Raw genomic sequence first — 144,179 nt, 5'->3', positions numbered from 1 at the left:
ACTGAAAAACATTGAAGTAAATTACCGAAACAGGCGGGGAAAACATGAGGCAGCTATCACCTCACTGGAGGAACTGGAATTGATGGCGGGTTTTCTGACAGCAGGAAAAAAGTATATCCCCATGATTTTGGAAATGTTAAAATAAACTACTTCTCGAGTGTTGTCTCCTAATTCTCTGTTGCTTGGATAGTGTCCTGAAGGAAAATAAATACTGCAGTCATCAACCACACAGATCACTAATCAGACTGACTTTATAACAAGCTGGACTGACAAAAATTCAATCAACAAGGTAACAAAAAATCTCTTCCTCATGACCATTGTTTTGGGGTCTAAAACCATTTGAAAAAGTGCAGCACATTGAAAGAATTAAAATGTTTTTACTGTTACCCCAAAAAAGCTAAATTAATAGAATCCTCCATTTCTCGAAACTGAAATTGCATTGACAATTTGAGAGTATGTAAATGTCTGAATTTATCCTGAAAATGGCAGCTATGTGTGAAAACACTATATGGGTGTTAAGTAGGTGTGAAGGAGCATGAGGGCATTGAGTAGATATAAATCTATTTTTGGCGTTCTTCTCACTTCCAAACATAAGTATTTATTTTATTGAGGGCCAAATTTCATAATTACGCATTCTTATCGCAGTACTATTCATCGATTAGAACATTCATTAAAGCATTTCTCAAGCTGGTTTAATATAATTGATAAATCTATTGTTAGTTGTAAGTACTAACAAGCCTACATAATTTTCTTTGTATGTGTTTATCTGTGTTGTGCTTTGTTGTTGAATTATTTTCCCCAAGTAAAACACAATGCTGATTTATTTAGCTTTCACAGCGTGATGGCAACAATATTTATTCTGTCTGTGCTGCCAGAGATGAAAGAGGCTTTCAATTTTGTATTAAATATTTTATGCATGTCTATCCATTCAGCTGCTTAAAAAGATGAAAAGATGGAAAGAAACACCTTTCATGTTCTGTTTTTAGACCTGATTTTACTTCCCACGACAGTTGGTACTTTGTCCAACATGGTTTAATTTTGATACCACGAGGACAGACTAAGAATGGACATCATCCTCCTCACAAAACCAAGGGTAAATTTTCACTTCATAGAGAATTTGCAGCACAGAAACAGACCATTCACCCTGTTAGCGGAAGAAATTGTTACAGGTCGGCGCAACATCGAGGGCCGAAGGGCCCGTACTGCGCTGTAGTGTTCTATGTTCTATGTTCTATGTATCACAGAATTGATATAAGTAATAATAAAGATGTCCCAAGCTTGTAGCAGCACCTAACAAGGGGAAAAGCAGTAGGCAAGGAGTTAAAATGTTGAACTTTAAAGAAACAGTCACTGGCAATCGAGATAATTCAAACTTCTCACAGGGCATTAGGATAAGAATGGGGACCCACATCACAAAAACCAGGGCTCCAGCCTGTCTGTAGGAGTTTCACTGTCCAGCCCAGAGCAGGGAATGAAAACACATTAACACCGCGTCAAGGAGTTCAGGTTAAGGGGAATATATTGAACAGAATCTGGGAGATTGTAAAGAAGCATTGTATTAGTAGATTGTTTTCCCATTAAGGGGCCCAGAAAATATGCATACTGACTACCTTGTACTGTTCTGAATAAATCGATGATGTCAATGCCTGCTTGTAACTCTGAAAGAACTTTAAATATATATGCATGTAACACTGAATATGATCAGAGCTGACTTTTGTGAGCGAAGGGTAGCAGCAGAATTTGTCTCTTCTGTGTGCATACAGCAATTCCGAATAAACGCAACATTTAAACTCTATGCGGTTGAGAAAAGACTCTGAGTATTTCTTCCTTCCAACACGCCCCAACTGGCAGGTGCAGTTATTAATGTTTTACGTGAGTGTAGAGATCTACCATGCAGATCTAGTGGCACTTGCGACACTACAACTCAGTAGAAATTTGAGTTAAAACTTCACGGGTGCAACTAAGAATCGTTTATTGCCTCTATTTGATTACAATTGAGAGTCACTTAAATCTTATTCTCTATTAAGTCTGGCTGGCAAAAAGGACTTAAAGAGAAGCAACTACTTGTACACAATTTAACTTTTAAAATAATACAGAAATGGTTTCTTACTTACGGCAAAACAGCTTGCATTTACTTCAAGAGTTAGAGTGGAAAAGTGAAAGTATGAAAAATAGAGACAGCGACTAGTTTAGATCATAGTATAGGATGATTCCGGAACAAAGATGGCCGTACGGATCCTTACGGTTATACGAAATCATATCAATCTTTAGCCATCTATCGACACCTCCAAGTCATCCTAATTGGTTTGGGTTAGAATCAAATGAGTTTGATTTGACGGTTAGCTGTCAATCTTCAATGTGCAACATTAGTTTTAAATGTTTCATGTTTGAATACTTGTGCACGTTATGGAATCTGATTCTGTGCTGTTATTGCAACCAGCTTAAACTGATCTTCTGCTGACTTAGCTGTTATCCGTACTGTGAATAAAAGCGCCTTAATGTTGCTATGGTGCCTGTCCTGTCCTTGGATTGATATCTGGTACGGCTTGTGTTTTGATGTCACACTGTCTTGCAAATGTATTTGCTAGAAGAATGGAGCTCAGTAAAAGTGAATTATGCTGTTTCATGCTGTTTTGTGTATGTATGTTGTGAGATGGCCTGAGGTTATGAGTGAATGTAAAATGGGTATTTAAAGACTGGGACTTAATATTTACGCTAAATAGCTATCTTTTACCTATCAGGTGTATTGGAAAATAGTTTGTTTCTATAGTGAGCTTCAATAAGGTTCGGGATCCAAAGTAAGTAGAAGCAAACAACATTTATTTTACAACAATTATATGCATGAGAACTGTTGGGGGTCTCACCATGTACTCTCTCTTGTCGGTTGGATCCAGGCTGGCCGAGCTTTTATAAAGTATGGGTAAGCTACCCCACACATTACAGGGAGCTTGTACTGCTCAAGGAGCATGGAAAAAATAATCATCTCCACACCGTATGTCCCATGCTGGTTACTACATGAGCCTTCTCCCACCCTTCTTCACCGAAACCCTATCAGCATGCTATTCTAAACCCTATCAGTGTATTCTTCCAAACCTGACCAACATAGTATGCCTAGTTCTAACCTTCAATTATCAGGAGCACCTTTTGTGGATTTTGGCCATACTCTTTCCCTCACACATTTGATTCTGTCCATTCATTTTAATAGATATTAAAAGACTGAATGAATCCCCAAAAACTTAAGGGGCGGAACTCTCAACGTCGTGGTGCGGTGTCCCCGCGCTGGCAGCGGGATTCTCTACCCCGCCAGCAGGCCAGTGTGGGGTCTCCCATTGTGGCCAGCCCCACGCCATCGGGAAATCCCCGGGCGTGAATGCGCTGCCAGCGCCATGGAGAATCTCGCCAATGGACCATCCAGCCCAAGAAATATGAGGTTAGCAACCACTGTTGATGATATTAATGGATACGCACTCAAAACATTTGCAGCTCATTCTTGGAAGTATTGTAAACTGTGAGGAGGGGAGTGTAGAACATCAAAAAGACATAGACAAGTTGGTGGAGTGGGCAGTTAGGTGTCAGATGAAGTTCAATGCAGAGAAGTGTGAGGTGATGCATTTTGGCCGGAAGAACATGGAGAGACAACATAAAATAAAGGATAATATTCTAAAAGGGGTGCAGGAGCAGAGGGACCTGGGTGTATATGCGCATATGTTATTGAAGATGGCAGGGCAGGTGGAGAGAGCAGTTAATAAAGAATATAGTGTCCTGGGCCTTATTAACAGGGGCATAGAGTACAAGAGCAAGGAGGGTATGCTGAACTTATACAAGACACTAGTTAGACCTCAGCTGGAGTATTGTGTACAGTTCTGGGTGTCACACAGTAGGAAGGATGAGAATGCAGTGGAGAGAGTGCAGAAGAAGTTGACAGGAATGGTTCCAGGGATGAGAAACTTCAGTTATGTGGATAGGTTAGAGATGTTCGGATTGTTCACCTTGGCGAGAACAAGGCTAGGAGGCGATTTGATAGACATGTTCAAAATCATGAGGGGGTTTGGACAAAGTAGACAGGGAGAAACTGTTTCCACTTACAGAAGGATCGAGGACAAGAGGGCACAGATTTAAAGAGACTTGCAAAAGAAGCAAGGGCGATGTGAGAAAACCCTTTGTCACAGGGCGAGTGGTTTGGTCTGGAATGAACTGCCTAGAAGTGTGGTGGAGGCTGGGCCAATCGAGGCATTCAATGGGGCATGAGATAAATATTCAAATATAAACACTGTGCAGGGGAATTGCTCTAAGTCATGATGCACATTTGGAGAGCCGGTTCAGACACGATGGACTGAACAGCCTCCTTCGATGCTGCAACAATTCTGTGATTCTCTTGCTGAAATGTTCCATCCTGGTTCGCAGCTGGAATTATCCAGTGCAGCCAAAAGTGAATGGACTTTTGGCTGGAATGCCAAATTTTCTGTTCTCGCCTGCAATGCGTCCTGCCATGAATGAGACTGGACAATCCCGTCCTGTGATTAACATAATGCATTTAAAATAAATGGGGAGGTAAACATCTGTGGCAGGATTCTCCGTCCCTGAGACTAAGAGTTGACGCTGGGGCAGGATTCGTGGACTTCGATGACAGCAAAGGTGGCGCAGCACCTGGACCAATTCAGCGAGTGTTGAGGGACGAGCACCGGCACCACATGGAAGACAATTGATTCCAATGAGAAACGGTGCCGGATTACCCAGATTCGCGATGGACACTCTGGAGACTGACAAGCTGCAGCTGCAAATACACACTTCACTCCCCACACACACTCATCCCAGACAACAAGATGGCAATAGTGAGGAGTGCGCCCATATGGCTGATGGGTCAGCTGGAGCCAGAGGGAACCTAGGGAGGTAGGCTGAGGGGACACTCATACGATCCGTGGCTCGAAGTTCACAGTGGGCAGTCAGCGGTGTGCACAGCTACATGGCTGCCTTGCAAGCTGCGGCAATGGTGTCCTGAGCCTGCACACCCTGACCTCTCAGATCAATTCCTGGCCACCCCCGATACTCCCCCCAGCCCTGGCAGAAACCACCTGACAAGCAGCATGACTGTCAGCAAACTAAGGCGATGTTGTACACTATACCAACACAATCCATGTTTGAATAACAGTTTCTTGTTGAATTAAAGAATAACGTTGTGCAAACTTTTGTGTCGGGGGGGTATTAGGCCATTGGAGGCAGGTTTAGGGACAGGGCGGACTTTGAGCCCATTTAGTGATGTGTTCCCAACTCTGGCTGCTTTTCCCAGCAGTGTGTTGAGAGCAATGTCAGTACCCTGCCAGGCATTAGTAGGGAGACAATGGAGTTGGATAATTCATCAATAAACAGCACTTTTCTACCAACATTGCCATTTTCCCAGTGTCGCATTGGCCCTCTCCTGTGTCATAGCCTCGGCAACTCAGAGAAAATTGCTGCAGGAGGTCATAGTTCAAGGCTTGAGAGTTCAAGGCTCTCTTGTCTTTAATGGTGAAAAATAGCAAGGCTGATATCTTCTGCTGGCCAAGAGACCAGCCAAGCCAATGTATGAGGAGCCCTCCTGGAAACTCAATGTCTCTGTTAATTCTGGAAAGGACGCAATGACAATCGCTCCCTTCCAACTGACTGTTCCACCAATACTCTTCTCCCTCTCCTGCTGCATTGCCTGCACATCTCATTTGAGATCCAGTGAAGACCACCCTTTGTTAAATTTTAACATGCTCCCCATCTCCATGATTGCGACTATTTTTTGGCCACATTATCTCCACTGGCAGTGCCCCCTGGCAGTACCCAGGCAAAGCTAGGTGACCTTCACTCCCCCCCCGGCAAACTTGTAATAAACTCTGTTGACATGACGTCATGCTGGCAGGGGCCCTACATGGAGGGATGGTATAGCGGGGAGTCCTGCTAAGCATTTGTTAATATATTATAATGGGATTCCCATCATAACATGGTGGGGACCCTGTTGTGGCACTGGTGGGGGGAGGGGCAATTGAGTGGGGGAATTCTGCTGCCGTTTGTTACTCTCCATCAATCCATTGCCTCCCCTGCTATTCCCGCCCGCCAAAAATCGGGGGTGAAATATCTTTGCCAATTTATTTTATTTTAATATAAATTAAAATATTTATTTTTGCCAACTTTAATTTATTTTTCTATTTTTCCCTGAGATCATCACAACTATTAAGGCCCTATTACCTCAGTTAAAGGCCTCAGATAGAGTGGCTGTAGTTTTTCATGCAGAGTGTCTCACGTAAGATTGAAATAAGAAGGAAAAATTATGTGAAGAAACCCTGTACCATGTTTCCTCCAGAGTATTACTCCCATGATTCTTCAGAGAGCACAGGGAGTAAGGGTGAGCTTGCCTCCTTCTGGCTGCAACCTTCCACCATATTGTGGTAGAATCTAATGCAGCGCCAATGGCGGGGTTAGAGGCGAAGGGGCCATTTTATCAGGCAGGAGAGTGTGGGGTGAAGCACCTGCCACCTTCGTAATTCTCCCCCACCCCCAATCCAAGATCCTGGCAGGAAGGATGGAATGTGGCCTTCCGCACCGGAGAACAACTGAGGCCCTAAATAGGCATGTGTTGTCTTTGCCTGCAACCTACTTTGGGTGGGAGATCCTTCGTTCTCTGGCATTCTGTAGGTGATGAATAGATGAAGCAATGGGAAAGGGGTTTCCCATCAGAACTACCCTTGCCAATGACCCCCTCCATAGAATCCTCATCACACCCACTTACCTCTATCCAGGGCTTTATCGGCAATCTATGGGTGAAGGTCTAATTGCAGTACTAGCAGGTCGCCAGTGAGCTTAAAAATTTCCAGGGGGAGGACCCACCATCAAGGTTCACGAAAAAAGTCAAAGGTGGTCGCAAATTTAAATAAAACGCAATAATTATGTAAAGGTGGGTCGTAGGTCAGAAGATAGAATATTGAAAAAAAAAGCAAATAATGACTAAAAGATCAATGAGGAGGGTAAAATTAGAGAAGGCTAGCTAGAAATATAAAAACAGATACTATGGGGCGGTTTTGAGCCCACATTAGCGATCTGCGGGATCACTGACATGAGCGGAAGATCCGGGGAGAATCGGGAAACACTGTTCGATACGGAGAGATTGCATTTCACAATTTTCCACACTCCTCATCAGTGATGTCATGAGGTTCCTGTCCGCAAAAGGCGAGAACTTCATTTTAATGTTTTTGAATATATTTCAATCTAATTACCCAGCCTCCCCCTTCCAGATAAAATCCCTCACTGAATACTTATTTCTCACTGACGTGACATCATATCGACGAGGTTTATATCAGCCATTGGAAGGCGTGAATCAATCAAGGGAATCCCCCGGGCCACAAAGTTAAGTACAGCCCCCGTGGGAGAGGGACATGCCTGGAACTGCTCTTTGACACAGTTGGACATTGCCAGGTTGGCACAGTACCAACGTGACAATGCCAACCTGGCAGTGCTGGGGACAGCACCAGGGACGGGCCCTCTGTGGAGCCACAGGCGGTGGCGGTGGGGTGGGGGTGAGGAGTTCCCTAAATACGTGGAGGAGCAGGAAGCGCCAAGACCATTCTGGGGGAACTTGCAGGCAGTGCAGTTATGGGGAGAAAGCAGGAGAATGAGGATGAGAAAATATCTGACATGATTGAACGGCGGAGCAGACTCGATGGGCTGAGTGGCCTAATCTGTTCCTATGTCTTATGGTCTTATGGTCTTACAGGCAGTGAGGTGGGAACTCCAGTGATACTTGCACTGTGGGGGAGAGTCCCCGATGATTATGTGGGGCTGCGAAAAAACGTCAACGATATCTCGGTAGTGACGGGCAGTGGGGAGGGGCAGGGTGGGTGAGTGGGTTGGGGATGGAGTCCTCAGTTCTGATCGGGGGTCGCTTAAAGATGGTACCCCAATCTTTGTGGAGCCACCTTGCCAGCTCTCTCAGGCCCCGCATTGTCAAATTGATGACGTAAACCCCTCCCACTCTTCGTTTTACTCAGAGAGGAAATTGGGAAAGTTACAATCACCAGGGAAGTGTTACTGGGCAAATTGCTGTACCTGTGGGCTGACAAGTCCCCTGGCCCAGATGAACTTCCTCTTAAGGTCTTGAGAGAAGTGGCTAGTGCCTTTGCTGTGCTGCATTGTCGAATGTGCCATCTATAGATAAGACATTAAAATAAGGCTTTTTCTGGATGTGAAAGATCCCATAGCCTTTTTCAAAGAGCTGAAGACTTCCTGTGGAATCCTGCTAACATTTATACCTCAATCAAGATAATAAAAACTGCTTTATCGGACTTTTCCCTCGTTATTAATTAAACCTAGCCATGATCAAATTCATTGCCATGTGTCACTACATTTCAAAAGTACTTTAATGACTCAGGAGTTTGAGACATCCTAAAGTCACAAAAAGCACTTTTAAAAAACGCAAGTACTTTTCCCCCCAGGCGTGGAATCTTCTATTATTCTTTCTGGTGTTTTTCTGAGGCAATCCAGTTTCTTTGGGTGACATTTTACAAGCAAGGTGAGATGGGCTTGGGTTTGTGTAGGGAGTACAATCCCCTAATGTTACCGTGAGTCGGGATTCTGACATTGTTTTTCACTCTTCTGGGTTTCACCTGGCATGTTTGATGAGAGGGGGCGGGAATCCCCATGCAGCCATCAGGGTAAGGTACTTGAATACTTGCATCATCAGCCACCATCAATGATTAATCTGGTCCAGTACCTCTTCAAACTTTAATTTGTTTGCTTACTTTGTTGGACAACTAAGGTAAACCTTCTCCCTTGAAACAAAACAGTCAAAGCCTCCAATAGCCTGGCTTCCTTCACCAAAACTCAATAATTCTCTGAGATTTATCCTCCTTTCTCATTGATTTTGAAGGAGCATGTATCACTTTGAACACTGCTACAACTTTAACAGCCATTTCCTTTTCAGATGCTTCCTTTTTCATTACTACAACTGCTTCTTTCACTTAGTTCCACTCTAATATGTTCCACTGTTACAATCAAAATATTGAGCCTCCGAATGTCATCTCCACCCCCATCACTTTCCTTTTTCATCTGAAGTGAAATTTCCTGGTCGGTCCCAATTGTTCCATTGCTTTCTTGAGTATTTGCTTTCTTTTCTCCTATCCACCTTCTATCCTTTTTCATATTCAGAAAGACGATGGGAAAAAAGGTTTGGTTCTATAGACCGGTTCATAATCATCAACTAACTCCTCTGCCTGTCGCGCAGTTTTAACCTTTACTTCCTCGGTATGTGTCCCAATAACCAAAGGAAGTGAATGGTTAAATCTTTCCAAAAGGACCACCCCTCTCAGGGCTTCATATGTTCTCACTATCCTTAGCGCCTGCATCTAATGGTCAAGATTGTTTCGCTTTACTATCTCAAATTCAATATGAGATTGTGCAGGCTGTTTTCTTGCATTTTGAAATTTCTGCCGGTGCACCTCAGGAAATAACTCATAAACACTATGGATTGCTTTCTATACTGCATCATAATCTACAGATACCTCTTCTGGCAATAATGAATTCACCTCATTAGTTCTTCCTACCAGTCTACTTTGGAAAATTTATTTTGGTAATTTCATCTGTTCAGCTGCCTTTTTAAAAGAAATAAAAAAAATGCTTCTGATGCACGATCAATTGCACAAAGACTAAGGTTGGGTACAACTGTGGCTTTGTTGCAGTCAAATGCGTGACCTCCTGCTGCAGCTGGTGAAATGGCAGATCAATGGAGGACACGCATATTTATACTCCTCTTAATGGGCGGAGCCAGCCGGCAGGGGCTACCGGCGAACCTGTAATACAGGTCCTACCTTACATCCCCTAATACAGGTGTACAGTGGTTCACCACATTCACCCCCTGTTAAAAATGAGTCCGGCAGGGGTGGTGTGGAACTATATACAGTGTTGAGAATTATGTACAGTGTCTTAGAAAAGAAGTGGGGGAGGAAAAAGATGTCCATTTTGACGGTCCGGTGCTCTGACGATCCTCTGGGAGTGACGTAACGGAGGCGGCCATGTCGGTGCTGGCGGTGCCAGTGTCACCGATGTCGGTGCTGGCGATGCTGGTGCTGGCCTTCTGTCGGGTGATTCCGGGAGTGTGCCGAAATCATCTTCATCCTCTTGCGTGGGCAGGGGAAGGAGGGATGGGCCTGGTGGGGTTAATGTTGGGAGCGCCGGGAGAGTGAAGGATGGCGCCTGGGCGGGGAAGTGTATTTGGTTGAAACCTGACAGTGCCAGGTCCCTGAGGGAGACAGTATCTTGGCGGCCGTCGGGGAACTCCACATAGGCATATTGTGGGTTGGCGTGGAGCAAGTGTACCCTGTCCACCAACGGGTCCGCCTTGTAGAGTCGGACATGCCTACGGAGAAGGACCGGTCTTGGAGCTGCGAGCCAAGTCAGGAACGACACCCCAGATGTGGACTTCCTGGGGAAAGTAAAAAGACGTTCATGGGGTGTGCTATTTATAGCAGTGCACAGTAGCGACCGGATGTAGTGTAGTGCATCAGGGAGGTCCTCCTGCCAACGGGAAGATGGGAAGTTCCTGGACCATCGGGCCAGCTGGATGGCCCTCCAAACCATCCTGTTCTCCCTCTCTACCTGACCATTTCCCCGGGGGTTGTAGCTTGTTGTTCTGCTGGAGGCGATACCCCTTCTGAGCAGGAATTGACACAGCTCATCACTCATGAATGAGGAACCCCTGTCACTGCGGATGTAGGTGGGGAAACCGAACAGCGCAAAGATTGTGTTGAGGGCTTTGATGACGGTGGCAAACGTCATATTGGAGCATGGGATGGCTAAGGGGAATCTGGAGTACTCATCGACCACACTGAGGAAAGACGTGTTGCGGTCGGTGGAGGGGAGGGGCCCTTTGAAATCAACGCTGAGCCGCTCAAAGGGGCGGGAGGCCTTCACCAGGCACGCATGGTCCGGCCAGTTGGAGTGCGGCTTGCACTCCGCACAGATCTGGCAGTCCCTGGTGACTGTCCGTACTTCCTCAACCGAGTACAGTAGGTTGTGAGCCTTGACGAGATGGTACAGTTGAGTGACCCCCGGGTGACAAAGGCTGTCGGCAGGGCCCGGAGTTGGTCTACTTGTGTGCTGGCACATGTACCTCGGGAGAGGATGTCTGGGGGCTCGTTGAGCTTGCTGGGGTGATACAAAATCTCATAATTATAGGTGGAGAGCTCGATTCTCCACCGCAAGATTTCATCGTTTTTGATCTTGCCCCGCTTTGTGTTATTGGACATGAAGGCTACCGACCGTTGGTCAGTGAGGAGAGTGAATCTCTTGCCAGCCAGGTAATGCCTCCAATGCCGCACAGCTCCAACGATAGCTTGGGCCTCCTTTCTGACGGATGAGTGCCGAATTTCAGAGGCATGAAGTGTGCGGGAAAAGAACGCCACGGGTCTGCCTGCCTGATTGAGGGTGGCGGCAAGGGCGACATCATCCAATAGCCGTTTCTCCACATTTTGAAATCCCACAGAAGCCCCCACTTTATTTTACAATTACAGTTGATGTTGTAACTGGACGGGAAGATCCTAGAATGGAAACCTGGCTCAAAGACCGTAACTTTTATTTTTTTTAATAAAGTGCAGAGGAAGTGAATCAAAGGACCACTAATTTGTTTTGACAAATAAATAAATGTATTAAACATGAAAAGTTGGATTATTGTACAATACTCCTTTACTCCCCCTACTCCCTTTAACTTAACAGGTACATACGGATTTAAAGATTAACATGGATTACCAAAGTACTTCTTAAGCTACAAGGGTCTCATGAATACAAAAAGTCCCTTTTAAACACATGAGATTATTCTGGTCAAATACACACATTCCACACTGAGCCCCAAGTGAATGTTTGTGGATATTTTCTCAGAATCCCCAAGTGATTGTCACATGAGGGTTTTGTAATGATATGTATATAGTCAGGTTAGTAAAGGGTTAATCATTACATCTCTGTGTAAATCAAACACTAGTGGGCGCCATCACTTCCCTGTATTTAAGTCAGACACTGAGGGAATTCTGGGTGTAGCATAAGGAGAAAGCATGATGAAAGCATAAGAAGAAGATTAGAGTAGATAGAGTTATCACGATGTTAGATCATAGTGTAGTTAGTGACTAGAGATATTATTGAGTACTGTTCAATACTACTTAATTATTATCTATAGTTCAGTAGAGTTTGCGGACTTCAGTTAATTAATATTATTATAATAAATTAGTTTTGTTTCAATCTTTCGATTTGTAAATTCTTTGTCAACACCAATCAGATCGTTCAGGAAGATAGGACCAAGAATACAACATATGACCAAGAATGGTAATATAACAGGTTTATAAACTCCACTCCCAAAACAATGCTTTCAAACCTTCACTTATAGCTATAGCTTCTTTCTCTTAGCCGTTTACATTCTGAAATCCGGTCCAGGTTTTACAAATGACTCTTTTAACCCAGGCTTCCACTATACTTTTAACTGTGAATCCAGTCCAGGATTTTACACCAACACCCTTTAGGTTTCCTTTACTTAACTGCTTTTACACAAACTCTGAGATCCAGCTACCAATTTCCATAGTTATTCCAACTAATGTTCCCAGTCTGTAGTAAAATTTCACAACCCTAAAAATCACTTCAGATGTCTTTCTGGCATCTCAGCTTTCTTCTCAGCTTGTTCGTGTGGGCAGCACGTTAGCACAGTGCACTGTGGGTAGCACTGTTGCTTCACAGCTCCAGGGTCCCTAGATCGAATCCCCGCTTGGGTCACTGTCTGTGTGGGGTCTATATGTTCTCCCCGTGTCTGCGTGAGTTTCCTCCGGGTGCTCCGGTTTCCTCCCAGAAGTCCAGAAAGACATGCTGTTAGGTAATTTGGACATTCTGAATTCTCCCTCTGTGTTCCCAAAAAGACGCGTGAAAGTGGCAACTCGGGGCTTTTCACGGTAACTTCATTCCAGTGTTAAAGTAAGTCTACTTGTGACAATAAAGATTATTACTCTGTCTTTATTGAATGTGTTCTGTTCTCTTACTCTTCAGCACAGACTGCTTGGAAACTTCTCTTTATTTCTCTTGTTTCCTTAACTAGCTGCTCTTCAGATCAGTGCCTTTTCTCTCACTACCTATCTCCAACCGCTTTCAAATTAACTAAACTAAAACGTACAAACTTCTTCGCTGATGAGAAACTTTCATGCTTCAGCCACATAGGGAAAATTACCAGATAGTTCCTAATTCGACATAACACTGCTGATGATGCTTCCATAGCAATTCATTGGCTGTGAAGTTGGGACATTCATAACACTGAGTTCCTTGTTTCCAAAATATATGATGATCTTTGTGAAACAACCAACAAAATTTAAAAACACTAACACATATTAGCAGCAGGTCTTTCTCTCCTTGTTTCTAATTTGTTTGGTATATTACTGGATGAGTTTTGTGCAGATATAAAATCTCCAATTCCATAACTGGTTGGCGTCGTTGGGGGGGGGGGGGGGGGGGGGGGGGCTGTGGGTGCCTCATCGCCCCCAGGAATTATATTTTGGTTTAGTTAGTTAGGTTTCCTCTAAGATATTGTCCTTGTTACAGTGCCCCATCAGGGGGTCACCCCCTTTCATTTGTATTAATTAATTTATCATTTTTGTTTAATTAGAAAGGGTGGGGGGTGGGCAGCATGGTGGCACAGTGGGTTAGCCCTGTTGCCTCACGGCACCGAGGTCCCAGGTTCGATCCTGGCTCTGGGTCACTGTCTGTGTGGAGTTTGCAAATTCACCCCATGTTTGCGTAGGTTTTGCCCCCACAACCCAAAGATATGCAGGCTAGGTGGATTGGCCACACTAAATTGCCCCTTAACTGGAAAAAAAAACTCTAAATTTAAAAAAAAATAATAATTAGAAAGGGTACAATATTTTTTGAAGAATAAAGGAGTAAAGTATTATGATGTTCGGGCTGGAAAGTAGAGCTGAGCCCACAAATGATCAGCCATGATCTCATTGAATGGCGGAGAAAGCTCAAATGGTCAAATGGCCTACTCCTGCTCCTAGTTCTTATGTTCTTATAAAATCCACCATGTTTTCTTCGGGTAGACTGTTTTCCTCAAGTTAGCTCTTTCATTTTCCTTTGTCAGTGAAAGCCAGTGCATTGTTTTTAACTCAGATATTTTTCAGACAATAAAACAAGAGGATGAATATATTATTTTAATGGATAAAGCCCACAGGAAAACACTTGTACAGTCTAATTAGCCTCACTGCTTTGGAGGATTTATGTTGTTATATTCTAAACCTCTCAGTTTTGTTTCGCCCTATTTATTATTTAACTGTCAAAATAACAAGCTATTAGATGTGATGGAAAGGTGTGTACTCTATTAAAGTCTGGAGTATCAGTAATGGAATGATTTCTCCACAGATCATAGATGTCAATTGCATCTTAATGGTGATGTAGTTTTTAATGAAAATTATCTTTCTTCATGTTCCCTTAGTTGTGAAAAGGGAACCAGTTTTCCCAGCGGTTTTCTTGGTACTTGCACTGCTCACTGATTTACTGGTCAGGTCCCAAGTGGGATCACTTTGCGGAGATCTGCCGGCATCGGTCAGCGCACTGAATTCTCTTGGACAAGAGAGCGGAAAGATTAGCCAATATTCATGGCTGCTGCTGAAAAATGGGTATGCTGTGGGCATGCCGTGGGCATGCCGTGGACCTGTTTTTCCATTAGGTGTTATTTCTTAAGACAGATCCACGGATGTTTTGGCAGCAGATGTTGTGGAGGGAGCAATCATTCCTTTATGCCAGATACCTGAGAGAGTTGGAATACAATGGTTGGTAGTACGTCATCAGCCATTCACTAACAGCAGTAAATGCATTAGGAACTGTTCGCAATAAGTTACCAATTGTACTCGGAAAGAAACCCCACTCACCTTCCTCTTCATTTGCATTTTGCAGAAAAACTGACCTCCCAGCAAGAGCTGGCTGCAGTAAATTAGTTTCTCCAGAGAAGAATACTCAAAGAAAACACAGAGCATATTTAAAGGAAGGGACAAAATTAATTCAACGAAGAAAATTCACAATGTGGAAGAAAAGACGAATAACAACAATGAAGACACGGCACATCATTCTGATGAGGAATTGAAGTTAGCTGTACTTTCAGTTCAAGGTGAATCACATCAGTTCTTGGTAGCTCCAAAACTGAATGGACAACCTATAAAACTGGAGGTTGATACATGAGGGCTGTCGTTTCCTTAATTCCCAAGACCATCTATGAATAAAAATCGAATCACCTACTATTAAAGCCATCAGATTTCATCCTGAGGACCTACATGGAGAAAATACTGCTCCTAATAGGATCATGGTCACAGTAAAGTGAAGAGGGTAAACTGTGGAGTTACCACTCCAAGTTGTCCAGAGAAATTTTCCAGCTCTCTTTGACCGCCCTTGGCTTGAAGAGAAAAATTAAACTGCAGTGCTCTGAACAGCGTAGTTGATTAAAAGACGGATTTACAGACCATCTTAGAAAAATACAACATCGTATTTGAGGATACACTGTGGTCCATGAAAGGAGTACAAGTGTCATTAAACGTCAAGCAAAATACGCAGCCTGAGAGGCTCAGGCATTAGAGCAGTACACAACACCATGCCCAAAGGTAGAATCTGAACTAATGAAACCTGTGGATGCAGGAATCTTAGACTCCATCCCTACCAGTGACTGGGAAACCTCTATTGTGCCTGTAATGAAGCAGGACAGAACTACTCGCATCAAAAGAGATTTGAAAACAAGCATCACTACAGTTTTTTGAGCGGATCAATACCCGCTACAGTTGAACAAGAATATTTTTGCTTGCCCAGCGGAAGGACAAAAGTTCAGCAAGGTCGACCTATCGTAGGCCTAACTACAAATGAATATTGCAGCTGGATCTCAACACCTGCTCACCACTATCTACAGATGAACTTAAGAATACATCAATGATCAAAAACAATCAAATTCCCGAAGTGCACAATCAGTGTGGAATAGGTGCTCATCAGATCGTCTTTTCTATTCACTGCATTACCACTGTGTAACAGAGAAAATAAGAGCAGGAGGAGACCACTCGGCCTTTCGAGCCTGCATCACCATTCATTATGATCAAGCCTGATCATCGAACTCAATAGGCTGATCCGGACTTCCCACCCTATATCCTTTAATCCTCTTCATCCCAAGTATCTAACTCCTTCTTTGAAGCAAACAAAATAATGCCTGCCATTGTATACACATATGCAACTGACGATGTAAAAATACCATAGTTATTTGTTGGACCTTAGAAGCAAAGTCGGAGGGGTGTTATATATGTTTGGTTGATATTGTTAGGCTGTTGACTGGTCCCTTTTAAGAGTTGAGTCATGTGATATTCCGTGATGTCATCGGCTACTTTGCGGGCTGAGAGTCAGTCTGGACCTATCCTTCATAGAGTTAATAACCATCCAATACACCTCTGTTGATTATTGCATTCAATCCACGTGCTTCAGCATTTCCATTCATTTATCCTGCAAGTACAATCCACAACACATGGGGACATCACCATCTGGATGTTACCTACAACTCACTCACCGCCCTAACATGAAAGTATATCATCAGTCCATCACCATTGATGGGTCAGAATCCTGGAATTCCCTACCTTATCACACAGTGGGTGTACCGACACACCTCAGGAACCACAGCAGTTCAAGGAGGCAGTTCATCAGCGTGTCTGAAAGGCAACTAGAAATAGGCAATAAATGCTGGCCTACCCAGCAACGCCCACATCCTGTAAATGAATATTAAGAAAACCCATATGCTTTGCTAACCACTCTCTCAATTCTGCCACCTTCAAGGACCATTAGACAGTGCACTCCCAGGTCCCTCTATTCCTTTACACTCTTTAGAATTGTGCCATTAAGCCTCTTAGTGACCCTCTGCCAAAATGCAGCACCTCACTCTTCTCTGTATTAAATTCCAAGTGCCACTTGTCAACCCATTCTGCTTACATATTTACGCCCTGTTGAAGGCTATAAATATCATCCTTACTGTTTTCCATTCCTCTACATTTGGTATTCATATTCCAAGATCCAAATCATTAATTGGACATGGCAAAAAAGAGCGATCCTAAAAATGATCACTGAATCAGAGAATACGTGAATCAGCCAAAATATTTCACAGTGCCATTTTGGCAAGTTTGGCAGGGTGTTTTGCATTGCCGCATTGCCAAGACCACGGCCTGTATTCACCTGCACTTAGTTACAATAATGAGCCCCCATGTGAATCTCGCCATGCTTGGCTCTCCCGCCGTCTAATTCGTCGAACTCACGCCTCAGCTGCTTGCTTCTGTTAAAGGGGAGCTACTTTTAAACGCTCCTTTAGCACTCACTCCCAGTCAAGACACAAGGATGTCAGCACACAGACCAGCTGCTCACTTTTGGAATGCTGACCTGGCTAGGCTTCTTGACGCCCTGGATGAGAGGCAGGGCTCCCTATTCCATTGAGGGTGAAGAAGGCAAACGACCTCCAACGAACTGCAGGGGTAAGTTATCTCTTCTCTCCTTTTTTAAAAATAAATTTAGAGTACCAAATCTTTTTTTCCACTTAAGGGGCAATTGAGCGTGGCCAATCCATCTCCCTGCACATCTTTTTTTGGTTTGGGGGGTAATACCCACGCAGACACGGGGAGAATGTGTAAATTCCACACTGACATTGATCCGGGGCTGGAATTGAACTGTGGTCCTTGGCGGCATGAGGCAGTAGTGCTAACCATAGCACCACCGTGCTGCCCCATTACCACTTCTCTCCTGGCATCAGTCCTGCCTGCCACCCTTCAATATCCCAAACCAGACCCCCTCCTCCCATCGAATCCATTGGCTGACACCTCTCACCCTCCCAACATCTGATCTTCAAGCCTGTTGCTTAGAAGCCCATGGCACCCACAGGCACAATCCCTTCATGCCTAGGTACGGTTCCCACATATGCCACTTGCCTTGGACCCTCTGCCCCAGCACGTGGCGGCTCACAATGCCCTCTCTTTGTTCCAGCAGGAGAAGATTGCCCATAATAAAGGAAAAGGCGAAGACAGGAATCGGGATGCCAGAGATCCGAGTCTTCACCCCCTTTGAAGATCAGACGCTGGATATCGCGGGGCGGCCCGAGAAGAGAGCAGTGACAGACTGCGAGGCTGCCTGTGCCAAAGTGGTGATGATCCACCGTCCCTTCATCCAGGTGACCTATTTCAAGTAAGTTATTGATGTCCCACAAAATGATTCTTCGCTCTCACTGGCCACATGTCCATTGTATTGCAGGATCACCATAGAATGAGGCCGGGGCATCCGGAGTCGTGCCACCCTCCCCCCCTCACCACTACCCAAGAGAACAGCTTGGAGGAGAGCTCCAAAGAGAACGCCAGCAATGTGACACAGCTATCATCCGCATCTTCCATCATTGCAGACACACATCACGGTGGGCAAAATTAGTGGACAGGCTCCTGGGGCACAATCTCGTGACCACCACATAGCTGCTGTTGCACATCAGGTGGAAGCAGCAACATCCAAAGGAGACAGAAGTCGGAGGTCTGCTGCATCCCAGGACACAGCTGATCTGAGCCTCTGGACAAGGTTCTCCCAGAGAAGACGCAAATGGGAGGGTGAGATAGAGCCGTGAGATTCAGAGGGGCATGTCAATGACATTCCAACGATAGCATAGCTATTTGGAGAAGTCCCAAAGGCTGCAGGTTCAGGGGATGGTGCTGACACTCCTGGGGTGGCAACTATAGTGGAAAAACTGGAGCATGCATTCCGCGTCTTGAATGGTGGTGTTCAGGGCATGGCTCACTCTGTGACAATCATGACTGAGGGCCTTGACATCATGTCCCTCTCGCTGAGGAATGTGTCCCAGATACAGATGGCCATTGCCAAGTCACTCCATAGCATGCCTCAGTCACTGAGGACCATGGCTGAGGGCGTGACACCATGGTGCAGACAATGGAGAGCCTCCAGGATTGGCAGCGCCAGTTAACTCAGAGGTTTCTGGAGCAGACTCCAACTTTGCCTCCATCCTTTGGAGACCCCTGGGCTCTCTGGGCACCAACAGGGAGGAGGAAGGCGCTGGGGGCTAACTTGAGGCCTGCCACCAAGGAGACCCCTCCACATGATGCCATCTCATCTTAAGGGCAGCGGGCAGAACAGGGTGGCACAGCGATATCAGTGATACTGGTAAGTCAACGGGACTCTGCCGCTCCAAGCCCTCCAGACGTCTCAAAGGCCACAGGGCATGGAAGGTAGCAGGCTGCCTCTACCTCTGATGCACATTCTGGGGACACATCTCGACATGGTAGCACTAGATCATGAAAGACCACAAAAGACCAAGAAGAGTGAAGAAATGGAGATGAGGAAGGGATTGGGGGGAGGAGGAAGGGAAATGGGGGAAGTGGGAGATTGTGGGGGGAGGGGGGAATTGTTGGGTGATGGGGTGTTGAGCTGATGGACTAAGCCTCGTCCGAGGAGATGATGAGGGCCTCCCATGTTCTCCTGGCACCTTCATGCCACCAGTCCTCCATCTGCTGGCTCCTCCTCCAGCCCCTCCTGGACCGTATCATCCTTCTATCCTCCACCTCAGACGAGGGTACATATCCCTCCACCTCCTCCTGCTCCTCCTTCAGTTTGTCACCCTGCTGCTGTGCCAGATTGTGGAGGGCACTGCAGACTACCACAAAGCAAGAAACCCTCTGGGGGGTATACTGCAGGGTGCTGAAAGAGCGGTGAAGGCATTGGAACCGTATTTTGGTCAGCCTGATGCATTGCTCAATGACAGCACAGGTGCCAACACGGGCCTTATTATATTGGGCCTCCGCCTTGGTCTTAGGCCTCTGCACCCGCGTCATCAGCCATGTTATTAGCAGGTATCCCTTGTCCCCCCACGAGCCAATACTCCATTCTGGGATGGTCATCGAAGACACCAGGGATCTCTGAGTGTCCCAGGATGCAGACGTGATGCATGTTCCTTTGGTGCTGGGCACAGATCCTCAGGCATGGTCACACATGATCTGAATATTCAGGGAATGGAACCCCTTCATGCTAATATAGGAAACTCCCTGATGCCTGATGTTTGCAGAGTAACATGCGTGTCACTGATTACCCCCTGGGTCTTGGGCATCCCGGTGATGGAGGTGAATCCTGCAGCCCTGACATCTTGGCGGGTCTGGTCCAGGTGGAAGATGATATGGCCAGAAAACCGGGCATACAGGGCATCCGGCAACTCCTGAATGTAGTGAGGTGAAGATTGGGAAATTCCACATAAGTTCCCATTAGAACCCTGGAATGAACCGGTGGCAAGAACGTTTATTATTGCAGTGACCTTCACGAGAACGGATGTCCTCCTCCTCCATATGGTGTCATGTCCGTGAGGATGTGGCAGGTGCCGCACTATCTCTCTGATGTCCGTCAGCTCATGCTCATACAACTGTATACCTTGACCCTTCGCTAGTCTCCCTTTCTGGCCTCCTTCTCAGACTGATAGGTGACCAGGTCTTCAGGGAGGGAGATCGCCCCCTAAACATGTGGTGCTGCCTTTGGCCTGAGATGGGCTGGTTAAGCACAGTGGGCTAAACGGCTGGCTTGTAATGCAGAATGAGGCCAGTAGCGCAGGTTCAATTCCCGTACTGGCCTCCCCGAACAGGTGCCGGAATGTGGCAACTAGGGGCTTTTCACAGTAACTTCGTTGAAGCCTACTTGTGACAATAAGCGATTATTATCACAAAGATTACCTTGCTGCCATCTTTGGCACCTGCTTGCCTCAGCTGCCACGAACACAGTGAGGACAGTCTCTCTGGGATCGACACCACCTTTGTTTCTGGAAGGAACTGTAGAAGGAGGGAGACTGACAATCAGTTAGGATTTCCGGCCCCCTCAAATCCCCCAGTCCTCCCCATCTTCACCATGACTGTTCTGCCTTCTCTAAGAGTGCCAACCAGCGAGCCACATTTGCTCTCAAATCTTGCTTTGCGCACTGACCCTTGTCACATCAAGAGCCCCTCGACCTCAGATCCCACACCTCTGCTGGGGGTCTGTGCTCAGCTGCCCTCCCCTGATCCACACACTTACCCTTTGGCCGCAAGAATTCCACAGTGATGAAGCCCTGCTCTTTAGTGTTTGATTGCCGATAGCTGCCTCTATGGCATTGACGCTCCTAGCGTTGTCTCCAGAAGAGGAGCACCAAAAGATCAAAGATAAACCAGATTATCCAGAAGGGACTGATGTCACAATGCTCAACGACGCAGCAGATCATCCACAGGAACCTGAGATCATAAAGTGCAGCGAAACATCAGACGATACAAAGGACACTGATACTAAAAAGTTTGAAAATGAATCAAACAATCCAGAAGGAACAGATCTTGAGCACACCAAGTACAACCACAGAACAACAGACTGTACACAATGGTAAGACTCTGAAATCGAAGGATATCTGAACAGCACAGTCCAATGCAATGACAAAAAAGTGTTTCAACTTGCAATCACACTTGACAGAACATATAGTATGGGAACAAAAAACAAATGGTAACCGAGCCATAGACTGCAGGGCAATGTGTGAAACACAGCTACAGGTCAAGGTCGAACAAACCAATATGTGTGTAGACAATACAATATTCATGCATAATGGCATAAAAAAGAAGTCATGCCAACAAATTTAATGAGTTCGTATTTGCTCAAAGACCAAAAAGCAAACCAATTTTTAAGGAAAAGGACATACAAAACTTGACACCACAAACATAGAAAAAAAAGACCAGATCAGACAACAAAAGTGGTACAACCAGTCGGACACCTGATCGATTTGAGTTGATGACTTGTTGGTACTTCCATACACCACGAATGGCCATGTGGTCCATGAGAGGGAAGGATCATTTTGTGTGACATGAACAACTCATTTTAGACAGGTTATCTGGGTGAAGGTGCAGTGGATCTTGACCTCTGCGGCTGTCGGTGACTGCTCTCTCCTCAGGCAATCTCACAACTTCCAGGGCCCATTCCTCATAAAGGGTGAGGATTAAAATCTCCAGGATTCCACCCTCATCTTGGTCCTTTCCTGTTTAACGTGGGCTATCTTCTTCTGGGGGAGAAAGAGAGGACATTGTGAGCCATACGCTTGATGGGTGAGGGGGGTCTATAGCAGTGCTATGTGTGGGCACTGCACCTGGACATGAAGGGGTTGTGCTTATGGATGCCAGGGGACTCTGAGGTACAAGCACGAAGATCGGACGTTGGGAGGGTACAAAGTGTCAGCCAATGGATTGGGAGGGGTTTTGGGAATTTGAGAGGAGGCAGGCAGAACTGATGCCAGGACAGCAATGGTAACTTATCTCTGCAGCTCACTGGGAATTATTTGTCTTCTTCCGATGTTGGACAAACGTTGCAGGGCATGATGAAACAGTGGTTAGCACTGCTGCCTGACAGAGCTGAGGACCCGAGTTTGATCCCGGCCCTGGGTCACTGTCCTTGAGGAGTTTGCACATTCTCCCATGACTGCATGGGTCTCACCCGCACAACCCAAAGATGTGTGAGGAGGTGGATTGGCCATGCTAAATTGCTCCTTAATTGGAAAAATAAAATTGTAAACTTTAAAATAAAACAAAATACATTGGACAGCAGTCCTCCTTGTCACGTGCCTGCTGCCACTGCCTCCCAGGCAGCATTGCTGAACCTGTTGCTGGTCCTCTGACCACTGAGGGGAACAGGGTGCCCCGTCTCTCACCAACAGCGTCAACAAGCCTTGTGAGATTTGGATGTCCAAAGCGAGGAGTAGGTTTGCACGCTGTCATGCTTGTGTGTTGACTGGGAGTGAGTGGTGGTGGGCGTTTAAATGCAGATTCCCTTGTTAGCGCCGAGACACTGAGGCAAGTGTCAGACAAATCAGACAGCGAGTGAACCAGCAGTGTCAAAATCTTGTGGGGGCTCATTTTTTCCATGAAGTGCCGTTGAATATGGGCCACAATCTCGCCAATGTGGCCGTTGCAAAACTGCCGCAAAACGCACCCAAAACCGGACTTTGAAATGTTTCCTTTGAATCGCGCCATGTCTCGCCATATTTTCCGTGCTAAAATGAATCACCTCAGATTCACCCCATTGATTTTGCGTGCTCTTATCTGTCCAATCCATCAATATGTCCATATCTTGTTGAAGTTTAAAACCATCATCCTCACAATTGACAACGTTTCCAATCTTCATATCATCTACAAATTATGAAAACCTGTCCTGAACACCACAGTCTAGGTTATTAATATATATCAGGAAGAGCAAGGGTCCCAGCACTGACCCCTGGGGAACTCCACTACAAACCTTACACAACTTGAAAATTACCCATTAACCACTACTCTCTGTTTTTGTCACTCATAAAAGTCCTTATTTAGGGGACTCTCTTTAAGCCCCCACAAGATTTTGACACTGCTGGTTCTCTCGCTGTCTGATTTGTCTGACACTTGCCTCAGTGTCTCGGCACTAACAAGGGAATCTGCATTTAAACGCCCACCACCACTCACTCCCAGTCAACACACAAGCATGACAGCGTGCAAACCTACTCCTCGCTTTGGACATCTAAATCTCACAAGTCTTGTCGACGCTGTTGGTGAGAGGCGGGGAACTCAGTTCCCCTAAAGTCTCTCTTTAATTTGATCAGCTAGAATTTTGCTCACAAGTCTTTGTGTGGAAATGTATTAAATGCCTTTTGAAAATCATATATACCACATCAACTGCATTGCCCTTATCAACCTTTTCTTTGACCCTCTCAAAAGGCTCCAGCAAATTATTTGAACATAGTTTTCCCGAAATGACTCCATGCTGGCTTTCCTTAATTATTTGGCTCTTGTCTCAGTGACTGTTGATTTTGTTCCAAACTGCATTTTCCAGAAGTTTCCCGAAAACTGAAGTCAAACTGACCGGTCTGTAAATGCCAGCTTTATCCTTGCACCATCGCTATGTCTAAGGAAGGCTGACAGATTATCACTCATGCCTCTGAAATTTCCACTCTCACTTCCCTCAGTCCCCTTGGCTGCATTTCATCCAGTCCTGATACCTGATCAATTTTAAGTAAGGATAGCCTTTCTAACATCTACTCCTTCTCAATTGTGAATGATGCAATTTGAACCAGTTACCCCCTCTTTCACCTTGGCCTGAGTAGCATCCTCTTACTTTGTAAAGACAGTTTTAAAGTACTCTTTCTAATACCATTGCTATTTCTCCTGCCTCCACTTGCAAGTTTCATTTTTGTTCCTAATCGACACTTCTCTTTATTTTGCCACCATTTTATTATGTATATACCTTTTATATTGGCTGCCAGTCTCTTTTCATGTTCTCTCTTGCTTCTCTTATTAGTTTATTTCATTTCCCTCTGGTCCTCCTATATTCAGCCTGATTTCCCATTGTATTTTCTAACTGAGATCTGCCACGCACACACTTCCTCCTTTTCATGTTCACCTCTCGTCATCCAGCGCACTCTGGGTTTATTTATCCTACCTCTCTCCTTCAAGGGAGTAAATACACCTTGACATTGCCTGCAATGCCGTTTCTTTGAAGGTGGCACATTCTTCAGCCAGCAACTTTTCTGCCAACATTTGAATCCATCCCTCTTCACGTGGATGCATTCTCATCCTAACGACTTCGATTTCCCCCAGTTAATTATCCCTGCTCTGGGTTGTTCCTTGTTCTTTTGATGGCCAATCAAAACCTTAGGTTACAATGTCCCAAAATGCTCACCCGCTAATCTTTGATCCACTTGGACCAACCTATTCCCCAGAACCAGCTTCAACAATGCCTTCCCTTTCATTGGACCAGAAACACACTAAGATAGGAAATGATCCTCCAGAACATCTTTCCCCTCTTGTCCTTTTGCACTATTCCTATCTCAGTCTATATTTGAATAGTTGAAGTCCCCCATTATAATTACTCTATAATTTTTCCATCTCTCTGTAATTACTTTTCATATTTGTTTCTCTATATCCCCTCCCCGAGCCGGTGGTCTATACACTACTCTACCAGCAGGTGGGACCTGTACAAAAAGGAAGGGTTGCATCTAAACTGGAGGGGAATGGATATCCTGGCTGGGAGGATTGCTAGATTCACTCGGGAGGATTTAAACTAGTATGGCAGGGGCGTGGGAACCAGAATGTGAGCTTAGAAGGTGTAATAACTGAGGGGAAATAGAGAACCAAAATAAGATAACAACATCACCCTCAGTCAGATCAAAAAGGTGACTAGTGTGAAAAGGGAGGTGGCCAATACAGGATTGAGGGCGTTGTACCTAAATGCGTGCAGTATACGGAACAAGGGAAATTAGATTGTTGTGCACATTGAAATTGGCCGGTACGAGGTTGGGGGCATCACAGAGACGTGGCTGCAAGGGGATCAGGGCTGGGATCTAAATATCCAAGGGTATGTGTCCTATTGAAAGGACAGGGAGATGGGCAAAGGGGGCAGGGTTGCATTGTTAGTAAGGAATTAAGTTAAATCGATAATAATAATAATCGCTATTGTCACAAGCAGGCTTCAATGAAGTTACTGTGAAAAGCCCCTAGTTGCCACATTCCGGCGCCTGCTCGGGGAGGCTGGAACAGGAATTGAACCCATGCTGCTGGTTTTGTTCTGCATTACCAGCCAGCTGTCTTAGCCCACTGTGCTAAACCAGCCCCCGATAGCAAGGAGCGATATAGGATCAGAAGGCACAAAATCTCTGTGGGTAGAGTTGAGGAATCGCAAAGGTAAAAAGACCCTGATGGGAGTTATGTACAGGCCCCCTAGCAGTAGTCAGGATCTGGGGCAGAAAATAAATCAGGAGATAGAAAAGGCATGTAAAAAAGGCAATATCACAATAATCATGGGCGACTTCAATATGCAGGTCGATTGGGAAAATCAAGTTGGTAGTGGATCCCAAGAAAAGGAAATTGTGGAATATCTAAGAGATGGTTTGTGGAGCAGCTTGTGACAGCCTACGAGGGAACAGGCAATTCTGGATTTGGTAATGAGACAGACTTGATTAGGGAAATTAAGGTGAAGGAACCCTTAAGGAGCATTAACCACAATATTATCGAATTCAGCCTGCAGTTTGAGAGGGAGAAGCTGCAATCAGATGTAACGGTATTACAATGAAATAAGGGTAACTACAAAGACATGAGGGAGGAGCTGGCCAGAGTTGATGGGAAAAAGAGATTAGCAGGGAAGACAGTGGAATAGCAATGGCAGGGGTTTTGCGGGGTTATTCGGGAGGCACAACAAAAATTCATTCCGAGGAGGAGGAAACATGCTCAGGGGAGAGCAAGGCATCCATGGCTGGTGAGGGAAGTCAAGGACAGCATAAAAGCTAAAGAAAAAGCATACAAAGTGGCGAGAATAAGTGGGATGCCAGAGGATTGGGAAACCTTTAAAAGCGAGCAGAGAACAACTAAAAAACCAATAAGGGGAGAGAAGATGAAGTATGAGTGTAAGCTAGCTAATAATATAAAGGAAAAGAGGAAGAGTTTTTTTCAATATATAAAAGGTAGGAGAGAGGCAAAAATAGACATTGGACCACTGGATAATGTGGCTGGAGAAGTAATAATCGGAAACAAAGAAATGTCAGACACACTGAATAGTTACTTTGCATCAGTCTTCACGGTGGAAGACACCAGTGGGATGCCAGAGCTCCAGGAAAACCAGGGGGCAGAGGGGAGTGCAGTGACCATTCCTAAGGAGACGGTTCTGGGGAAACTGAAAGGTCTGAAGGTGGATAAATCACCTGGACCGGATGGACTACACCCCAGGATTCTAAAAGAGATATCGCAGGAGATTGTGGAGGCATTGGCCATGATCTTTCAGGAATCACTGGTGGCAAGAAGGGTCCCAGAGCACTGGAAAGTGACTAATGTAATGCCTCTGTTTAAGAAGAGAGGGAGGCAGAAGACAGGAAATTATAGGCTGGTTAGCCTGATTTCGGTCATTGGTAAGATTTTAGAGTCCATTATCAAAAATGAGATTGTGGAGTACTTGGATGTGCATGATAAAATAGGACTGAGTCAGTACGGCTTCGTCAAGGGGAGGTCATGTCTGACAAAGCTTTTAGCGTTCTTTGACAAAATAACAAGGAAGTTAGACAAAGGAGAACCAGCGGATGTGATTTCATAGATTATCATAGAATTTAAAGTGCAGAAGGAGGCCATTTGGCCCATCGAGTCAGCACCGGCTCTTGGAAAGAGCACCCTACCCAACGTCAAAACCTCCACCCTATCCCCATAACCCAGTAACCCCACGCAACACTCAGGGCAATTTTGGACACTAAGGGCAATTTATCATGGCCAAACCATCTAACCTGCACATCTTTGGACTGTGGGAGGAAACTGGAGCACCCAGAGTAAACCCATTGCCACACGGGGAGGATGTGCAGACTCCGCACAGATAGTTACCCAAGCCGGAATCGAACCTGGGACCCTGGAACTGTGAAGCAATTGTGCTATCCACAATGCTACCGTGCTGCTATTTTGATTTCCAGAAGGCCTTTAACAAGGTGCTACATAAGAGACTATTAAAGAAGTTAAAAGCCCATGGTGTTAAAGGTAAGATCCTGGCATGGATAGAGGATTGGCTGACTGACAGAAGGCAGAGGGTGGGGATAAAGGGATCTTTTTCAGGAGGATGGCAGCCGGTGACTTGTGGGGTACCTCAGGTCTGTGCTGGGACCGCAACTTTTCACAATATACATTAATGATCTGGAAGGAGAAACTGAAGACACTGTTGGAATAGACTATTTTGTAAATGGGGAAATGTTTAGAAAATAAGAAGTACAAAGGGACTTGGGAGTCCTTGTTCAAGAGTCTCAAGATTAACGTGTAGGTTCAGTCGGTGGTTAGGAAGGCAAATGCAATGTTAGTATTCATGTCAAGAGAGCTGGAACACAAGACCAAGGATGTACTTCTGAGGCTGTATATGGCTCTGGTCAGACCCCATTTGGAGTATTGCGAATGTCGTATGAGGAATAGTTGAGGACTCTGAGTGTCTTTAAGACAGAGGTACATAGGTTTTTGATCAGGGATTATGGGGAGAAGGCTGGAGAATGAGGATGAGAAAAAATAGCAGCCATGATTGAATGGCGGAGCAGACTCGATGGGCAGAGTGGCCTAATTCTGCTCCTATGTCTTATGGTCCACACCAATCAATGTTACTGCTCCATATTCATTACTTACCTCGAGCCAGCGAGGTTCCATTCCTGACCCCTTGGGAACATTGTTTCTCTCCAGTGCTGTCAAGCCATATTTAATGAACACTGCCCTCCTCCAATCGCCTTTTTCCTTTCATGTCGCTTCTAAACATTTGTACCCAAGAATATTTAATGACCAGACTTGCTCTTCTTTGAGTCATGTCTCTATTATAGCTATAATATTAATTACATTTGTCAGCCTGCACCTGAAGTTCACCAATCTTATTAACCACAGTCTGTGCATTCACATAATGTGCATTAGTCCTGATTTAGGATTTTTAACTTGCCCCCTTACTCTGACCGCATTGAATAACTTACTACAGCCTACTCTAATTCCATCAAACTCAACAAGTATTCTATCTACATTGATACTACTCTCTGATATGGGTGGGCTGAGGAACCATGAGGCGTGTTTAGGGGACATAGGTTTGACTGGAGTGAACAATGGCGAATGGGGATGGGCAGAGGAGCTTAGGTTGCCATGAAGGGTACGAGAGACTGTGAGCATGAAGTGGAAAGGGTTGGAAAAAGGAGTGCATGTGGGGATGAGGGGATGTGAGGGTTAAGGGTTAGAGTGCTGCTTTTGGTTTTACTACTTTTTTGATAGCTCCGGCAAAGTACCAGGGTACTGAGGCAAGCATTCTGTTCAACTTTCAATTTCTTATATGTAAATGGTTGTTGCAAAGAAAACTTAACACTGCCCTTTCAGAGAGATCCCCATCTGTAAATGGACTGTTCATTTTAACCCTCAGCCGATTGTGGAACATCGTCTTTGATTACATACATAATATTAGAACTGTTATAACCTCCACAAGACCCACGGGGGCAACCTGATTAATTTCCCCATGAGCCTCGTGGAGTACGGGCTCCCCATTGAGGGGCGGAGGCCCGTCAGTGAGCTTGTTAATTCCAGAGGATAAAACACGACCCAGGAAGGAGCCGGGTTCGAGAATAGTCCCGGCGGGGACTTGGACTTTTGCTTGTATCCACTTTTTCTCAACCAAGAGTTGGAAAGAAACCTTTTTTTTAACTCTCCTTTCCGGATTCCTCCTTGACTACCAGATTGGTGATGAGGATAAAACAGAACAGGAGTAAGCACTGCAAGCCACTTGGCGTACATTTTTGTGAATGAATACGCTTTGCACCATTTTGAAAATGCCGCTATTTGGCAGACTCGATGCACTGGAAGCGGGGGATGGACGATTGGGCTAAGTACGAGCATATTCATTAATTTTTTAAGGCAAGCACTATCATTGAGGATGATCGCCTTCAGACCGCCTGTGGGGCCCCCACCTTCAGCGTCATAAAGAGCCTAACATACCCCACAGCCCTAGAATCCAAGACGTTCGAAGAGCTCATGGCACTCATGACAAATCACTGCAACCTGAAGCTATCTGTCATTGTGCAAAGATACCGATTTAAAACGGCTGAAGAACTGCAGGGGAGTCTGTCACTGAATTTCTGGTGTGATGGCTGTAATGAAAAATTGGGAAAATATGACATTTAAAATATGAAAGTAACACTGAGAATGCCTGAGACGTTTAATGAAAGGGAGAAGTCCCATAAGGGGTTAACAGCAGCAGCTTGTCTGAAATGCAGACAGCTTCACAGACGGGAAGGAAAACAGCGAGGAACAATTCATTCTGATTTACAAGTTTAAAAAGTCATTTGATCGACCCAAATTCTTAAGTTAAATGAAAGGGAACAGTATTTCACAATTCTTTTAGCAATGAATTATTTTATTGAACAATTAAGAAGAGCAGCCAGAATCTAAGGTTTAAACAAAGAACAAAGAACAAATGAAATTACAGCACAGGAACAGGCCCTTCGGCCCCCCCAGCATGCGCCGATCCAGATTCTTCACCTAAACGCCTATTTTTCAAGGATCTACTTCCCTCTGTTTCCCGCCCGTTCATATATCTGTCCAGATGCATCTTAAATGATGCTATCGTGCCCGCCTCTACCACATCCGCTGCCGTTCCAGGCACCCACCACCGTCTGCGTAAAAAACTTTCCACGCATATCTCCCTTAAACTTTCCCCCTCTCACCTTGAAATCGTGACCCCTTGTAATTGACACCCCCACTCTTGGAAAAAGCTTGTTGCTATCCACTCTGTCCATACCTCTCATAATTTTGTAGACCTCAATCAGGTCCCCCCTCAACCACCGTCTTTCCAATGAAAACAATCCTAATCTACTCAACGTTTCTTCATTGATAGCGCCCTCCATACGAGGCAACATCCTGGCGAACCTCCTCTGCACCCTCTCTAAAGCATCCACATCGTTCTGGTAATGTTGTGACCAGAACTGCACGCAGTATTCCAAATGTGGCCTATCCAAAGACCTATACAACTGTAACATGACTTGCCGACTCTTGTACTCAATACCCCGTCCGATGAAGGCAAGCATGCTGTATGCCTTCTTGACCACTCTATCGACCTGCGTTGCCACCTTCAGGGTACAATGGACCTGAACTCCCAGATCTCTCTGTACATCAATTTTTCCCAGGACTCTTCCATTGACCATATAGTCCGCTCTTGAATTAGATCTTCCAAAATGCATTACCTCGCATTTGCCTGGATTGAACTCCATCTGCCATTTCTCCGCCCAACTCTCCAATCTATCTATATTTTGCTGTATTTTCTGGCAGTCCTCCTCGCTATCTGTAACTCCACCAATCTTAGTATCACATGCAAACTTGCTAATCAGACCACCTATACCTTCGTCCAGGTCATTTATGTATATCACAAACAACAGTGGTCCGAGCACGGATCCCTGTGGAACACCACTAGTCACCCTTCTCCATTTTGAGACACTCCCTTCCACCACTACTCTCTGTCTCCTGTTGTCCAGCCAGTTCTCCATCCATCTAGCTAGTACAACCGGAACCCCATATGACTTCACTTTTTCCATCAACCTGCCATGGGAAACTTTATCAAATGCCTTACTGAAGTCCATGTATATGACATCTACAGCCCTTCCCTCATCAATTAACTTTGTCACTTCCTCAAAGAATTCTATTAGGTTTGTAAGACGTGACCTTCCCTGCACAAAACCATGCTGCCTATCACTGATAAGTCTATTTTCTTCCAAATGTGAATAGATCCTATCCATCAGTATCTTCTCCAACAGTGTGCCTACCACTGATGTCAAGCTCACAGGTCTATAATTCCCTGGATTATCCCTGCTACCCTTCTTAAACAAAGGGACAACATTAGCAATTCTCCAGTCCTCCAGGACCTCACCCGTGCTCAAGGATGCTGCAAGGATATCTGATAAGGCCCCAGCTATTTCGTCCCTCGCTTCCCTCAATAACCTGGGATAGATCCCATCTGGTCCTGGGGACTTGTCCACCTTAATGCCTTTTAGAATACCCAAAACTTCCCCCTTCCTTATGCCGACTTGACCTAGAGTATTTAAACACCTATCCCTAGCCTCAACATCCGTCATGTCCCTCTCCTTGGTGAATACCGATGCAAAATACTCATTAAGAATCTCACCCATTTCCTCTGACTCCACGCATAAATTCCCTCTTTTGTCTTTGAGTGGGCCAATCCTTTCTCTAGTTACCCTCTTGCTCCTTATATACGAATAAAATGCTTTGGAATTTTTCTTAACCCTGTTAGCCAAAGATATTTCTTGACCCCTTTTAGCCCTCTTGATTGCGCGTTTGAGATTTGTCCTACTTTCCCGATATTCCTCCAAAGCTTCATCAGTTTTAAGTCGGCTCGAACTTAAATATGCTTCCTTTTTCATCTTAGCTAGTCTCACAATTCCACCCGGCATCCATGGTTCCCTAATCTTGCCATTTCCATCCATCATTTTCACAGGGACATGTCTGTCCTGCAATCTAATCAACCTCTCCTTAAAAGACTCCCACATTTCAAATGTGGATTTACCCTTAAACAGCTGCTCCCAATCCACATTCCCTAGCTCCTGCCAAATTTTGTTATACTTGGCCTTTCCCCAATTTAGCACTCTTCCTTTTGGACCCCTCTCGTCTTTGTCCATGAGTATTCTAATCTTACGGAATTGTGATCGCTATTCCCAAAGTAATCACCGACTGAAACTTCAACCACCTGGATCATTCCCCAATACCAGGTCCAGTATGGCCCCTTCCCGAGTTGGACTATTTACATACTGCTCTAAAAAAATCTCTTGGATGCTCCTTACAAACTCTGCTCCATCTACGCCTCCAACACTACATGAGTCCCATTCAATGTTGGGGAAGTTAAAATCTCCCATCACAACCACCCTATTGCTCCTACATTTTTCTATAATCTGTAGACAGATTTGTACCTCTACTTCACGCTTGCTTTTGGGAGGCCTGTAGTAAAGTCCCAACAATGTTACTGCACCCTTCCTATTTCTTAGCTCTACCCATATTGTCTCAGATCTCGAATCCTCCATCGTGCCCTCCTGAATCACAGCTGTGATATAATCTCTGACCAGTAATGCAACTCATCCACCACTTTTACCTCCCTCTCTATCCCTCCTGAAGCATCTACACCTTGGGATATTTAGTTGCCAGTCTTGCCCTTCCCTCAACCAAGTCTCAGTAATACCAATAACACCATAATCCAAGGCCTAAATTAATCTGCCTTACCTGCTACACTTCTCGCATTAAAACAAATGTACCTCAGACCACCTGTCCCTTTGCGTTCATCATCTCTTCCCTGTCTACTCTTCCCCTTAGTCACATTGAGTTTATTATCTCGTACCTTACTGACTTTAGTTTGGTGCCTCTTTACTGACCTCTAACTTCCTAATCTGGTTACCATCCCCCTGCCACGTTAGGTTAAAACCTCCCAAGAGTGTTAGCAAAAGCACCCCCGAGGACATTGGTTCCAATCCTGCCCAGGTGTAGACCATCCAATTTGTAATGGTCCCACCACCCCCAGAACCGGTTCCAATGTCCCAAAAATCTAAATCCCTCCCTCCTGCACCATCTCTGAAGCCACGTATTCATTCTGACTATTCTTGAATTTCTACTCTGACTGTCTCGTGGCACTGGTAGCAATCCTGAGATTACTACCTTTGAGATCCTACTTTTTAACTTATCTCCTAACTCCCTAAATTCTGATTGCAGGACCTCATCCCCTTTTTTACCTATATCGTTGGTGCCTATATGAACCACGACAACTGGCTGTTCACCCTCCCCCTTCAGTATGTCCTGCAGCCGATCTGAGACATCCCTGACCCATGCACCCGGGAGGCAACATACCATTCGGGAGTCTTGTTTTCGACCACAGAAACGCCTGTCTACTCCCCTTACGATTGAATCCCCTATGACTATAGCTCTGTCAGTCTTTTTCCCGCCCTTCTGTGCAGCAGAGCCAACCACGGTGCCATGAGCCTGGCTACTACTGCCTTCCCCTGGTGAGTCATCTCCCCCAACAGTATCCAAAACGGTATACCTGTTTTGGAGGGAGATGACTGCAGGGGACACCTGCACTGCCTTCCTGCTCTTTCTCTGCCTTTCGGTCACCCATTCCCTGCCTCCCTCACCAATCCTAATCTGCGGGGTGACCAACTCACTGAACGTGCTATCCACGACCTCCTCAGCATCGCGGATGCTCCAAAGTGAATCCATCCGCAGCTCCAGAGTCATCATGTGGTCTAACAGGAGCTGCAGTTGGACACACTTCCCGCACATGAAGGAGTCAGGGGCATCGGCCGCGTCCCTGAACTCCCACATTGAGCACGAGGAGCATTACACGGGTCTGGGATCTCCTGCCATTTTTACACTTCACCTTAACTGATTACAAATATAGTATCAAATAATGAATAAGTGAAAAGAATAAGGATTTTACTTACCAATCACCATACTTACCAACAAACGAAGAGTTAAATTTTCCCCACCTACTGTTAATTGGAGCACTTTCCTTACCAGCCAATCAGGTCACTGCTTTGCTGTGATGTCACTCGTCAAGGTAAGTTTTTAAAGAGGTAAACTTACTTTCCCGACAGACCCCTGGCCACTGCTCCCGCCGAAAATCTGAAGGCCGCTGTTCCTTATCACCACAGTCTTTTTTTTTGGTTAGAGGAGGAGGGCGGGAGGGAGACACTACATGTGTAGTGTCTCGGGTTTAGCCGCTGCCCAAATATATCAGTTCACTCACCTTCCCAGAGCTCAATTCGACCGCTCCCACTCAGCTCCTCCCTCTCACCGCCCCTGTAAGGTAGGTTTTTAAAATGGGAAACTTACCTTCCTGACAGCCCCCTGGTTACTGCTCTCGCCGCTACCGCTGAAAAACTCTCCGTGCTCTTTAATGAAGTTTCGCCCCTGTCTCTCCGTGCTCTTTGATGAAGTCTCGCCCCTGTCTCTCTGCTCTTTAATGAAGAATCGCCCCTGTCTCTCTGTGCGGTTTAATGAAGTCTCGCCCCTGTCTCTCCGCGCTCTTTGATGAAGTCTCGCCCCTGTCTCTCTGCTCTTTAATGAAGAATCGCCCCTGTCTCTCTGTGCGGTTTAATGAAATCTCGCCCCTGTCTCTCCGCTCTTTGATGAAATCTTGCCCCTGTCTTTCCGCTCTTTGATGAAGTCTCTCCCCTGTCTCTCTGCTCTTTAATGAAGTCTCGCCCCTGTCTCTCCGCTCTTTAATGAAGTCTCGCCCCTGTCTCTCCGCTCTTTAATGAAGTCTCGCCCCTGTCTCTCTCCGCTCTTTGATGAAGTCTCGCCGCTGTCTCTCTGCTCTTTAATGAAGTTTCGCCCCTGTCTCTCCGCTCTTTAATGAAGTCTCGCCCCTGTCTCTCTCCGCGCTCTTTGATGAAGTCTCGCCCCTGTCTCTCTGCTCTTTAATGAAGTCTCGCCCCTGTCTCTCCGCTCTTTAATGAAGTTTCGGCCCGTCTCTCCGCGCTCTTTGATGAAGACTCCCCCTGTCTCTCTGCTCTTTAATGAAGTCTCACCCCTGTCTCTCCGCTCTTTAATGAAGCCTCGCCCCTGTCTCTCTGCTCTTTAATAAAGTCTTGCCCCGGTCTCTCCGTGCGGTTTAATGAAATCTCGCCCCTGTCTCTCCGCTCTTTAATGAAGCCTCGCCCCTGTCTCTCCGCTCTTTAATGAAGTCTCGCCCATGTCTCTCCGCTCTTTAATGAAATCTCACCCCTGTCTCTCCGCTCTTTAATGAAGCCTCGCCCCTGTCTCTCCGCTCTTTAATGAAGTCTCGCCCCTGTCTCTCCGCTCTTTAATGAAGTCTCGCCCCTGTCTCTCTGCTCTTTAATGAAGTCTCGCCCCTGTCTCTCTGCTCTTTAATGAAGTCTCGCCCCTGTCTCTCTGCTCTTTAATGTAGTCTCGCCCCTGTCTCTCCGCTTTTTAATGTAGTCTCGCCCCTGTCTCTCCGCACTCTTTAATGAAGTCTCGCCCCTGTCTCTCTGCTCTTTAATGAAGCCTCGCCCCTGTCTCTCTCCGCTCTTTAATGAAGCCTCGCCCCTATCTTTCTCCGCTCTTGAATGAAGTCTCGCCCCTGTCTCTCTGCTCTTTAATGAAGTCTCGCCTCTGTCTCTCCGCTCTTTAATAAAGTCTTGCCCCGGTCTCTCCGTGCGGTTTAATGTAATCTCGCCCCTGTCTCTCCACTCTTTAATGAAGCCTCGCCCCTGTCTCTCCGCTCTTTAATGAAGTCTTGCCCCTGTCTCTCCGCTCTTTAATGAAGTCTCGGCCCTGTCTCTCTGCTCTTTAATGAAGTCTCGCCCCGTCTCTCCGCTCTTTAATGTAGTCTCGCCCCTGTCTCTCCGCTCTTTAATGTAGTCTCGCCCCTGTCTCTCCGCTCTTTAATAAAGTCTCGCCCCTGTCTCTCCGCGCTCTTTAATGAAGTCTCGCCCCTGTCTCTCTGCTCTTTAATGTAGTCTTGCCCCTGTCTCTCCGTGCGGTTTAATGAAATCTCTCCCCTGTCTCTCCGCCTCTTTAATGAAGCCTCGCCCCTGTCTCTCTCCGCTCTTTAATGAAGTCTCGCCCCTGTCTCTCTGCTCTTTAATGAAGTCTCGCCCCTGTCTCTCTGCTCTTTAATAAAGTCTTGCCCCGTCTATCCGCGCTCTTTAATGAAATCTCACCCCGTTTCTCCGCGCTGTTTAATGAAGTCTCGCCCCGTCTCTCCGCTCTTTAATGAAGTCTCGCCCCGTCTCTCTGCTCTTTAATAAAGTCTCGCCCCTGTCTCTCCGCGCTCTTTAATGAAGTTTCGCCCCTGTCTCTCCGCTCTTTAATGAAGTCTCGCCCCTGTCTCTCTCCGCGCTCTTGGATGAAGTCTCGCCCCTGTCTCTCTGCTCTTTAATGAAGTCTCGCCCCTGTCTCTCCGCTCTTTAATGAAGTTTCGGCCCGTCTCTCCGCGCTCTTTGATGAAGACTCCCCCTGTCTCTCTGCTCTTTAATGAAGTCTCACCCCTGTCTCTCCGCTCTTTAATGAAGCCTCGCCCCTGTCTCTCTGCTCTTTAATAAAGTCTTGCCCCGGTCTCTCCGTGCGGTTTAATGAAATCTCGCCCCTGTCTCTCCGCTCTTTAATGAAGCCTCGCCCCTGTCTCTCCGCTCTTTAATGAAGTCTCGCCCCTGTCTCTCCGCTCTTTAATGAAATCTCACCCCTGTCTCTCCGCTCTTTAATGAAGCCTCGCCCCGTCTCTCCGCTCTTTAATGAAGTCTCGCCCCTGTCTCTCCGCTCTTTAATGAAGTCTCGCCCCTGTCTCTCTGCTCTTTAATGAAGTCTCGCCCCTGTCTCTCTGCTCTTTAATGAAGTCTCGCCCCTGTCTCTCCGCTCTTTAATGAAATCTCACCCCTGTCTCTCCGCTCTTTAATGAAGTCTCGCCCCTGTCTCTCTGCTCTTTAATGAAGTCTCGCCCCTGTCTCTCTGCTCTTTAATGAAGTCTCGCCCCTGTCTCTCTGCTCTTTAATGTAGTCTCGCCCCTGTCTCTCTGCTCTTTAATGAAGTCTCGCCCCTGTCTCTCTGCTCTTTAATGTAGTCTCGCCCCTGTCTCTCCGCTTTTTAATGTAGTCTCGCCCCTGTCTCTCCGCACTCTTTAATGTAGTCTCGCCCCTGACTCTCCGCTCTTTAATGAAGTCTCGCCCCGTCTCTCTGCTCTTTAATAAAGTCTCGCCCCTGTCTCTCCGCGCTCTTTAATGAAGTCTCGCCCCTGTCTCTCTGCTCTTTAATGAAGCCTCGCCCCTGTCTCTCCGCTCTTTAATGAAATCTCACCCGTCTCTCCGCTCTTTAATGTAATCTCGCCCCTGTCTCTCTGCTCTTTAATGAAATCGCACCCCTGTCTCTCCGCTCTTTAATGAAGTCTCGCCCCTGTCTCTCCGCTCTTTAATGTAATCTCGCCCATATCTTTATCCGCTCTTGAATGAAGTCTCGCCCCTGTCTCTCTGCTCTTTAATGAAGTCTCGCCTCTGTCTCTCCGCTCTTTAATAAAGTCTTGCCCCGGTCTCTCCGTGCGGTTTAATGAAATCTCGCCCCTGTCTCTCCGCTCTTTAATGAAGCCTCGCCCCTGTCTCTCCGCTCTTTAATGAAGTCTCGCCCCTGTCTCTCCGCTCTTTAATGAAGCCTCGGCCCTGTCTCTCTGCTCTTTAATGAAGTCTCGCCCCTGTCTCTCCGCTCTTTAATGTAGTCTCGCCCCTGTCTCTCCGCTCTTTAATGTAGTCTCGCCCCTGTCTCTCCGCGCTCTTTAATGTAGTCTCGCCCCTGTCTCTCCGCGCTCTTTAATGAAGTCTCGCCCCTGTCTCTCTGCTCTTTAATGTAGTCTTGCCCCTGTCTCTCCATGCGGTTTAATGAAATCTCTCCCCTGTCTCTCCGCCTCTTTAATGAAGCCTCGCCCCTGTCTCTCTCCGCTCTTCAATGAAGTCTCGCCCCTGTCTCCCTGCTCTTTAATGAAGTCTCGCCCCTGTCTCTCTGCTCTTTAATAAAGTCTTGCCCCGTCTCTCCGCGCTCTTTAATGAAATCTCACCCCGTTTCTCCGCGCTCTTTAATGAAGTCTCGCCCCGTCTCTCCGCTCTTTAATGAAGTCTCGCCCCGTCTCTCTGCTCTTTAATAAAGTCTCGCCCCTGTCTCTCTCCGCTCTTTAATGAAGTCTCGCCCCTGTCTCTCTGCTCTTTAATGAAGTCTCGCCCCTGTCTCTCTGCTCTTTAATAAAGTCTTGCCCCTGTCTCTCCGTGCGGTTTAATGAAATCTCTCCCCTGTCTCTCCGCCTCTTTAATGAAGCCTCGCCCCTGTCTCTCTCCGCTCTTTAATGAAGCCTCGCCCCTATCTTTCTCCGCTCTTTAATGAAGTCTCGCCCCTGTCTCTCTGCTCTTTAATGAAGTCTCGCCCCTGTCTCTCCGTTCTTTAATAAAGTCTTGCCCCGTCTCTCCGCACTCTTTAATGAAATCTCACCCCGTTTCTCCGCGCTCTTTAATGAAGTCTCCCCCCGTCTCTCCGTGCTCTTTAATGAAGTCTTGCCCCTGTCTCTCCGCTCTTTAATGAAGTCTCGCCCCTGTCTCTCCGCGCTCTTTAATGAAGTCTTGCCCCTGTCTCTCCGCTCTTTAATAAAGTCTTGCCCCTGTCTCTCCGCGCTCTTTAATGAAATCTCACCCCGTTTCTCCGCGCTCTTTAATGAAGTCTCGCCCCTGTCTCTCCGTGCTCTTTAATGAAGTCTTGCCCCTGTCTCTCCGCTCTTTAATGAAGTCTCGCCCCTGTCTCTCCGTGCTCTTTAATGAAGTCTCACCCCTGTCTCTCCGCTCTTTAATGAAGTCTCGCCCCGTCTCTCTGCTCTTTAATGAAGTCTCGCCCCTGTCTCTCCGCTCTTTAATGAAGTCTCGCCCCTGTCTCTCTGCTCTTTAATGAAGTTTCGCCCCTGTCTCTCCGCTCTTTAATGAAGTCTCGCCCCTGTCTCTCTGCTCTTTAATGAAGTCTCGCCCCTGTCTCTCCGCTCTTTAATGAAGTCTCGCCCCGTCTCTCTGCTCTTTAATGAAGTCTCGCCCCTGTCTCTCCGTGCTCTTTAATGAAGTCTCGCCCCTGTCTCTCCATGCTCTTTAATGAAGTCTCGCCCCTGTCTCTCCGTGCTCTTTAATGAAGTCTCGCCCCTGTCTCTCCGCTCTTTAATGTCATCTCGCCCCGTCTCTCCGCTCTTTAATGAAGTCTCGCCCCTGTCTCTCCGCTCTTTAATGAAGTCTCGCCCCTGTCTCTCCGCTCTTTAATGAAGTCTCGCCCCTGTCTCTCTGCTCTTTAATTAAGTCTCGCCCCTGTCTCTCCGCTCTTTAATGAAGTCTCGCCCCTGTCTCTCTGCTCTTTAATGAAGTCTCGCCCCTGTCTCTCCGCTCTTTAATGAAGTCTCGCCCCTGTCTCTCTGCTCTTTAATGAAGTCTCGCCCCTGTCTCTCCGTGCTCTTTAATGAAGTCTCGCCCCTGTCTCTCCGTGCTCTTTAATGAAGTCTCGCCCCTGTCTCTCCGCGCTCTTTAATGAAGTCTCGCCCCTGTCTCTCTGCTCTTTAATGAAGCCTCGCCCCTGTCTCTCTCCGCTCTTTAATGAAGCCTCGCCCCTATCTTTCTCCGCTCTTTAATGAAGTCTCGCCCCTGTCTCTCTGCTCTTTAATGAAGTCTCGCCTCTGTCTCTCCGCTCTTTAATAAAGTCTTGCCCCGGTCTCTCCGTGCGGTTTAATGAAATCTCGCCCCTGTCTCTCCGCTCTTTAATGAAGCCTCGCCCCTGTCTCTCCGCTCTTTAATGAAGTCTCGCACCTGTCTCTCCGCTCTTTAATGAAGTCTCGGCCCTGTCTCTCTGCTCTTTAATGAAGTCTCGCCCCTGTCTCTCCGCTCTTTAATGTAGTCTCGCCCCTGTCTCTCCGCTCTTTAATGTAGTCTCGCCCCTGTCTCTCCGCGCTCTTTAATGTAGTCTCGCCCCTGTCTCTCCGCTCTTTAATAAAGTCTCGCCCCTGTCTCTCCGCGCTCTTTAATGAAGTCTCGCCCCTGTCTCTCTCCGCTCTTTAATGAAGCCTCGCCCCTGTCTCTCTCCGCTCTTTAATGAAGTCTCGCCCCTGTCTCTCTGCTCTTTAATGAAGTCTCGCCCCTGTCTCTCTGCTCTTTAATAAAGTCTTGCCCCTGTCTCTCCGTGCGGTTTAATGAAATCTCTCCCCTGTCTCTCCGCCTCTTTAATGAAGCCTCGCCCCTGTCTCTCTCCGCTCTTTAATGAAGCCTCGCCCCTATCTTTCTCCGCTCTTTAATGAAGTCTCGCCCCTGTCTCTCTGCTCTTTAATGAAGTCTCGCCCCTGTCTCTCCGCTCTTTAATGAAGTCTCGCCCCTGTCTCTCTGCTCTTTAATGAAGTCTCGCCCCTGTCTCTCCGTGCTCTTTAATGAAGTCTTGCCCCGTCTCTCCGTGCTCTTTAATGAAGTCTTGCCCCTGTCTCTCCGCTCTTTAATGAAGTCTCGCCCCTGTCTCTCCGCGCTCTTTAATGAAGTCTTGCCCCTGTCTCTCCGCTCTTTAATAAAGTCTTGCCCCTGTCTCTCCGCGCTCTTTAATGAAATCTCACCCCGTTTCTCCGCGCTCTTTAATGAAGTCTCGCCCCTGTCTCTCCGTGCTCTTTAATGAAGTCTTGCCCCTGTCTCTCCGCTCTTTAATGAAGTCTCGCCCCTGTCTCTCCGTGCTCTTTAATGAAGTCTCACCCCTGTCTCTCCGCTCTTTAATGAAGTCTCGCCCCGTCTCTCTGCTCTTTAATGAAGTCTCGCCCCTGTCTCTCCGCTCTTTAATGAAGTCTCGCCCCTGTCTCTCTGCTCTTTAATGAAGTTTCGCCCCTGTCTCTCCGCTCTTTAATGAAGTCTCGCCCCTGTCTCTCTGCTCTTTAATGAAGTCTCGCCCCTGTCTCTCCGCTCTTTAATGAAGTCTCGCCCCTGTCTCTCTGCTCTTTAATGAAGTCTCGCCCCTGTCTCTCCGTGCTCTTTAATGAAGTCTCGCCCCTGTCTCTCCATGCTCTTTAATGAAGTCTCGCCCCGTCTCTCCGTGCTCTTTAATGAAGTCTCGCCCCTGTCTCTCCGCTCTTTAATGTCATCTCGCCCCGTCTCTCCGCTCTTTAATAAAGTCTCGCCCCTGTCTCTCCGCTCTTTAATGAAGTCTCGCCCCTGTCTCTCCGCTCTTTAATGAAGTCTCGCCCCTGTCTCTCTGCTCTTTAATGAAGTCTCGCCCCTGTCTCTCCGCTCTTTAATGAAGTCTCGCCCCTGTCTCTCTGCTCTTTAATGAAGTCTCGCCCCTGTCTCTCCGCTCTTTAATGAAGTCTCGCCCCTGTCTCTCCTTGCTCTTTAATGAAGTCTCGCCCCTGTCTCTCCGCTCTTTAATGAAGTCTCGCCCCTGTCTCTCCGTGCTCTTTAATGAAGTCTCGCCCCTGTCTCTCCGCTCTTTAATGTCATCTCGCCCCGTCTCTCCGCTCTTTAATGAAGTCTCGCCCCTGTCTCTCCGCTCTTTAATGAAGTCTCGCCCCTGTCTCTCCGCTCTTTAATGTAATCTCGCCCCTGTCTCTCTGCTCTTTAATGAAATCTCACCCCTGTCTCTCCGCTCTTTAATGTAATCTCGCCCCTGTCTCTCTGCTCTTTAATGAAATCTCGCCCCTGTCTCTCCGCTCTTTAATGAAATCTCACCCGTCTCTCCGCTCTTTAATGTAATCTCGCCCCTGTCTCTCTGCTCTTTAATGAAATCTCACCCCTGTCTCTCCGCTCTTTAATGAAGTCTCGCCCCGTCTCTCTGCTCTTTAATGAAGTCTCGCCCCTGTCTCTCCGTGCTCTTTAATGAAGTCTCGCCCCTGTCTCTCCATGCTCTTTAATGAAGTCTCGCCCCTGTCTCTCCGTGCTCTTTAATGAAGTCTCGCCCCTGTCTCTCCGCTCTTTAATGTCATCTCGCCCCGTCTCTCCGCTCTTTAATGAAGTCTCGCCCCTGTCTCTCCGCTCTTTAATGAAGTCTCGCCCCTGTCTCTCCGCTCTTTAATGAAGTCTCGCCCCTGTCTCTCTGCTCTTTAATTAAGTCTCGCCCCTGTCTCTCCGCTCTTTAATGAAGTCTCGCCCCTGTCTCTCTGCTCTTTAATGAAGTCTCGCCCCTGTCTCTCCGCTCTTTAATGAAGTCTCGCCCCTGTCTCTCTGCTCTTTAATGAAGTCTCGCCCCTGTCTCTCCGTGCTCTTTAATGAAGTCTCGCCCCTGTCTCTCCGTGCTCTTTAATGAAGTCTCGCCCCTGTCTCTCCGCGCTCTTTAATGAAGTCTCGCCCCTGTCTCTCTGCTCTTTAATGAAGCCTCGCCCCTGTCTCTCTCCGCTCTTTAATGAAGCCTCGCCCCTATCTTTCTCCGCTCTTTAATGAAGTCTCGCCCCTGTCTCTCTGCTCTTTAATGAAGTCTCGCCTCTGTCTCTCCGCTCTTTAATAAAGTCTTGCCCCGGTCTCTCCGTGCGGTTTAATGAAATCTCGCCCCTGTCTCTCCGCTCTTTAATGAAGCCTCGCCCCTGTCTCTCCGCTCTTTAATGAAGTCTCGCACCTGTCTCTCCGCTCTTTAATGAAGTCTCGGCCCTGTCTCTCTGCTCTTTAATGAAGTCTCGCCCCTGTCTCTCCGCTCTTTAATGTAGTCTCGCCCCTGTCTCTCCGCTCTTTAATGTAGTCTCGCCCCTGTCTCTCCGCGCTCTTTAATGTAGTCTCGCCCCTGTCTCTCCGCTCTTTAATAAAGTCTCGCCCCTGTCTCTCCGCGCTCTTTAATGAAGTCTCGCCCCTGTCTCTCTCCGCTCTTTAATGAAGCCTCGCCCCTGTCTCTCTCCGCTCTTTAATGAAGTCTCGCCCCTGTCTCTCTGCTCTTTAATGAAGTCTCGCCCCTGTCTCTCTGCTCTTTAATAAAGTCTTGCCCCTGTCTCTCCGTGCGGTTTAATGAAATCTCTCCCCTGTCTCTCCGCCTCTTTAATGAAGCCTCGCCCCTGTCTCTCTCCGCTCTTTAATGAAGCCTCGCCCCTATCTTTCTCCGCTCTTTAATGAAGTCTCGCCCCTGTCTCTCTGCTCTTTAATGAAGTCTCGCCCCTGTCTCTCCGCTCTTTAATGAAGTCTCGCCCCTGTCTCTCTGCTCTTTAATGAAGTCTCGCCCCTGTCTCTCCGTGCTCTTTAATGAAGTCTTGCCCCGTCTCTCCGTGCTCTTTAATGAAGTCTTGCCCCTGTCTCTCCGCTCTTTAATGAAGTCTCGCCCCTGTCTCTCCGCGCTCTTTAATGAAGTCTTGCCCCTGTCTCTCCGCTCTTTAATAAAGTCTTGCCCCTGTCTCTCCGCGCTCTTTAATGAAATCTCACCCCGTTTCTCCGCGCTCTTTAATGAAGTCTCGCCCCTGTCTCTCCGTGCTCTTTAATGAAGTCTTGCCCCTGTCTCTCCGCTCTTTAATGAAGTCTCGCCCCTGTCTCTCCGTGCTCTTTAATGAAGTCTCACCCCTGTCTCTCCGCTCTTTAATGAAGTCTCGCCCCGTCTCTCTGCTCTTTAATGAAGTCTCGCCCCTGTCTCTCCGCTCTTTAATGAAGTCTCGCCCCTGTCTCTCTGCTCTTTAATGAAGTTTCGCCCCTGTCTCTCCGCTCTTTAATGAAGTCTCGCCCCTGTCTCTCTGCTCTTTAATGAAGTCTCGCCCCTGTCTCTCCGCTCTTTAATGAAGTCTCGCCCCTGTCTCTCTGCTCTTTAATGAAGTCTCGCCCCTGTCTCTCCGTGCTCTTTAATGAAGTCTCGCCCCTGTCTCTCCATGCTCTTTAATGAAGTCTCGCCCCGTCTCTCCGTGCTCTTTAATGAAGTCTCGCCCCTGTCTCTCCGCTCTTTAATGTCATCTCGCCCCTGTCTCTCCGCTCTTTAATGAAATCTCACCCCTGTCTCTCCGCGCTCTTCAAGGGACAACTGTTAAGCGTGAAAACTTGCTGACACCAATAATAAGATGAGACAACTGATTTACAAATAAAGAAACCCATAAGGTGACAAGGTTACACTATAACATACACCATTTTGACATTAAAACCTTTTAGAAAATGGCCAAGCCAGATAACGCTGAACATGATTTTAGCTTGACCCAAAGGTGACCCAGGTTGAGACTGAAAGAATCATTAAAAAAGACATAAATCTGAAAGGGTACTGACAAAGACACAGACAAATTTATTACAAGTCAATCAAAGTGAAAAAGATCAAAAGCGCTGTTGGTAATGTGCTCAAGTAGCAGAAAGGAGTCAGTTGTAAAGGTCGGGCTACACAAATTGCTATAAAAACTCTGAAAAGTGAGCGGAAAAGCAGAATTCTTCCTCGGTGATGGGACAAGCAGCATCTGAAGACCGAGCAACCCAGAGAAGCGAACAGAAGACCAAAAGTTAAAGAACAACAATTGACAAGACAGATTTGAAAGTCTTACAACTGGTCCGAACAAGAAAAGATCCTTTTACCTTTCTGTAAAAGTAGTTTATATCTTTTTAACTTGAAAATAAAGTTAAGTTGAAATTGATAACCTGAAAGACTGGTTATTGTTATTATTAGAAAGTTTACTTTACTCTACTTAGTAAGCCGGACCCGTGCGTAAGGTACTAAATGGTAAGTAGATAAAATTCTTCTATAAAGATATGGGTTATGCCGGGGGATAACTTGAAACACTAGTTTGACCCGAATAGCACCCACCGAAGTCTGCATTGGAGTTAGGGAGTGAGAATCCCTGTTTAGAATATCTAAATATCCCATTTAGAATATCTTGACCCTTTTTTGGGTATGGGGGAGTTCGAAGAATAGTGGTGAGGTTTTTACTTCAATGCGCAAACTGGCATAGTATTGCGACTATGCAACATCTTTTATCTAAAGCTCTCGGGGACGGCTTGTATACGGGGTAACTAATATGGTGGCCCAATGGAAATTTCTGGCCGAGCTTTTGCTAGGCCATCTCCGGGAGAGTGCAGTGAAGGGAGTCCAGGAACTCCAGGGGTCTTAGGAAAGGAGGAAAAATGTGTTGGGCGCACACCCATTCAGATGCACAGGGCCCCCTAGGGGTAGGACCACTCGAAACCACTCTGGCTAAACACCGTCTGGACCAAGCTATTTGGCCAAGGGCCGCTGTAACCAGGCAGGATACCTCCGCTGAGTTAGGGGATGATGGTCGGCAGCGGTGCGGTACTTGTGGCAGGCGAAGACGCAGAGATAAGAAACCATGGGTCAATCAGCAAACCTGCCGCCCTACCCGAGGGAGGTGCCAGCCCAAAGCCAGGAGCCTCCAATTGGAACAGCAGATGTGTGCATGCAGTTAAATTACATGCTGTGCTGCACCCCATCCAAATATCTGCTCAGGTAAACGGCCATTGGATTTGAAGTTGGACACGGAGATGGCAGTTTCAGTAATAGGGAGATAGACATTTGAGAAAATTAGGATGGAGATTCAACAGCTGAGTTTGTGGGATACGGATTCAAGACTAGCAACCTGCATCCCTAGCACCTGTTCTTGTGTTCTTATTGGACAGGGCAGATTCAGAAAGAATATTCCCCATGGTGGGAGAGTCCAGAACTAGGGGTCATAGTTTGAGGATAAGGGGTAAACCTTTTCGGACTGAGATGAGGAGAGATTTTTTCACCTACAGAGTGCTGATTCTGTGGAATTCGCTGCCATAGAAAGCAGTTCTGGTAAAAATGTTGTGGAATTGCAAGAAGGAATTAGATATAGCTTTTGGGGTTAAAGGGATCAAGGAATATGGGGTGGAAGGTAGGATCAGGGTATTGAACTTGATGATCAGCCATGATCATAATGAATGGTGGAGCAGGCTCGAACGGCGTAATGGCCTCCTCCTGCTTCTATTTTCCATGTTTCGCCCTCCCTGATGTGTCACAACGTCCGAAGCACAGACTCAAGCTCACTAACGCTGAGCCAAAGTTCCTTCAGCAAGAAACATTTCCTACAGACTTGGTCACTACAAACCACAATGTTGCAGCTACAAAACATCATCTGGCCCTATATCCTTATTTTATGTAATTGGAATTTATTTAATTTAGAATTTTAATTTGATTTTACTGATATCACTAATCTTTACTTCCTGCAATTTCTGTTTTCCCTACCGAGCCTTCACTTCCAAAGTCAGAAAAGTAGGCAAGAGATTGATTCACCTGTCAGTCACTTCCCAGTGATATCACACAGACGTGTTCGCTCTACACGGTAGTGCGACTGCAACTTATGCCTCAGTTCCCCTGCCCTGGCCGGCACCTGCCTCCCCCTGACCCAACCAGCTGCTTCCTCTTGCCTAGCCTCACTTTCTGATTCCTGGCATCACCTCAGGAGTTCCGCCTCTGGAATCAGTGAAGGTTCGCTGCTCTGCATTCTTAAAGTTTTCCCGCCACTCCCATCATCTACTGCCCACCAGGTTCACTCTCTCTCCCTAGCCTGCGGTGCTCTATGCCTCCAGGCTCCTTGCAATAAAGGTCAACATGTAATGTGCCATTCTAATTGTTTGCTGCACCTGCTTGCTAACTTGCTGTGTTTTCTGTGTGAGGAAAAACACATTTCTTTGCCTGGGGATAAGCATTAATGCTTATCCTTACTCTCTGCTTTTAGCTCATTAACCAATCTTCTATCCACATTACCACAATCCCAGGAACACTTATCTTTTCTTTTTTGTGGCACCTTGTTAATCGCCAACTTACACTGGTTCCTCTATATACACCCTACAGCTTTAATCCTCAAACAACTATAATAAGGTCTCAAACCACATTTTATTTCTGATGAAGCCATGTTAACTCTGCTTAATCATGCTATGGTTTTCTAAGATCCTTGTAACACCTCTGAAATAAATTGTTCCAGCATTTTCCTGAGGATTGATGACAAGCTAACAGTGCCCTGTTTTCTCGCTACATCCTTTCTTGAATAACGGTGTTGCATTCACTCCATTCCAATCCACAGAGGCCTGGGGGATGGTGGGAAATCACAACCAGTGCAGCCACTAACTCTGCAGCAACCTCTTTTACAACTCAAGGATGTGGATCAGGTCCAGAGGACTTGTCAGCTTTTACACATACTGGGCGGGATTCACACCTACCCGCTGGGGCGAGGGGTCCCGGCGGGACGGATTGGCGTGAACCACTCCGGCGTAGGGCCATCCCAAAGGTACGGAATCCTTCACACCTTCAGGGGCGAGGCCCGCCCCGGAGTGGTTGGCGCCCCGCCGGCCGCTGGTAAAGGGGCTTAACGCCAACCAGCGCCGAAGGGCCTCCGTCGGCCGGCGCGAGTTGGCGCATGCGCGGGAGCGCCAGCATGCTGGCATCATCCCCGTGCATGCGCAGATGGATTCGCCGGGAATGGCGGAGGACCAAGGCCTCTGGTGCGGAACAATAGAGTGCCCCCCACAGCACAGGCCCGCCCACGGATCGGTGGGCACCGACTGCGGGCCAGGCCACCGTGGTGGCACCCCCCGGGGCCAGATCCCCCCTCAACCCCCCCAAGAACCCCGGAGCCCGCCCGAGCCGCCAGATACCGTCGGTAAGGGACCTACTCTAATTTACGCTGGCTCAACTGGCAAGGAACGGGCGGGACTTCGACCCATTGCGTGCCGGAGATTTCAGGCAGCCCCGGGGCCCATTGAGTCGTGCCGGACACCGGCATTCTCCAAGGCGGGTGGCGCAACTCTCGCCGAGGCCATTTTTGTGGGGCGGGAGAATTAGGAGGACAGCAGGGGCGGGATTCACGCCGACCCCCGGCGATTCTCCCACCCGCCGGGGGTTTAGAGAATCCCGCCCATTTAGTCTCATATATTTTCAATGTTGACATTAGTTATTTTAATTTTCTCACTCTCATTAACCCTTTTCTTCCCCACCATTTCTTGGTGTGTTTTTGTATCCTCTACTGCGCAGACAGATACAATAAAAATGGACTTTACCGTTTTGTGAACGTTCACTGAACATTTATAATCTGCAAAGGATGTTGTGCACAGACCACACACACACACAGGTGAAGTGAGCTGGTCTTCCCAAGAACTAATTCACAAGCTGAAGTTAGTGTCACTTTTTGACATGAACACTGATGCAAAAGAACCTGGGCGGGATTCTCTGTTGGCCAACACCGGAATCGGGAAACGCGATTGGGCAGAGAATCGGTTACGACGATGAAATCATGGCGGGTGCAGATCTGATGCCAAATCGCAATTCTCTGGCGCCTCGACAATGGATCAATACGTTCCAGAATGCACCCACAGTAAACGGCCTTGGCATATCATTAGCGGGCCTGAATTCTCTGGGGCCTCTGTGATTCTCTGTCTCCGATGGACCGACGTCCCAATGGCACGGTTCACTTGTGCTTTCAAAAATTGTTAAACCGGCGTTGTGGCTGTTGAGGGAGAGAGAGGAGGTAGGACACGGAGAGACGCTAGAGTGCACTGTTAGGCCACAGAATGGCTGGACTGGCTATGGTGGGGTCTGGCCCTGCCAGGGATGGGTATGGGGGGTGATGAGGGAACCGGCTGAGTAGCCGGGGTGAACTCCCCGGGACTGGGGCAGTGTCCAGGCACCGACTGCCTTTGCTGCGGCCTGCAAGGCAGCCATCTTGCTGCACACCCCACTGACCACCCACCTTGGCATTGGTTCTGCAGAGTGACACTGGCTCCCACCCCCAACCCCTGCATCCCACCCTCCGCCATACCCCCCCAACCTGGCCACTACCCGCTAGTGAAGCATCATGCAGCACACCCAAGGACAACGTCCACCTTGGCCCCTCCAGGAGCACTGGATGAGAGTCGCACAACGAACTGCCGGCCAACAGTACCCCTGGCAGCAGGGATGGGTGCCAGGGCCAGAGGCCCCCACGATGCCAGGTTCCGACGGGCCAGGGTATGGAGAGGAGGGGGAATGGGGACATGTGGGGGCAGAGTCCACAATGCCAACTGGGGGCACCATGTAGCACATTGGGCATGGGTGTACGCACCATGCTAACATGTCGTCTTCCACCCTCCGCAGACAATGAAGATTTGAATACAACAAGCAATGGTGGCCTTCCTGCAGCCCTGGGGGATGCCCTGCGGCTGTACGAGCTGGGTTTGCTTGACAAGGAGGATACTTAAGCAATGGAGCATGCCCCAGAACAACAGGAGGCAGCCGGTGAGGATGGAAAGCCGGCGACCCAAAAGGCCGAGGAGGTTCAATGGAGGAGCCGCATGTGTCCAGGCATGTACCGGCACCACCTGTCATTCGAGGACCTGAATGCGGGAGGACATCCACTCTGGGTGGCCGTCAAGGTGAGAGTCGCCCTGAGTTTTTGTGCAACTGGGTCCTTCCAGGCGACGAGTGGGAGCGTGTCCAGGATTTCACAAAGCTCGGTGCATAAGTGCATCCGCGCCGTCACGGAGGCCCTACATACACGGTCAGCACAATACATACACTTCAATGTAGACTGAGCCAACCAGGATGCCCGGGCAAGGGTGTCCCAGGAGCCTCTTCACGAAACTGCCCAACTGAGGTGAGAGTCTCTGGGATGGTAGAGGGTATTGGCGACAGCTGCGACGGGAAATCTGTGTCATCCCCGGCCTTGAGCTTCGGGTTGCCTTGGGTCATGGGCGTATGGCTCCCGTCCCTGTCCGTGTCCTTGTTGCTGGTCAGCACACGGGGTCTCAGGGTGTGGCACTAGCTGGGGACACCAGCCCCCTCACCAGCAGGTCCTTGCAAGAGACAAGACAAGACACATGATTAGACCACGGGGTGGGGGGGAATGGTGGTGTCTGGTGAGGGGGGGATTGAGGGTGGGGGTGAGAGGGGGTTGGGGTGAGGGTGATGTGGGGGTGAGGGTGGGGGTTAGGGTGGTGGGGTTGGTGTTGGGGGTTTGACACACGTGTCACTGGATCTGCAACTAAGCGACGTCTCACTTCCTTACCTGCGGTCGACCTCCATACTGGTGACTTCACTTTCTTCTGGCCCGCTGACCTCATCCAAGGCCCGTTCCTCTGCCAGGGTGAGGAACCGCAGGTCCAGTGTCCCCCCTCCATTTTACTCCCTTTCGTGGCAGTTATGGGCGGCTTTCTTCTAGTGGGGTGAAACAGAAAAGAGCAGTGGTAGACAGTCCGACGCATTCAGCCCAGGGGGTGGCTAGCCTCAGTGGTCAGAACACCCAGCTATGGCGGCCAGTATGGGTGTCAACATGTGGTGCAGGTGGAGATTCAGCCGCTCTCCTGGTGGTGGTGGTGGTGGTGGTTGGTGCCAGTAACATTCACTATGGCCACCCTGAGGAGGTTGTATAGTTATTTTCCTACACTGCAGGCCTATCTGGACGGTGTTCGTCGTGGTGCTGACCGCCTCTGTCACCTGCGCCGAGGCACGTTGAGCAGCGGCCGCTGGCAGCCTATTTTTGGGCTGGGGCACAGGGTGGGCTGCCTCTCCTTACCGCGTCCAGGAGTGTCTCCAGCTCGGCATCGGTGAAAGGTGGTGCTGTGTGTCTTACTGCCACCTTCTTGCCTGAGATGGTGTGTGTGGGGAGTGCAGTATGTATATCCGGCTGCAGCTCGTCAGCCTCCTGAGTGTCAGTCACGAACCCTTAATGGTCGCTGAATTGCTCCAGGTGCCGCACCTGCCCGGCATCAGGAATGGAGAAACCAGCCACTTTTCTCGAATATCATGTAGCAGTGCTTCATGCTTACTGTACCGGTGAGTGGAACCTGATCAAACATCTTCCGTGGCTCATATCCAAAATTGTCTGCTTATCGGATCTATATTTCTGGTTGACTTCTCTGTCTAAAACAATGGTTCCTAACTTTTACACACAGGGCTAAATCGCTGGCTTTTAAAGCAGGCCAGCAGCACGGTTCAATTCCCGTACCAGTCTCCCCGAACAGTGCCGGAATGTGGCGACTAGGGGCTTTTCACAGTAACTTCATTTGAAGCCTACTTGTGACAATAAGCAATTCTTTCTTCTTTATGGGGACCAATAATCGTGGGCCACCATGTACGCAAACCATTTAAAATATTATTGTTCACGTAGACTAAGGCGGACGTAAGTTGAACTTATCAAGAGAGGTATTAAAACCACAGCTATTTCTAACTGGTTATGATGCACACTTGCCGCTGCTCCCCGATCCGCTGAGACATACCTTCCGACCTCCTGACTGCTGCTTGGTTTACCTCTCAGCTCTTGCTCAGGTGGCCAAGCTTCAAGCCTCAGCTTTCGACGACTGCGTGTGCTCTTGGCTGCCTGGAGGCTCCTGCTGGCCATGTGGCCGGGTGGCCTCTGTTTTTTTTAGTTGTTGATTGGTTGGTTCCCAACCGTCCAGTGCTACCTCGTCAAAAAACTCCAGCAAATTAGTGAAGCATAATTTTCCCTCAATAAATCCATGGCAGCTTTCCCTTAACTAATTCATTTTTCTCCGTGTGACTATTAACTTTGTCCTGAATTATTGTTTCAAATTAAAATTACATTGGCCCTTCGCAAGCTGAAAATAAATCACTGTTTTCAACTAAGTCCGGAGACTCTTGACAGCTTAACCCCTATGCCATCTCGCTAACTGTAGTGGCCTACTGTCTCCTTCACAAATCTGCCTGTCAGAAAGGCTTGGAAATTGAGATTCACGAGGAGGCCGAGTCAGAATCTGAACTCCCGAGACAGAGGAGTTTGAACATGAAGAGAACACAGCGGGGTCACAGACAGCAGCTGTGAGACAAGTTCATCAAACACGTTTGCCTGATCATATTCTAGTCAGACAACATCTGTAAAATTCGAGAAGCACGCTCTTAATTTAGTGCACAATCTTTCAGATCCCTCCATTCACCATTAGAAACTGAAGGTCCATGAGGACTCCCAGTTCACATGCAGACTCTTTCACTTCCACTGCCACTTTGCGTTTGAAGCAGAAAAAATCGTGAACATTATAATAATATTTCTGACCACAGTCCATATCAGGCATGCGGGGCGGGCCCTTCTTTGCCGTCTGCAAAACATAAATGGGCTGGATCGGCAAATGAACAATTTTTCATGAGGCGAATCAGATAAAATGATTTGTGTGCCGATTGCAAATCTTTAATGTTTTCCTTGAGGTTTCAGGACTAGACACATCAGAGCAGACGTACATGGAGAGAAAGCTTTGAAGGCATCAGAGCTGTGTTGGATTCTGCTCACAAACAAAAGTGAAGCTTAGACTGGTGATGGGATGCCCCTAAAATTGGGAAGAAAAGTCGACAATGTATTGGTAACACCACATAGAGTTGTAGAAGCCCCGTAGCTTCGACCTTTGGAAAGAGCAGCCTACCAAGGCCTACACCCTATCCCTGTAATCCAGTAGCCCCACCTAACTTTTACAACATTCCCCTTTCTCTTAAAATATGTCTTCCGCCTTTCGAAAGAAGTTTAAATAATTATAGTATGTGTTCATATTTAGTTCCAGAATCTATTCAATATCAGCCTTGGGTGGCTATGTGTAGTTAGCATTTTCTGCCCGTGACAGCGTGGGTTTCCTCCGCTGCTCCAGTTTCCTCTCACAGTCCAAACATGTGCAGGTTAGGAGGCTTGGCCTTGCTAAATTGCCCCTCGTGTCCAAAAGGTTAGGTGGGGCTACTGGATTACAGGGACAGGGTGAGGGTGTGGGCCTAGGTAGGTTGCTCTTTCCAAGGGTCAGTGCAGACTCAGTGAGCCCAAGGGCCTCCTTCTGCACTATAGGGATTCTATAATTCCATGTGGTTTTATCAATATCTTGTAGACTTTTCTTCCCAATTGCTAGGTGACATGGTATGACTTTGTTATTTGATTCATGTTATAACCACCATAGGGCCAATGGGGACACCCTAATTAATCTGCCTGTGAGACACACGGAATATGAACTTCCCCGACAGAGGCCCACCCAACTGAGACTCATAATTATCTTGTACAGAGGCTGGCCCGGCTAGGGACCGGTATGTAGGTAGTCCGAATGGGATTACTGCTGCTGTGTGTGTGTGTGTGTGTATCTACCGCATTAGGGCAGGTTCTTTTGACCATGAATAACCTGGTATTCACCCGACTACTCTGTATGGGATTAGGTAGGCAGGTCACGTGTTTTTCGTCCCTCGGTGCAGACTCGATGGGCCGAAAGGCCTCTCCTGCACTGTATTATTCTGTGAATCTGTGATACTTGGCCTCCTGTGTCTTTATAGTTCAGACACACCTGAATCAAGAAACCATAGTTCTGTGTGCACTGTTTAAACTGTCTGAAATGGGGTTGTCTGTCAGCATTCCAATTCAAACAAAAGGGAATGTCTCGGACTGGCAGGAGAGATTAAATGGTGAACGTAAACCAAAAGGAGGCGGTAATGGGAATTTAAGAGAAACAAAAGATGAGTGCAGAGGAGCTTTAAAAAACAAAAGAAGAATTATTACCTGCAATTACCATCCAAAGAACTTACTCTGAAATTGTTGAGTCCTTTAAAGTGCCTGATCCTTCACTGAGACTCCAGAGGCGGGATTCTCAGACCCCCGGCGGGTCGGAGAATTCCAGGGACGCGTCACGAATCCCGCTCCTCCGCTCCAGCACCGGCTGCTGTATTCTGCGGCCAGCGAAAAAGTCTGCTGATGGGAATCGCACTGCGCGCCTCGCAGAATGGTGAGAATCGGCGCGACGCGATGGATCCCGGGGCTGCTGCAAATCAAAGTAGGTCTGAAACAGCGGCGACCTGTCGTGCTGGAGATAGGGGTCAGCTTGGGGTGGCCGCTTGAGAGGAGAGGAGTTGGCACGGCTGTGGCTCGGGGAGGAAGCTACCCAGGGCCGGGATGGGGGTGCCGGGGATGGGGATGCCAGGTATCAGCGGAGCCCAGGATGGGAGTGCCGGGGATGGGAGTGCTGGGGATGGGAGTGCCGGGATGGGAGGGTGGGTTTGCCTGGCCAGGTGCCAGCTGGCGCCTCGGGCGGGCGGGATGGCGAGCTACCAGCCTGTTCTGCCTGTCACCCACCAGATGCACTTGGGACGGAAGAGGGGGGAGTCCGAGGTGTCGCGGTGTTCCAGGACCTCCCCTATAGGGGATCCCGGAACATGCCCCAGCACCTCCTCCTCCCTCGGGGCGCCGATGTCCCCCGGGCCTCTACATGGATTGGAGATGCGAACAGATCCAGCACCCGATGCACCCCCGGAACCTGGCGCTGCCAGTCCTGGAGGTCTGGTCTGGTATCAACAAAGGTCTGCTGGTTTGCAGCCATGGAGCTCAGGGAGTTGGCCATACCTGCCTGTGCCGGGCAACGCTGGCCAGCACCTGGGCAATGGCGCCTATGCCCTCAGTGATGGCCTGCTGAGACTGGGCCATGCCATTGAATGACGCAGTGATCTGCAGCTGGCTCTGGCTCATGGCTGCCTGTAAGAGGGAAGCCATGTCCTGGGCCACGGATGGTGCCTGCACAGAAGGCCCCAGGCCTTGCATACTGCTACCCATGTCTAACACCGTAGCACCCATTGCCTCCACCACAGACGCGACCTGCGCATTTTCGGCCTGGGTGGCACGCATGACCGACACCACTCCCAGCTCCTGCACACGGGTGGACTCCTCCACCTGTGTCTACAGCTGCTGCAACCCCTTTGATCCTCCTTTGGTCCGTGACTGCATCGGGTCTATGGGTGGGTGTGGTAACTCCAGGAACCCGGGACCCGTCTGGGCAGCAACTGTTTGCTGGGCCCTGCCTGTCCTCTGACCGTCCGGCCCCTCGGCTGCTCCTACCTCCACCTGCTGTACTGGTATGGCTGTGTGGTGCGCACCAGTGAGTGTCCCAGAAGCCTCATCACTAAATTGCCCAACCGAGGTGAGTGTCTCTGCGATGGTGGAGGGTGTAGGAAATAGCAATGGCTTAATGTCGTGCTCCTCATCGGACCCGAAGTCCAGGGTCCCCTGTGGTGGTGTTTCCTATCTGTCCGTCCTCTATCGTTGGGTGTCCTCGGTGAGTTTGTCCTGTGTGTGTGATTCCTGGGTGGATGTGTCCTTTGTGTCACTGTCATGGGGCTGGTTTAGCTCACAACGCTAAATCGCTGGCTTTTAAAGCAGACCAAGCAGGCCAGCAGCACGGTTCGATTCCCGTACCAGCCTCCCCGGACAGGCGCCGGAATGTGGCGACTAGGGGCTTTTCACAGTAACTTCATTGAAGCCTACTCGTGACAATAAGCAATTTTCATTTTCATGGATTGGTGTGTCCTGGGGGTGGTGTGCTGTGCATCAGTGTCCTGTGTGTGGGTGTCCTGTGTGTGGGTGTCCTGTGTGTGGGTGTCCTGTGTGTGGGTGTCCTGGGTGTGGGTGTCCTGTGTGTGGGTGTCCTGGGTGGATATGACCTGTGTGTGGGTGTCTCGTGTGTCAGTGTCCTGGGTCGACTGTGACGGGGACTTGTTGGTGTGGCTGCCCTCCCCGCCGTTGGATGTGGCCCAACGGTGTCGCCAGACTGGCACCAGATGGGGGCGGCAGATACCTGAAGGTCCGGGTCTATCTCTGGCCCATGAGCGCCATGGCACTGGATGGGAGCGTCGTATGTCTGACGGCTCAGGTTGCTCCCTGTCCCGTGGGCGCCCCAGCACTGGGTGGGGGCGTCGTATGCCTGAGAGCCCTTGTCGTTCCCTGTCCTGTGGGCACCCTGGCACTGGGTGGGGGCGGTCGGCATCCGCAGGGATCGGTGGGTCGATGTTTGGTCCTGCAATACACAATACAGCATTCATGGTTAGACACGCAGATGGGAGGGGGGAAAAGGGGGGATGGGGGAAGGGTGGATGGGGTAACTGGGGAAGGGGGGATGGGTAAAGGGGGGAAGGGGAAGGCGAAGGCAGTGAGGGGGTCTCACTTAATGCTGCACCCCAAACTCTGCTTCCGCAACCTCCTGGTCCTCGGGTCCTACTGCAAGGTCCAGGGCCCTCTCTTCATGAACGGTGAGGGGGCGCAATTCGGGCTGACCCCCTCCGATCCTCTCATGCTCCCAATTGTTATGAGCGCGCTTCTCCTGGGGGGGGGGGGCTGCCAATGCAGCCTGCATGGGTGGGTGCAGCCACGTCGGTTTCAGCTAGGGCTGTGCCACCTATCCTGGGGGCGGGGGGGAGGGGGGAATAGGGGGGGAATGGATGGTGGGAATGAGGGGGGGGACTCACCCAGGCTGCCCTGAGTAGGTCATTGACCTTCTTGTGGCACTGGTTGCCTGTCCTGGCTATTACGGCAACGGTGCTGACGGCCTCTGCCACCTCCCTCTACAGGTGCGGCTGACATATGGTGCGACCCTGCGGCCGTGTCCGGGGTACAGGGCATCCCTCCTCTGCTCCATGTGTCCAGGAGTGCCACGATTTCCCTCTCCTGGAACCCCGGCACTGCGCAGCGGGCGGCCATTTTGCCGAGTGTCCGGCGGTGGCGTCTTTTGTGCAGCGACGGGTGATGGGTGATGCCGTCGCGATTGGCGTCACGCCACTGCTAGCCCCTTTCGGGGCGGAGAATTCCTGAACTTCCGGGCAGCCTGATGGTGGTGTGACTCACACCAAATTCTACGCCGCCGTCGGGCCATCACGCCGAATCGGGAGAATCCTTGCCATTGTATTAGCAATAGGCCAAAGGCATAGAGGTCAAAGGGGAATAGGGTGGAAAATTAGAGACAAGAGAAAAATCTTTAGTCACACCATCACAACAGTGCTGAGGAGGAAATATAGTCTTTTTCTGGAAACATTTCTTGACTTGTTATCTTGCACTGCATGCTTATTGCATAAGCAAAAGGGTGGACAGACAACTTGCTTCATGAGGCAGTGCAATAGTGCTTTAATCCTAAAGAGGAGCAAAGTCTGACTTAATTTCTGATTCCAGATCCCATTTCCCATCTCAGTTTGAAGACAGATAACTCGCCTCCAGTCAATGCTTTTCCCAACTTGGTTCATCAGAGCTCCGAGTATGGGAACATTGCCTGCCACCATTCCGTGGAGCAGCACATGACTGCATCAATACGCAGTGAAATCAGGCCTCCTCAAGGGTTCAACTTCAAACAAGAACGGTATTCATTCAGTCCAGAATTATATACATAAAATATCAGCTCTAGGGTAAATCATAGCGAAGAATTGTTGCAGCATGCAACATTAATACAAGTGATACTGATTGATGGAGACCTGTGCAAGAGTGGAATTAATGTATTGTTCATCATGCCATATTAAACCATAAAACATTAACGTGACTAGATTATGGAATGAATGCAATAAAAAAAGTGATGTGTGCTTGCTGCTATTCTTCCAGCACCACAAATTGATTATTACATGCATGAGCTTCTGATGCAAAAAAAGCATGTGAACTGTAGTTTTTAATGGTATACTATCACTGTATGCATATGTGCAATACTGCAAAAGAAACGCTTCCATCAGTTATGTCTGATGAATCCCTTTGACAAACAAGGGCAACAGAAGGGTATTGAAAAAGGTTCATTGCGTTATTTTGACATCATACTGAGTAAGAAATTTCAGAAATAACAGCACAAACTCACTGCAAATGTTTGATGATATTTATGGAATGGGATTAAACCAAACTGAATCAGTAGATTAATGTTATCATGATTGTTACACTTTCATGTTAAAAAGTTCCCAGTTTAAATAGCTTTTGTTCTATAGTTACTCCATTGGTTTGTTGGCTGGCTGTTCATTTTCTACCCTCAGCTTCTGCAGAACTCTGCTGCCTAATGCCACCGAGACTCCATCATCTATCATCTATCACCTATCGCTGATAAACATTGGCTCTCAGTATGGAAATGTTTCCCGTTAAAAATCATCATCCTTGTGTTCTAATCCCTCACTGGTTCCACTTTTATTGATCTCTGTAACTTCCTCCACTCCTGTAACTCTCTGAGATCCCTGTGCCCCTGCAATTCTGGCCTCTGAAGTATCCTAAATTCTCATTGCTGCACCGATGGCAGCTTCCCAGCCCGAAACTCTGGAATTCTTTCCTTAAATGCTCCTGCCTCTCTACCGCTCTCCTCTAATATTAGCTCACATGCCCTCATCTGTTCATTTAATTACCTCATTGGTAATTACAGTCAACATGTGGCACCCTGTTGCCTCTAAAACTCAACCAACTACCCCCTCTTGTCTATGTGCTTTCCTGATAAAAGGCCTTGATTATTTCACCGGGCCATCAATGCCCAATGAGTTGAGTAATATGAACATTTGAACATACAAACATGTCAACATACCGGGTGGTTAGCAGTGAGATTGAGTGGTCTTGGGTTAAAGAAAGGTATAGGCAGGATGGTCAAATGGGTGGAAAATTTGCAGATGGAATTTAACCATGAAAAGTGTGAGGTGATACACTTTGGAAGGTGTAATTTGACAAGGAAGTATTCAATGAATGGCCTGACACTGGGAAGTTCCGAGAAACAAAGGGACCTTGTTATGTTTGTCCATCGATCTCTGAAGGCACTTGCCTTTATCTATCGAGGCACAGATTATAAAAGCAGGGAGGTCATGTTGGAGTTGTATAGAACTTCGGTGAGACCACAGCTGTGCAATTCTGGTCGCCACATTATATAAAGGATGTGATTGCACTGGAGGGGATGCAGAGGCATTTCACTAGAATATTGCATGGGATGGAATATTTTAGTTATGAAGAGAGGTTGGATAGGCTTGGGTTATTTTTGCTGGAGCAGAGAAGACTGTGGGGTGCCTGATCGAGGTATACAAGTTATGAGGGAATGGACAGGGTGGATAGGGAACAGAGCTGTTCCCCTTAGTTGAAGGGTCGGTTACGAGGGGACACAAGTTCAAGGTGGGGGACAGGAGGCTCAGAGGGGATTTGAAGGAAAACCTTTTTACCCAGAGGATGGTGGTGATATGGAATGCACTGCCTGGGAGGGTGATAGAAGCAGGTTCCCTCATATCCTTTAAAACGTACCTGGATTTGCACTTGGCGCATCATAACATTCACGGCTATGGGCCAAGTGCTGGAAAATGGGATTCGGTCGGCAGGTCAGATGTTTTACATGCATGGGTGCAGACTTGATGGGCCAAAGGGTATCCGAACAAGGAGCAAGGAATAGGCCATTCAGCCCCTCAGGCCTATTCTGCCATTCATGGCAGATCTGATAGTCACCTCACATCTGCCGGCTCCCAATAGATTATCACCCCCTTTCTTCTCAATAATCTATTCACCTCTGCCTTCAAAATATTCAAAGACTCTGCTTCCATCACCTTTTCAGGAGATTTCCAAAGGCTCACAATCCTCACAGAAAACCGCTTTCTCTCATCTCCATTTTAAAGGGGTGAAGCTTCAGTTTTAAACAGTGACCCTCTAGTTCTAGATCCTCCCTCAAGAGGACACACATCCTCTCCACATCCATCCTGTCAAGACCCCGCAGGATTAAACAACTCCTTGTGGCTCATTCTGGTTTCAATATGCTGCTGCTATTCTCACCACCTCAAGCAATAAATCCCTTTTATCTACAGAATGCCCCAGCTACAGGTGAGGAAGGATGTGAAGATGAATATGTCATTAAATGCGTGTGTGTATGTTTTCCAAGAATTGTTAGCATAGCTTTGATTGTTGTTTTCCCCCGGGCTTGTAAATGCATCCTATAAAATACTGAAATACTTCTCAGAAGCTAGTGATCAAATTAACTGTAATTAAGGTTTTCAGAATTTACATGTACAGGAGGATTTGTGAGTGGGTGGGCAGATAGATTATAATTATGTGGATGGAAATGGTATTAAGATTACTTCAGACCTCCCTCTCTCACTTTGATTTGTGAACATTGGACTGCAACCCTGTTTGAACTAAATGCCACTAGTTACTGGCATTGTTATTCCATCATTTTGCCTAATGGCGAATTATTATGCATACGTATTAGGCTTCTTATTGAAAGTGCGAGAGGTGAAATCTAAGTGTTCTGCTGCTGGCAAGTGCAAATTCAATCCATCTGTTTATTCCTAATAAGTGGGCAGGGAAGACTTGACATGCTAATAGGTTTTGACCATGCATTAAGTTAATCCATTAAACTTTCTGAATCAATGACATCCACCACTGATTGTTGATGTTTTCTTTCTTCCACCAAAATAATAATAGAACTGCTCAGCACAGAAGAAGGCCGCTTGGTCCACGATGTCTGTGCCGGCACTTTAAAACAGGGTCGTGGGTCACCGGCGCGTGCCGGTAGGGTCGCGGTGGTCCAGATCATGGGAGAGGAGCCCGACAGCCACGATAGGCTTGTACATTGAGAATTGCGGCCTCTTCCACCTTTTAAATGGAAATAAATGAGGATGTGTGCAGTCTTCCAGCCAGAGCAGCAAAAGAGAGCAGCTAACACACCCTGCACACACACACTTGTCATCAGGTGCCTTCCAGGTATGTACGTTTGGTGCCAAATATGGAGAAGAAGTGTTGCTTCCATTGTCCAGCTGATGGCAAGGAAGGAAAGTGAACTGTGAAGATGAAAGTGTTTCTTAAAAGGCATAACACCCCCAAGACAGTAGCAACGCATATATCGAACCCCCCCAACCCGGTAAACAACAAGAGAACTTGAAAATAAATTAAATTAAATAAACATAGTCAACAACCCCCCCCCCCCCCCTTTTTTCCCCCCCTGCCCCCCGGGTTGCTGCTGCTGCTGACCTAGTTCCCTATCGTTGAGCCAGAAAGTCGAGGAAAGGCTGCCACCGCCTAAAGAGCCCTTGTACCGATCCCCTCAGGACGAATTTGACCTTCTCCAGCTTAATAAAACCTGCCATGTCATTGATCCAGGTCTCCACGCTTGGGGGTCTCGCATCCTTCCACTGGAGCAAGATCCTCCGCCGATGGCTAGAGATTCAAATAATCATGTGTGTCTACTGGACAGGATCTCGCAACAGATTCTGCAGGAGAGAGGCTGCACCGGAGAGTCCAGGGCAGGACACAGCAGTGCTAATGGCCAGTGCTCCTGGACCTCTGGTTAACAGCCTACAACTAAGAAACTTAACTTAACTTGGGGACAAAGCAGTATCAAGATGATTTCTTGAGGTCTGGTCTTGTCAATTGTGCCAATGCAAATAAGGATGCAAAGCCCGTATGTGTTTTATGCCAGGAGGTACTGGAAATTGAGAGAATAAGTTTTATATTTTGAAAGCAAACTGGTGGGTGAAAATTCCTTTTGAAGTTAAGACCCTAGACTCAGTTATTAACTTAGTGCTGACTCCAAATTAAAAGACTATGATGCTGCAGCTGAGCTGCAAGACCACATTAAAAACACACTGAAAGCCCACAAGACTGTCAACATTCTGGTGTTGCATCTCCCAGGTGCCGGAATGTGGCGACCAGGGAATTCTACAGTAATTTCATTGCAGTGTTAATGTAAGCCTACTTGTGACACTAATAAAGATTATTATCATTATCCAGTGCTGAATAAAACCAACATTTTGTTGCTATTGCTCTTCTCAACAGCCGACACGTGCAAGGTTGGATTTTCCGTTTTCATAAAGCTGAAGATGGCACAAAGGAAGTAGCTGAAGTTTGCACTGGATAGGTTCATTGCCCTCTGTCCCTTTGAACCTGATTCAAGTGAGATCATAAGGACCAAGCAGGCTCCCCGTTCACATTAAAGTTAAGCGAATGTGGCGTATGTTGCGAAAGTCGGCCGGCGTGGGTCCCAAAGGTCGACTGGTTGGCAAAAGTGGTGCTTCGGGGATAAAAAGTTTGAAACGCACTCTTTGAAAGACCAAATAGTCCCACTCCCCCTGATTTTGCCCCACCACGCCTGCACATTTCCTCTAACTACTGAGTCTGCTTTCACCGCCCTTCTGGTGGTACAGCTAGGGTCTGCATAACACGCTCAGTGTTTCATGCCAAGCACTCCAAGGAAAAGCTGACAACAAACAAAGTCATGGCAACATTTGAAGTATCTTGTGTACTGAGAAGTGGGATGAAGGAAATTAATTGACCTTGGACTACATATTCAGCTTATGCAACCTCCAAAGCTGGCCATATGATTCTTTCAACCATTCCTTTTTATTACAATAAAGGTAAATGCATGATCTAATTATGGCAAGAGAATGCTTTGTGCTTGGGGGTTCAAAGCTGTTAAAATATGCTAAAATCATATTTGTGTAAATATTTACATATCTAAAAATATTGGGCTCAATCGTCCCACAGGAAGTCAATTAACATACCACAAAGACTAGTTTGTGATTTATCTGACTATAGGTGCTAACAATACTCTCTTGGATACTGATGCCTGATTCCTTTGTGTTGGTGAACGTAAAGAAGTCAGGCTGGTGCCAACGGTACTCGATGTGGAATCTAGTGCCACTTACGAGAATAAGCCATGAGTGTTATAAAGACAAAACAAACAAAATGTATCCTGTATCAGCTATGCATTTCAAGTACAGGGCTATGCTACAGAGGCTTACTTCATGAGTCTTTTAGACCAGTCTTTTAGATAGGTTACCTACCTGTGGTTCATGGACCACTGGTGGTATGCAAGGGTACTGCAGGTAGTCCATGTGTCTGTTGCAGAAAAAACAAGTCCGTAAAAAACAAATGTCCATGGAGAATAAAATGTATGCAGCTGCTAAACCTTGTTAAACTATTTTTGTGATTATTTTCGGTATTAAATTAATCCCTGCAATTAAATAGTGTGGACAGAGGCGGACTTCCAATGAAAAGCACAGCTCTGCACCGTGGAGCCTCGGCAAATAGGGGGCCCGATAGGGAGGGATGACTGGTGGGAACACCAAGGGAGCAGCAATCAGAACTTTGGTAGCTCTAATTTTACTGATAAGCTCATTTGAACAATACATGGAGAGGGGCATAATTTTAAGGTGAAAGGTTCAGAGGGATTTTGAGGACAATGTTTTTCTGACAGAGGGTGGTGGGAATCTGGAATGCACTGTCTGGGAGGGTAGTTGTAGCAAGAAAACTCATAATCTTTAAAAGGTACTTGGATAAGCACTTGAGATGTCAAAACATTCAAGATTGTAGGCAAAGTGGTGGGAATTGGGAATAGTGCAGATTTAGAGTCGTCTTTTGTCAGTGCAGGCTTGATGGGCCGAAGGGCCTTTTCTGTACTGTACAATTCTATGATTCTATGCCTGGGGTGAAAAACTGTCCAACTTTCTACAGACCAAAGATGACCTTACTTTGGATCAGATGAGCCAGCAGGATAAGTAGGCCGAGCTTAGAGAATTTAAACGAACTTTAATTCGACATGTCTCAGAGGCTTCAGCCGATTCTGTTGACAGCCGTCGGCCCATGGGCAGCCCACCTACAAGAAAGTCCATCACAACAGGTTAAAAAACACATGATGCCCACCGCTAACCGATCGTAACTTTTGTTCATTTTTTTGTTTGCGGAGATTCTCCACCGCACTGACCGTCAGGGTGATGCAAAAGTCTCGATGCATGGACATGCACGCTAAAAGCGCGATGGTTAAACTGTAGGTCCAGTTTTTTTTTACCTGCTTTTTTCCATCGCTCTGCTGTACCAACTTTATTAAAAATCAATCGACAAGGCTTAGTTGGGGCTGCTTGCCCCATGTTTTTACTCTTTTTATTTGCTATTTTTCTTTCGGTCCAGAATTATCGAGCAGAGGCAGGAATCATCGGGGACAATTGGTGGGTTAATGTTTTATAATATTAGTTCTTAGTGTTTATAAATATGTTTCAATAATACATAAAGTGAAAGAAAGATATTTTTTTAACTTCAGTTGTCATGAAGACGTTAATTCCATTAAAGGAACTACAATGGCTAGAATGGGTTTGGAGTATGTGTAACCTTTAGCCAGCACTCGCTAACCAGTATGTTGTCTACCTAAGATACTCCTTGTTCCTGGTCATGGGTTCTGTGGATCCTTGCGTGGCTGATGAGCCAGATCCTAGAGTCTTCAATCGCTTACTTGGCAGGTGTTTCCAGAAGGTGATATTCGTCCTTGGACTTGTGATCGTGGATATTCCTTTCTCAGGCTCCTCTTCCGGGCCTCCTCGGGTGTTCTCGAAGAATTGTGTCCCTTCAATCTGGACCTGCCTCCAAGTAGGTCTCTTCTGAGCAAGGGTCTCACAGGCATTGACGTCTGTGCTGTATTTCTTGAGGTAAGCCTTCAAGGTGTCTTTGAAGAGCTTCCTTCGTTCTCCTCTTGTTCAGAAGCCTTCCTTGAGTTGGGCAAAGAAGATTTGTTTTGGCAGTCGAGACTTTGACATCCTAAGCATATGGACGGCCCTGCGGAGTTGGTTTTGGCTGATCACGGCCTTGATACTAATGCTCTTGGCTACTGTCCTCTCAGCTGATTCAGAGCTTTTGTATTTTAAGCTGCATTGTCTAAGAGTCTCCCTGGTGAAATGTAAAAGCCTCAATGATTACTTCAAATGCTTTAGTAAAGTTTAATGCCTTATTGAAGTATGTAAACTAATGTGAACTATTTCTCTGAAAGATATTGCAGAATCCAATGCAGATTGAAAATCTGTAGTCTGGCTCCACCTCTGCTGGCTCATCACACTTACAACTTGGCTTCTTAAAATCATTGAAATTCTTTTGAGGCTTCAACATAGGCGTAGGGATTATGAGTGAAGACTTCAGTCTGCATGTCAACCTGGTGAGGAAGTGAATCAGTTACCCACCCCTGAGAGCGTACAGGCAAAGGGCATCATATGAAATGATGTCAGGGGAGATGTTGCCAGGAGACTACACTCCAACAAGGAAGCAATGGGACGCCTTTGTGAAATGTTGAAGCAAGACCTGAAGCTGAGCTCTAACTCCCATACTGCCTTAACAGTGAAATTAAACTCACGGCAGTGCTGAATTTCTTTGTTCCTGGGTCTTTCAACATGACATTTGTGACATATGGAACATTTTACAGAATGTCGCAAAGACCTGCATTCACCAGGTAATGAATGCATTTTATTGTATGGAGTTGATTATTTTTGACATGTCCCCTGTGAAGATGGAGAGGTCCATCACATTCTACAGGATTGCTGGTATCCCAAAAGTAATCAGGGTTGTCTATGAGACACATATTGCCTTGAAGACACCAAGAAGTGACACTGTTTCATTCATCAACAGGAAGGAGCTCCATTCTTTATTTGCTATGATAGTGTGTGATGCACAAATGAGGATCCTCAGTTTAAATGTAAACTGCCCTTGATTCATTCGTCCTTCAAAGCCCAATGTTACACCAGGCCATGACAACAGGATGGTTACTGGAAGATAAGGGATACCAATTGAGAACATGGCTTATGACACCATTCTGGAGGACCAACAATGAAGCACAGGAACGATACAACCATGAACATGTAGCAACACGTCAGGTAGTGGAGAGGACAGTTAGTGTTTTGAAATCATGGCGGGATTCTCCGAGCCCGCAGCGGGTCGGAGAATCGGCGTTTACGCCGAAAATTCCCACCACGCCGCTCCGACGGCGGGACGTGATTCTCCAGCAACCAGAGAATCGCCGGCAGTCGTGCGTGCGCTGGTCGGGGGCTGTTGAAAGAGGCCCTTGCGGCAATTCTTCGCGGTTGACGGGCGGAATTCCTGCCGCGTTCCGCCGACATGGTTCACATATGGTAACACCCGGCGGGAGCTCGAACCGGTGGCCGTGGTGGCCGTCCTGGTGGAGGGGGCTGGGGGGAGTCAGATTTCGGGGGGCGCCTCCACGACGGCCAGACCTGCGATCTGGGGCTACTGATCAGCGGGCGCGCACGTTCTGGGGGGGCGTACCTTCTTTTGCGCAGGCCAGCAGTTTCATTAAGCCATGTTCTGCGGCACCGATGCGGAAACGGCCACCGCGCGCAGTTGCGGACCCGCGCTGATAGTGCAGGGCAATGTATCAGCGCCAGAGCACTCTGGCGCTGTGTTGGCCCCCTGCGGGCCACTGAATCACTGGACTAAGATGCCCATTGATGTTGGCGTAAAATACTCCAGTGTTTACACCGACGTCAACACTTAGCTGGGATTTTGGAGAATCCCATCCCATGGTTTTGATGTCCAGACAGGTCAGCAGGCATGTTCCAGTCTGCACCAGAGATAGTCACAGACATTGTTGTAGTGCATTGCACAACTCTGCCATTCAGCATGGACAGAACATTCACCCGGAATATGGAGCCTGATCCTAATATCTTTATTTGTGTCAAAGTGGACTTACACCATGTAATGACTCAGACCAGGCATTTGAGATTGGCCAATTGGAGTACAAGTTCCCTGATTAGTGGCCCAATCATGGAAAGTCTTTGTTGTATATAACAGGGAGTGCCAGATCATCTGCACTCCCAGTTTAGACAGCAACCCGAATATATATGGCTGTACTGCTGTTGGTTTTGTTAGTAAAAGGAATACTGGTGAAGGGACTTCTGCCTCCGTGGACTTATTCCACATTAACACAACAATGAAATTACTGTGAAAATCCCATAGTCGCCACACTCAGACACCTGTTTGGGTACACTGAGAGAGAATTCAGAATGTCCAATTCCCTAACAAGCTCGTTTTTCAGGACTTGTGGGAGGAAACTGTAGAACTGGAGGAAACCCACGCAGATACAGGGAGAATGTGCAGACTCCGCACTGACAGTGACCCAAGCCGGGAATCGAATCCAAGTCCCTGGACTGTGAAGCAACAGTGCTAACCACTGTGTTACCGTGCCACCCTGATGCAAACATACCTCCTGGTGCAGGTGTGCAAAATCCAGGCTCCATTTGACACAAGGGCCATTCCAGATCACCTTGCAGCTGCTGAACTTGTAAAATTAAAAATTGATATGCCTCTCTCCTCATTTCACTGCCTCATTTCCTCCCCTTCCCCTCTTCCCTCTCCTTCCGCCCCTCTTCCCTCCGCTCCCTTCTCTCCCCTTTCCTCTCTTCCCTTCCCTAATTCTCTCTCTCTCTCCTTCCCCCAAATCACCCCTCCCTCACTTCCCCCTCTTCCTTCCTCGCACGCTCCCTCCTTCTCCATTTGCATTCCCCTCCCTCCCCTTCCCCCTCTTATCTCCTGTCCTTCCCTTCCCCTTCCCTTACCTCTCTCCCCTCCCTCCTGTTACCCCTCTTCCCTCCTCTCTTCTCCTTCCCTCCCTCCCCTCTCTTATCTGCCCTCCCCTCTCTCCCCTTACCCCTTTTACCTCCTCTGCCTTCTTCCCCCACTTCCCTCCCCTCCCCTTCGCCACCTCCCCTCTTCCCCTTACCTCCCCTCCCTTGCATTCCCCTTCTTCCATTCTCACTCCCCCCTTTTTCCCCTCTGCCATTCCTTCCCTCCCCCGTCCCCCTCACTCTTTCCACCTCTTCCCTCCCCTCCCTCCCCTTCCCGCTCTTCCCTCCCTCCCTCCCCCACCTTTACAAATAGACAGAATCTTTGTGTTTATGTGGGAAAAAATATTTTGTTGACTTTTTTGTTCAAGTGAGAAAACATATTTAATTGCAAGAAATTTGTAAACATTGAGGGCATTATTAAACAAAATGTCATTGTTCAGCAGACTCCTGCAGATGTTTTATTGAAACATCAAAACACAGCATTTAAATATCAGGCAATTTCAACTTAGTAACATAATTGAGGTGGACAAAGCAGAAAAATAATGATAATATTTTTTAAAAATCAGATGTTACAAGGACAGTGACAGTTAAAATCAAAAATCCATGGGGGACACTTTTTAAATCTTATGACCAGGTCAGAACCATCTTGTAACAACATTTTATGACCCCTTCTGCAGATCTACAGTGTTTACATTTTGTCCTGCTCAGGAATCTCCATTTTCCGTGGTTCAAGATGTTCTCTAACTTCTCTCCTTCTCAACTAAATTTTCAGTTGTCAAAATCTAAATTAAAACACACAAACACTTTTAAGCATGCCAGACATAAAGTTACACAATAACAGAGTGCCGATTTAAATAGTTACACAAATTTTAAACAAATGATAAAACCTATGTTCACTTACAAATAAATAATTGTCACCTTTAACCCTCAAAAATAAAGTGAATAGGGGGCAGCACGGTGGCGCAGTGGGTTAGCCCTGCAGCCTCACGGCGGTGAGGTCCCAGGTTCGATCCTGGCTCTGGGTTACTGTCCCTGTGGAGTTTGCACGTTCTCCCTGTGTTTGCGTGGGTTTTGCCCCCACAACCCAAAGATGTGCAGGGTAGGTGGATTGGTCACGCCCCTTAATTGGAAAAACATGAATTGGGTACTCTAAATTTATAAGAAAAAGGTAAAATAAATTGAACAATTATTATAAAAGAACGAATAACAGCAATGCCTGTATAAAAAAAAGGCCAAAAAACTGTTAAAAATCTTCAATATATCTTTAAAGCAACGATAAAATTTGTTGCCTGTTGTCTTCAATATCATTCTGCAGTTTAAAGGGCTAACCTCAATGCGCATTCTCATAGCTTCACATCACAAGGGAGCGGGGCTACATTCAAAGTATGTTGCGCTGAAAGCCTGCGCAGACTGTCCTGCTGGAGGCCCAAGGCTGCCGCTGGAGCCGGAAAGTTCTCCACGATTTCTGAGCGCAGATAAGTCTCTCTTGGTATCAGCGGGCATGGCTTCCCACCGATATTCCCACCAAGGTTACTGACCATTGTCTTTCATGGTGCAATCTTCAACCTTTTGTTCGAACCAGTGGAGCTTTAGTATTCAGCAGCTGCGGAGGATTATACAATCAACAACAAGTTCCTTTCTTTCACAGAGTAACCATCCACTAGAGCCCAGAGGGAGATTGAAGTTATGCATCTCATAGCTCTTCATGAAGTGAGGCCAAAGGTGATGGATACAGAAGGCACTGCAGACGACGGTGACCATCCCCATGTAGACCTGTTGGACATGATTGGCTTTTGCGTTATGAAAATGAGGAGGTGGAAACCTGTGCAGTACTGAATGATCTGTTGAAGGTAGCGATCCGAGAGGAAGATTTGTCTTTCCAGTTGATGGACTGACCATATAAAATCTCTTGTTTCGGTTTTAGAGGAGTTAGCTCATGTTTCAAATTTAGTGGAATTTTTTGAGGACATTACCAGTGCAGTAGATAACAGGAAGCCAATGGATGTGGTATATCTGGATTTCCAGAAAGCCTTTGACAAGGTACCACACAAAAGGTTGCTGCATCAGATAAAGATGCATGGCATTAAGGGTAAAGTAGTAGCATGGATAGAGGATTGGTTAATTAGTAGAAAGCAAAGAGTGGGGATTAATGGTTGTTTCTCTGGTTGGCAATCAGTAGCTAGTGGTGTCCCTGAGGGATCAGTGTTGGGCCCACAATTGTTCACAATTTACAAAGATGATTTGGAGTTGGGGACCAAGGGCAATGTGTCCAAGTTTGCAGATGACAGATGGGTGGTAAAGTGAAAAGTGCAGAGGATACTTGAAGTCTGCAGAGGGATTTGGATAGGTTAAGTGAATGGGCTAGGGTCTGGCAGATGGAACACAATGTTGACAAATGTGAGGTTGTCCATTTTGGTGGGATAAACAGCAAACGGGATTATTATTTAAATGATAAAATATTAAAGCATGCTGCTGTGCAGAGAGACCTGGGTGTGCTAGTGCATGAGTCGCAAAAAGTTGGTTTACAGGTGCAACAGGTGATTAAGAAGACAAATGGAATTTTGTCCTCCATTGCTAGAGGGATGGAGTTTCAGACCAGGGAGGTTATGCTGCAATTGTATAAAGTGTTAGTGAGGCCATACCTGGAGTATTTTGTTCAGTTTTGGTCTCCTTACTTGAGAAAGGACGTACTGGCACTGGAGGGTGTGCAGAGGAGATTCACTTGGTTAATCCCAGAGCTGAAGGGGTTGGATTACGAGGAGAGGTTGAGTAGACTGGGACTGTACTCATTGGAATTTAGAAGGATGAGGGGGGAACTAATAGAAACATATAAAATTATGAAGGGAATAGATAGGATAGATGTGGATAGGTTGTTTCCACTGGCGGGTGAAAGCAGAACTAGGGGGCATAGCCTCAAAATAAGGGGAAGTAGATTTAGGACTGAGTTTAGGAGGAACTTCTTCACCCAAAGGGTTGTGAATCCATGGAATTCCTTGCCCAGTGAAGCAGTAGAGGCTCCTTCATTCAATGTTTTTAAGATAAAGATAGATAGTTTTTTGAATAATAAAGGGATTAAGGGTTATAGTGTTTGGGCCGGAAAGTGGAGCTGAGTCCACAAAAGATCAGCCATAATCTCATTGAATGGCGGAGCAGGCTCGAGGGGCGTGATGGCCTACTCCTGCTCCTAGTTCTTATATTCCTATGTTCTTATGTTCTAGTGGCTGAGCTGCATTCAGATGTTTGTTCCACTGAAACTATCAATGCCTTGCTTACTTTATCTCCTGTTGCCTGTGAAGAATTTTACAGAGACAATGCTTTGCCTGAATCTGTGTCAGAATCCATAAAGAATCACACTGATTAAGAGCTGGTACCTTTCAGGGATGAAAGTCAATTGACACCCACACTTCAGTCCCAGCTGAAAGTATCCTTCACCCCAGAGCTGGAGGTCAGCACAGAAGCTGGAGCACACGTTTTAGCACTTCTGAAGCTGCAGACAACTGGTCAGCAATCTTGTCTCTGAGTACATTGTCGAAGGAAATTCATCTCATTATGGAATTATCTAAGGGAATTCATTTCCTTAGCAATTCTTGCCATTGCCCATTTTGGAGCAACCTCACACAGATAGAGAGTTGTGGCTCTCTTACCACTGCCTACGGAAAGTAGACAGTCCTCCCAAAAAATCATGTGAAATCATCTTTTCATGTTTTTTTTGAAAGGATTACAGGAATTGATTGTTTTTTCTCTTTATCGTCTAAGTTCATTGAAATCTCAGATCGCCAATACCTTTTCAGTCTTCTATGTACCAGTCTCGATACTCCACGGCTATGACATGCTTCCCTGGCGATGAAGATCATTCCTCTAATGAAGATCTTCTACAGTGTGTTTTGAGGGAGCAACAAAAACAGGAGTCCTGAACTCTTCACTTCGAGTGCCAAATGATTTAAAGATCAATGCTTTTCAGGCTATTCTCTTAGATCAGTCTTTTGTTGAAAAGTCTTTGTTGTCTTTGCAGTTCAATCATCCAGAAAATTACACTCTACTTCCCATCAATACTGCTAAAGTGTTGTCCTATCTTTCAGCTGATGATGTCTGACAGGATACAGAAGAAATCCTTCATGTATCCAAGAGAGATTCCCTAAGGGCTGAGAATACAGTTGGAGATTGAATCCCCCAGGACTTTAACTTGGAGAGGGGAAGAGTAGTAGTTTGGTAGACTCTACATTTGTGAAAAAAGGGAGTTACAGAAATGTAATATAAATATTTCACGATAGTTTAATCTTGCTGTTAAAAGTGGGACAGTATACTTGGGGGAGGTGTTGTATAAATGATCAACAGATAGGATATGCTAATATATGCTGTCGATGATGATGTCATGTTTCAGACTCTGAGAGAAAGAGAGAGCTAGGTTGGAAAACCTTTCCTCGGAGCGACCTATCTGCACTGTAACCTGATTAGAAGTTGTGCTAAGAAATAGGTGTTGAGCAGATACCAGAGTATGACTACAGTCTATCTATTAAGCAAGTACCAAACCCCAGATTCGACAGATAGAAGAACCATCCAAGAATGATTTTAAGATGCCATGAGATAATATATAAAGGAAAGTATTTATAAAGTTTGAAAAGTCTAACTAATTTTCTATAATGGAATCCTTGTTCTCCATTAGGGCTATTTCACATCCCTGCTTCTCTCAAAAGCATTGACATTGTTTTTATGACCACAGCTGGTGTTATTTTCTAAGCCAGCCTAATCCTATGGGTGGGGGGGGGGGGGGGGGGGGGTGGGGGGCAGTTTGCTTACTGACCATGACCCTTTTTTATGTGCTGTGAAAGCAAAGAAAAATATAATTGATCCCAGGAACATCGAATTCCTGAAACACTTTTGGTATTTTAAAAATTAAAAGATTTAGTAACAAGATTAAAGTTACACAGTTAAAAAATGTCTTTCAAAACACCCCCAGAAGAACCCACTAGATCAAAATGTACAAGTAAACTCCTCTTGGCGACATTCCCATCTTTTCTTACTGCCTCTACGCTCAGGTCAAATAAAATTCACAGATTCACAGAATTGTTACTGTGCAGAAGAAACCAAATCAGCACATCATGTCTGCACCGGCTCTCCAAATGAGCATTCTGACTTTGTGCCATTTCCCTACCTTTTCCCCATACTCATGTACATATTATCTCTTCAAATAATCATCTAACGCCCTCTTGAATGTCTCAATTGAATATTCCTCCACCACACTTTCACACAGTGCATTTCACTCCTTAACAGCTCATTTTGTGAATTTGTTTTGCTCACACCTCATTTGCTTCTTTTGCAAATCTCTTTAAACCTCTGTCCTCTCATTCCCTATCTTTTTGGAAGCAGGAAAAGTTTCTCCCTTTCCATTCTGCTCAAACCCCTCATGATATTGGACATCTCTACTAAATCTCCTAGCTTTCTTCTCTCCAAGGAGAACAGTCCCAACCATTCCAATCTATCATCATAACTGAAGTTTCACATCCTTCAAACCATTCTTGTAAACCTCTTCTGAACTCTCTTCAATGTGTTCACATCCTCCCGATAGCGTGGTGCCCAGAACTGTACACAATATTCCAGCTGAGGTCTAACTAGTACCTTGTATAAGTTCAGCATAACCACCTTGCTCTTGTACACTATGTCCCTATTAATAAAGCCCAGGATAGTTTATATGCTTTATTACCTGCTCTCACCATCTCTCCTGGTGCCATTAATGATTTATAGGTATATACACCTCCTGCTTCTGCTTCTGCTTCTGCAACCCTAATGACACTACCCATTATTTTATATTGCCTCTCCATATTTTTCCAACCAAAATGCATCATCTCACACCTCTTGACAGTGAACTCCATCTGCCACCTATCTGCCCACACTACCACCTTTCCATGCTCTTTTGAAATTCCGCACTGTTCTTCGCACAGTTTGCAATAGTTCAAATTTTGTATTATCTGTAATTGACTTTGAAATTGTCCTCTGCACAGCAAGTTCTAGTTCATTAATATCTACCAGGAAAAACAAAGGTCACAATACCAACCCCTGGGAAATTTCATTACAACCCGCTTTGCACCCCGAAAAGTATCCATTAACCATGAGTCTCTGCTTCCTATTATTCAACCAATTTTCCTTCCACATTGCTACTGTACCTTTTATTGCATGAGTCATAACTTTTCTCACAGTCTGTTGTGTGACACTGTATCAAATACCTTTTGAAAGTCCATCTACATCACATCAACAGCATTATTCTCATTGACCTTTTCTATTATCTTTTCAAAAAAACTCCAGCAGGTTAGTTAAACATGATTCCCCTTTAGAAATCCATGTTGGATCTTCCTAAATAACCTACATTTTTCTGAATAATTTTTCCTAGAATCTTGCCCAGCACCAAAGTAAATTATTAGGCTGATCCTTATAACCTTTATTAAGCAATGGCATAATGTTTGCAATTCTCCAGTCCTCTGACACTGAATCTAGGGAAGATTGAAAGATTATGGCCAGCGTCCCTGCAATTTTCACTCTCACTTCATTCAATATCCTTTGATGCATCTCATCTGGTCCAAGTGCCTTTTATGACCATAAGACAAAGGAGCAGAAGTAGGCCAGTCAATCCAGCGAGTCTGCACCGACCCTCCAAACGAATACTTTACCTAGGCCCACTCCCCCACTCTATCCCCATAACACCGCGCGTTGATCATGGTCAATCCACCTAACTTTCACATTTTTGGACTGTGACAGGAAGTCTGAGATGACGGACACAGGGTATGCAGTGGCATAGTGGTATTGTCACTGGACTGTAAACCAGAAACATAGAGTAATGTTCTGGGGACCAGGTTCAAATCCCGCCACTGCAGATGGTGAAATTTGAATTCAATTGAAAAATCTGGAATTAAACGTCCATGAAAATGACCATGAAAACCATTGTCGATAGTTGTAAAAACTCATCTGGTTCATTAATGTCCTTCAGGGAAGGAAATCTGTCGTCCTTACCTGGTCTGACCTACATGTGATTCCAGATGCACAGCAATTTGATTGACTTTTAACTGCCCCCTCAAGGGCAATTAGGGATGGGCAATATAATGCTAGCTCAGCTAACGACGCCCATGTCCCATGAGAGAATTTTAAAAAATGACACAGGGAGAATGTATAAACTCCACACAGTCACCCATGGCTGAAGTCAAACCCTGGTGGTATATGGCAGCTATGCTGACCACTGTAAAACATGCTGCCCCTAATAGTTTTTATTAGTTAGTCAATCCTCTATCCATGCTAATATACTACCCACCACACCATAAGCTCTTATCTTATTAAGTAGTCTTTTGTGTGGTATCTTGTGGACACTTTTTGGAAATCCATGTATATTACATCTATTGGTTTCCACTTAGCTATCCTGCTCATTACCACCTCAAAGACTTCTGATGAATTTGTCAAGAATGATTTCCCCTTTATGAAGCCATCTGCACTCTGTTTGATTGGATTATATATTTCGAGGTACCGCCAGTCTATTCAACACATTCGTCATATCAATTTTGAACCCTTTTAGCGACAGAGTTTCCTCTTCTGCTATCATAACCTGATTAGTAACTACCTACTTGACAAAGACAGATGAAAAGCATTTATTTAATACCTCCCATGCTGCTCGGTCTGAATTCCATTTTGGGTCCCTAATCGGCTTTACTCAACCTCTTGCCACCCTTTACTATTTATATACCTACAGAAGACTTGGGATTCTCCTTTATGTTGGCTGCCAGTCTTTTCTCATAATCTCGCTTTGCTCCTCTAATGTGCTTTTTCACCTTCTGATCTTTCTGCATTCCTTGTGGTCCTCAATTGAATTTTCTACCTGATACCTGTCAGAAGCACACTCTCTTAAACAGTATAAAATCCATCATATTTATCCTCTCCTCAGCTCCGAGGAACAGTCATACGGACTCAAAATAATGACTCTGTTTCTCCCTCCACAGATGCTGCTGGGCTGGCTACGTTTCTCCAGCATTTTCTGTTTTTATTTCAGATTTCCAGCATCTGCAGTACCTTGCTTATATTTGTCCAATTGCAGAATCACATCTAATGTTGCCCAATATTCCTTTATTCCCTACCTTATGTGGCAGGGGGATGGGAACCAATGCTGGAAGTTGGAAGGTAGTAAAACAGGGACAGAAACAAAAGGAAGTAAGGGGAAAAGTGCAAGGCAGAGAAGACATAGTCAGAAATCCATAAGGGCGACAGTACAAGGTACAGTGACTGAGGGGAGCACAGTGAATAGGCCCAGTAATAACAAAAGGAATAAAACTGGAGATGTTAAGATTCAAAACAGAGGTAAAAAAACCAACATAAGTGTACTTTACCTGAATGCTCGTAGTATTCGGAATAAAGTAAATGAGTTGGTGGCACAAATCATCGTAAATTACTATGATTTAGTGGCCATTACTGAAACATGGTTAAAGGATGGTCACGACTGGGAGTTAAATATCCGAGGGGATCAAACTATTCGGAAGGACAGAGTGGATGGTAAGGGAGGTGGTGTTGCTCTGTTATTTAAGGATGACATCCGGGCAATAGTAAGGGATGACATCGGTGCTATGGAGGATAAGGTTGAATCCATTTGGGTGGAAATCAGGAATAGTAAGGCGAAAAAGTCACTGATAGGAGTAGTCTATCGGCCACCAAATAGTAACGATATGGTGGGGCAGGCAATAAACAAAGAAATAACTGATGCATGTAGAAATGGTACAGCAGTTATCATGGGGGATTTTAATCTACATGTCGATTGGTTTAACCAGGTCGGTCAAGGCAACCTTGAGGAGGAGTTTATAGAATGTATCCGCGATAGTTTCCTAGAACAGTATGTAATGGAACCTACGAGGGAACAAGCGGTTCTAGATCTTGTCCTGTGTAATGAGACAGGATTGATTCATGATCTCATAGTTAGGGATCCTCTAGGAAGGAACAATCACAATATGGTGGAATTTAAAATACAGAATATAAAAACAGACAGTAAAAGTTTTTACAAATATATAAGACAAAAAAGAGTGGCTAAGGTCCTTTAGACGATGAGAAGGGAGTTTTAATAATGGGAAATGAGGAAATGGCTGAGGAACTGAACAGGTTTTTTGGGTCGGTCTTCACAGTGGAAGACACAAATAACATGCCAGCGACTGATAGAAATGAGGCTATGACAGGTGAGGACCTTGAGAGGATTGTTATCACTAAGGAGGGAGTGATGGGCAAGCTAATGGGGCTAAAGGTAGACAAGTCTCCTGGCCCTGATGGAATGCATCCCAGAGTGCTAAAAGAGATGGCTAGGGAAATTGCAGATGCACTAGTGATAATTTACCAAAATTCACTAGACTCTGGGGTGGTCCCGGTGGATTGGAAATTAGCAAACGTGACGCCACTGTTTAAAAAAGGAGGTAGGCAGAAAGCAGGAAATTATAGGCCAGTGAGTTTAACTTCGGTAATAGGGAAGATGCTGGAATCTATCATCAAGGAAGAAATTGCGAGGCATCTGGATAGAAATTGTCCCATTGGGCAGACGCAGCATGGGTTCGTTAAAGGCAGGTCATGCCTAACTAATTTAGTGGAATTTTTTGAGGACATTACCAGTGCAGTAGATAACGGGGAGCCGATGGATGTGGTATATCTGGATTTCCAGAAAGCCTTTGACAAGGTGCCACACAAAAGGTTGCTGCATAAGATAAAGATGCATGGCATTAAGGGTAAAGTAGTAGCATGGATAGAGGATTGGTTAATTAATAGAAAGCAAAGAGTTGGGATAAATGGGTGTTTCTCTGGTTGGCAATCAGTAGCTAGTGGTGTCCCTCAGGGATCCGTGTTGGGCCCACAATTGTTCACAATTTACATTGATGATTTGGAGTTGGGGACCAAGGGCAATGTGTCCAAGTTTGCAGATGACACTAAGATGAGTGGTAAAGCGAAAAGTGCAGAGGATACTGGAAGTCTGCAGAGGGATTTGGATAGGTTAAGTGAATGGGCTCGGGTCTGGCAGATGGAATACAATGTTGACAAATGTGAGGTTATCCATTTTGGTAGGAATAACAGCAAACGGGATTATTATTTAAACGATAAAATATTAAAGCATGCCGCTGTTCAGAGAGACTTGGGTGTGCTAGTGCATGAGTCACAGAAGGTTGGTTTACAAGTGCAACAGGTGATTAAGAAGGCAAATGGAATGTTGTCCTTCATTGCTAGAGGGATGGAGTTTAAGACTAGGGAGGTTATGTTGCAATTGTATAAGGTGTTAGTGCGGCCACACCTGGAGTATTGTGTTCAGTTTTGGTCTCCTTACTTGAGAAAGGACGTACTGGCGCTGGAGGGTGTGCAGAGGAGATTCACTAGGTTAATCCCAGAGCTGAAGGGGTTGGATTATGAGGAGAGGTTGAGTAGACTGGGACTGTACTCGTTGGAATTTAGAAGGATGAGGGGGGATCTTATAGAAACATTTAAAATTATGAAGGGAATAGATAGGATAGATGCGGGCAGGTTGTTTCCACTGGCGGGTGACAGCAGAACTAGGGGGCATAGCTTCAAAATAAGGGGAAGTAGATTTAGGACTGAGTTTAGGAGGAACTTCTTCACCCAAAGGGTTGTGAATCTATGGAATTCCTTGCCCAGTGAAGCAGTTGAGGCTCCTTCATTACATGTTTTTAAGGTAAAGATAGATAGTTTTTTGAAGAATAAAGGGATTAAGGGTTATGGTGTTCGGGCCGGAAAGTGGAGCTGAGTCCACAAAAGATCAGCCATGATCTCATTGAATGGCGGAGCAGGCTCGAGGGGCCAGATGGCCTACTCCTGCTCCTAGTTCTTATGTTCTTATGTTCTTATGCCTGACTGGCCCCATACTTGGTCAAATGGTTGGACAAATTACTACAACCCAATGTAAGCAAGCTTTCTAGACCCATGGTAGAAATTTGCAAAGATCATTTAGCCTTGCATATCGATAGCAGCTTTGCCTCCATGTGCTCATTTGACATTGCTTGTCTGTCAATCAATTTTCCGTAAGAAGTCTTACAACACCAGGTTAAAGTCCAACAGGTTTGTTTCAAACACGAGCTTTCAGAGCACTGCTCCTTCCTCAGGTGAATGGAGAGGTATGTTCCAGAAACATTTATATAGACAAAGTCAGAGATGCCAGACAATGCTTGGAATGCGAACTACTGATCCAGAGATAGGGTAACCCCAGGTTAAAGAGGTGTGAACTGTCGCAAGCCAGGACAGTTGGTAGGATTTAGCACGTCCAGGCCACACCCCCACTACTTGCCTTCAAACAACTGCACAACCTCAAACAAACCATTGTTTGCAGCAAATTACCCAGCCTTCAGAACAGCGACCACGACACCACACAACCCTGCCAGGGCAATCTCTACAAGACATGCCAAATCATCAACATGGATACCAATATTACACGTGGTAACACCACCCACCAGGTACGTGGCACATACTCGTGCGTCTCGACCAATGTAGTCTACCTCATATGCTGCAGGAAAGGATGTCCCGAAGCGTGGTACATTGGCAAGACCATGCAGACACTGCGACAACGAATGAACGGGCATCGTGCGACAATCACCAGGCAGGAATGTTCCCTTCCAGTCGGGGAACACTTCAGCAGTCAAGGGCATTCAGCCTCTGATCTCCGGGTAAGCGTTCTCCAAGGCGGTCTTCAGGACGCGTGACATCTCTGAATTGCAAGCAAAAACTTATAGCTAAGTTCCGCACGCATGAGTGCAGCCTCAACCGGGATCTTGGATTCATGTCAAGCATATGCAAGCATACACATTGCGCTTATGAACTTGGCACCCCATGCAGTTGACTTCAATTTTAACAATATCATATAAGCCCGATTAGATGTTGTTGCCATGGGATAACCTCTAGGCCCAGCTCTCACAAATATCTTTGTTGGATTCCATGAGAGACATGTCTTTGATGGAATGAGACCTAACTTCCTACTTCTATATTTCTGATATGTGCATTGTAAGTTTGCTACATTTCAATCCACAATAGCATGTAATAATTTCTTTACATGTATTAATGGGCTCTATCCTGTGCTCAAGTCCACACTTGAAATGGAACAATCAATGGACTCCCTTTTTTTGATGTACTGGTTGAGAAATCTGCCGGGTGTTGTATAACTTGGTCTACCGCAAGCCAACCTTCACTGGTCAATACACACGTTTGGGATTTTTACAGTTCCACGCATGTAAAATCTGCCTTATCGACGATCTTGTAAATAAGGCCCAAACTCACCATGCAAACTTGATGCTAAAATAGGGTGCATCAAAGGCATCCTGTGCCTCAGTGGCTACCCTAATCAGATGACTGCATGTTGTATGTTGCACAATCTAATGAACATGCCTAAGGCCATTAGCTTTGGGCCTGAAAAGTGCCAGCCTACCTCAGGTTACACTGGAAGGGCAATGTATGTCAAATATTTGAACAACAGGTGAAGCTAGCTGTTACTATGTGGTAGCAACACTAATTGTGTTTGTTCCGAAAAGAATCGTGCCATCAAGCCAAAAAGACATAGGGTGGGATTCTCCGACCCCCGCCAGGTCGTGAATCCCACCCCGACGCCGGCCGCCACATTCTCCGGCACCATTTTCCGGGCATGAGCGGGATTCCTACCCCGCCGGTTGGGGGCCATTGGCAGTGCCCCCCCACCCTCCACCCCCCGGCGATTCTCCGGGCCTCGATTGGCCAAGCGGCCGTCCATTTTTGGTCAGTCCCACCGGCGTGGATTACGTATAGTCCCACATGGCGGATCCTAGCAGGTACGTTGGCAGGGGCGGTCCTCGGGGGGGGGGGGGGGGGGGGGGGTGGAAATCCAACCCGGGGTGACCCCATGGTGGCCTGGCCCATGATCTGTGGGCGGGTCTGTTCCGTGGGGGCACTTCTTCCTTCCGTGCTAGCAACTGTCGGGCTCCGCCATGGCCGGCGCAGAGAAGAGAACCCCCATGCTCATGCACCAAAGCATGCCGGCCGGTCTGCTCATGCACGGAATCATGACAGCTGTTACGTGCATGCACGAACTCGTGCCATCCCTTCGGCACCGCCTGGAGTGGCGCCAACCCCTCTGGCATCCACCTAGCCCCCGAGACTGGTGAGGATTCCTCACCTTTGGGGCCAGTTGACGCCGGAGTCGTTGGCGCTGGGAAAATCCTGGCCATTCTGCCTATCACTCAAATAAGTAAACTGGGCCAGGATTCTCCAAGCCCGCGCCGGGTCGGAGAATCGGCAGTGACACAGGAAATTCCGGCCACGCCGCTTCGGCGCCGTGATATGATTCTCCGGCAACATGAGAATCGGTGCCAATCACGCCGGCATGATCGACGCGGTGCCGGTTGGAGGCCGCTGAAAGCAGCCCCAGCGCTGATTCTCTGCAGTGGACCGGCCGTATTCCCGCCGAGTTCCAGCGAGTCCCGCCGGTGTGGTTCCAACTTAGTACCACCCAGCGGGAGCTCGGACCCGCAGCCGCGGTGTCCTTCCTGGTTGGGGGGGGGGGGGGGGGGTGAGGAGCTCAGACTCCAGAGGGGGGGGGGCCCATTGCATCCAGGCCCGTGGGCTACCGATCGGCGGGTGCCTGCGATCTGGAGTGGGCCTATCTCCTTCCTCATGGTCCTGCTGTTGGGCTTCGCCACGTTGCGATGCGCTGACACGAAGACAGCTGTCGCTCGCATGCACCGGCGCGGAGACGGCCATCGCTCACATCCACGGACCCACGGCGGCAGTGCCGGGCCACGTATCAGAGTCGAAGTAGCGTGCAGCACTCCGGCACCATGCTGGACCTCTTGAGGACCGCTGAATCGCTGGGCCCAGAAGCTCGTTGATGTCGGAATGCACCACTCCGGTGTTTACGCCAGTGTCAACACTTGACCGGGATTTTGGAGAATCCCGGCCATGGTATATGAATTACAGTTCAAGCGAGATGACAGGTATGTAGGCCGTGCAAAAGATTGGTGGATCATATCAAACAGCATGTCCCTTCAGCTGTGTGCAATAGATAAAACAGAACCCAACCAGCCCATGCTTGCAAATTGCAAAACACAGTATCTAATGTTAGTTATAATTCCAGGATAGATAGTCCGAATAGATAGCGGGGTCATTCTCAACACTGCAAGCAGGAATAGTGTTTCACGTTAAATCGCGCATGCTATTTCCGCTGAGACTGGTATTCTTGCGATTGTCCTGATGAGTGCGAGATGAAAAGCTTTGACTAAATATCTTTTTTGAGCAATATTCAATTCTGTACAAACAAATGGCTTTGAGTTATGGAAGGAGTGCAGTAAGCGCTTAGCTCTGGCCTATCAGTTGTTATGAAGGTGTCATGAGAGTACCTTTAAGAAATGGGTGTTTTAGAAATGTACATCAAAGAAATGGGTGTTTATCAGTGATGTCAGAGTGTGGGTGGAGCTGGGATGTCTGTCAGCTTTTTACTTTTGTTTTTGAGCAGGCTGCAGGGTGTGTTTTAGTTTTGTTTTCAGTGTTGGAGCTGAAGCCAGACCAAACAGGTATACTGCTGTTCTCTCTGCCATCAAAAGACTATCTCTTGATCATTTGGTGAATTCAGAATTATAAATATTCTCCGTAGTGAATGTAAACCTAATGTGCTTCTGTTAAAAGGTGTTTATTTTGTCTGGATGTTGTTTGGGAAGTTATTAAGGATTACTTAGTGTTGTATTCTTTGGGGGTTGTATTTGAATTGATGGTTGCTAAGATGTAAACTGTATGTTTTAAAAATGTTAACTTGAGTTCACAGAATAAATATTGTTTTGTTTTAAAAAATACTTTTCCATTTCTGCTGTACCACACCTGTAGAATGGGCCATGTGCTCCCCATAACACAATCTATTAAAAGTTGTGGGTCAGATGAACTCCATGATACACTTTGGGGTTCTCTAAACCCTGGCCCATAACAAGGGAAACAATACTAAGAAAGTCCAAAATATTTTCAAATTGTCCGTTGCTTACTCTTATCTCTTTGCTTAAATCGTGCATTTCAGATAATATTAAAGTAATGATATTCCTGCATGTAAAGTATTATTCTGGCCCCAAGTACCAGCTCAGCTGAGTTTGGAAAATAGCTCAATATGGAACGCGCTGAGCCACCTTGTCAATGTGAATTGCTCATAAAGCTCACCAAACTTTCAACTGCCTTTCAGTGAATTGGCCACAAGCAATACACACATTTATACTGCACCTACTTCCTGAAACTGTTACAAGCCACGGAGACATACAATAGTCTCGTAAAATAACCGTAATGTTTGATAATTGCAAGCCTCTGGCATCTAGTTGAAATAATAACGCATTTTACAATATGGGGCACTAAGTTGTATTTTGCTCTGGGCAGGGTTACCTCAGTATCAGGATTCATAGTGGCATTGTTTCCAACAAGAGAAGAGAAAACTCACATAGCCCCAACAGCTGAAAAACACAAGCAATATACGGAACACACACAGCCATAACACATATAGTCAACAGCATCCATTAATTGACCTGCAGCATGAATGGGAACCAGAGTAAGCCATTGGCTCCTCAAACCAGTTCCAACGATAGGCACGATCATCCAGCTTGTCACCCAGGTTGGATCTTCCAGCCTTGTCGATGGCTCAACCTCACCGTGGTTTTCCCAACAGAGTGGGGTGTATTCAATGGGAAATCCCATTGACAGCGGCAGGACCAGAATATCCCTTTGCCGGGCAATGGCAGGCCACCTCCTGTCACCGGGAAACATGACATATAGCTATGTATATATATATATACACATTATAGGCCGGTTAGTCTTACTTCGGTGGTCGGTAAGTTAATGGAAAAGGTCCTGAAGGATAGGATTTATGACCATTTGGAAAGGTGCAGCTTAATCCAGGATAGTCAACACGGATTCATGAAGGGTAAGTCTTGCCTCACAAATTTGACTGAATTCTTTGAGGAGGTAACTAAGTGTGTAGGTGAAGGTAGAGCAGCTGATGTTGTATACATGGATTTTAGTAAGGCATTTGATAAGGTTCCCCATGGCCGGCTCATGAAGAAAGTAAGGAGGTGTGGGATCGAGGGAAATTTGGCCAATTGGATAAGTAACTGGCTATCACATAGAAGACAGAGGGTGGTGGTGGATGGAAAGTTTTCAGACTGGAGACCAGTTACCAGCGGTGTACCATAGGGATCAGTGCTGGTTCCTCTGCTATTTGTGATTTTTATCAAAGACTTGGAGGAGGGGGCTGAAGGGTGGGTCAGTAAATTTGCTGATGACTCCAAGATTGGTGGCGTCATGGATGAGATGGAGGGCTGTTGTAGGCTGCAAAGAGACATTGATAGGATGCAGAGCTGGGCTGAAAAATGGCAGATGGAGTTTAACCCTGATAAGAGCAAGGTGATTCATTTTGGCAGAAAAAAATTGAATGCGGATTACAGGGTCAACGGCAGGGTTCTGAGGAATGTGGAGGAACAGAGAGATCTTGGGGTTCATGGAATGGACTGCCTGCTGTGATAGTGGAGTCGGACACTTTCGGAACTTTGAAGCGGTTATTGGATAGGAACATGGGGCACACCAGAATGACAGGGAGTGGGATAGCTTAATCTTGGTTTCGGACAATGCTTGGCACAACATCAAGGGCCGAAGGGCCTGTTCTGTGCTGTACTGTTCTATGTTTTATGACATGGGGACACCGAAGAATCTCACCCATTGACTTTGACTGCGGCTGATCTACATCCTGACAAAGACCAAAGAAAGAACAAAGAACAAAGAAAAGTACAGCACAGGAACAGGCCCTTCGGCCCTCCAAGCCCGTGCCGACCATGCTGCCCGTCTAAACTAAATTCTTCTACACTTTCTGGGTCCGTATCCCTCTATTCCCGTCATATTCATGTATTTGTCCAAATGCCCCTTAAAAGTCACTATCATCCCTGCTTCCACCACCTCCTCCGGCAGCGAGTTCCAGGCAGTTCATGTAAAAACTTGCCTTGTACAGCTCCTCTAAACCTTGCCCCTCGCACCTTAAACATATGCTCCCTAGTGATTCACCGCTCTACCCTGGGGAAAAGCCTCTGACTATCCACTCTGTCTATGCCCCTCATAATTTTGTGGACCTCTTTCAGGTCGCCCCTCAACCTCCTTCATTCCAGTGAGAACAAACTGAGTTTATTCAACCGCTCCACATAGCTAATGCTAACACCAGATATCCACCTCTATCACAGCCTCTACCACAGAGAAGGACAAGGGCAACTGGCACATGGAACATCACCACCTGAAAGCTCCCCTCCAAGACACATGGCATCCTGACTTAGAAATATATCGCCGTTTCTTCTGTTTTTCCGTTGCTGGGTAAAGATCCTGGAAATCTCTCCCAAAGAACACAGTGGGTATTCTTACACCATGAGGGCCACAGCAGTCAAAGAAGGCAGCTTACCACCACTTTTTTAAGGTCAAATAGCTTTGGAAAATAAATGCTAGCCTTGCAAGCGATGCTCACATCCTGTGAATGAATAAAGAATCTGAGCAAACAAGTGTCCTGCTCCAGTTGCAATTTTCATCTCAACTTGTCGATTTCAGAGCTCCCTCACAAAGAAAAGTCAGCAGACAATAAGAAAGGTAAAATGAGTGGTAGCTCAGTGCAATAGCGTCCCCCTCAAACTATTACAGCTTGACTGCCTGCTGTAGTACTCATTGTAACCTCAGAGAAGAAGATGTGTTTTCTCCTTATGACCACCTTCGCTAATAACTCCAGGGAGGGCAAGGGCAAAATGGTAATCATTTGCTGCCAATTCTGAAAATAACACCTTCATCTGAGCTCCACGATATGCACTGCACATTTTATTTACCATGTCCAGGGCAGCTCGCAGTGACATTGCGTCTGACTGAATTTCATCCATCCCTCGTGCGGCTCACTCTAAAATCTCTCCCACAATTCTGAAATGAAGCCGAAACCTAAAATTGCCCACTGCCCTTGCAAGAGTAATTGGGCAAGCAACAGACCCTCCACGCGCATGTTTTTCCCATTTCGGACAAAGGTTGAAAATCGCCCCAGTATGATTGACTATCTCTTGACTATCAAAACATGACAGTTTTTTCAACACTTAATCAAAGAATGGGCACATTGCTCATAACAGATTTCCCGTAGCTCTGTACATTTTTTGATAAATCTCTAGGATATTGATAGTTTGGGATACAGTGATTGTAATGACATTGAATGTCAAAGGGAGGCAGCCAAATTCTCTCTTGTTGGAGATAGTTATTGCCTGGGATGTGTGGCAAAAATGTCACTTGCCACTAATTAACCCAAGTCTGAATTAGTCCAGTTCTTGCTGTGTTTGAATGTGGACTGCTTCAGTGTCTGAGGAGTGGAGAATGGAATGGAACATTGTGCAATCATCTGTGAACACCCCCAGCTTCTGACCTTGTAATGCGGTTGGGAGGGGTGGGAGGGAGGGAGGAGGATTGATGAAAAAGTTGAAGATGGTTGAGCCTAGGAGACTAAGGAACTCCTGCAGTGATGTCCCGTGGCTGAGAAGATTAGCATCTGAATACTACAACCATCTTCATTTCTTCTGGGTATTACTCAATCAGTTTCCCCTTGATTCCCCTTGGCTTGAATTTTGTTAAGGCTCCTTGATGTCACATTCATCAATTCAATTGCTGTTTTGATGTTGCTCCCACCTCACCTCTGGAATTCTGTCCTTTTGTTCATGTATGAACCATGGCCGTAATGCTACCTGGAGCTGAGCGGTCCTTGCAGAACCCAAAGAGTGCGCCATTGAACATGGTTATTGGCGAGAAGGAAAGAAAAGCAGGGAATGCTCTCTAATACCCTGGTTATTATTTATCTTTCAATAAATAATAATAATAATCGCTTATTGTCACAAGTAGGCTTCAATTAAGTTACTGTGAAAAGCCCCTAGTCGCCACATTCCGGTGCCTGTTCAGGAAGGCTGGTTCAGGAATTAAACCCGCGCTGCTGCCTTGTTCTGCATTACAAGCCAGCTATTTAGCCCAGTGTGCTAAACCAGCCCCGTAACATCACAAAAATATGTTGCTTTTGGGACTTAGCTGTGCACTAATTGGCCACTATGTTTCCTACGATACAAGAGTGGGAAGCACTGCAGTTCAAAAATTACTTCTCTAGCTGTGAAGTTCTTTGGGGTGACTCGAGGTCATGAAAGGTGTTCAAGAAATTCAAGTTCTTTCTTTTTTAATGAAGTGGCAGCTTCGACTAACATTCACCTCATGCCCAGTGCCTGAGGTTATGTTGAACAAAGCAGTCCTGGCATAACTGGAAGGATTGGTATGTTTTACTTTGTACATCCTGTACTATCATCAACGTCTCTGGGCTGTCTGATGTTCTTCTCCTTGATTAGTTGCATCATGAGGACTGACACATAATAAAAAATTCAAATCCTGAATATGGGCAGAACTGATTTTCCTTTCAGTTGGCGCGATGGTGGTTTTGCTCCCTTCTTTTCTCCTGCATTTCAAAGTTAAATATAAGCGGAATGAAAATAGAAGTTCAAGATATAAGCTGAGTTCCTGACAAAACCCATCAATTTTGTAATGACCTCCAATTGGCTTTATTGGTTGGCCAATTGGAGTATGAGCTTCCTCAATGATAGCTCATTGAGGGGGCCCATATAAGCACCTGTGTAGGCTTTGTGAGCCAGTCTTGAGTTGACTGGAATGCTGGCAGCCCTGTTGGAGCTGCTCTTGTATATAGTTATTGGAAATAAATATTGGTGTGGTGATGGGACTCCTGCCTCCTGTGGATTATTACAAATTTCAAACTCAATTGGACTCATTGGAGCAGATTTCCCTGTTTTCGGGCTTGCACCTCCTGGGTTCGCTTGGCCACAGTGAAGAGGATAATTGAGCAGGGATGATCTCTCGCTATTCGTACAGCAAACCTGATTTGACCCTTTCTGAAATTTCTTGTCCGTAACACCATGGCCATGTGGTAAGTCTAAATGCAGAAAAAGGGAAATGTGTCCGCCAAAATTTTCTTTGATTGTTGTTCTTCCTGTGCCACTGACCTTTTACTGCCATTGTTCAGAGGAGAAGCCAGGCTTTATTCACAAGGAATAATTTGTGATTGATTTTTCAGTGCTCTTGTTCCCAGACATTAGTTGGCAGAGTTTGTTCAAAGTACATTCAATCTGAATCATAGAATCATAGAACTTACAGTGCAGACGGAGGCCATTTGGATTGGATTGGATTTGTTTATTGTCACGTGTACCGAGGTACAGTGAAAATTATTTTTCTGCAAGCAGCTCAACAGATCATTCAGTACATGGGAAGAAAAGGGAATTGAACAGAATTCAAGAAAATACATGAGAATACATAATAGGGCAACACAAGATATACAATGTAACTACATAAGCATTGGCATCGGATGAAGCAGACAGGGTGTAGTGTTAATGAGGACAGTCCATAAAAGGGTCATTTAGGAGTCTGGTGACAGTGGGGAAGAAGCTGTTTTTGAGTCTGTTCGTCCGTGTTCTCAGACTTCTGAATCTCCTGCCCGATGGAAGAAGTTGGAAAAGTGAGTAAGCCGGGTGGGAGGGATCCTTGATTATGCTGCCTGCTTTCCCCCGGCAGCGGGAGGTGTAGATGGAATCAATGGATGGGAGGCAGGTTCGTGTGATGGACTGGGCGGTATTCACGACTCTCTGAAGTTCCTTGCGGTCCTGGGCCGAGCAGTTGCCATACCAGGCTGTGATGCAGCTCGAGAGGATGCTCTCTATAGTGCATCTGTAAAAGTTGGTAAGGGTTAATGTGGACATGCCAAATTTCCTTAGTTTCCTGAGGAAGTAAAGGCGCTGTTGTGCTTTCTTGGTGATAGCGTCGACATGAGTGGACCAGGATAGATTTTTGGTGATGTGTACCCCTAGGAATTTGAAACTGCTCACCATCTCTACCTCGGCTCCGTTGATGCTGACAGGGGTGTGTACAGTACTACGCTTCCTGAAGTCGATGACCAGCTCTTTAGTTTTGCTGGCATTAAGGGAGAGATTGTTGTCGTTGCACCACTCCACTAAGTTCTCTATCTCCCTCCTGTATTCAGACTCGTCATTGTTCGAGATCCGGCCCACTATGGTCGTATCGTCAGCAAACTTGTAGATGGAGTTGGAACCAAGTTTTGACATGCAGTCGTGTGTGTACAGGGAGTAGAGTAGGGGGCTAAGTACGCAGCCTTGCGGGGCACCGGTGTTGAGGACTATTGTGGAGGAGGTGTTGGTGTTCATTCTTACTGACTGTGGTCTGTTGGTCAGAAAGTCAAGGATCCAATTGCAGAGTGGAGAGCCAAGTCCTAGGTTTTGGAGCTTTGATATGAGCTTGGCTGGGATTATGGTGTTGAAGGCGGAGCTGTAGTCAATAAATAAGAGTCTGATGTAGGAGTCCTTGTTTTCGAGATGCTCTAGGGATGAGTGTAAGGCCAGGGAAATGGCGTCTGATGTGGACCGGTTGCGACGGTATGCGAATTGAAGTGGGTCAAGGCGTTCCGGGAGTATGGAGGTGATGCGCTTCATGATCAGCCTCTCAAAGCACTTCATTACAACTGACGTCAGGGCCACCGGGCGGTAGTCATTGAGGCACGTTGCCTGGTTCTTCTTTGGTACCGGTATGATGGTGGTCTTCTTGAAGCAGGTGGGGACCTCGGAGTGGAGTAGGGATAGGTTAAAGATGTCTGTGAAAACCTCTGCCAGCTGGTCCGTGCAGGTTCTGAGTGCACGACCAGGGATCCCGTCCGGGCCCATCGCCTTCCGTGGGTTCACTTTCAGGAAGGCCGATCTGACTTCGGAAACTGATGGTGGGTATGGTGAATTATGGGTTGCTGGGGCACTCGATAGCGGGTTGTTGGTTACCTGCTCAAACCGAGCATAGAATGCGTTAAGTTCATCGGGGAGGGGTGCACTGCTGCCAGAGATACTGCTCGGCTTCGCTTTGTAGCCCGTTATGTTGCTTAGTCCTTGCCACAACCGCCGAGAGTCTGTCTGTGACTCTAGCTTAGTTTGATATTCTCTCTTGGCATCTCGGATGGCTTTGCGGAGGTCGTACCTGGATTTCTTGTATAGGACAGGGTCGTCTGCCTTGAACGCCTCAGATCTGTCCTTCAGTAGGGAGTCAATCTCGCGGTTGAGCCATGGTTTCCGGTTGGGGAACGTACGTACTGCTTTCTTTGGCACGCAGTCGTCCACACATTTGCTGATTAAGTCTGTGACGGTGGTGACATACTCATTTAAGTTAGTCGCTGAGTTCTTAAATATGGACCAGTCCACTGTCTCCAAGCAGTCACGTAAGAGCTCTTCTGTCTCCTCAGACCAGCACTGCACAACCTTCTTAGCTGGATTCTCCCGCTTGAGTTTCTGTTTGTAAGCCGGGAGAAGGAGCACAGTCTTATGGTCTGATTTCCCAAAGTGCGGTCGGTAGGCGTCCTTGATTTTTGAGTAGCAGTGGTCAAGAGTGTTGTCGCCCCGGGTGGTACAGGAGATGTGCTGGTGGAATTTTGGCAGTACACTCTTGAGGTTGGCTTTGTTGAAGTCTCCGGCCACAATGAACAGGGCCTCCGGGTGTTCTGTTTCATGGTTGTTTATGACTGTGTACAGTTCATCCAGCGCCTTCCTCACTTCTGCCTGGGGTGGGATGTAGACCGCTGTGATAATGGCTGAAGTGAACTCACGTGGAAGATAGTATGGGCGGCACTTTACGGTCAGGTATTCCAGGTCTGGGGAGCAGTAGGTCGCCAGGGTCACCACATCCAAGCACCAGGAGGAGTTGATGAGGAGGCAAACCCCTCCACCCTTCGCTTTGCCTGAAGATGCCGTGCGGTCCGCCCGGTGAATAGAGAAGCCTTCAGGTTGTATGGCACAGTCCGGTGAGGCGGGGGTGAGCCATGTCTCTGTGAAACAGAGCACACAGCAGTCTCTTACTTCCCTCTGAGAGGTAAGTCTGGCGTTAAGTTCATCCAGCTTGTTTTCAATCGCTTGGACGTTTGCTAGGAGTATGCTGGGGAGAGGGGTCTTGAAACCACGTTCCTTCAGTCTAACCTGCAGACCGCTGCGTTTCCCTCGCTTTCTCGGTCGGCGGCTGCTGCTGGATGATCCTGGGATCCGATGGGAGACGTCAGCCCTTGTGGAAGGTAGGTGGTTGCGTCTGGCAGGGTCCAGGGCGCTGGCGGGGTCCAGGGCGCTAGCGAGGTCCAGGGCGCTGTTTACATTTCCGGGGTCGCGTCTGGCAGGGCCCCGGGCGCTGGTTGAGGTAGAGGGGTTGCTGGGGGGGTGAGTCTGCGATCCGGATGGGTCCCGGCGTTCTGCGGGCGCGGGAATACCTTGCAGCGTGTTCGGGTCCTCGCGCGCAGTCTCCGTTGTTTTTGGGGTCCTGGGTCGTGGGCAGGAGCTTCCTGGGGCAGATTGGGCTAGGTCCCATGGTCTGTTCCCTTCCTGGGCGCTCCTGGGGTCGGATCTTGAAGTCAGCACGGTGGGACCTCCATGTGGATTTTTCTGGATTTGACCCATCCAGTCTGCACTGGCCCTTGGAAAGAGCATCCTACTTTGCCCACACCTCCACCGAAACCCCCGTAATCCCACCTAACCTTTTTGGATACTAAAAGGGCAATTTAGCATGGCCAGTCCACCTAACCTGCACATCTTTGGACTGTGGGAGGAAATCGGAGCACCTGGAGGAAACCCACGTATTCCTGGGGACAACATGCAGACTCCGCACAGACAGTAACCCAAGCCGGGAATCGAACCTGGGACGCTGGAGCTGTGAAGCAACAGTGCTAACAATTGTGCTACCGTGCCGCCCAAAAGGGTCAATAACAAGGGGATATTATTTTAAGGTGAAAGACAGGAAGTTCTGAGGGGAGTTGAGGATTTCTTTTTCACCCAGAGGGTGGTGGGAATCTGGAATGCACTGTCTGAAAGGATAGTTGAGGCAAGAAACCTTGTAATCTTTAAAAAGAACTTGGATGAGCACTTGAAATGCCACAACGTTAACGGCTTTGGGCCAAGTGTTGGGAAATGGGATTAGTGTAGATTTAGAGACATTTTTTGTCAGTGCAGGCTTGATGCGCTGAATGGTTTCTTCCCTGCTGTTTAATGCCAAGAACCTGTGGTGCTCCTGGATTTAGACAATCTGCAGAGCACAGATGTAGCACCTTGTTAGGAAAGGCCTGTTAATGTCTTACTCTTAGGCCACTGGCCTGAGCAGGATCCAGAGCCCTTTGGTGCCAATCTCTCTCCCTGGAAGCAGAAAAGGGACTCACTTTAAATCTGGCCGCCATTGTTGCCTGTCCTTCTCTGGCTACGTGATTGGGGAAAGTCTCAATGCATAGGCTAAGGGCAGATTTTTTTTAGTTACCCCTCAGTGTAGCTGTCCTTCTGGTGTTGAGGGAAAGAAGAGAGAACCAGGAACTCCTCATCTTCCATCACAACCCATGTCTATTGTAGGAGGAGCCCTAGCCTTGCCCCTACTATCCCTCCACTACCACTCTCCCTCCATCAAAGAACCTTGGATCTTTATACCTTTTTCGTGTAATTTTCATCTGGAAACAAGCTACCATTGGTGCAAGCAGAAGGAAACCAACCTTTTATTGCTCAATGAATTTGGTGGTTAATTCACCTTTATTTACGGGGAATTCTAGGAACTTACAACGCAGAATTGAGGCCTTTCAGCCTCTAATGCCTATGCTGTTTCTTTGAAAGAGCATGCCATATTTTGTTCCGCATCCGCTTTTGTCCGTAACCCAATATGTTCCTCATCCTCAAGTATTTGTCCAACTCCCTTTTAAAATTATTCATAGAAGCAACTTCTACCACCTTTACGGGACCCAGATCTTGACAACTCTGAGTGAATAAACATTGGGCGGGATTCTGTGGTCCTGAGGCTAAGTGTTGATGCCGTCGGAAATGCCGTTGCGTTTCTTGATGGCATCAACACGGCCTCAGGATCAGCAATTCTGGCCCCTACATGGGGCCAGCACGGCACTGGAGCAGTTCCCTCTGCTCCAGCCACTGATCCTCTCGTGAACTGTGCGTCACGGGATCCATGCATGCGCAGTGTCACCGGCGCCAATGCGTGCATGCGCAGTGGCCCCCTTCAACGCGCCGACACCGACGCAACATGGAACAGGGCTGCATGGGCTGCCGCGGAAGATAGGAGACCCCCCAGCCAGAGAGGCCGCCCCGCCAATCGGTGGGCCCTGATCACGGGCCAGGCCATATCGGAGGCTCCCCCAAGGTCAGACCCACCCTTCCTCCCCACAGAACAACCCCTGAACTTTCCCGGCGGCATGGACGGCACCGGCGGGACTCGGCTTTTTTACAACGGCCGCTCGTCCCATCCCAGGCCAAGAATCGGCGGGGGGAGCCACCGATGGCGCCGAATCTCCGCTCTGCGGAGAATCGCGTGCCGGCGTCGGGGCAGCGTGGCATGATTAGCGCTGGTCGCGGGGATTCTCCAGCCCGGCCCCGGGGGGGGGAGCGCGAATCCAAGCCTGCTCCTCCCAGTGTGAGAAATACAGACACCCTTTGCTTCTTGCCACTGAGCATATTTGGTCTCCTTAACCATCACTTTCCCCTTAGTTTTATGGGCTTCCATCTTTTCAATAAGCCTCCTGTGTGGCATTTTATGGTTGGTGCGCTATATGCATCAGAACATACTGATTTGAGTCTTTTGTCCTTATCTTTTTCCCAGGGAAGACGGGTCAATTACTAGAGGGCATAGGTTTAAGATGGCGAGGGGCAAGGTTTAGAGGAGATGTACGAGGTAAGTTTTTTTACACCGAGGGTAGTGGGTGCCTGGAACTCTCTGCCTGAGGAGGTGGTGGAAGCAGGGACGATAGTGGCGTTTTAGGGGCATCTTGACAAATACATGAATAGGATGGGAATAGAGGGATACGGAGCCCGGAAGTGCAAAAGATTTTAGTTTAGATGGGCAGCATGGTCGGCACGGGCTTGGAGGGCCGAAGGGCCTGTCCCTGTGCTGTACTTTTCTTTGTCCTTTGTTTTTTGTATCTAAGACGGTTGATGATCTAAGCTGGCTGCTTCAGCTGATAATTCCCCTACTACTTCGCGTGAACATTTAAACATGCATAAAAACATGTTTAGAAACATGTAGGTGGTGGCACAGTGGTATGGTCATTGTACTAGTAATCCAGAGACCCAGGGTAATGCTCTGGGGTCCTGGGTTCAAATCTTACATGGCAGATGGTGAAATTATAATTTAATTAAAATCTGGAATTGAAATTCTAATGACAACCATGAAACCGTTGTCGCAAAACATTTGGTTCACTAATGTCCATCAGGAAGAAAATCTGCCATTCCTACCTTGTCTGGCCTACATGTGACTCCAGACCCACGCAGTGATGGGGTTGATTTTTAACTGCCCGCTGAAATAGCCTAGCAAGCCATTCAGTTCAAGGGCAATTCGGAATGGGAAACAAATGCTGACCCAACCAGCAATGCCCACATCCCAAGAACGAATAAATACTGGGTCACTGTCTGTGCGGAGTCTGCACGTCCTCCCCGTGTGTGCGTGGGTTTCCTCCGGGTGCTCCGGTTTCCTCCCACAGTCCAAAGATGTGCGGGTTAGGTGGATTGGCCATGCTAAATTGCCCGTAGTGTCCTAAAAAGTAAGGTTAAGGGGGGGGGTTGGGTTACGGGTATAGGGTGGATACGTGGGTTTGAGTAGGGTGATCATTGCTCGGCACAACATCAAGGGCCGAAGGGCCTGTTCTGTGCTGTACTGTTCTATATCTATTCTATATTCTATATCTATAAAACCACAGCAGTGGTTGTTGATGTCTATGGCTTGTTCAGCTATGGGCTATGAAGTTCTGAGTCTGTCTTGAATGGTTATAATTCTACTCTACGCCTAGCTGCAGGTTTACTGGAAAAATCTATCTAACCTTGAGTTAGTGGGTGGTGCAGGCTATTGATTCATTCCTTGTTTGGTTTCTCTGAGACCAGCTCAGATTGTCAGAGGTCGCAAGGACCAGAAAGATGGAGTTTGTTCCAGCTACGATGGAAAAATTATTCAAACAAGTTTCACCAACACATCTGAACTGTTGTAACCTATATTGTTATTTTATTCACAATGTGTAATTAAGACACAACATGTAATTAAAACAAATTCCCTGCCCCTTGTTCTTCTTGAAAATCCTTTACAGTGTCAAAGCCTTCAGGACACCGAATTGAATAATGAATACAACCTCTGTGAGCTCCCAAATATATCTTCATGATATATGAAACTGCATTGCTGCACTTTTGCAGCACTTTGTAATTACTTTCTCCTGATCATTCGCTTTGTTAAGGTTATTTCAGTTTTATTTTGGTGATAAACAAATTTACTATATACCCACACACACACCTGTGCACCCCCACCCACACACACACACACCCATACTACACCCACTCACACACCCATACTCTACACTTGCATACACCCATACGCAGCCCCAACAAACACAGGGTCATACACATACAGCAGTGCACACACACATGTACAACCACTCACACACCCACACTCAACACGCACTTATATGTTCACCCAGACGCATCCTCACAACCACACACACATGGGCATTGATTTTGAATGTATGCATCTGACCTGAAACGGACAAGCAGATAAATGGATCAGCAATGCCACAGTTTAACAGTGAATAGGCACTAATCACCTCCTTGTTCCTCACACAGAAAGGGTTCACAATTATCACCGTGTCAACACACAGATGCCGATATTTCCTCATCACTTAGCGGCACTGTGAAGGTGTGATGTACCATCAATTGGACTCGAGACACGATGAAGATCCAAACTGTGGCTTTAATCAGCTAGTTGTTAGCCAGGTGGTCGACTACAGAGAAAGGCCGACCACCGGGAACTCTGGGTACTTATACCCCACCTCGGAGGCGGGGTCTCTTTGCCTATCGACCAATTGGTGAGCAGTCACATGACTAGTCACATGACCAGCCAGAGCCAATGGGAAACCCATGCTCTGTACCAATGGCAGTACTCACATTCATACCACCACAAGGTGTTGGCAACAGGACAGCTTCTTCCAGTTTTCTGACAATCCTCGAGCCTTTCTGTGATCTAGATGTCATTGGCCTGCTTTATTCAAAGTCACCTGAGGACCAGTGATGCTGTGAATGGGAGTTTTCTGGACTTATCCCAACCTTGGCACCCCCCCAACCCCCATCTCAGCCCCTCCAAACCATGCCCCATCGAAGCCGCACTTACCTCATTTTTCAATGTGGCCCTGATCACTCGACTCCCTCGGCATTCCCATTGTGGCCTCTGGACCCCTTAATACTCCAACTTAACTGTTAGAGGGTCCTCTATCCCCACTCCGTCACCCCACCTCATATTCCTCGATCCCTGGCATGGGGAATCTGGCACCCGGGTACCTTGGCTCTACTAACCTGGCAGCTGCAAAATGGCACGCCAGGGTTTCCTGGTGGCAGTGCCAGGCTGGCAATGGCAAGGTACTCGAGTGGGAGTGCCAGGGTACCATCCTGCCCAGTACCAGACCACCCTAGGGCCTCCGATGGTTTGGGAGACCCCAAGCCTTTACACCTGGTCCATGTTTGTGTGTGGAGCAGTGCTAAATGGTGCCATAGCGAGGTCTCCCAAGCACGGGCATTCATTCCCGGGACTTGGGAGCATCAGGCACTGACATATTTCAGTGAACCTAAATGCTCACTTATATATGTAAATTTGAGTGATTGATTGATTGATTAATTGATTTAATTTATTTTCACATGTACCAAAGGACAGTGAAAGTCACCCAATAAGAGCAGGATACGGATCACAACACCCTGCGGGATCTCGTTAAATCTGGCGAAGCATTCTGAGCATATCGCGCAAGAGATTTAACGGTCTCGTCGCATCTCTGTGTCGGGCACGATGAGGCTGTTAGATAGCGCCTATAGTTTTATTTGCAATTGGTCTGTAGATATCTTACACTCAATCCTTACAAGTTGGCCAAGAGTGATCATGGCTGGTACAGGCTTGGAGGGCCGAAGGACCTGTTCCTGTGCTGTCTTGTTCTTTGTTCTCAGGAGTATCTTCCCCCTCATGTACTGCCTGTTGCTGTGTTCTCAGTAAAGGGATGTGAAGAATTAGAGCGTACAGAGTTGCCAAAGCAAATTAGATGTATTCTTGGGGGTGTGATCATGTGTCAGTTGATCACATGACAGCTGGAGCAGCAAGGTGGCACAGTGGATAGCACTGCTGCCTCACAGCGCCAGGGACCCTGGTTCAATTCCGGCCTCTGTCTGTGTGGAGCTTGAATGTTCTCCCCGTGCCTGCGTGGGTTTCCTCCAGGTGCTCTGGATTCCTCCCACAGTCCAAAGATGTGCAGGTTAGGTGGATTGACCATGCTAAATTGCCCCTTAATGTCCAGGGATGTGCAGGTTAGGTTCCGGGTTACGAGGATTGGGCAGGGTGGACGGGGCAATGTAAATGGGTAGAGTTATCATTCAAAGTGGTAGTGCAGACTCAATGGGCTGAATGGCCTCCTTCTGCATTTTAGAGATTCTATGATGAAGATTTGATGGTCCTATGACATTTGATTCTTTGCTCTCCTGGAGGAGGATATCCAGGGATTCATCAACAAATGGGCCTGGGATGACCTTTGTTAAACAACGGGATGGTCCAAAACTTTCCCAGGGATTCCTCCAGTTTCCTGCCACAACACTGTTGGGAGATGCTAAACGGGACAGCTGGCTCACGGTTCCTCTGGAACCATTGCCCACAGGTTACAATGCCATTGTTTGGCAGGCAGAGGGAGCGAATATGCTCGAGGATAATATTGGGAATTTTAATTGGCCAGGCAGATTCAGAGCCTGATAAGTTCAAGGAAGAATACTGGCTTCCAGCAGAGTGTACGTCAGCAAGACAAATGGAGTAACTAGGCTAATAAATAGGTTAGAAAAAAGGGTAATGTACTGAAAGAAAAGATAGGCTTGCTCGAATGGTTCGGGTGAGTTTAAACTAATTTGACAGGGGGGTGGGAATCAGGACAGTAAGCCATGAAGTGTAGAGACTGGGGATGAGCATGGTAGCAGGGTCAAGCTGGCTAAGAGGAAGGGTAGGCTGGGGTACTTAGAACGTAGAACACAGAACATTACAGCGCAGTACAGGCCCTTCAGCCCTCGATGGTTTCACAGGTCGGCGCAACAATCTAAAGCCCATCTACACTATTCCGTTATCATCCATATGTTTATCCAACGACCATTTGAATGCCCTTAGTGCTGGTGAGTCCACTACTGTTGCAGGCAGGGCATTCCACACCCTTATTATTCTCTGAGTAAAGAACCTACCTCTGACATCTGTCCGATATCTATCTCCCCTCAATTTAAAGCTAAGTCCCCTCGTGCTAGCCATCACCATCCAAGGAAAAAGGCTCTCAGTGTCCACTCTATCTAATCCTCTGATCATCTTGTATGCCTCAATTAAGTCACCTCTTACTGTTCTTCTCTCTAACAAAAACAGCCTTAAGTCCCTCAGCCTTCCTTCATAAGATCTTCCCTCCATACCAGGCAACATTCTGGTAAATCTCCTCTGCACCCTTTCCAATGCTTCCACATCCTTCCGATAATGTGGCGACCAGAACTGCACGCAATACTCCAAATGCGGCCGCACTAGAGTTTTGTACACCTGCAACATAACCTCATGGCTCTGAAACTCGATCCCTCTTCCAATAAAAGCGAAAACACCGCACGCCCTCTTAGCAACCCTATCAAACTGGGTGGCAACTTTCAAGGATCTATGTACATGGACACTGAGATCTCTCTGCTCATCACACTACCAAGAATCTTACCATTAGCCCAGTACTCTGTATTCCTGTTACTCTTCCAAAATGAATCACCTCACACTTTTCTGCATTAAACTCCATTTGCCACCTCTCAGCCCAGCTCTGCAGCTTATCTATAGAACATAGAACGATACAGCGCAGTACAGGCCCTTCGGCCCACGATGTTGCACCGACATGGGAAGTCAAAAACTAAAGGCCATCTAACCTACACTATGCCATTATCATCCATATGCTTATCCAATAAACTTTTAAATGCCCTCAATGTTGGCGAGTTCACTACTGTTGCAGGTAGGGCATTCCACGGCCTCACCACTCTTTGCGTAAAAAACCTACCTCTGACGTCTGTCCTATATCTATTACCCCTCAATTTAAGGCTATGTCCCCTCGTGCTAGCCACCTCCATCCGCGGGAGAAGGCTCTCACTGTCCACCCTATCTAACCCTCTGATCATTTTGTATGCCTCTATTAAGTCACCTCTTAACCTTCTTCTCTCTAACGAGAACAACCTCAAGTCCATCAGCCTTTCCTCATAGGATTTTACCTCCATACCAGGCAACATCCTGGTAAATCTCCTCTGCACCCGTTCCAAAGCTTCCACGTCCTTCCTATAATGAGGCGACCAGAACTGTACGCAATACTCCAAATGCGGCCGCACCAGAGTTATGTACAACTGCAACATGACCTCATGGCTCCGATACTCAATTCCTCTACCAATAAAGGCCAACACACCATAGGCCTTCTTCACAACCCTATCAACCTGGGTGGCAACTTTCAGGAATCTATGTACATGGACACCGAGATCCCTCTGCTCATCCACACTGCCAAGAATTTTACCATTAGCCAAATATTCCGCATTCCTGTTTTTCTTTCCAAAGTGAATCCCCTCACACTTCTCTACATTAAACTCCATTTGCCATCTCTCAGCCCAGCTCTGCAGCTTATCTATGTCCCTCTGTAACCTGCCACATCCTTCCACACTGTCGACAACTCCACCGACTTTAGTGTCGTCTGCAAATTTACTCACTCAACCTTCTGTGCCCTCCTCTAGGTCATTTATAAAAATGACAAACAGCAACGGCCCCAGAACAGATCCTTGTGGTACGCCACTCGTAACTGAACTCCATTCTGAACATTTGCCATCAACCACCACCCTCTGTCTTTTTTCAGCTAGCCAATTTCTGATACACATCTCTAAATCACCCTCAATCCCCAGCCTCCGTATTTTCTGCAATAGCCGACCGTGGGGAACCTTATCAAACGCTTTACTGAAATCCATATACACCACATCAACTGCTCTACCCTCATTTACCTGTTCAGTCACCTTCTCAAAGAACTCGATAAGGTTTGTGAGGCATGACCTACCCTTCACAAAACCATGCTGACTATCCCTAATCATATTACTCCTATCTAGATGATTATAAATCGTATCTCTTATAATCCTCTCCAAGACTTTACCCAAAACAGACGTGAGGCTCACCGGCCTATAGTTACCGGGGTTATCTCTACTCCCCTTCTTGAACAAAGGGACCACATTTGCTACCCTCCAGTCCTCTGGCACTATTCCTGTAGCCAATGATGACATAAAAATCAAAGCCAAAGGCTCAGCAATCTCTTCCCTGGCTTCCCAGAGAATCCTAGGATAAATCCCATCAGGCCCCGCGGACTTATCTATTTTCACCTTGTCCAGAATTGCCAACACTTCTTCCCTACGCACCTCAATGCCATCTATTCTAATAGCCTGGGTCTCAGCATTCTCCTCCACAACATTATCTTTTTCCTGAGTGAATACTGACGAAAAGTATTCATTTAGTATCTCGCTTATCTCCTCAGCCTCCACACACAACTTCCCACCACTGTCCTTGACTGGCCCTACTCTTACCCTAGTCATTCTTTTATTCCTGACATACCTATAGAAAGCTTTTGGGTTTTCCTTGATCCTACCTGCCAAAGACTTCTCATGTCCCCCTCCTTGCTCGTCTTAGCTCTCTCTTTAGATCCTTCCTCGCTTCCTTGTAACTATCAAGCGCCCCAACTGAAACCTCACGCCTCATCTTCACATAGGCCTGCTTCTTCCTCTTAACAAGAGATTCCACTTCTTTGGTAAACCACGGTCATCTATGTCCCTCTGTAACCGGCAACATCCTTCCACACTGTCCACAACTCCACCGACTTTAGTGTCATCTGCAAATTTACTCACCCCTCCTTCTACGCCCTCCTCCAGGTCATTTATAAAAATGACAAACAGCAGTGGCCCCAAAACAGATCCTTGTGGTACACCACTAGTAACTGAACTCGAGGCTGAACATTTCCCATCAACCACCACCCCTCTGTCTTCTTACAGCGAGCCAATTTCTGATACAAACTGCTAAATCGAACTCAGGTCGAACTCAGTGGGCCTGGAGGTCTGCAGTGTATCTGCTTCAATGCACGGAGTATACATTTAAGACAGATGAACTTAAAGCCTTGATTCAGATGTGGAACTTGGATGTTGTTGCTGTAACGAAGACTTGGTTAAAAAAGGGACAGGACTGGCGGCTAAATGTTCCAGGATATCGGTGTTTTAGGCGAGACACGGAGGATGGTAAAAGAGGTGGGGGAGTTGCAATACTGGTTTAGAGAACATGTTACAGCTGTACAGAGGGAGGACACCATGGAAAATCAAGTAACGAGGCATTGTGGGCGGAACTCAGAAACAGGAAGGGGCAGTCGCTATGATGGGAGTGTACTACAGGCCTCCCAACAGCCCACAGGAAGTTGAAGAACAGATGTAAGCAGATTCTGGATAGATGTAGAAATAATCAGGTTGTTGTAGTGGGAGACTTCAATTTTTTTCATATTGACTGGAAATCCCTTAGGGCTAGGAGTCTGGATGGTGAGTAATTTGTTAAGTTTGTCCAAGAACGTTTTTTTAAACAATATGTGGATAGTCCGACTAGAGAGGAGGTTATATTAGACCTAGTACAAGGGAACGATCCTGGACAGGTCTTCAAAATATCAGTGGGAGAACATGTGGCGAACAGTGAGCACAATTCCATAAGCTTTCGGATACTCATGTAAAAGACAAGTGTTGTCCTCGGGTTAAGGTGCTAAATTGGGGGAAGGCCCACTACAGCCAGATTAGGCACGATTTGGAGGCTGTTGTTTGAGAGAGGCTGTTTGAGGGTAAATCCATATTTGGCATGTGGGAGTCTTTCAAGGAGCAGTTGATGGTGCAGGACACCATGTGTCGGTAAAAAGGAAGGACAGGAAAGGCAGGATTCGGGAACCATGGATGACAAAGGATTTTTGAGAACATGTCAAAAAGAAAAAATTGCATATGTGAGATACAGGCAAATAAAAAGAGATAAAGCACTTGAGGAATACAAGGAAAGTAGAAAAGAGCTCAAGCAGGGAGTTAGGATGGCAAAAAGTGGTCATTAAATGTCCTTGCAGACAGGATTAAGGAGAATCCCAAGGCATTTTATACATATATTAGGAAAAAGAGGGTAGCTGGAGAAAGAGTTGGTCCACTCAAGGACAAAGGAGGGAAATTATGTGTAGAACCAGAGGAAGTAGGTGCGATCCTTAATGAGTATTTTGCATCGGTATTCACAAAGGAGAGGGACATGTTGATTGGTGGTGGCTCAGAGGGATGTGTAAACACTTTTTAGAATAGGTCATTATTACGAGGGAGGAAGTGTTTTGTATGTTAAAAAGCATTAAGGTAGACAATTCCCCAGGGCCAGATGACATCTATCCCAGATTACTGAGAGAGACAAGAGATGAAATCGCCGGGCCTCTGACAGAAATCTTTGTGTCCTCATTGGCCACAGGTGAGATCCCAAAGGATTGGAGGATAGCCAATGTTGCCCCATTATTTAAGAAGGGTTGCAAGGATAATCTAGGTCATTATAGGTCAGTGAGCTTGACGTCAGTGAGAGTGAAATTGTTGGAAAAGATTCTCAGGGATAGGATCTATACACATTTGGAAGTGAATGGTCTTATTAGCGACAGACAGCATGATTTTGTAAGAGGGAGGTCATGTCTCACTAATTTAATTGAATTTATCAGGAGTTGACAAAAATGATTCCAGAGGAAAGGGCTGTGGATGTTGTCGACATGGACTTTAGTAAAGCATTTGATAAGGTCCCACATGGCAGGCTGGTGCAAAAGATTAGATCACATGGGGTCAGGGGTGAACTAGCTGGATGGATCCAGAACTGGCTTGGCCATCGAAGACAGAGGGTAGCAGTGGAAGGGTGTTTTTCCGAATGGAGGTCTGTAACTAGTGGTGTTCCGCAGGGATCAGTACTGGGACCTCTGCTCTTTGTAATATATATATAAATGGCTTGGAAGAAAACGTAGCGGGTCTGATTAGCAAGTTTGCGGAAAATACTAAGATTACAAGAGTTGGAGATGGTGATTTAGATTGTCAGAGAATACAACAGGATAGAGATAGGCTGCAAAATTGGGCAGAGAAATGGCAGACGGAATTTAACCTAGACAAATGCGAGGTGCTGCATTTTGGGAGATCCAATACAGGTGGGAGCTATAAAATAAATGGCAGAACCATCAGGAGCATAGAGACACAGAGAGATCTGGGCGTGCAGGTCCACAGATCCGTAAAAGTGGCAGGACAGTTGGAAATGGTGGTAAAGAAAGCATATGGCATGCTTGCCTTCATAGGGTGGGGTATCGAGTAAAAAAAGCTTGAAAATTATGTTACAATTATATAGAACGTTGGTTCGGCCACATTTGGAATACTGTGTCCAATTCTGGTTGCCGCACTACCAAAAGGACGTGGAGGCTTTGGAGAGAGTACAGAAAAGGTTTACCACGATGTTGCCTGGTATGGAGAGCATTAGCTATGAGGCGAGATTGAATAAAGTGGGATTATTCTCCCGAGAGAGACGGGGGCAGGGGGGGCGACCTGATAGAAGTTTCTAAAATTATTAGGGGTGTAGATAGAGTGAACAGTTGGAGGCTTTTTCCCAGGGAGGAAATGACAATTACAAGGGAGCACAAGTTCAAGGTGAGGGCGAAAGGTTCAGTGGAGATGTGCGGGAAAGGTTTTTTTACACAGAGGGTGGTGGTGGCCTGGAATGCACTGCCAAGTGAGGTGGTTGAGGCAGATACATTAGCGATCTTTAAGACTTATCTGGATTGGCACATGAACAGACGGGGTACAGAAGGATACAGGTGGTTGGTCCTGATAGAACACATGATCGCACAGAATTGGAGGGCCGAAGGGCCTGTCCTGTGCTGTGTTGTTCTTTGTTCTTAATCAGCCTCTTCAGACAGGGGTGACAGTTAGGTGTCCATCCTGTGAGATCAGTGCCAGGTGACAAAGTAATATTGTTTATCTACGAAAGAAAGTGACTCCCTTTTCAGAGTTGAGCAGTCTGCTAACTACTGCTGACTGGCTGCGTTCGATAACTGTCATCAGTCAGGATGCAAGCTTCATTCCTGCTCACAATTTGCATGCACACATTGTCTTGCTCAGGGGAAGGAGCAGATAGTAGAAGATGCAATTCAATGTGCCTCGTGCAACCCAAATTCTCAGGGGGCTCAGAAAATCAGACATGTCAACAATGTACACAAGGGGCACCTCTCTCCTCCAGCTGCAGTTGTTGCTGCCATCAAATGGTCAGGTTGTGACATTACCAGGGAGCAATCATATGAACCTAAGAACTAGGGGCAAGAGTAGGCCATCTGGCCCCTCGACGTACTCCACCATTCAATGAACTTTCCCGCCCAAACACCTTTATTCCTTTATTCTTCAAAAAACTATCTATCTTTATCTTAAAACATTTAATGAAGGAGTCTCAACTGCTTCACTGCGCTTGGATTCCATAATTTCACAACTCTTTTTAGATGAAGAAGTTTTCCTAAACTTAGTCCTAAATCTACTTCCCCTTATTTTGAGGCTATGTCCCCTAGTTCTGCTTTCTTCCGCCAGTGGCAACAACCTGCCCGCATCTATCCTATCTATTCCCTTCATAATTGAATATGTTCTATAAGGTCCCCCCTCATCCTTCTAAATTCCAATGAGTACAGTCCCAGTCTACTCAACCTCTCCTCGTAATCCAACCCCTTAAGGTCTGGGATTAACCCAGTGAATCTCCAATGCACACCCTCCAGCACCTGTACGTCCTTTCACAGGTATGGAGACCAAAACTGAACACAATAGAATCATAGAATTTACAGTGCAGAAGGAGGCCATTCGGCCCATCGAGTCTGCACCGGCTCTTGGAAAGAGCACCCTACCCGAGGTCAACACCTCCACCTTATCCCATAACCCAGTAACCCCACCCAACACTAAGGGCAATTTTGGACACTAAGGGCAATTTAACATGGCCAATCCACCTAACCTGCACATCTTTGTGACTGTGGGAGGAAACCGGAGCACCCGGAGGAAACCCACGCACACACAGGGAGGATGTGCAGACTCTGCACAGACAGTGACCCAAGCTGGAATCGAACCTGGGACCCTGGAGCTGTGAAGCAATTGTGCTATCCACAATGCTACCGTGCTGCCCATACTCCATATGTGGCCTCGCTAACACCTTGTACAACATAGCCTCCCTAGTCTTAAACTTCATCCCTCTGGCAATGAAGGACACAACTCCATTCACCTTCATAATGACCTCTTGCACCAGTAAACCTACATTTTGCGAGTGATGCACTAGGACACCAGGTCCATAGGCACATGGCCAGAGTATTCAACAGGGCCCATTTTCCGGGTGCTAAATATCCTTAGGCATATATGGTTAAGGGTAATTTGGAAGGTACATGAATGTGGGATGTACAGAGACGATGGGGTGGGGGATGTCCATGCAGTCAGGTTGGCACTGCCTGCATTCGTTGCCCTGCTTCTTCCAAAATCACATTTAGGTAAATGATAGTCACAGGCCTGTATATTTCAGATAGCAACCATTCCCATCCTTCCAGCCGAAGAATTGACAGCAAACAGCTCCCCACTGACTCTGACTAACCCGCAGCCATTTCCCGCTCAAATGAGTGTCAGTCAGCTTCAGGCAGCACATGGTCTACTCATTTGGGAGGAAGTCCCATCTTAGAGAGCTATCTGCCAATCTGATTGGCCAACAGCTCTCTAGTCCCAGACAGATGTTGCAGTGCAGAGAAGAGGAAATTCCCGAAGTCGCCAGGGCTAAGTCCTGAGACTGGATGGAAAGGCTGTTTTTTGGAGTCTTAGGGTAGGGAAAGCCTGAGGGGTGGATAGTGGGCGATAGGGGGCCTGGAAACCACCAGACTTTGAGGCTGGGGCAGGGGGGCGTTGCCCAAATGTATAAAGGGCCCCCCACAACCCCCTTCCTTCCCACCTGAGGACCAGGAAATCATTTCCATAGTCTAAAAATTGGGGCTGGGTGGACAACGCCCCTAAGTAGCCAATAAATGGTACAAAGTCTCACCCACCCCAGCATTAAAATCGCTGAGGGGTTAGGGCGAACGTGAACCCAGCAAGAAGACCATTCATTCCATTTCAACCTCACCTCCCACTCCATGCCTAAAAACCCCTGACAGGAGTTCAAAATTCAGGCACAGAAAGAGGGCATTCAGCACATTTGTATCCTAAATTCTCAATATGTTAGTGAAGGGCAATTTGTTAAGTCACTTGTAGCCTGATTTTCCTGAGTGCAGCCTCAGGGCAAACCATTGACACATGTGGGCCTCAGGCAGGATTATGACATTTGCTGAGATGTGCAAAAGGCCTGGGGCAGAATTCTTCGACCCCTCGCAGGGTCGGGGAATTGCCCGGGGCCTTCGTAAATCCCGCCCCCGCCATGGCCGAAATTCTCCGCCACCCGGGAATCGGTGGGGGCGGGAATCGCGCCCCGCCGGTCGGCGGTCCGCCCGCGGTGATTCTCCGGCCCGCAATGGGCCGAAGTCCCGCCACTTTCAGGCCTCTCCCGCCAACGTGGTTTAAACCACCTCTAGTGCTGCCGGGAGCAGGCGGCGCGAGCGGGCCCTGGGGTCCTGGGAGGGCGCGGGGCAATCGGACTCGGGGGTGCCCCCACGGTGGCCTGGCCCGCGATCGGGGCCCACCGATCGGCGGGCAGGCCTGTGCTGTGGGGGCACTCTTTTTCTTCCACCGCCGCCACGGCCTCCACCATGGCGGAGGCGGAAGAGACCCCCTCCACCGTGCATGCGCCGGTGGTGATGTCAGCGGCCGCTGACGCTCCGGCGCATGTGCGGACTCACGCCGACCAGCGAAGGCCTTTCGGCCAGCCCCGACGTGGTCGGCGGGGCGCCAAAGGCCGTTGGTGCCAGTCGGCGGAACGGGAGCCACTCTGTCGCGGGCCTAGCCCCTAAAGGTGCGGAGAATTCCGCACCTTTGGGGAGGCCCGACGCTGGAATGGTTGGCTCCACTCCGCTACGCCGGGATCCCCCGCCCTGCCGGGTAGGGGAGAATACCGCCCCTGATATCTGTTTCAGGTGTGGACAATATTTAAACTTTCTCAAAATATCTGGCAGGAGGAACAAGCCCATTTTGAGCTGGAGGAATCCTGTGTGCCAACTGAATTCGATAGCCTCCATGCCCCTGCCCCATATTGGTTGAACTTTTGATGTATTTTTGAAACTCATTGCCAGGATTGAGGTCTGTCTGGAAAGGTCAGCATTTATTACTGAATTCTTAGCTGCCTTGAAAAGTTGATTTGGGTCTTTCTCTTGAACCATTGTCCCGTAGCAATTTTTAACACAATTGGACAGCTTGATAGGCCATTTCAATGGATGGTTAAACTTGTAGGACTGAATTCAGACACGAGAGCAGACCAAGAAAAGCAGGTTTCCTCTTCTTAAGGGCATTTGTGAACTAGGCCTTTACAGCTCTTTTATTGATAACATCTTTTTATTAGACCTGTTAATCCAGCATCTGTTATGGGGAGGCTATTGGAATCTATAATTAAGGACAGAGTAACGAAACACTTAACAGAAATTTGAGCTGATTAGAGAACATGAATTTGTATACAGCAGGTCATGTCCAACAAATCTTAATTGAATATTTTGTGGAAAGAACTAAAGTCATTGGGCGTGATTCTCCGCACCCGCGGAAAATCGCGAGGCTGGCGTCAAAAACGGGCGGGTTTGACGCCAGCCTCCGCCCCCCCCCCCCCGACCGGGAACCGATTCTGCTCCCCGGACGGGGCTAGCATCGCGCGGCCGTGAACTCCGGCATAGCGGGCTTAACAAATTTAGTTAAGCCTGCTAGCCAGATTTGGCGATGGCTGATGTGTCAGATGACGTCAGCCGTGCATGCGTGGATTGGACGACTCCAACCCTCGTATGCGCGGATGACGTCATCACGCATATGCGTGAAACCCACGCATGCGAAGGCCGGTATGCCCCTCAGCCGCCCCGCGAATGGATACAGCGGGGCGGTGGAGGGAGAAAGAGTGCGCGGGGTAAGTACCCGCTGTAAGTACCCGATCGCGGGCCCATGGCACCCTTGGCCGTGGTACTGCCATGCCAATCGGTGCCATGGTTCCCCAGATCGGGACTTTACTGCCGTTTTTACGAACGGTCAGACCAGGTGTATTCAGGGGCTGGTTTAGCTCACTCAGCTAAATCGCTGGCTTTTAAAGCAGACCAAGCAGACCAGCAGCATGGTTCGATTCCCGTACCAGCCTCCCCGGACAGGCGCCGGAATGTGGCGACTAGGGGCTTTTCACAGTAACTTCATTGAAGCCTACTCATGACAATAAGCGATTTTCATTTTTCATTTTACGTTCATAAAAACGGTCGTAAAGGCCTTGGAAATCGGCCCATCGGCCAGGGGTAAATCGCTGCTCGCCGTAAAAAAATGGCGGGCAGCGATTCGTGTTGGTATAAGCCAGAGGGCAGCCATAAGAACATAAGAACTAGGAGCAGGAGTAGGCCATCTGGCCCCTCGAGCCTGCTCCACCATTCAATTAGATCATGGCTGATCTTTTGTGGACTCAGCTCTACTTTCCGGCCCGAACACCATAACCCTTAATCCCTTTATTCTTCAAAAAAGAATCTTTACCTTAAAAACATTTAATGAAGGAGACTCGACTGCTTCACTGGGCAAGGAATTCCATAGATTCACAACCCTTTGGGTGAAGGAGTTCCTTCTAAACTCAGTCCTAAATCTACTTCCCCTTATTTTGAGGCTATGCCCCCTAGTTCTGTTTTCACCCGCCATTGGAAACAACCTGCCCGCATCTATCCTATTTATTCCCTTCATAATTTTATATGTTTCTATAAGATCCCCCCCACATCCTTCTAAATTCCAATGAGTACAGTCCCAGTCTACTCAACCTCTCCTCGTAATCTAACCCCTTCAGCTCTGGGATTAACCTAGTGAATCTCCTCTGCACACCCTCCAGTGCCAGTATGTCCTTTCTCAAGTAAGGAAACCAAAACTGAACACAATACTCCAAGTGTGGCCTCAATAACATCTGATACAATTGCAGCATAATCTCCCTCGTCTTAAACTCCATCCCTCTAGCAATGAAGGACAAAATTCCATTTGCCTTCTTAATCACCTGTTGCACCTGTAAACCAACTTTCTGTGACTCGTGCACTAGCATACCCAGGTCTCTCTGCACAGCAACATGCTTTAATATTTTATAATTTAAATAATAATCCCATTTGCTGTTATTCCTACCAAAATGGATAACCTCACATTTGTCAACATTGTATTCCATCTGCCAGACCCTAGCCCATTCACTTAACCTCTGCAAACTTCCAGTATCCTCCAAATCCTTCTGCAGACTTCCAGTATCCTCTGCACTTTTCGCTTTACCACTTACCTTAGTGTCATCTGCAAACTTGGACACATTGCCCTTGGTCCCCAACTCCAAATCATCTATGTAAATTGTGATCAATTGTGGGCCCAACACGGATGCCTGAGGGACACCACTAGCTACTGATTGCCAACCAGAGAAACACCCATTAATCCCCACTCTTTGCTTTCTATTAATTAACCAATCCTCTATCCATGCTACTACTTTACCCTTAATGCCATGCATCTTTATCTTATGCAGCAACCTTTTGTGTGGCACCTTGTCAAAGGCTTTCTGGAAATCCAGATATACCACATCCATTGGCTCCCCGTTATCTACTGCACTGGTAATGTCCTCAAAAATTCCACTAAATTAGTTAGGCACGACCTGCCCTTTATGAACCCATGCTGCGTCTGCCCAATGGGACAATTTCTATCCAGATGCCTCGCTATTTCTTCCTTGATGATAGATTCCAGCATCTTCCCTACGACTGAAGTTAAGCTCACTAGCCTATCATTACCCACTCTCTGCCTACCTCCTTTTTTTAAACAGTGGTGTCACGTTTGCTAATTTCCAATCCACCGGGACCACCCCAGAGTCTAGTGAATTTTGGTAAATTTTCACAAGTGCATTTGCAATTTCCCTAGTCATCTCTTTTAGCACTCTGGGATGCATTCCATCAGGGCCAGGAGACTTGTCCACCATTAACCAATCCTCTATCCATGCTACTATTTTACCCTTAATGCCATGCATCTTTATCTTATGCAGCAACCTTTTGTGTGGCACCTTGTCAAAGGCTTTCTGGAAATCCAGATATACCACATCCATTGGCTCCCCGTTATCTAATGCACTGGTAATGTCCTCAAAAATTCCACTAAATTAGTTAGGCACGACCTGCCCTTTATGAACCCATGCTGCGTCTGCCCCATTAGCTTGCCCATCACTACCTCCTTGGTGATGACACTCGTCTCAAGGTCCTCACCTGTCATAGCCTCATTTCTATCAGTCGCTGGCATGTTATTTGTGTCTTCCACTGTGATGACTGACCCAAGCCAAGTTCCTCAGCCATTTCCTCATCCCCCATTATTAAAACTCCCTTCTCATTCTCTAAAGGACCAATGTTTACCTGAGACACTCTTTTTTGTTTTATATGTTTGTAGAAACTTTTACTGTCTGTTTTTATATTCTGAGCAAGTTTACTCTCATAATCTATCTTACTCTTCTTTATAGCTTTTTTAGTGGCTTTCTGTTGCCCCCTAAAGATTTCCCAGTCCTCTAGGCTCCCACGAATCATTGCCACTTTGTATGCTTTTTCCTTCAATTTGATACTCTCCCTTATTTCCTTCGATATCCACGATTTTCCCTCTTTCTTACTGAGTGCGCTTTCTGTCTGTCTTTTATACCGACCTCAGCTAACCAGGGTAACTCAAACTACCTAAACTTCAAAGAGAAGAATACAATGTGCACCTTTGTGCCCCTAAACAGGCCTCAGGTGACTGGCAGATAACTGCCTCTCAGCAAATAGAGTGGGGCAGCTTCAGCCAATCAGACACTAATCTACACACTGCACTTTTAACTGAAATACAGCAGAATTAGATTTACCACTTACCTTTCCTGATTACCTCACTGCACCAAATTACCAAGTTCCAACTTCCCACTCTGGTTGTGCATCACTCCGGCTGTGTATTCTTGACTTGCGCAAAGATGATGACTATTTAGTCAAGCTGGAAGGAAGTGATTAGTGGTGCTCCACAATGTGATGGGGCCTCAAATATTCACTTTATTACTAAGTTCGATAATACAATAGTTTATTGATGGTGCAAAGATTTGCAGGTTTTCAGGGGGAGATCAAACTTGTTCAGGCTAGATGGGATGCACCTTAACAGCACAAGGACAAAAAAGGGACCATTTGCCAGTGCCATTGGGGAGCGTTTAAGCTAACTTTTAAAAGTGTGTGGGAACCAGGAGAAAATGCAGGAGAGAGAGCAAGTTGCAAGATTATTGGGAGAGGCAGGTAGTACTGGAATAGGAAAGTTATTCGGTGGGTTCCACATATGAGGGAAAGTAAAAAAATCTAAGTGAGCGTTTTCAATGCATGTATTTCAATGCATGGAGTGTGTAAAAAGATTGGAGATTGACAGATGCAGATAGCCAAGCAGAAATATTGGACGCGATTCAGCGGACTGAAATTAAAGTCCGCTGGACGGTGCGCTTAGCGTGCTAAAGAAACATCTTGTTATCCAACGGCACAATGCCATTTTTTAATGGCCTAAGGGTGTGCCACGCTGGTAGTGCCAAGGTGCCCAGGTGCCAGGGATGTGCCAGCATGCCACCGTGCCCTGTCTCCGACCAACTAGGGGTCTACAATGGCCTGTTAGATCCAGGTATGTTACACCTGGTCCACGTTTGTGTAGACCAGTCCTAAATGACACCCTGGTGAGGTATCCCAGGCACAGCCACTGAGTACCGGCATCCGATTATTTGAGCCGTCAGGCTCATTTAATTATTCAGTTCACAGATCACTTCCATTGAGGGCGAGGTCCAGATCGTGCCTGGCGGAGCAAGTCGAGTGACTCGCGATCGACCCGGCGCCCAGTGCGGAGCCTGATTTGGGGCTCACACATTGTTCACCCGTTGCACCCGGATCCATGCCAGGGACAACGAGGTTGCTCAATCACACCGATGATGTTGTGACTAAAACAAGACTTGGCTCAAAAACAGGCAGTGCTGGGTATTAAATATTCCTGGATACAAGTGTTCTGGAAAGATAGGATTAAGGAAAGGAGGAAGGGTGGCTGTACTTATTAAGGACGACATTGCAATGCTGCAGGTTGAGGATATCCCAGAGAGGTCAAGGACAGAATCTATTTTGCTGGAGCTAAAGAACAAAGAATGTTCAATTACCTTGCTCGGTGTAGTCGACCAGCCACCCACTAGTGGGAAAGACGTAAAGGAGCAAACCTGCATGGAAATCACTGAGACGTGTAAGAACGATGGAATAGTCATAAAAGGGGATTTTAATTATCCAAATATAGACTGCAATTGTAATTGTGGGCTGCAATTTACATGCCCCGACTGGGCATGTTTTTGGTAAGGGGCATGTAAAATATGGCAGATGCTCACCCCATCAACTTCACACTCACCCCCTGAGCTCACCCACATTATATAGGAGGGAGAGCAAAATCAGTAGCCTGTCTGCCATTTCAAATAGGTAATCAAGGATCAACTTGACTTGATCCCAAGCCAATCAATCCCGATAATAGGCCACCCATGCCATAAAGCCTTTAAACCTCCCCAGAGCCTACTTCCTATGGAGGTGGGGAATCGACGAGTATCACTTCCTCGGCCAACCCACTAAATTTTCAGGACCTCCCGCCCTCTTCCAACCGTTCTGCGGCTATAGAACATTTTAACAAAAAATTCAGGACAAACTTAATAATCACATGGACAATGGGGATTAATCTAATTAAAACCAACATGGATTTGTGATTAACTAACGTGCTTGGGTTACAGAGAAATTCTTAATGTCCCATATGCCTTTTTCACCACTCTATTAAGCTTCCCATCTGCCTGTTGAGATCTATGGACAAACATGGCAAGGTTTCTTTGTTCCTCGGAACGTCCCTGTGTCAGGTCAGTCATTGAATACGTCCTTGTAAAATTACTCCTTCCAAAGTGTATCACCTCACACTTTTCTGGATTAAATTCTGTCTGCCCTTTTCTGTCCATTTGATCATCCCGTCTGTATCTTCCTGTAAACAAGGCACACAGCCTCACTGTTAACCACCCGGCTAATCTTTGTGTCATCCGCAAACTTACTGATCCAAAGAGCAGAGAGGTTATGCTGGAGCTGTATAAAACACTGGCTAGGCCCCAGAACTGTGTACAGCTCTGGTCACCACACTCTAGAAAGGAAGTGACTCCACTGGAGAAAGAATATAGGAGATTCATCAGAATTTTGCCTGGCCTCGATTGTTTCAGCTATCAAGAGATAGGTTGGTGTTGTTTTCCCTGCAGCAGAGAAGGCTGAGGGAGGACTTGATTGAGGTGTATAAAAGAGACATGGGCAGAGTGGATAAGAAGGTACTTTTCCCCTTCGTGGAGGGGTCAATAACCAGGATACATAGATTGAAGGTAGATTGGGCAAGAGGTTTAGGGGAGATGTAAGGAAAACCTTTGTTCCTCAGAGGGTGGTTGGAATCTGAAACTCACTGCCTGAAAGGGTAGGAGAGACGGGAACCCTCACGACTTTCAAGAAGTATTTAGATGAGCACTTTAAATGCCATAACATACAAGGCTATGGACCAAGTGTCGGAAAATGGGATGAGAGTAGTTAGGTGCTTGATGGTCGTCGCGGATTAGATGGGCTGAAGGACCATTTCTATGCTGTAAAACTCTATGACTCTAAGGGCAGGATTTAAGGACCATGCTGCCACGGATCTACCGGTCCCGCCGTTGTCAACGGGATTCCTCATTGACAGCACCCCTCGTTGCCGGGAAACCCATGCACCGGCATGGGACCGGAATTTCCCGCCGGCATGAACAACTGGTGAATACCACCCTATAACTCCCCATTTCCCATTACTAACCTAAATTGACTGACCTCCCGTTTTCAGTGTCAATGGCAAGATTTCTGCCTGGGTCGTTATATTCAGCCCATTGTTTCCATAATTCTTTCTTTCGGGAATTTTTCATCATCTTAATTGAATTGTTCTGAAACTGGATGCAAAATGTAAATTTTACAGAAATGTCCAGAAGGAAAGTGGAAGATGGCCATTTAACATTTCGGTGTGGGATTGGGAGGACGAGGGAAAATCTTTCGAAGCCTGTAGAGAAAACAGTTGAAAGGAAAAAAGATTTGAAGAAAATTGGAAACCTTACTCTTGTGGAATGACATGGATTTTAATGTATTCCACAAAATGGGCAGCACGGTAGCATTGTGGATAGCACAATGGCTTCACAGCTCCAGGGTCCCAGGTTCGATTCCGGGCTTGGGTCACTGTCTGTGTGGAGTTTGCACATCCTCCCCGTGTGTGTGTGTGGGTTTCCTCCGGGTGCTCCAGTTTCCTCCCACAGTCCAAAGATGTGCAGGTTAGGTGGATTGGCCATGCTAAATTGCCCTTAGTATCCAAAATTGCCCTTAGTGTTGGGTGGGGTTACTGGGTTATGGGGATGGTGTGGAGGTATTAACCTTGGGTAGGGTGCTCTTTCCAGGAGCCGGTGCAGACTCGATGGGCTGAATGGCCTCCTTCTGCACTGTAAATTCTATGATAAATTTTATGATATCTATGATAAAAGAATTCTTCAATTTAATTAATGGATATCAATGAGAAAATCAAGGACATCATAGGAATTGTGATCCTGGAATGAAAAGATGTGGCATTTGACAATGTCAAAATTGAGTAGCTGGAATCGGGAACGTTTAATGCTTGAGTTCAAAATCATGTTCAAGTTTATAATGTCTTAATTTTAACAGATACCATTTTTCTTACCGCTCAGCATTTGAGTGCTGTACTGTGTCTGACAAGATCCCTAAAAAAGCATAGCTTCAATGTTATGTTGTTGGACATGTTAATCCTGAGTTCTGGACTAATAACCTAAGGAAAACAAATTAAAATGGAACCATGGCAATGGAATTAGAATTCAATTTAAATAAAAACACAGGTACATAGCAGCAAAAGGTGACCATTCACCCCTCCAGTCTATTCTGCCATTTAAAGAGGTTGTGGCTATAACCTAACTCCCTCCATATCTCTCAATATTCTTGGCTTTCAAAAAGCAATCAATCTCAAATTTAATGTTGTCATTTGAACTAGCATCTGGTACCTTTGCGGGAAAAAAGTTCCAGGGGCGGAATTCTCCGACCCCCCACATGGTCGGGGAATCGCCCGGGGCCGGCATAAATCCCGCCCCCGCCGTGGCCAGAATTCTCCACCACCCAGGAATCGGCGGGAGCGGGAATCACGCCCCGCCGATCGGCATGCCCCCCGCGGCGATTCTCCGGCCCGCGATGAGCCGAAGTCCCGCCGCTGACAGGCCAATCCCGCCGACTTTGTTTAAACCACCTCTGTGCCGGCGGGACTGGTGGCGTGAGCGGGCTCCCGGGGTCTTGGGGGGGGGGGGTCGCAAGGCGATCAGACCCACAGTGGCCTGGCCCACGATCGGGGCCCACTGATAGGCGGGTGGGCCAGAGCCGTGGGGGCACTCTTTTTCTTCCGCCGCCGCCACGGCCTCCACCATGGCGGAGACGGAAGAGACCCCCTCCATCGCACATGCACTGGTGGTGACGTCAGCGGCCGCTGACGCTCCGGCGCATGCGCGGACCAGCGAAGGCTGGGCGGTGTAGCGCCAAAGGCAATTGGCTCCAGTTTTGCTGCCATCACCAGAGCGGGAGCCATTCCTGCGTGGGCCTAGCCCCTAAAGGTGCGGAGAGTTCCGCACTTTTGGGGAGGCCCGACGCCGGAGTGGTTGGCGCCACTCCGCTACGCCGGGACCCCCCGCTCCGCCGGGTAGGGGAGAATTCCGCCCCAGGTTTCTGTTATACTTTGCATGAAGAAGTGTTTCCTGACTTCTCTCCTGAATGGTTTTGTTCTGATTTTAAGAAATTTATCGGCAACGGCTGGGGTTCCATGGTTTAATGGTGAGCACTCTGGACTCTGAATCCAGCGTTCCGAGTTCAATTTCCTGTGATTCAGCCATAAGGATAACCAGGAGCGCCACCAAAAGTACAAACATTTTCCAGGCTCTCAGCTTTGAAAATATATTCTGTTCTTGTGGATAACTTCACACTTCGTTTTGTATCCCATCTGCTATGTTCTTGGCCTACATCCCTCTTCAGCCTTTTTGCATCCTCCTCATTTCTTTCCCACCTAACTTTGTATCATCAGTAAAGTTCGATACTTTTCACTCAGCCCTCCTCATAGATTGTAAATAGCTGAGGCTCAAAAACGGAGTCTTCTAATGCCCCATCTTGTAATCTGTTACAGATCAAGAGCTGGATTGCGGAATCAGCCAAAGCATCTCCTCCCCAGAACATATAACCTAGGAGCGGGAGTGGGCAATTTAGCCTCCCAAGCCAAACACCCTCAATGTGATCATGGCTGATCCCATCCTGGCCTCAACACCACCTACTGTATGTTCCTGCACTGTTTTTGGTCTATTAATTAATCCTCAATCCATGAAAAAACATTGCCCCCATCCCGAGATTCCAAATGTTTTTAAAAATTCATTCAAGGGATGTGGGCATCTTTGGATATTGCCCATCCTTAGTTGTCTTTGAGAGGATGGTGGTGAGCTGCCTTCTTTGAATGACTGCAGTTCATCAGGTATAGATGCACCTAAGTGCTATTCGGGAGGGAGTTCCAAGATTTTGACTCGGTGACAATGAAGGAACAGCAATATATTTCCAAGTCAGCATGTTGAAGGGCTTGGAGGGCAAATTCCAGGTGGTGGTGTTCCCATGTGTCTGCTGCCCTTGTACTTCTAGATGGTAGCAGTCATGGGTTCTGAATGTGCTACCGAAGGGCCCTTGTAGTACCCAATTCATTTTTTCCAATTAAGGGGCAATTTACTGTGGCCAATTCACCTACCCTGCATGTATTTGGGTGGTGTGGGTGAAACCCACGCAAACACAGGGAGAATGTGCAAACTCCACAACTCAGTGACCCGGAGCCGGGGTCGAAACTGGGACCTCGGCGCAGTTAGGCAGCAGCACTAACCACTGCGCCACCGTGCTACGATTGTAAAGTCCTTCTAACTAACATCTGGGGGCTTGTGCCAAAATTGGGACAACTGTCCCTCAAACTAGCCATAGAACAGCCTTACACAGTTATACTCATGGAATCACACCTTACAGACAATGTCCCCGACACCCCCATCACTTTTCCTGGATATTCCCTGTCCCACTGGCTGGCAGACCCATCAGAGGTAGCAGCACAGTGATATGCAGTCGGGAGGGAATTTCCCTGGGCGTTCTCAACATTGACTGCAGACCCATGTAGTCTCATGGCATTAGGTCAAATATGAACAAGGAAACCTCCTGCTAATTACCAAATATAACCTGGCACAAAGGAAGATGGTTTTGGTTGTTGGAGGGAGTCATCTCATCTCCAGGACATCACTGCAGGAGTTCCTCAAGGTAGTGTCCTAGGTCCAACCATCTTTAGCTGCTTCATCAATGACTTTCCTTTCATCATAAATTCAGAAGTGGGGAAGTTTGCTGATGACAGCACAATGTTCAGCCCCATTCGCGACTCCTCAGATACAGGAGCAGTTCATGTATGAATGCAAAAGACCTAGAAAATATCCAGGCTTGAGCTGACAAGTAGCAAGTAGCATTTGCACCACATAAGTGACCATTTCCAACAGGAAAGAATCTAACCATCACCCCTTTACAGTCAGTGGCATTACCATAGCTGAATTCCTCACTATCAACATCCCGAGGGTTACCATTGACCAGAACTTGAACTGGATTAGCCATATAAATACTGTGGCTATAAGAGAAGGTCAGAGGCTCAGATTCCTGTTTCAAGTAACTCATCTCCTGACTCTTCAAAGCTTGTCTACAATCTGCAAAGCACAATTGGGGGTGTTGGCAGAGTGGTATTGTTTCTGGACTAATGATCCCAAAACCCAGGGTAATGCTTTGGAGACCAGGGTTAAAGTCCCACCATGGCAGATGGTGGAATTTAATTTTGATGAACCATCTTGAATCAAATGTCTGATGATGACCATCAAACCGTTTTCGTAAAAACCCATCCGGTTCTTAATTTTGTGAAATAACCTCTGTGCGGCACCTTATTGAGTGTGTTTTGAAAATCCTAAACATACTCCAGCCATTGGTTCCTCCTTATCCATCTTACTTTCAATATGGCCATACGTATATTTCAGATGCTGCTCTGGCAAAACTGGAGTCTCTGTCAATATTGCAGGTGCTGTTCTCCATATTGTATAATTAGGCAACCATTTTATAAATTGAATTCAGACAAAATGGGTGAGACGATAATGATTTCTTGACTGTTGAGCATTCATCCCACTAAAACCTTCTTTAGGTTCATCTTTCGTTGATTAAAATCCACTCATGGAGCATGTATGTTTCCCAATATCAATTCCTATGTGTAGTAATTACACTTGCCAGATTTCATCTGCTATTGTTTGTGTACATATCATGCTGTAAATTCTGGTTTATCTCCTTTGATTCCAATTCCCAATGCACTTTGCAGAGAATACATCACATGGCAAAACTCATACAATCGAAAAAGTTGGGAGCGATCATTCTTTTTTGAACCTATGGCAATTGTTCCCAAAGCCTCAAAGAACAAAGAACAATACAGTGCAAGAGCGGGCTCTTTGGCCCTCCAAGCCTGTAAGGGTCATGATACCAATCTTGACCAAACCCTCAGCACTTCCTCTATATCCATCCGATCCATGTATTTGTTGAACGCCATTAATATATCTGCGTCCACAACCTACCCTGGCAACACGTTCCAGTCACTCACCATCCTCTGTTTAAAAAACCTGCCTCGCACATCTCCTCTAAACTTTGCTCCATGGACCTTAAACCTATGGCCCCTGGTGACTGACCCCTCCACCCTGGGAAAGAGTGCCTGCCCATCCACTCTATCCATGCCATTCATAATCTTGTAGACCTCTATCAGGTCACCCCCTCAACCTCCATTGTTCTAATGAAAATAGTCCGAGTCTATTCAGCCTCTCCACATGGCTAACATCCGCCACACCAGGCAACATCCTGGTAAACCTCCTCTGCACCCTCTCCAAAGCCTCCACATTCTTCTGGTAGTGTGGCGACCAGAATTGTGTGCAATATTCCAAGTGCGACCTTACCAAGGTTCTATACAACTGCAGCACGACTTGCCAGTTTTTATACTTGATGCCCCGTCCAATGAAGGCAAGCATTCGGTCTGCTTTCCTGACTACCTAGTCCACTTGTGTTGCCACTTTCAAAGATCTGTGGACCTGCACGCCCATATCACTCTGACTTTCTATATCCCTAAGAGTTTTGCCATTTACGGTATATTTCCCCTCTGTGTTAGACCTACGAAAATGCATTACCTCACATTTGTCTGGATTAAACTCCACTTAAAATGTTGTCTTCAGAATATCATAAATCATCACAGAAGAAAGCAACAAATTTAAACAGATTTCCCACTAATCAGCAGTAGTCTAAAAGCAGGGCAGCATGCTGGCGCAGTGGGTCAGCTCTGCTGCTTCGTGGCGCTGAGGTCCCAGGTTCCATCCCGGTCACTGCTCTTGACGCAGATCCATGCGAACCGGTTAGACCCTGGAGAGGCCAAAATTGAAACTGTGCTGGGCCGGGTGATCATCGGTTTCCAATCTAACCGGCCTGGTTGGTGGGATCTGGATCCTGCCTGGACGTGGCGAGAAATCAATGACTGGTTCATATTCAAGAACTCAGCGGCCAACCTGGATGGGTACACTGTCACAGACTTCATCAGTAAGTGTGTCGAAGACTGCATGTCAAGGAAGGTAGTGAGTGCCTTTCTCAACTAGAAATCATGGTTTAACCAGGAGATCCACTTTCCAGTGAAGTTCAGGTCTGATGGTATTTAAGAGTCCCAGATTAATGACATGGACTTCCGTTTGGCAAGGCTTAAACAATATGAAATGAAATGAAATGAAAATCACTTATTGTCACGAGTAGGCTTCAAATGAAGTTACTGTGAAAAGCCCCTAATCGCCACATTCCAGCGCCTGTTCGGGGAGGCTGTTACGGGAATCGAACCGTGCTGCTGGCTTGCTTTGGTCTGCTTTCAAAGCCAGCAATTAGCCCTGTGAGCTAAACAGCCCCTGCTGTTGGAGTACAATATAATGGAGTACAAAAAAAAGCTGAATAGAATCTCTGGCCACAGAGCACCCCTCCCCGATGAACTCAATGCATTCTATGCTCATTTCGAGCAGGAAGCAAATGAACCATTGTCAACTGCCCCAACAGACTCAGACACACCCATGAAGTGTTAGCTAGTGTAGACTTGAGAGATGAACGGACACTTCCAACACTGATGAAGGTTCAACTCAATTTTATTAACTACTTCTAACAAACTAACACACGATGACTGTGGGTCTAAATGATGTTAACTTAAACTAGAGACCTAAGCCTTGTTCGAACTAGTTGATTCTCTCAGCACGTGGTGTGAGTCTGGGCTGGGTTGGATGAGTTCTTGTTACACTCAGAGGCAGCACCCAGAATGAGCGGGAACCATGGTGCCCTCTGGCTGCGGTGTTTATACATGTTGCTTGGTCCCTGTGTGTGTCCATCAGTGTGTGTCTGCACCATGATATACTGGTGTATATTATGACGACCCATACCTACCGACACAGCTTCCAAAGTCAGATTGGCCTTCTCGAAAGTGAACCCATGGAAAGCAATGGGTCCTGACAGAGAATCTGGTCATGAAATCAGATCCTGCATAGACCAACTGGTGGGTGTGTTTGCGGATATTTTCAACCTCTCCCTACACCATTCCAAGGTTCCCACCTGTTTCAAGAAGACCAAAGAAGAACCAGGCAACATGGCTCAATGTCGACCGACCAGTGGCCCTGACATCTATCATTATGAAGTGCTTTAAGAGGTTAGTCATGAGACACATCAACTCCATCCTTCCAGAATGCCTTGACGCACTGCAATCCACATACCGCCACAACAAGTCCACAGCGGATGCTATCTCCGTGGTCCTACACTCATCCCTGGAGCATATCGGCAACAAGGACTCCTACCTCAGATTCTATTCATTAACTACAGCCCTGCCTTCAACAAAATAATCCCAGCCAAGTTCATATCCAAACTCCAAAACCACGAACGTGGCTCCTCACTCTGCAACTGGATCCTTGACCTTCTGACCCACAGCCCACAATCAGTAAGGATAAACAACAACGCCTCCTCCATGATTGTCCTCAATACTGTGGCCCTGCAAGGCTGTGTTCTTAGCCCACTACTATACTCCTCATACACACATTACTGTGTGGCAAAACTCAGCTCCAACTGCATTTACCGGTTTGCTGATAACACGACCGGCGTGGGTCAGATCTCAAACAACACTGTGTCAGAGTACAGCAGGGAGATAGAGAACCTAGTGGCATGGTGAACAGCAACAATTTCTCTCTCAACGTCAGCATACTAAGGAGTTGCTCATCGACTTCAGGAAGCAAAGTGTCGCTGCCGTCGTGAACATGGGCGCCAAATGCTAGTTTGAAGCTTGTGGAGGGTGGAGGGGGAGTGAGTCCCACGGCCGTGCTCGGGAGGGGACTGGCCCGCGATCGGTGCCCACCGATTGTCGGGCCGGCATTTCAAAATGACGCATCGTTCCCCTCCACCGCCCCGCAAGATCAAGCCGCCACGTCTTGCGGGGCAGCAAAGGGGAAGACGGCAACCGCGCATGCGCGGGCTTGAGCCGTCAGCCGTCGTGACGTCAGCCGCGCATGTGTGGGTTGGAGCCGGCCAACCTGCGCATGCGCGGCTGACGTCACATAGGCGCCGCTGTCGCGTCATTCTCGGCGCGCCGCCTTGACATAAGCGTCAAGGCCCGGCGGCCGAGATTTACGGAGTGCCGTTCCTAGCCCCCCCCGGGTGGGGGTGAATTAGGTGCGAGGAGCAGCCTCCGAGGCCATCGTGAAACTCGGCCGAGTTCACGACGGCCTTCCCGATTTATTGTGGGAGCGGAGAATTTCGCCCCACATCTTTCGGGACTTGTGGGAAGAAACCGGAGCAACCAGAGGAAACCCACGTAGACATGGGGAGAACATGCAGACTCCGCACATATGGTGACCCAAGCCAGCAATCCAACCTGCGGCCCTGGCTCTGTGAAGGAACAGTGCTATCCACTGTGCTACCATACTTTAATTTTACAGACTAACCTCTTATGCAGGACTTTGTCAAAAGCCTTTTGAAAGTCCAGATATACCACATCCGCTGGATCCCCCTCATCAACTCTGCTAGTTACATCCTCAAATAACTCCAGTGGATTTGTCAAGCATGATTTCTCCTTCATCAATCCATGCTGACCCTTTCCGCTCCTGCCACTGTTCTCTAACAAAATCTTTTGATAATGGATTCTGGAATTTTCCTTACGACCGACATCAGGCTGACTGGTCTATAATTCCATTTCTCTCCACCTCTCTTTTTAACTAGTGGAGTTACATTAGCTACGCTTTAATCTGCAGGAACTGCTCCAGAGTCTATAGAATCCTGGAAAATGACCACCATTGACCACCAATGCATCCACTATTTCTGGAGCCACTTCCTTGAGTACTCTGGGATGTAGATTATCAGCCCCTGGGGATTTATCAGCCATCAATCCCATCAATTCTCCCAACACTATTTCTCTACTAATATTGATCTCCTTCTGTTCCCCCCCAAAATGTATGGGGCGCGATTCTCCGCAAATGCGGAGAGTCGTAAAGGCTGCCGTGAAACTGGCCGTGTTTCACGGCAGCCTCCACTCCCCCTCCCGGGACCCGATTCTCCCCCCCCCGGGCGGGGCTAGCAGCGCGGCCCCGTGAAGCACGGCATCGCGGGCTTAGCGACCATCACTAAGCCCGCGCGCCAAGCGTCATGGTGGCTGACACGCACGATGGCGTCAGCCGCGCATGCGCGGGTTGGACGGCTCCAACCCGTGCATGCGCGGATGACGTCATCACGCATATGCGTCAAACACCGATCGCAGGCCCGTGCCAATCGGTGCCATGGTTGTCCGGGACGGCACTTTGCGGTGAGAGCAGGTGTGTTTGCGTTCGTGAAAACGGCCTTAAAGGCCTGGGAACTCGGCCCATCGGCCTGGGGAGAATCGCTGTTCGCCGTAAAAAACGGCGAGCAGCAATTCGTGTCGTAGGGCGGCCGTGGGGGGGGGGGGGGGGTTTGAGAGAATAGCGGGAGGTCGGGAAAACTGTCGGGAAGGCCCTCCCGCTATTCTCAAACCCATCGTGGGCAGCGGAGAATCGCGCCCATGGTATCTGATTTATGTCCTCATTTGTGAATACAGAACCTAAATATGTATTTAGTTGCTCAGCTATTTCTTTGTTCCCTGTTATACATTCCCCTGCTTCTGACTGTAAAGAACTTACATTTGTCTTCACCAACTTTTTCTCCTCACGTACCTATAGAAACTTTACAAAGTTTTTATTTTCCCTGCAAGCTACTCTTGTATTCTATTTTCCCCTTCTTATTCAATCCCTTGGTGCTTCTTTGCTGAATTCTAAACTGCTCCCAATTCTCAAACCTGTTGTTTTTCTTGGCCAATTTTTATGCTTCTTCCTTGGATCGATTACTATCTCTAATTTCCCTTGCAAGCAAGCCATGGATTGCCACATTTCCCATTTTATTTTTGTGCCAGACAGGAGTAAACAATTATTGCAGTTCCCCCATGCGCTCCTTGAATGTTTGCCATTGCCTATCCACAGTCATCGATTTTAAGTAACGTTGCCCAATCAATCAAAGCCAACTTACGCCTCATTTCATCATTGTTTCCTTTATTAAGATTCAGGCCCTCATCTCAGAATCAACTACTTCACTCTCCATCTTGATGAAAAATTCTATCATATTATGGTTGCTCATCCCCAAGGGATCTCACGCAACTCGATTGCCAATTATTCTGTTCTCATTATACAGTAGCCAATCTAGGGTGGGCTGTTCTCTAGTTGGTTCCTCAACATATTGGTCCAGAATGCCATCCCCTATACACTCCAGGAATTCCACCTCTACGGTATTGTGGCTAATTTGGTATGCCCAAATCGATATGCAGACTAAAATCACCAGTTGAGCAGTCCTCCTCATGACACTCCCCACTCTGATGGCCGCTGTCACTGCCTCCCAATGGCCCTGGCTGACCTTTGACTGATCCTCCTACCTCCTCAGGTAAACAGGGTGTCGTGTCTCGATTCCACTGCATCCAACAGCCAGGCAAGGGTGGCATCTGCGAATCATGGGGCTGGTCTGTGTGGTGGCATACTGTCTGGGGTTTGCTTGGAGGGAGCGATTTAAGAACTGCTCCCCCTCATTCGCGGGGAGCTACCGGGCGTGGTCCAGGTGAATCAGCTGGCGGGACAGCCATTTTTGCCGTGAAGCCCATGAGGCATCGTTAATTGGCATTAGATACCCATTGCAGTCTCGCTGGGACGACCATCAGCAAGCACCTGGTCATTCTCGCTCATTACCACACATAGAACATAGAACATAGAACAGTACAGCACAGAACAGGCCCTTCGGCCCTCAATGTTGTGCCGAGCAATGATCACCCTATTCAAACCCACGAATCCACCCTATACCCGTAACCCAACAATGCTACTGTGCTGCCCACTTAGTGCTTCTCCCGTCAGATCACATTTGAAGGGAAGCCACCAAACCAAACAGCTGAGATCTTTGTATTCCTTTATTTCATTTTGATTCACTTTGAGTGTGACCAGTGTGATCCTGCACGTCATAAGTAACCTCCATCAGGTGAAAGTGGAATTGTCCATAAGTTCTCAAATGTCCCATTTGCAAATTGACCAGAAAAAGACCTTGAGACAATTAATGCAAGATGCAGCATTTATACAGATACAGAAAAGTCAGCAGTCCAACGTTAAAAATATGGAACAATTTAGCTCCATTCCAAGTGCGATAATGCATCGCATCAGCGCGACACTTAGATTGAAGAAGACAACTCAGTGGAAGGGAAAACCAGATTTGTCCACGCTGGAGAATTGCTTATTGTCAGACAATTGAATATCCAAAATAATGTAATATGTAACCTTGTGTGAATGGAAATGTGCTGCGATTACTTATGACTGTAAATGTGGATCAACAGTCATCAGCATGTCATTTATAAACAATTGGTGTGTCAGAATAATAAATTATGAACTGCGCACTGCCTGAACAGATGGTGAGTTAGAACAGGAACAGGTCTAGTGGGGAAATTATTTTTGTGCAGCTGTGCAGTAAATCTCAGGTGACAGTTATCACCGACTGCATTTCCCATTCAGCCATCTCTTGGACTTTAAATTTGAGCATCAGTGTTAGCGTTTTATTTATCGAAAAGCCATGGTCAGCAATATCTACACTCAAAATAATCAATTTGAGACCTGCGCTGTGTTTTTTGAGAACTCAATTAATTAGGTAATCAATCCTCGCTGTTTTGCTGACTTCTGATTAATATAAATATAAACATTGTTCCAATTATTGGGGTCCTTTGGGATCCTTTGCACTGGTTAACGCTTCCCTAATCCCATCTATAGCGTTCAATAGAGAAATCTGCACTTATTATTCAGCTCATCTCTGTCCTTTCACCCCAGAATCAACGAATAGGTGATCACTTGAAGCAACTAGGTCTCTATATGATTCAGATAAAATAGTCTGTAAATTATTGAAAGCAGTAATATTTAAAGAATGCTGAATGTGCTGACACTGAACTCCTATCACCGTCATTTTAATGGAGCTTTTTACTTATTTTTTTTGGTGATCATAGAATTATAGGGCTGAATTTTATGGGGTCTGCAGGAATGGGCTAGGAGGCAGGGAGGGCTGGAAAATCAGGGGGGAGGGCTGCAGGGGGGAGGGGGGGGGGAGAAAGGGGAGTGGAGTATCCATTTCCTTCCCGCTGCCATACCATTCTGTCCATGATGGGGAAGGTGGTGGACACAGAGGCTAATTGTGCCATTTTAATGGCCGCTTAAGGGGCTCTTCCTGCTGCCTCTGACATTTTACCTGTGGCACGTGGGCCTGGGGAGACCAACTGGTAAACTCTGGCAGCCTCTCTGCGGGCTCCAGCGGACCGACCCTAATCGGGCACTCTGTGGGGCTAGTCAGTGCAGGGGAGGAGGGAGGGGTGGTTGCTGCATTTCCGCTGGCCCTTCTATGAGGGTGACCCTCACAGGAAGCTGCTGATTGGCCTGAACAACCCTGGCCCCACTTACCTTATCCCATTTCCTTTCTGAATATCACAAGTGAATCGTCTTTCGCCTTCTTTTCACAGTGTATTCCAGCTGATAACAGCGAGCAGTGTAGAAAATAATGAATCTTAATCTTCCACTCTTCAACTTTGCTCTTCTGCCAATTATCTTTAATCTGCATCCCCTGGTTCCTGACTCTCCTGCCTGTGAAAGCAGTTCTTCCTTATTTACTGTGTCAGGGCCATTCTAATAAAGCAACAGAAAGGAGTTTAATGCAAGGATAATAGGTATTGGGTGATAACATTGCTCACAGCACTTTCCAGGCTAATGTATGTAATATAGTGTGTTTCGCACGGAATTAGTGTATGTGTGCAGTCTTGAGCTGCTTTTGTAATGCTCAGCTGCCAGCTCATAATGCGGGTCTCAAACAGTTAGCAACACAAAAGAATTAATCTATCAGGTTATATTAAAACAGGTGGCTTAATAATAATAATCATAGAACAGTACAGCACAGAACAGGCCCTCCGGCCCTCGATGTTGTGCCGAGCCATGATCACCCTACTCAAACCCACGTATCCACCCCATACCCGTAACCCAACAACCCCCCCCCTTAACCTTACTTTTTAGGGCACTACGGGCAATTTAGCATGGCCAATCCACCTAACCCGCACATCTTTGGACTGTGGGAGGAAACCGGAGCACCCGGAGGAAACCCACGCACACACGGGGAGGACGTGCAGACTCCGCACAGACAGTGTCCCAGCCGGGAATCGAACCTGGGACCCTGGAGCTGTGAAACAACAGTGCTAACCACTGTGCTACTGTGCCATGCGTGGAAGACAGAAGGGGAAAGACTTAGTTAAATATCCCACATTTGGCACAGGGGTTCCAGATGGGGTGCTGGAGACCACAGTAATGACAGTCAAAAGGAGGACAGATGCCATGGGCAGCGTTTTCCTGTGGGCTTTGGTACCCCCATGCTTCGGGGCAGACGGGTAACCTAAGGGAAAACATTGATGCTCATTGCATAGACAGGCCTGTCTTGTGTCACTGTCAAAGAGCAGGGAAGGGTACAGTTCTGACTTAGCACAGGGTTTCACAGAGAGCTGACAACGTATTCTTTCTAAACTTGAAGTGTTAGCCAACTTTATGTCGACATATATCCATGATACCGCGTCCAGTGGCTGATACAAGAACAGTGTAGGCAGAAAACACCCAACATCTCAGTGTTATCGTGGAAGCCCGGATGAAGGTATAAGATCATAATAAATAGGAGCAGGCTTCTGCCATTCAGCCCATTGAGCTGCTCATCCATTCTGTAAGATCCTGGCTGATGAAATGAAAATTGCTTATTGTCACGAGTAGGCTTCAACGAAGTTACTATGAAAAGCCCCTAGTTGCCACATTCCGGCACAGCTGGTATGGGAATCGAACCGTGCTGCTGGCCTGCTTTCAAAGCCAGCGATTAGCCCTGTGAGCTAAACCAGCCCCTGATTTGGTTGTGGCCAGACATCCACTTTCCTGCCAGCCCCTTCTCAATCAAAAATCTGACGAGCTAAACCTTCAATACATCCAACCTCTACTGCTGGAAGGAAAAGAGAATTCCAAAGATGAACAACCCTCTGAGAAGAGAAATTCCTCCTCATTTCCGTTTTGAGGTCAAGATTAATAAGTAATCCAGACACCCTGGGCACTGCTCTGGGGACCCAGGTTCGAATCCGGGCAGATGGTGAAATTTGAATTCAGTAAAAATCTGGAATTAAAAGTCTAATGGTGACCATGAAACCATTGTCAATGTTGTACGAAGAGGCCGGCAATGCTATTCAATTCAATGTTAATTGATCCACTTAACGAGGCCTCACGGCCTTCTCACCACAAATGAAGGCTTGCCGGCAACCCTGCTAATGAGGTTGAGCAGCAGTTAAGCTGCACTTGCTTAGCCAACCCCAGCAATAATGGCGCCCAAGACAATGGTCGTCTCAAGATTTGGAGATATTGACCTGGGGAGGCTGCGAAATACCGTTTAGGCCAGGAGGGATGTCCTGTTCCCTCATGGCTCCCAGAGAATCAGCCACAAGGCAGTCAGTGGGGATGAGATGTTGGCAGCAGTCAGCTCGGGCAGTGTGACCAGGAGGACTAGTCTGCAGTGCAGGAAGAAGCTCAACGACCTACACGGTACAGCACAAGTGAATAGACACCAAGCCCCCCACCACTGTGAACCACGCATGTGGCTAATGATGCCCTCTGAGTGACGCCTCAGGAAAAGCTCTCCCATAACCGTCAGAAAAGTGCCCAGCCTGGTGGAGGAGTGCCGGACATAAGAATCCTCACTTCCTTCGAGGAACGTGCCTTGGAAATGACCGGGGTGGCCAAGGACAGATCGGTCAGCCACGCGGAGGCTCCACCATGGGGACCTGTCAAACATGAGTAGTGATCGCCTTACTGACACATCCGTCCCACTGACTACATGTCCATTCTCCTGCAGCTCCTACAGGCACTGGCCTATCCCAGCGACCCCCTCTCCTGACTCTGAGGAGAACACCTCGGAGGAGAGCTCCAAACATGCAACCATTGCCATGGCACAGCTGTCATCCCCACGCTTCCCCCCCCCCCCCCCCCCCACCCCCACAAGCGCAGATACACAAACCATTGTGGGACATGTTAATGGACAGGCATCCGGGGCACAATCTGGTGAAACCACACCACTGATGAAGCATATCAGGTGGAGGAAAGGGGAGACACAGTCAGAGGGCTGCTGAATCCCAGGACCCAGCTGGATCCCAGCCTGATGCTGAACCTGTGGTACAGAGGTACCCGGAGCTGATGGAGAGGATTGGTAGCAACTTGGACGTTCAGAGGGAGATGGCAGTGTTACTCCAGCAGATCCATAGCCGCTTGGAGGAGTCCCAGAGGCTCGGACCGCAGGAGATGGCATCGGCAATGAGTGGCAGGCTCATTGTCTGCACATTATCTGCCAGGTCCCGCCATGTGAGACAATGTGCTCCCCACGCCGGCAGGACTGTCCAAAAATGGATGGCCGCTTGGCCCATCGGGGCCCGGAGAATTGCCGGGGGGGGGGGGGGGGGGGGGGGCACGGCCAACAGCCCCCAACCGGCGTGGCGTGAACCCCGCCTCCCACCCGAAAACTGGCGCTGGAGAATACGGCAGCTGGCGGCAGGGTGGCGGGACGGGATTTGTGCCGCCCTCGGGGATTCTCCAGCCCGACGGGGGGTCGGAGTATCCTGCCCAAGATGTCCAAGGCATCACGCAGACGATGATGGCCATGGCTGAGAATCTCGGCAGAATGTCCAACTAGCTGGGGGATGTCATCCAGTACCAGGTCAACCTTGATGAGGTTGTGAGGGACATGTCCCACTCTCTGATGGGAACGGCCAAGGCACTGTGGAGCTTGTCCCAGTGGCAGGTGGGTGTGGCTGAGGCACAGCAGAGCATGGCCCAGTCACTGAGGAGCATCGCTTAGGGCATTAACACCATGGTGCAACACGGATTTTGCTGGGATGGAGGGACTCAAAGTCTCCAAATTCAGGAATATGGGTTAGCGACATGGCAGGGTTTCTCAGGCTGGAAAAGATTAAGTTCGCCTTGAGAAGTTCAACTCATGGCTTTGCTTGGAGGTGGCAGCCATTCATCGACTTCTTTAAAGAAAACTGAACATCAGCAGAAAGGGGGGCGAGGGGAAAAGGGTGGGGGGGAGAAAATGGGAGGTATGGCAGTGTTAAATCAGGACAAGAAATCTAATATACGGATAGTTAGGAGCTAGGGCGAGGGTAGTTGGGTATGTTATTGTGATGTGGTTGCATGCATCGGGCCACTAGGTTGTTCAGAATGTTAATTTGTTAAATTTGTTAAACTGTGAAAATTACAAATGCTTCAATAAAATATTATCTAAAAAAAAACACGATGGTGCAGACCATGGGGAACCGCCAGGGCTGGCAGAACAGATGATGCAGGGGCAGCAAGGCCATGAACCATCTGTCCCTCCATCCCCAGGGACCTATCAGCACCAATCAGGAGGAGGGAGGCCGGTTGCCAAGGCAAAGCCGTCCCATGGACTGGCGACGGTAGCAACCAGCTCCCCCGAGTTCCACCCCTCTGATGAGGCTGCATCTCCAGGTCAGCACTTGGGACAGGCCAGCACAGCTGTGCATATTCCACGGACAAGTGAGCTGGGGCCCTCTGGCACAGAGCCCCAGAAAACACCCACCATGGGCATCGAAGGCCACGGGATGAGGTTAGCAGCTGGCTGCCTCCACCTCTGATGTGCATTCTGGGGAAACACCAAGACATAGCGGTCGAGCTAGTAGAGCAAAGCAGGTTGAGGATCACAGAGGGCACCAGGGGAGGGGAGAAGTGGTGGGGTAGGTAGAGGATGGGGGGGTAGTTGGAAATGGCGGGTGGCACCATCGTGAGTGGGGTTTGTACAACAAATTAAACACCTTTTCGTACAACCATTATGATGCCTCTGTCACTTCCTTCTGCAATGTGGGCTGACCTCCAGACCCTTTTTTCCATCTCTCCAGCCATCTCCCTTCCCCCTCCATGTAACGCTCACCCACCCATCAGCCGTAGACATGTCCCCGGAGCTGCATACCATCCCCTGGGTGTTCGAATGTCGCGTATGTGGTGTTGCTTCCCGCATTGCTCAAGCACAGTGACCATGCATCAAGGTGTAATGCAATGGCTCCCACATGCTACCAGGCCCGCCCACCCATGGGAATCCACATGGGATGTGTGATGTGCTCACCTAACCATAATCGCTAATTCCCTGTTAGCAATAGCCATCTGCCGGGCAGCCAGAGTCCTCAGCAGTCGGCTGGTCGTTGGGGCAGACAGGCAGGGACAGGATTTGCCCCCCGGAACAGAGACACAGACGATCCAGGGGTTGGCATGGGGTTGACATGAGTGGTTTCCCCCGCAATTAATCCCCCCCCCCCCCCCAGTGCACCCCCCCTATACCGCCATGGTGGCCCACTCCTGTGGAGGAACCCCCACCCCTAGCCGAAGGTTACCCACCGATCACTGGGGTGGCAAGCCCATCAGCCCCCTGGGCTCCTTGCCTGTGAGCAAAGATGGCAACTCACCTCCTTGGCTCCCCACAGAAGCTCTTCCACTAGGTTCATGTTTTTCAAAAGGAGTACGAATCGGCGCCAGCGTGGGCACTTCCAGGGGAGGCCTCTGAATGACGGGAGACCGTTGGATATGGGGTGGCAATCATTAATTGTATGGAAATGGGGCTTAAGAGGTGGTGATTGGTTTCCAGCAACCCTACAGCGAGATCCCGATTCTCCCTACAGGAGCGGGCTGGTTGCATCGCAAAATATTTGACGCCTGGCACGGATCTCGTTTTTGGCCTCAGCCACTATTCACCGGCCTCGTTACGCTTGAGCAAGAGCCCAACGAGGCCAGAGAATCATGCCCACTGTAATTATATGTACATAGATATCAGGTGAAGCATAGTGCAAACAACAGTAGAGAAGATGCATAAAGTGATCAGTTCAGTCCATAAGAGGCTCATTCAGGAGTCTGTTAACAGTGGGGAAGAAGCTGTTTTTGAATCTGTTGGTGCGTGTTCTCAGACTTTTGTGTCTTCTGGCCCGATGGTAGAGGTTGGAAGAGAGAATAACCTGGGTGGGAGGGGTGTTTGATTCTGCTGCCTGCTTTCCCAACCCAGAGGTATAGACAGAGTTGAGTTAATGGATGGGAGGCAAGGGGCTGTGTTCACAGCTTTGTAGTTGGTTACGGTCTTGGGCCAAGCAGTTGCCATACCAGGTTGTGATGCAGTCAGATAGGATGCTTTATGTGGTGCATCTGTAAAAATTGCAAACAGTCAATGTGGCCCGCCGAATTTCCTTAATTTTGAGGAAGTATAGGCGCTGTCGTGCTTTCTTGGTCGTAGCGACAACATACAGAAGGAGTATGTTCAGGAAAGAAATTGAAAGAGAATTGATTCTTCTTTTGAACTCCTCAGCTTTAGTTGCAGGTGCTGACTAACCTGGTCGGTCAGCTGCTGCAGAAACAGGAGTCACTTCTGGAGGCTGTGTCAGTGGCGATGACTGTAACAGTGACCGGGGGAGGCAAGGTTGCCCACAAGACCGGCTTCTACATAGCCTCATGTGATCAAGCACTGTACTGCTGCAAGATTTTATCCAGAGAGTAAACAGAGACAAATGGCCAAGCAGTTTTTGGGAATTATATCTGATGACCTATTGGCGACCCATTTTATAGCATCCCATGATCAGCGGGTCGCGACCCACACTTTTGAAAACACTGCACTGAAGGACATTAGCCCTCCTAATTTAGCTGGGTCTGCCGAGTACTCACAGTCCACAGTGACCAGCTTGTCCTGTGCCGGCTGCCAATAAAGCAGATCCCAAGATTAGAACATCCTTCCATAGCACGGTAGCATAGTGGTTAGCACAATTGCTTCACAGCTCCAGTGTCCCAGGTTTGAATCCCGGCTAAGTTGTACTTATGAATCGTAATTTTATACCAGTGCATTTATCACTGCAATAAAATTTCTACTGAGGAGATTTAAAAAAAACTTTTAAGCATTTTATATTTTTCACGTCCAGTTTCTTCAATTTGTATATTTTTCATCTCTGTCAACATGGGGTAATGTCCATGGAGTTCTAAAGGTCACTGCAGAAAGGAATACAAAGAAACTGCATATAGCATCATTTATGTTACAGGTTGCCCCAAGCGCTCGACAATCAATGACGTTTTTTTTTTAGTGTAGTCACGTCTTTAATGTAGAAAACAGCAGTGACATTTGTGCCAGCAGAATCTCACAGACAGCTATGTGAGGATGAAAAGTAATCTTTTTTTGTAGTGATGTTAATTGATGGTCAGGACTGCAGGGGGAATTTCGTATTCAAAATAGAGCCAAAAGCTAGCAACTTTTAGCAGCGAGCCAGTTCATTTCTCCTCGTTTTCCAAGAAGAAAACCTTGGATCTTCACCACCCTGGGATTTCATTACTCCTTTCTCCAGCATGATCAACCTATCATCATCTCCCTCCCTTGCACTTCGGGGCACCCAGCATTCAAAGTGTCGTCCCCCGGGTTTCGACATTTTTTGGGAGTTCTGCCAGTCTCCTGTCAAAGCTAGGAAGGGAGACCCCTGTGGAATTTCAAGGCTGTGGAAAAAGGGCCATTGTTTTAACAGCCGATCTGAAAGATCTGCTATCGGACCTACTTCATAAAGAAAGGAACTAATTTGAAACTTGACTCTTTCTTGTGAGGACATGATGCTGCTCAGTACTGAAGAAAATGCCGTTTCTATAATTTCCACTGCTGGCCTCTTTGTAGGCCCTCGAGGCAGTGAAATAGGTAGGGAAAGTTCAGGGTCTGCTCACTGTTTATGTTCTCTGTTGTGGCTGTGGTAAAGATGCACACAGAATACTTAGTTTTTACGAGTAAGACAGTTTATTGACAAAATGAACACGTAGAAATATAACTCAAGAAACTATGATACAAACGGTAACGGTAAGTGAATTCTCCTGGAGCCACTTCTAAGGCGACTGTCCTCTAGTATGACTTACTACTAACTGCCCGATCTCTGGAGTCACATGGTGGATGTCTGTCCCCACCTGCTCGTCAGAGGTCGTATATACAGCTGTATACATTACTCTGCATATGCATATCACCACATTCACTAGGTGCAAACAACGTTATCTCTCTCTAATATTTCTCCTTCTACCATCACCATTTCTCAAGATGCTTTCAAAGGTTCTTCACTCTGCGGTTTCTTCAATAATACCAATGTCTCTTTTAACTCCATGGCCAATATTTTCCAGCCACCTCGCAGTGAGTTTTCCCGCTGCAGAAGCAGCTTGCCATTGGTCATCGGCGAGATCTTCTGGTCCCGCTGAATTCACGCTCCTTGCTCATCCAGCCACCGGGCCAGGGTCGACTTCAGTCAACTAAATGATCCTGTCAACTGAAAAGACTGAAAAATCCCATCCTGGACTCTGGGTGTGAAACTTGGTTGGTGGACAGACTGAAATGAAATGAAAATCGCTCATTGTCACAAGTAGGCTTCAAATAAAGTTACTATGAAAAGCCCCTAGTGGCCACATTCCAGCGCCTGTTCGGGTAGGCTGGTACGGGAATTGAACTGTGCTGCTGGCCTGCCTTGGTCTGCTTTCAAAGCCAGCAATTTAGCCCTGTGCTAAACCAGCCCCGGCATATACTCTGGTATCTGCTCAGCAGTTGGCAGTGTTTTCCTGCCAGCCTCAGCAGTGGGAACACTCCACGTTCATGCCCCGCCATGACACTTAGTCTCAAAATGGGAGAATTTTTTTTTAGTTCTAATTCCAAACAGATTACAGGGTAGGCACATAGCTCGTAGGCATGATGCCAACCTCTCTCATGTGAGTCTAACATATGAATGACTAGTTTTACTGGCACATCATCATCTATGTAATGCATTAGCATATCTCATCTGTTAACCCTTCATACAACAGCCCCATTGGTCAGGGTTGGTATGTGAGTCAGCTTATCAACTTCCTGGAGCTCTTTCATTCAAAGGCATTCAGTGCCTGATCCAGGGCCTGGCATTGAGAAAGGGAGGGTCCTCCGACAGTCAGCCCCGCACCTTTGCTATTGAGCACCCTCCTTCCACTTCTATGACCCTCAACCAGCAACCTCCCCCTTCCAGTATCACTCAACTGCAGCCTTGGGTGGCTGAACTACAAGCCGTAACCACTGTCTCCAAGCTGATGCTGCTGAGCAATGAAGAGCCTCTGATTGGCTGGGCAGTTCTTGATGTGGGGGACTTCCACCACCCCCATTCCACCATCCCCTCCCCACTCCCTCCCCTCAATCTCAAGCCCAACCCCTGAGGTCCATTGCTGGCCAGTTAAGTGGTAGAAAATGGAGCGAGACTTTCTGTAAAGATGTGATGCGGAGCTTTCACCAGCAGTCCGACTAATAAGTGAGACCCCAGTCACCTCCATTAAATACCGCTCAATACATTTGTCCTGTAAGTCAGTATGAGATGCAAGGAGTAGTTTACCTCAGATCATACTTCACACTGCATTCTCTCGACAACAGACTGAAATAGGCCCAAAATAATTTCAACCCCAATATCTGAAGAGTGTCTGTGGCATACATCATATTTCTGTATAGTTTTTTACTCATCTATGTCCTGAGAATTCTTTAGTGTTTAAATCTATGTTTACATATATATATATATATATATATATATATATATATATTTACTTAATGTTCACCTTTACTTTTATTTTTGTATGACCTATTCACCTAGTTTACTTGGGAATGGTCTATCCATCATTTTTACCACCTAAATTGTCCTCATATTTTTAAGACATAAATGTCTGCTGACTCCAAGCAACTATTGATCCACTTTGTTTTGAATCTTTTCCACATTTTGGAAACTCTGTATTTCTGAAGGAAAGTCCTCATGGAGCAGCTGTTTGATAATTGGAATAACACACTGGTCAAAAATGATCCATTGTGTGACAAGAGTCACCATGTGGGTCTCTCGAAAGTTATATTTTATTGTGTGGTTCCATTTGCCAGAAGGTTTTGTTGCACTTGCTGTCTCTTTTTCCTCTCTCTTCAGTCCTTCCAAATGTAACTAATGGTTTACCTGTGTCCATCAGAGATTCCCCTATTTGAAAATGTTCGCAACCCAGATGCACAAACATTTATTTTGAACATTGAAAATAGAATTTCTCCAGTCAATTTATAGAGCATCTTGTCAAACGCATCACAAAGTTTTCTTCTGCACAATACTTCCATTAAAGATGTGGACAATGCCATAGAAATTGAGAGCTGCTGTCAACCGTGTAGACAGCAGGCAGTCCAGTCAGCTGGATAAAAGAGGAATTGCAATGTTCCCTCATCTTTGGAAGCACTTAGAGACAAGTAGCTGTTCTTTAGGCTGTATGTATAGGCTGTATGAACAGCTACAGCATAAGTTGCTGTAAGTGGACTTGTGTCATTTCTGAAAGCTTTTTCCCTCTATAGAATCATAGAATCCTTACAATGCAGAAGGAGGCTATTCGGCCCATCGAGTCTGCTCCGACCCTCTGAAAGAGCACCCTACCTTGGCCCATTCCCCTGCCCCATGTCCATAACCCCACCTTTGGACACTAAGGGGCAATTTATCATGGCCAATCCACCCAACCTGCACATCTTTGGACTGGTGGGAAACTGGAGCAGCCGGAGGAACCCACTCGGACACGGGGAGAATGTGCGAACTTCAGTCACCCGAGGTTGGAATCAATCCCGTATCTCTGGCGCTGTGTGGCAGCAGTGCTAACCACTGTGCCGCTGTGCCGCTCTATCTCCTGCAGTGATGACAGAATGGAAACAGGCCATTTTGCCCATAGACCCTGCGCTGTTGTTTATGCTCCATATGAGCTGACTCCCAATTACAGTATTTAACCTGATCAGCATATCCTTCAACACCTCACATATTTAGCCAATTTCTCTTTAAATGTGTCAATGCTACTCACCTCAACTACTTTTTATGGTAGCAAGTTGTACATACTAAATACTCTCCAAGTAAAGAAGCCTCTCCTGAATTCCTTACTGGATTAATTAGTGACTATCTTATATTTATTTGTGCATATTTTAACCTCATCTCCTCAAATGCTCAACACAACAGTTCCACATACCAAGGATACAGTGAAGCCAATTCATCTAAGGTGCAATGGAAACATTGGAGAATTTATTGCAGCCAGATAGAAGATTCACCAACAAGATCTAAATAGGCAATTGCTGGTAAAGAAATTACAGAATATTAAAGCTAATCATTTTTTTTGACAAATCTAAAATCTACTATATAATATTAGTACATTTTGTTTTGCTTTTGTAACTTTTTGTACAGCGCACATTCAATGGAAAACCTTCAACACGTCAAACATGTATAGAGGGAGAAACAGACAGACTGAATTTAATTTAATTTCCCACCTAAGGGCCTGGATTGATGGCAGGATGAGGATGCCAGTTCTTCCTGCCAGTCGCTTATCTTTTATTCATTTACGAGATGTGGGCGTCACTTACTTGGCCAGCATTTAGTGCCCATCCTGAGTTGTCCTTGAGAAGGTGATGGTGAGCTGCCTTCTTGAATCGCTGCAGTCCATATGGTGTATGTTCACACGTAGTGCTGTCAGGGAGGGAGTTCCAGAATTTTGACCCAATGACAATGAAGGAACGGCAATATATTTCCAAGTCAGGGTGGTGAGTGACTTGGAGGGGAATTTCCAGGCAGTGGTGTTCACAGGTGGCTTCTTCCTTTGCCTTTCAAGATGATAGTGGTCGTGCTTTTGGTAGGTGATGTCAAAGGAACCTTGGTGAGTTACTGCAGTGCATATTGTAGATGGTACACATGGCTGCCACTGTGCATCAGTGGTGGAAGAAGTGAGTGGTTGTGGATGGGATGCCAATCAAATGAGTTGCTTTGTCCTGGATGGTGTTGAGCTTCTTGAGTGTTGTTGGAGCTGCACTCATCCAGGCAAGTGGGCAGTATTCCATCACACTCCTAACTTGTGCCTTGTAGATGGTGGGCAGGATTTGGGGAGTCAGAAGGTGAGTTGCTTGCTGCAGGATATCTAGCCTCTAAATCTGCTGTTGTAGCCACAGTATTTAAATGGCTAGTCCAGTTCTGTTTCTGGTCAATGATAACCCCCATAGTGGGGGATCCAGGCAGGGATGGGAAGACAGTGGATCCCCACCCTGCACCCTCCCACCCAATTAAATGACTCCAGTCCCAAACTCACCACAAGGGGAAGGGCATTAAATTCCACCCATCTACACTTGGCATGTGTTTGAATAGATGTCCACTGCTACACTCCCTGAGCAACTCATTCTCAATGTCAGGAAAGAGAATCCTGCTCAACTGGAACTGCAGGTTTCAGTGTAAATATACACTTCCTCAGACTTCATTAGAAGCACAAAAGGTATTTATTAATAAGAAAACAGCAGCCTTATGGCTATAGCTATTTCCCAAAACGCCTCTGCCGAGGAGAACTCCACCCATTGATGTGATTCCACACTTCGGGTCCTTTAATAACTCAGAGGAAGTTGGTAGTAATTGAATATAGTTTTATTTAAAAGTTCTGCTCAAGGTAGCATATCACTCTCAACACAATCCTTGCTGGGAGAACTAACCACCTCAGGCCCTGCTTTGGGCCAGCTTTTATCTTAGTTCATACCGAGCCCGAGGTGTATGGTCTCCATCCCCTATCTTGGAAAGTCTTTCTCCAGGAGTCTCATGGGGAGATCAATGATGGTTTCCCCGGGTCGTCGTGGGGATTATGACAGGTCCCGATTGGTCGCACAGACCATGTGACCCTTACTCTGCTGTTTTGCCCTTAAAGAGACAATCACCACGTCCAGCCCCCTGTTAGTCCCTGAAACAATCTTCAATAACTAATCCACTTACTAAACATTACATACATGAGTTGGACAATTATAAATTGAGTCTTTGAGGGGATTTTTGTTTCTTGTACAGCGGCGTAATTCTGTGTCCACAGGATAGACATTCACATGAACTTCAATAATGGGTATCTCTTTCGGCACAGGCAATTCATACTATTTACATCCATGGAGACATCAGTTGTGTCGATAACAAGTCCATCAGATCCTTTGGTGCTTGCAGGTTTGAAAACAATTCTTGATAGCAACACCGACTACAATCACGAGCAACTACATTGTGCCCAGGAATGGGTCAACATAATTAATATGGAATTGCACCCATGGCCGACTGGGCCATTCCCAAGGGTGCAGTAGGGTTGTAGCAGGCAACCTTTGTTACAGTTGGCATTATTGACAGCATCAATATCAGCATCAATACCAGGCCACCACACATAAATCCTGGCAAGTATCTTCACCTTAGAGATGTTAGAGTGAGTGCTGTGAAATTTCGTTAGGAACTGCTCTCTGCCTGGTACAGCAGTGACTACCCTTGCTCCACAGAGCATGATGCAATTTACCAAAATGATTTCAGGGATGAGGGATCTCAGTTACAAGGTAAAGAGGCTGAGATATTTCTCCTTGGAGAAAAGGTAATTGAGAGGAGGATTGAGAGGAGGTTTATTGACAGACAAGTTTAGCTGAGGTAGGCAAAGAAAAACCGATACTACCGATTTAAAGTTTTTGCCGAAGGATGTGAGGAAGAATCTTTATTACGCAGTGGGTGATAATGACCTGGAACTCTCAGGCTGCACAATTGGTGGATGCGGAAATGATCAATGATTTCAAAAGGAAATTGGATGCGCACTTCAAAGAGGTAATCTTGTGAGGCTATGAGGATTGAATGAGGGAATGGACTGACTGGATTTCGCTGGAGAGTCAGCATGAATTTACTGAGCCAAATAGGTGGCATTTTCCATTTTGGTAAAGAAGTCCGAGATTTTGTGTTCACATTTTTACATTGGTAGTTACTTACATTGACATGAAAGTGGAAATCCAAAAGTATTTTTAGATATTGTGGTAAAAGAATGGAATTGATTAGGCTGAACAGATGTGAAAAGTGGAACAGTGGAGGGTGGCACAGTAGCACAGTGGTTAGCACAGTTGCTTCACAGCGCCAGGGTTCCACATTCGATTCCCACTCGGGTGACTGTGTGTGCGGAGTCCGCATATTCTTCCCATGTCTGTGTGAGTGTCACTCGGGTGTTCCAGTTTCTTCCCACAAGTCCTGAAAGGTGTACTTGTTCGATAAAGTGGACATTCTGAATTCTCCCTCAGTCTACACGAACAGGCGCCGGAGTGTGGTGACTAGGGGATTTTCATAGTAACTTCATTGCAGTGTTAATGTAAGCCTACTTGTGACAATAATAAAGATTATTATTGTAGTTATCAGCCCAGCAAGGGAGAAAGAAAACAATATAGAATTTCTTCTGAATGGTTGTGGGTGATGTTACTGGCTGAAGGTTTGGTGCATTGGTACAACTTTCATTGACCTACCATTGTAACAAAGTGCTAAAATAAACAAGGCCTTTGTCACAAAATGGAGAGAGGGATGCAATAGGTATGCATGAATTTAAATAAATAATTTCAGGATTCCTGCTTTTATTGCTGTCAGTGTAGCATTATAAAGTACATGTGATGTTTGATTGTCATTCGCCAATGCTGAAAATAGTCTCTCATGGAACTTGGCGCTCAGTCTGAAGACAATTAGTAGAATTTGAAAATCATTCAACAACGTCAGACTGTGAACTCTCTCCTCCACCATCGTACCCTTTTTGTTTCTATAAGTATGTTTTCATTTCATCCATCAATCTGTTTTCCCTCGCCATTATCTCCCCTGCCCCCACCCCACCCCACCCCACTAGGGCTATCTGGTCCCTGTTCCAAGTTGTCCTTTGGCACACTTCTTACCTTTGTTCTGCTATTAACACATTCTGATCTCTTAATGTGCCAATATCAGCACCCTTCTTAGCCATTATCACCACCATTTACATTCCCTCTGTCTTTTTGTCCAAAACATCTTTGTCAATTTGGGTCCTCTATCCAGTCCCCACCTTTCCACCTCTCCCCCAACCCCACAACAGTATACATCTCATACTATTTCCAGTTCTCTCGAGCATTGTCAAAGAGCCACCTGACTCGGAATGTTAGCTCCATTCTCTCTCTGCACAGATGCTGTCAGACCTGCTGAGATTGTCCAGCATGTTCTGCTTTTGTCTCAGATTCCAGGATCCGCGGTAATTTGCTTTTATTTTCTTACCTGACAGGCATTCACTTGTCATAACATAAACAAATAAGGAGTAATGAGCCCATGAAAGGTTGGGCTTCCTGGATATTTTCATTCTAAATGTATGATGCCAGTTACAAAGGTTGACATCTCTGATCCCTGCCAAAAGTAGGATGCATTTCTTCCATGCTCAGCAGCAAATGCAATGTACAAATTTGGAAAAATACCGAGAGCTATCTATTTACCTTCTGGTGACATCTGACTCCATCATGCTAATTGAATGAAGTGCATTGGCACCGACTACATGAAAACAAATCTTCAATTCCACTGATCCATTGTCACAGTTGTGAGCATGATTAGTCAGGAATGAAGTTTTATTTCCTGCTTATTGGAAAAGCATGGCTTTGGACAACTGATTGAATGCGTAATGTAAAAAATAAGATAGATAAACAAAACTCTGCTGGTTCCTCATATATTGATTATTCTTTTTGGTGATATGTCGCTGAATATGAATGGATTGTGTGGTTTATCATAACTGTAAGAACTGCAATGGTTAATGAAATGTCTGAGTAGCCACTAGAGGGAACTACAGATACAAGCATATAAGGCATTGATGCTATGCCTTGTGGAGAGAGAACAGCCCAGGAGTTAGCTAGAGACAGACAGAAGTATTGATACTGTGAGATACAACAGATCATAGCTTATAACAGTATTAAGATTAGCCATAGGTGAGTGTAGTTTATATGTTAACAATCAACTGTGTAATATTTAGAAGTACGTGTCGAATCCAAATTAATAATGTTAATAAATGTATAGCTTTTTTTAAGTTCAAGCTATTTTGTGGTTTTTGTGAACACTACGCTAACCATCCTGAATCAAGCAACACAAAAAACACCACAGTTTGCAAAGCAACTTTTAGCCATCATTGGTTTCTGTGAAGAAGTGGGATAAATATATAAATTTGAACAATATAGGTTAAAAATGACCATACCATCATTGAATACCTGGCACAAACTTACTGTTCAACAACCTATTCAAAGTCTGATTCAATGTCTCAAAACATTATCACTTTTATTGTTTCAAGGTTGCACTAATTGCAGTTGGCAGTCCAGTTGGTAAGATGGAGGCTCTCAGATAATTTTAAAAAGCAAACTTCCAGCCCTCAATACATCAGAGATAAGTTCAAATTAGGCTGAGATTGTTGGACTGATGGGACTTGTCAATGTGTAATTTTAAAAAAAAACTTTCCTCCACAATGCATGGCATGAACCATCTAGATTGGGCTCTTTCTAACTAATTTATGCTTGAAGCTTCCTATATCCATATGGATGGACTCGTTCTCTGCAGGAAAAATGGCTATGCCCAGACATTGCACCATTTTTTAATAAACAAATGCTTGGAGGAACAATAGCTCTCTGGCACATTTACCATGACATCTTGAGCAATCAGAGCTGACTTGCCAATCAATCAACACTCCTTTTCTCGTGCAGTATAAATTGTTGGTCCCTTGAAATTTGGCACTCTTGTGTCTGTCCTGATGAAAATCTTTAACAGCATGTCTCTTTTCTTTCAGCAGTTCCCCAGATCGGTACCATCAAAATATTTGGACATCATTTGAAATGATGCCCAAGCTTAGTGGTTTTTCATTGAGCCCAAATTGTTTGCAGTTACTTTCAGAGGTAACTGCCATATCTCACACCTCCCACTCTTTGAGTATTCTTCACCTTTGAGAGATTAAGCTGAACTGCAGCCTCCATCCATCCTGTGACATTCAATGATGTTCTTATTTCCTCCCTGAATCAACGCCTGTTCCGGAAAAAGCTACTCAGGCACTCTTATTTTCATTTTATTTTCACTTCAAAACACTGGCTGGAATTCACTGGCTGTTCGCTGGCAGTGGGATTCTCCAACCCATGGGCTTCCTGGCGGTGTAGCGTGACTTCAGTAGGAATTCCCATTGACAGCGGAAGGAGCAGAGAATCCCGCTGCCAGCGAACAGTGCGCCGCATCCCACTCCCAAGAATCACGCAGCTGCAAGGCCCAAGAATCCCACCCACTGTGTTCAAAACTCCTGCACCATCACCATTCGTTCAGTCCTGAAAACCATGGTGAAAATACCTCAACAAAAATCCACTGGAGCTAATTGAATGCAATGTTTGTTGTGATAAGGAATAATGTAGTTGAAGGAATATAAATGTAGTAAATTAACTTTTTTATGAATGTGAGTATTTAAAAAAAATTTAGATTATCCACTTCATTTTTTCCAAATAACGGGCAATTTAGCATGGCCAATTAACCTAGGCACATCTTTTGGGTTGTGGGGGCAAAACCCACGCAAACACAGGGAGAATGTGCAAACTCCGCACGGACATGCTGGGATCGAACCTGGGTCCTTGGCACCGTGAGACAGCAGCACTAACCACTGCGCCACCGTTCTGCCCGCGAGTGTTTTTTAATAAAGTCTGCAATCAGAACTTTAAACTTTTTTTAATTTAACCTCAGCATGGGTCCTGAGGTTTGTCATTGGTGAATACTGGGAGTGTTGGCATGCAAGGAGAAGGGCAAAGTGCGGTGGGTGGGGGCATGGGTGGCATAAACTGGCACTAGGTTGGCATAGAGGTCTTCCACTGGGTGAGAGTCCTGGAAACCCTTCCTAACAGCACTGTGGGTGTACCTCACTACATGGATTGCAGCAGTTCAAGAAGACAGCTCACCACCATCGTATCAAGGACAATTTGAGATGGGCAAGAAATACTGGCCTAGCATCCCACGTATGGCATGGAGGGTATGAAGGACCATGGATGGGGGGCGGGTGCGGTTGATTGTGGCAGGGGCTGGGGGTATGGTGGAGAGCATGAAGTGGCTTGGATTAATATGGACGGGGCATGGGAGTGTGTTGGTAGAAGGTGTGGGAACGTGACAAGTGAGGGTTTTTCTTCACATTTTTCAGTCTTTTTTCAAACTTTATGGCAAAGCCAGCGCATGAAGGCAGTTGCCCGTCTCTACACCTGGTGTCTTCTCATTCTTTCCAGGGTCACCCATTCTTTGGAAACCCACCCACCCCAGAACGAAAATCTGGGGCTGGATTCTCAGTTTGGGAGACTAAGTCCCCACACTGGCGTGAAAACGACCACTGATTCCCTGCTCCAGGGGCGGGGGAGGGGGGTGGACAGCTAGCAGCCAGGCAGCATAGAGTTCTCAGCTCTAGCTGCCGATATGGCCTTGAGCATTGCCAGGTCTGGGGCTGTGCATGCGCACGGCAGCAGCCCACAGCGGCCGCGCCTTGCTTCATGGCGGACTCAGTCCGCGGACCCAGGCCGCAAAAATAGTATTCCCCTTCGGCTGCTCGCGCGCCCCGGACCACCCGCCAACAATGTCCTTAGCCCCGAATGAAGCCTCCTCTGCCCGAGGGCCGGCCCTCCCCCAACTGTGGCGACGCCAGACTGAGTCCGCAGCCGCCATGCTGAGTTCACGACGGGTGAGACCACATGTCTCCAACGCCGTTGGGTAGTCAGCCGGTCGGGGATTGAGCATTGCTGGGCGGGTCTCAGGCAATGGCCTGAGGCTGTGGATAAGGCGTGTGCCATACTCCTACAGTACGCCACTTTTCATGGGGCGGAGCATCGCAAAAGCGGTGCCAGCCCCGATTTGGGCATCATTGACGATTCTTCGCCCCCTTGCCGAATGCGATTTCAGCGTCGGGGAGAATCCAGCCCCTGATCTTTTGGGCCACTTTATCCAGGGTCAGGTTTGCAGAAAAACACAGATAGAAAATAAAAACAGGAGTAGGCCATTCAGTCCTTCCAGTCTGCTCCGCCATTCATTATGATCATGGTTGATCATCAAGATCTATACCCTGATCCCACCTTCCCCACCATATCCCTTGAACCCTTTAGCTCCAAGAGCTATATCTAATTCTTTGAAATTACGCAACGGTTTTGCCTGAATTACTTTTTGTGGTAGTGAATGCCAAAGATTCACCACTCTCTGGTTA

This window comes from Scyliorhinus canicula, chromosome 6, assembly GCF_902713615.1.
Source record: "Scyliorhinus canicula chromosome 6, sScyCan1.1, whole genome shotgun sequence".
In the NCBI taxonomy this organism is placed as follows: Eukaryota; Metazoa; Chordata; class Chondrichthyes; order Carcharhiniformes; family Scyliorhinidae; genus Scyliorhinus; species Scyliorhinus canicula.
Note: the sequence above shows the minus strand (reverse complement) of the source record.